Source organism: Loxodonta africana, chromosome 4 (genome assembly GCF_030014295.1).
Source record: "Loxodonta africana isolate mLoxAfr1 chromosome 4, mLoxAfr1.hap2, whole genome shotgun sequence".
In the NCBI taxonomy this organism is placed as follows: Eukaryota; Metazoa; Chordata; class Mammalia; order Proboscidea; family Elephantidae; genus Loxodonta; species Loxodonta africana.
The window spans coordinates 14930609-15052504 of NC_087345.1; the positions used below are offsets into that span (position 1 = coordinate 14930609).

The 121896-nt window shown below is 51.1% G+C and overlaps 2 protein-coding genes across 5 annotated transcripts; both read left to right on the forward strand.

The window, feature by feature from the left end:
* Nucleotides 1-18102: 18102 nt before the first annotated feature.
* CSNK1E (casein kinase 1 epsilon) lies at nt 18103-42286 on the forward strand. 3 transcript variants are annotated; one of them, XM_064283541.1, is made up of 12 exons: nt 18103-18211; nt 20788-20873; nt 31025-31135; nt 31307-31455; nt 32835-33063; nt 33709-33879; nt 34548-34696; nt 37902-37962; nt 38760-38952; nt 39057-39196; nt 39962-40027; nt 41034-42286. In XM_064283541.1, exons 2-11 carry the CDS (start codon nt 20798-20800, stop codon nt 39976-39978), a joined length of 1296 nt encoding a protein of 431 aa, XP_064139611.1. In that variant the 5' UTR covers nt 18103-18211; nt 20788-20797; the 3' UTR covers nt 39979-40027; nt 41034-42286. The 3 variants fall into 3 exon arrangements, with proteins under 3 accessions (XP_064139611.1, XP_064139613.1, XP_064139612.1); XM_064283542.1 differs by lacking the exon at nt 37902-37962 and having other exon boundaries at nt 18104-18211; XM_064283543.1 differs by lacking the exons at nt 37902-37962; nt 38760-38952; nt 39057-39196; nt 39962-40027; nt 41034-42286 and adding exons at nt 35289-35392; nt 35491-36300.
* Nucleotides 42287-60378: 18092 nt separating this feature from the next.
* On the forward strand, nt 60379-120860 carry TMEM184B (transmembrane protein 184B). Of its 2 annotated transcripts, XR_010321688.1 has the most exons (10): nt 60379-60476; nt 92904-93132; nt 94703-94868; nt 109543-109633; nt 110136-110211; nt 113275-113366; nt 114474-114643; nt 115114-115308; nt 118559-120177; nt 120440-120860. XR_010321688.1 is itself a non-coding variant. In XM_003419767.4 (9 exons), exons 2-9 carry the CDS (start codon nt 92941-92943, stop codon nt 118798-118800), a joined length of 1224 nt encoding a protein of 407 aa, XP_003419815.2. In that variant the 5' UTR covers nt 60379-60476; nt 92904-92940; the 3' UTR covers nt 118801-120860. The 2 variants fall into 2 exon arrangements, 1 of the variants encoding a protein (XP_003419815.2); XM_003419767.4 differs by having other exon boundaries at nt 118559-120860.
* The last annotated feature ends 1036 nt before the right edge of the window (nt 120861-121896 follow it).

Sequence of the window (121896 nt, forward strand, 5' to 3'; positions counted from 1 at the left end):
TGTACGTTCTGCTGAGTATATTCAGAGGATAAAAAACAAGCCTCCTAGTCCCACCACCCGGAAATAACCAGTCACATTTTTTTTTCCTGGCTCTTTCCCACTTATACGCACATTTTGTTTTGAAGCCCACCTATAATTATAATGTCACTACACATTTTTATCCTGCTTTTTTTCTCTTAATATTATAACTTAAGCACTTCCTCATATCTTTATAAACCGTTTGTAAGTGTAACTTTTAATGGCCGGGTAATATTCCACGGCGTGTTTGCGCTGTAAACCAACTACCCTTTGTTGGAAGACTGTTTCCACTTCTTTACCGCCATAAAGAACTCCACAGTACACATGGAATGTCTACGGCTTCCTTGAGATAGATTTCCCGAAATGGAATTGCTGGGTCCAAGGCGAGCACATTTTTAAAGCTCTTGGATAGGTGGAATCCAACTGCCTTTCGAATGATGGGCGGCCTTATCTCTGCCACCACCAGCGGGCTGGCATTTCCAACCAAGACTTTTGGCAAAGACAAATAATCTCAGATAACGCGAAGAAGGTGAAAGCAGTTTCCTGAGTATAGGAAAGATCCTAAGATAACTCTTCCCAACCTCCAGGGGCAGGACTGGTGCCTCCACCACCCCTCCCCGTCCGTCACTGGGCCTCCTCCCAGCCTGGCATCCGTAGCAGGAGGGGCGGGTGGTGGCTGTTAGTTGCCATCAGATTTCTACTCGTGGCGACCCCAAGAGTGCAGAGTGGAACTGTTCCATAAGGTTTTCAAGGCTCCGATCTTTCAGAAGCAGATTGCCAGGCCTTTCTTCTGAGGCCCTTCTGGGTGGGTTTGAGCCGCCAACCAGTGCTTAACCGTTTGCACCACCCAGGGACTATGAGGGGTTGGAGGTGGGGTCACAAAGGGTACAAAGACAGTAGCTACCAAAAGAATGAAACTTAGGGCATCAGAGGTTCCCTCCTTCCTCAGGGAGGTTATCCTTTACCTCAGGTGTTTTGAACCTGGAGTCTGCGACCTAAGTGCTATGTCAGTGTAACCGTTGCTGGGAGGGGGCGTGGGGGAAGTGGGTGGCGGGGGTGGCAGCGGAGTGGGGGTAGTAGGGGGTGGGTGTGGGTGTTTCTTTCTCAGAGTCTCCAAGCGGCCTTGCTCTAGAAGAGTAGAAAATCTTCTTTCTGTCCGCCCACCTCCGAGGGCCGCACTCCCTTTGGCAGGCACAGCTGGTGACCCGGTGCCTGGCCTGTGGGGCGTGCGTGATCGGGGAGCGGCCCCAGCACCTCGCCCAGCAGGCACGACAACCACTAACTTGCCCCAGGCGGAGCAGCGGGGGCGGGGCCAGGGAGCAGGGGCGTGGCCGTGACGTCGGGGCGGGGCCGGAGTGCTGACGTCACGGCCCCGCCCCCGCCGGCTCCCTCCTCCCTTTGCTCGCTGCGCTCGCTAGTCCTCACCTGGAGAGGTAGGTGTGCGCATCTAGCATCTTGAAGGCCGATCGGCGAGTGTCAGGTGAGTGCCAGCGGGAGCTCGAGCGGGGAACTGGGAGGAGGGCCCGGCATGGGGGGCCTCACCCGACAGAGAGGGGAGCCTGGTCAAAGAGGACTTGACCCGGAGGCGTGTGTCTGTGGGTGAGCTCGTTGTTCCCCAAGCTTCCTTGCCTCTTGGTTATGACAGTCACCTTGTCCCGAAAAAGGTAAGCTTTGGAGGGATTTGCAAGAGAGGAAGTTGAAGAGGAAGCAGGTTTCCAAATATTTCAACCAAAAATGTATTTATTTTTTGTTTATCTTTTCTTCCTTCTAAAAGTAATGTGCGCTGATTAACTCTTTGGAAAATGGAGAAAAGTAGGAACGAAATCACCCAGGGTACTAACATCCAAGCAAAGCCACTGTGGACATTTTGGTATATTTCCTTTTCGTCTTTTTTCTATGCACAATCATTTTAACAGAACTTTATCGTACCATACTTAAAATTTTTATGTTTTGCTTTCCCCCTCTTAACCTTGTCATAAGCCTTTGCTCCTGCTGTTATGAGTCATTGGTGTGCGTGTAGTCATTATTTTTAATGGCTGTGTAATGTTGCATATGATGGACAGCTAGAGTTGGGTACCATTCTGAGTACTTCGAGGAAAGACTTGAAAGATGTAATAGAAGAAGCTTGGGCTCTGGGTCAGATAGATCGGGACTTCCTCCAAGTGGGACCCTGGGAAAGATTTTTGCTCTCACTAAGCATCAGTTTCCACATCTGGGAAATGGGTACCTAAAGCTAGTTCTCCAGTATGTTGTAAGAATTAAATAAGCTAATTTATGTAGAAGGTTCCTGGGTGGTGCAAACGGTTCAGCTACTGACCAAAAGGTTGGCAGTTTGAACCCACTAGGGCTTGGAACTGATTGGTCCAGTGGAACCCCTGCTGAGGATTTCCATTTCTAACAAGTTCCCAAGAAGTTATACCTAAGAATCACCTGGGGACCTTGTTAAAATGTAGACTCTGTTTCAGTATATCTGGGGTGGAATGAACACAGCAGCATGGTAGAGTAGAGGCCTGGTGGTCTGCTTCCATAAAGACGACGGTAAAGAAAACCCTATGGAGCAGTTCTACTCTGTAACACATTGCGTCGCCATGAGTCAAAATCAACTCAGCAGGCAACTTCTTAAAAATTTTCTATAGAAAGCCTCTCCCCCACCACAGTTCTGGCAGGAAAAAAGGGTCCACACGTTTGTGGGTTTGACGAAGGGATTTGCACCAGCCAAAGCTGCTGAGAGACCAGAGCTGGCGACAAGCTGAGGAGAGGAGGATGAGTCTTTGGAAAGCCCCCAGGATGGATACAGTCTCTGGGGTCTGCGGCAGATGGGCACCAGCCTACAGACACAGTCCATGTCTACTCTGTGTGGGCCAGGCACAGACAGGGTCCCTGAGGCTGGCCCAGTGACCTCCAGACCCCCAGGTGGGTTCACCCCCTGGAATGAGCTTCTGGAAGAGAGGCAGAATGAGGAGACTGGAAGAGCAGTAGGAAGTGGATTGGGGAAATGGTGCTTAGTAATGAACCTGGTTGAACAGATGAGGAAACTGAGGCTTAGAGGACAGGTGATTTGTTCAAGGTGTACGTGGGGAGCAGTAACAGAGTATGTTTGGACCCCAGGGCTCCTAACACCACCCAGGGGTCTCTACACTGGATTTATCTGTGTAGGAGGAAGAAGGAGGTCGGGTTGAATCAACTGTGCTCGTACCAGGCAGTGTCCCTAGAGAAGACAGCAGTCTCCTTTCTTTCTTTGAGACCCCTTTTCCTCACCTGTCAGGTGGGAGTAATAGCTCTCCACGTACTTGCTTACTACCCATTGCCAGGCCTGCTCATTGACAGGTAACCAGGTCCTCCTGCCACTTTGAAGAGCTCACTCAGAGTCTGTGGTCATACACCTCTACCCCAGCCCCCTGCATCTTTATGCCCCCCTGGCCAACTTCAAATGAGAGCCTAGGCACCTGTTAGCTGAACTGGGTAGGTACCTGTGCCACACCTAAGTTAGGATGGGAAACCCACACTCTCCCGAGCCATCTCTCTCTAGACCTTGGGGTGTTTGCTCTGTTTTTCTAATTTGGTTTTACTGTAAAGTGCCCCTTACAACAGGCTCCCACGGGGTAGGAAAGAAAGGGCTTCTGTGCCCTGGTGGAACACCTGGGTGTTAGGGAAATCTTGTGGTGAGGGTCCACGACCCTCTGAGGCCATTCCTTTCTGCCTGGCCTATCACTTGAGGACAGTAATAGGGGTGTCACGTTCCCTCATCAATTGGGTACCTAGAATTGCGGCAGTCACCTTCCACAGAAAATTTGAGGTGGTCCACCTCATAGTCATACTTTTCAGTTATTTAGAGTGACAATCAGCCCCAGGATACAAAATTAAGTTCCTGCCTTGGGGACTTTTCAGAAAGCGACACACTTTCCGAAAAGTATATGGGCCCTGTAACTGCTGGTGTTCAAGAACCTACTAGCTAAGACTTACTGAGATTGTATTAGCCAACCTCATGTTCTAAACAATTTAGAACATGAAATAGGAACAATATTGTCCCCATTTTACAGATGGTGAAACAGAGGCACAGCACGGTCAAGTAACTTGCACAAGTGGAGCACGGATTCAATTCCAGGCAGCCTAACGCCAGTGCTCACCCTGTTACCACTGACACTACGCTACCCCATTAGCTTCAGATGGTGTCCGATTTGTCAGACGTCTGTGTTGACAAATACGTCTCTATGTTGTTATCTTCTGCGCAGGGCACCAGGGCTTTCTGGGAAAATCACCACACTGTGTCTGTGCCTACTGGCCTCCTGCTCTCTGTCTTAGTCCTTGTCACACTGACTGATTGATTGATTGATTGATTTTAATAGACTTTATTTTTTAGAGCAGTTTTAGGTTTACAGAAAAATTAGGCAGAAATTACAAGAATTCGCATATACGCCCTTCCCCCTGGTGTTAAAAAAAAAAAAATTTTTTTTTTTTTGGTGCGGTGATTAAATACTTGCTGCTAATGGAAAGGTCGACAGTTAGAACCCACCAGTCATTCCTAGGGAGAAAGATGTGACAGTCTGCTTCAGTAAAGATTATAGCCTTAGAAACCCTATGGGGCAGTTCTACTGTATCCTACAGGTCACTGTGAATTGAAGTTGACTCAAGAGCAATGGGTTTGGTCTTGGTTTCTGCAGTTTCTCCAGTTACTAAGTCTTCCATTAATGTGTGATACATTTGTTACAACTAATGAACCAATATTGATACACTATTGTTACCTAAGGAGCCCTGGTGGCTCAGTGGTTAAGGGCTCTGCTGCTAACCAAAAGGACAGCAGTTTGAATCTAGCAGCTGCTCCTTGGAAACCCTGTGGGGCAGTTCTGCTCTGTCCTACAGGGTCGCTGTCATTTACACTAAGGTTCACACATTGTGTACAGTCCTATGAGTTCTGACAAAGGCATAATGTCATGTCTCCACCATCACAGTATCATTCAGAATAGTTTCACTGCCCTAAAGATGTCCTGAGCTCCACCTAGTCATTCCCCTCCTCCTGGCCCCTGGCAACTGTCAGGCTGATTTATAATGAACTTCTGGGGTCTGGATCACCCTATAGCAGCTGAGCTCTGCCAGGGTGGGCATCATCTACATTTCACCTCTGGACCTATCACAAGGCCCAGCCCAGACCCCTCTCTGCTCTCTGTCACTGAATTAATGATGGCCACATCTGTTATTTGTCTGCCGGTCTCTGGGCTATATACCCATCATCTCCTTATGGTTGCCTTGGCCAACGCTGCATCTGAGATGAGAAAACTGAGGCTTAGGAAGTTTCTATAACTTGCCCACACACGCACCTTGGAAGTAGCCAATTGGAGCCCAACTTGTTGAAGCCAGGGTCTTCACCACCACTGCCTCTCAAGTTAGAATGCACTGCAGGGATCCTCAAACTCTAACGCAAACTTCAACGGCACGCCCTATCTGTAAAAATATTTTTGAGCATGCATTTTGTATCCAGTGCATATTTACTTGTTTATAAGCTGGGTATGTATGTTCTACTGTGGTAATGTGGTTTTTGCATTATGAAACATACATAAAAGTGGAATATTTAGAAAGCTAAGATTAAAAATGAAATTAGGATACAAGTTCTGATCTTTTGTCTTCCCATACCTCAAAGGATCACCTAGTGAACTTCCTGGGGTATAAGAATCTACTTTGGAGATGGCCTCCTTAGTGGTCACCAAATGCCCTGGATACTTCCAGAGTGGGTGAGCAGGCTCACTGGTGTCCTGGGGACTCACTCCACGGGGGCTTCAGATGCCATGGGCAGGTCCAGGTTGGAATGCGCTGAGGGAGACAAAGGCTGACTGATGCCCAGTCCCCAAGGCAAGGCGAGGCCCCAGGTGGGTCTGGAAAGGTAAATTGGAGTCCTTCATAACCTTTATAAGGAGCCCTGGTAGCGCAGTGGTTAAAGCACTCAGCTGCTAACTGAAAGGTCAGTAGTTTGAACTCAACGGCCACTCCTCGGGAGAAAGATGTGGCAGTCTGCTTCCCTAAAGATCACAGCCTTGGAAACCCTATGGGGCAGTTCTACTCTGTCCTATAGAACCTCTATGACTTGGCATCGACTCAACAGCAATAAGTATAACCTTTTCGAATAGTGGGTCAGTTTCCCTTAAACTCTTGAGCCTCGGGTTTCTACCTGTAAAACAGGTGGGATGATCTCCAGCTCATGGGACTGGTGTAGAACTAAATAAGTTTCCGTGAAATGTGTTGAGTATGGTGGCTGGCACGTTATTGATCCAGTAAGTGCTAGCTATCCTCCCCACCCCGCCCCCCTTCCCTTCCATGTGCAAAGCTTGAAGCTGTTCTGGGCAGAACCATTGGATAAATCCCAAATTCAGCTGCCTGGGATTGGAGACCCTGCTTAGCCTGTACTTTCCAGCCTTCTCCCCCTAGACCCTTCAGGGATCCTGGGTACCGCTTGATTGGTCTCCCCACCGTGGGCACCCACCCCAAAATATCTGACATTCCTACTGTAGATCCCTTGCTTGGGCCCTTCCTCAGCATTGTTCGGATCCTACCTACCTGCAAGTCCCAACTCTTCCTCCCCACCCCAGTGCTACTCCTGAATGTCCCTGGAGGTGGGGCTTACGGGGACAGTCTGGTTGGCAGGGGTCCTCGGGAACTTATCCCGACGCTGTATTTGTGTAACACTTTATGTAAAGTGGAGCCCTGATGGCACAGTGGTTAAGAGCTTGGGCTAACCAACAGGTTGGCAGTTCAAATCCACCAGCCGCCCCTTGGGAACCCTGTGGGGCGGCTCTACTCTGTCCCATCCAGTTGCTATGAGTCGGAATTGACTGGATGGCAACAGGTTTGGTTTGTTTGTTTTTTTACATAAAGTTGGAGTCTGGGTGGCCCAAATAGTTAAGCACCAGGCTACTAACCAAAAGGTTGGCAGTTTGAACCACTCAGAGGCACCTCAAAAGAAGGACCTGGTGATGTGCTTCTGAAAGGTCACAGCCATGAAAACCGTGTGGAGCACATTTCTACTCTGAAACACAGGGGGTCGCTATGAGTGGGAATCTACTGGACAGCAACTGGCTTTGGCTATTTTGTTTGTTTGTTTATATAAAGTTAAGAAAGCACCAGTCATGCATATCATAGAATGCCTAGGCTGGAGGAGTAAAAAGGGGCTGCTGGCTACCCCTTGGTGCCTCCACTGGCCACAGGCCACATGGAGCTGTTCTGTGACCCTCACTGTCTCCAGCATGCTCTGTCTGGTATCGTTAGCCCATTGTATTTCTGGTGTCTCTCCAGCCTCTTCAGTTGGACTGTCCACTCCAGGTGACCAGGGCCAGGATAGACCTGTTAGGGCCTGGGAGGAGCCGGCCTCAGGAACTGTTTACGAACATATCTGTGGCATGATGGGGGGATGATGAATCACTCCAGCTATGCTGAGTTGAGAAGTGTTGTTGTGGGAATCGGGATTATTAGCCGCGGCAATCATCCTAATTCCCATGGCCCAGCTAATGAGTGGTTGTGTGTCCCGGGGATGGGATTCCATGGCTTCCCAGAGGGTGGAAGGAGCAAGTTTTGGAGTTGGCAGCAGCACAAACAAGGAACGTTTTGCTGAAGACAGGGGTCAGATGAGCCCCGAGGGGCAGCAAGGTGACAGGTCAGGTTGAAGGAAGGAAGCAAGCACAGAGGCAGGCTGGAGGCAGGGGGAAGGAGGTGGAATGTGGCTCTTTGTGGCGCCGGGTATTTGCTTAGTGCTCCCTCTGCTTGTGGGGGAGCCCGGGTGGCACGAGCAGTATGCGATTGGCTGCTAGCCTACAGGTTGGTGGTTTGAACTCACCTTGTGGCTCCATGGAAGAAAGTCCTGGAGATCTGCTTCAGTAAAGATCATAGCCACGAAAACCATGTGGAGCAGTTCTACTCTATAACACGTGGGGTTGCCATGAGTTGGAATTGGTGCTTGTGGGACATGCGACAGGTGTCCTTAGCTCCTCTTGGGATTATTTTCCCCGAGGACGACCAGCAGCATAGAGAACCCTTAGAGAGGGTTTGCCTGTCTCCAGCCCTAGTGGAGGGGGAGAGGGTGGGGGGGCCACAGAGAAGGGGTGCACAAGGGTGGGGAGGGGCCACAGATTAAGGCCTGTCCCTCAGGGGAGGTCTTTAGGCGGGATCTAGCCCAGGCCGCCACTGCCCCCTTGACCACACACCTGTGCAGATGTCACGACACAGTATTCATGGAGCACCCATGACAGGTCGGCACCCATGACAGGTTGGCACCCACAGGAGCACACATGACAGGTTGGCACCCACAGGAGCACCCACTGGATGTTTCTCTCTCTTGGAGCCTGTGTTCAGGGGCATTAAAAATAAACAAGTTAAAGAAGCCAGTCTGAAAAAGCTATATACTGAATGGTTCTAACTATGTGTCATCCTGGAAAAGACAAAACTCTAGGGACCAGAAAGAGTAGGGACAACACTGTCAGACCTAGCTTTTAACAGTGGATTGTCTAATAACAAAAGCACAAACAGCAAAAGACAAAATTAATAAATGGGACCTCATAAGAATTAAAAACTTTCACTCATCAAAAGAATTTACCAAAAAAGTAAAAAGACAAGCTACCTAGAATACCTTCAGAAACCATATATCTGACAAGCGCCTAATAACCAAAGTGTATGTAAAACTTTGACAACTTAACAACAAAAAGGCAAATAACCCAATCATAAAATTGGCGGAGGACTTGAATAGACATTTCACCAAAGAGGACAGTCAGATGGCCACCAAACACATGAAAAGATGCTCAACGTCATTAGTCGTCAGAGAGACGTAAATCAAAACCACAATGAGTTACCATTTCACTCCCACTAGGGTGGCTAAGATTAAAAAAAGAAAATAACCAATGTTGGTGAGGATGTGGGGAAATTAGAATCCTTATCCATTGCTGGTGGCAATGCAAAATGGCTCAGCCATTGTGGAAAACAGTGTGGCACTTCTTCGAAAAACTAAAAATAGAACTACTGTACGATCCAGCAATTCCACTCCTAGGTATATGCCCAAAAGACTTGAAAGCAGAGACTCGAACAAAGACTTGTATACCAGTGTTCATTGTAGCGCTACTTACAATAGCCAAAAGTGGAAACAACATAAATGCCCATCAGCAGAAGAATGGATAAACAAAATATGGTACATATATACAGTGGAATACTACTCAGCCAGTAGAAGAAATGAAGTCTTGATACATGCTACAATATGGATGGAGCTGGAATACATTATGCTCAGGGAAATAAGTTGTAATGGATTGAATTGTGTCCCCCAAAATATGTGTCAACTTGGGTAGGCCATGTGTGGTTGTCTTCCATTTTGTGATTTTCCTATGTTATAAATCATAATCTCTGCCTGCGGTTAAAAGAGCTAGGGTAGAATTGTAACACCACCCTTACTCAGGTCACCTCCCGGAGCTAATGTAAAGAAAGTTTCCCTGGGTTGTGGCCTGCATCACCTTTTATCTCTCAAGAGATGAAAGGAAAGGGAAGCAAACAGAGAGTTGGGGACCTCATACCAGCAAGAAAGCGGCACTGGGATCAGAGCGCGTCCTTTAGACCGGGGATCCTGCACAGAGAAGCTCCTAGTCCAGGGGAAGATTGACGAGTAAGACCTTCCTCCAGAGCCGACAAAGAGGGAAAGCCTTCCCCTGGAGCTGACACCCTGAATTTGGACTTTTAGCCTACTTTACTGTGAGAAAATAAACTTCTCTTTGTTAAAATCATCCGCTTGTGGTATTTCTGTTATAGCAGCACTAGATGACTAAGTCAGAATTCAATCCCAAAAGGACAAATATCATATGTCCTCGCTTCTGTAAAAACATAAGACAAATGTACACAGGACAAAGTTTATTAGTGGTTACCAGGGGAAGGAGGGAGGAGGGAAGAGGGTTTAATGGTGATGGAAATATCTCATCGATTCAGGGTGGGGCTGCACAGCTCATTATTGTAATTGTTTTCAGTAAGTTGCACACCTGTAAAAGGTTGAATTGGCAAAAGTTACGTGATAGATATATTTACAACAATGACAAAAAAAAAAAAAAGTGGCTACTGAGGCTGATTATGTACAACCAAACACCTCATGGGATTTGGTTCCTTGGTTTGGAGGCTTAGGATCATGGTTTCACGGGATATCTCAGTTAATTGGCCTAAAAAGGTGTTCAGTGCCTCTGTTCTACCTTCTAATTCGATGTGTAGTGTCTGGGGTTCTCGAAGGCTTGCAAGTGGCCATCCAAGGCACAACAATTGGTCTCTATTCACTTGGAACAACAGAGGAAGAAGGAGAGGCAGGAATAGGAGGAGGGTATGGAATGTGCCATGAGACCGGAAGAACTGGATGGTGCCAGGCTACCATTACTGAGCATTTTGATCAAAGATTCCATAGAAGAATCCTGATCAAAAGGGGGCAATGCAGAACAGAATTTCAAATTCTCACAGACTGCCTACAGACTTCCTGGAGCCGTGAAGTTTGGATGAACCCCTGAAACTATTGCCCTGAGAAAATCTTTAAACCTGAAACCAAAAATATCCCCTGAAGTCTTCTTACAACCAAACAATAGTTTAGCTTAACTAGTGAAAAATGTCTGCCTTGAGCATTATGCTCTTTTAAGAACTATCTACATGGGTTCAAATTGACAACAGCAACTTGAAAGATTACATAGGGACCTGGGGGTGGGGCAGTGAGTTTATGTTAGTGAGGAGGAACTGCTCAGGAAAGGAGGGTGAGAATGATGACACAACTCGAAGAGTATAATCAGTGTCCCTAAGTGATTCTACATGTAGAAACTGTTGAGTTGGTGTATGTTTCCTGTGTAGATTCTCAAGAACAACAAAATAAATAAAATTATTTTTCTAAAAATTCTATGGGGACGGTGAAAAGATCAGTGGTTGCCAGGGATTAGGGGAACGGGGGAGGGATGAACAGGTGGAGCCCAGGGCATATTTTAGGGCAGTGACTGTTCTGCATGATGTCATAATGGGGGACACATAATGTTGTGCATTCGTCCAAACTTGGAGAAGTGTACGATACAGAGTGAACCCTAACATAAGCTATGGGCTTTAGTTATGTCAATATTGGCTTATCAGTTGTAACAAAGGCACCCTAGGAGTACATACCATACATACCAGTTGGTGTTGATTCCAACTCATGGCGTTCCCACGCGTGTCAGGGTAAAACCATGCTCCACAGGGTTTTCAAGTGGCTGCTTTTTCAGAAGTAGATCGCTAAGCCTTTCTTCTGAGGCACCTCTCGGTGGACTCAAACCTCCCATCTTTCAGTTAGCAGCAGAGCCCGTGAACCATTTGCACCACGAAGGGATGTTAGTAACGGGAGAAACTGTGAACAGGGGAGAGGGGAAATGTGGGAACTCTCTGTACTTTCTGCATGATTTTTCTGTAAACTTGAGACTACTCTCAAAAATAAAGTCTATTTAAAAAATAAAATAAAAAATAAGTTAATTTTTCAACCAAAAGTTAAGTGCCATAAAGACAGAGAAGCAAGGGCAGAGAGAGTGGGGTCTGCTTTAGACTGGGTGGAGGTGGCTTCTGAGCTGTGATCTGAACACTGAGTAAGAGGCAGCCATTGAAGATCAAGGAGGAGGTCATTCTAGGCAGAGGGAACAAGTGCAAAGGCTGTGGGGTATGATGAAATGAAAAACCAGTGAGTGAGGGGGAGCAAGGTTCGAGAGGAGTCTGAAAGGCAGGTAGGGGTCAGGCCCTAGCAAGCCCTGAGCTAGAACATGGATTTCATGCTAAGGACAGAAGGAGTCATTGGAGTATTTTCAGTAACCGAGGGGCATGATCTCAGCGATTAACAGGCCCTTGTAGTAGTGTTCACGTGAAGACATGGTGGCTTGGGTTTGGGCACACACACAGAGAGGTGGTTGAATTCAGAATATAGTTGGGAGGTAGAGCTGACAGGATTGAATATGGGGATGCTGGAGGAACCCTTTCCCCTGAGCCCAGATTTCTGTGACCTCAGAATTGTTCTCAACAGTATGCCCCAGATGTGGGGCATATAGGCCATTCCCCATCCAGGCTGGCCTTTAGTTCACAGATGGAGAGACTGAAGAGCCTTAGAGGTTACCTTGTTCAGCTCCCCACCACAGGCGTTGTGAATTCTCCAGGGTCCCACTGAAGTTGAGTGGCTGATCTGGGCTTCATACCAGGGCCTCCTACCTCTGGTCTAGGCCTCTTCCTCCCCGACCTGCTGCCCTCCACAGAAGATGGAGGAGGAAGGACTCCTGCCGTAGAATGACCAGGCATGACGATGTGATGAGGTTACCCAGGAGAAGCATAGGAAAGGGGTGGAGTCGAAAAGGCCAGGACAAGGCAACTACAGGAGGCAGGGCACTGCCCCGGGAGCAGCCGAGGTGGGTAGGGCATCATGGAAGGCCCTGGCTGGGCGAGGAGAGGAGAATGCACCAGGCCAGTGCCTTCAGGTTGGCAGGCCTGGTGGGAACTCTCAGAGCCCATGTGGGCTACTGATCCTAAGAAGGAGAAGATGCGGGGAAGCTTCCTGCTGGGGCCTCCTAGAGCCAAGACCAAGGGTGAAGACAGAGAGTGGGCAAGGCTAGTGGCTCACCTGGGCCCAACTGTGTATCTAGACTCCCACCCTACCCTCCAGGAGTCCCTGGGCAGTACAATTAAGCACTGGGCTACTAAACAAAAAGTTGGTGGTTTGAACCTATCTAGAGGCACCTTGGAAGAAAGGCCTGGCAATCTGCTTCCAAAACGTCAGAGCCATGAAAAGTCTATGGAGCACAGTTCTACTCTGCAACACATGAACTCACCATGAGTTGGAATCGACTCCAGGGCAATTGGTACTGGCATCCCCCACTCCGAGGGGCCAGTGGGCAGCCCCTCCAGGGAAAGGGTAAAGAAAGGGAAGAAGAGGCGGGAGACAACCCCTGTAGTGCTAGAAGAATCCAAGTGAGGCGACCTGGGTTTAACTCCCAGACCTGCTCCTAAGAACGGTGATAATGTCAACATCTTCCCCTTACTCAGAGCTGCTTCTGGGCTAAGTTGTTTTTATGCATTCTTATCTCTTATCCCCAAATGAGACTCTAACCCTCGTTGCCGTCGAGTTGATTCCAACTAGTAGCGACCCTATAGGACAGAGTAGAACTGCCCCATAGAGTTTCCAAGGAGCACCTGGTGGATTCGAACTGCTGACCTTTTGGTTAGCAGCCGTAGCTCTAAACCACTGCACCACCAGGGGTTCCAAATGACGCTTAAAAAAAAAAAAAGACGCTTAGAGAGCTTAAATAACTTGGCCAGTGTCACAGTTAAAAAGTGGCAGGACCCAGCTCCTTCACCATGGTGTGATACTGCCTCTGACTCCCTCTGTGACCTTGGTCAAGGCCTTTCGCTCCCTGGGTCTCAGTCTCTCCGTCTGTAAAATGCTGCAGTTGGAATTAGTGATCTCCATGGGCCTTTGCAGGTCTCTCGACTAGGCTCCAGAATTGCTTCTCTGTTAGAGGGGTTTAGGGGTTAAGAGTCTGATGGAGGGATGTTATGGCTTGAGTTGTGTCCCCCCAAATGTGTGCTGGAATCCTAACCCCATACCTGTGGTTGCAATCCCATTTGGGAATGGATTTTGTTATGTTAATGAGGCAGTATTGGTGTTACTGTTCTTGTCCTTAGGTGCCATAGTGACCCTATGTACAACACTGCCCAGTCCTGGGCCATCCTCACAGTTGTTGCTATGTTTGAGCTCCGTGTTACATCCACTGAGTCAATCCATCACATTAAGTCAATCCCTTTTGAGATATAAAAGAACAGATGAAGAAAGCAAGCTCAAACAGAAGGGAAGACACACACCACATTATTACCCAGGAACCTAGGGACAGAGCTTGAAAACAGACAAGGGCCTTCCCCCCAACAATAGAGAGAAAGCCTTCCGCTAGAGCTGGCACCCTGAATTCAGACTTCTCGCCTCCTAAACTGTGAGAAAATAAATTTCTGTTCATTACAGCCACCCACTCGTGGTATATCTGTTATAGCCACGCTAGATAACTAAGACAGGGGAGGACCGAGGACTTGAGGTGGAATCACCTTTGCAAACCACAATGCCACTAGCCTGGTGAAGCTGTTACGCACCCAGGCTCTGGAGGTGACTGTCAGGCCACCCCCTCCTCTGAGGGTGGATGTGGGGATTGAATGAGTCTATGCAGGTAAGGGATCTTGGGGAGGCCTAGCACACAGTAGGTGTGCCAAGAAATGTTAATATTTCATCAGAGAGAGGGGAGGCTGTCCCTTCACAGTCCCTTCATTCACTCGTTCAGCAGATATTTGTTGAATACCTACGATATGGCAGGCACTGGTCCAGACCCTGGCAGCACAGGGATCCCCAAATTAGCAGCAACTCCCTACTTTCATGGAGACTTAGATTCTAGTGGGGGACATAGACAAAAAAAAAAAAAAACTAATAAATACAATATACCAGTTGCTGTCGAGTCGACTCCGATTCATGGCGACCCCATGTGTCAGAGTAGAACCGTGTTGCATAGGGTTTTTAATGGCTGATTTTTCAGAAAGATCACCAGGCCTTTCCTCCGAGGCACCTCTGGGTGGACTCGAACCTCTAACCTTTTGGTTAGCAGTCAAGCACATTAACTGTCTGCACCACACAGGGACTCCATAGAATATGTTATACAGTGTTAGAAGTGCCCAGAAGAAAAGGAAAGCAGGCCAGGGGAGAGGCAGTGCCCAATGGAGCACAGAAGTTTAGATCAGGAGGTCAGGACGGTTTACCTGGGTAGGTGACTTGTGAGTTAACACCGGAGGGAGGTGAGGGAAAGAACTGTGTGGAGATCTGAGGGAGGAGCAGAGCAGGCAGAAGGAACAGCCATGGCAAAGACCCTGAGGTGGCACCTGCAAGGGGACCAGGGAGGTGACATGGCAGTGAGCCAAGAGTTCAAGTGAGCTGACCTGGATGTAACTCCCTGTTCTGCTCCTAAGAGGAGTAATAATGTCAGCAAGAGGCAGGTTGATAGGAGACAAAGTCTGGAGATCTAAGGAGGCTGGGGACAGATTATGTAGGGCCTTGTCCACCGTCAAGACGCAGGGGGCAGGACCCCTTGGGAAATCCTGAAATTGTTCTCCCCATTCCCAGTTTCATCTTCAGCAGCATTCTCACAGTCTGGCAGTTCCAGGGCTGTCCTGGAGATCCCCAGCCTGGTGCTCTGAGGTGTCATGTGGTCTGGGAGGGTCTCAAAATAGGAAACAGGTACAAAAGGTCAGACTGGAAAGGTGCTGGGACAGCTGCTGTCCCAGACCCAGTGCAGAGCACAGGCCACAGGGTGGGGACTTCACTTGACACCTATTGTCACAGGCTGGATGGAACCTTCTGGGTGAGTGTGGAGGGGTGGGGACAGCCAGGGGCACTTCCACCAGCCCTACCCTTGGTTTAAAGTTGGGAGTTAAGTCGCTGAGGGAACATTCTGAGAGCTAAGAGAGAAGTCAGCCCCCTGACTGCTAGAACTCTGGCTGAGTCATCTCTCCACCCTTAAAGCTTAGCTGCAAAGCTCTTTAGAAGGACCCATGGGCTGGTCTCCTGGGGGAGAACTTGGAAGACCTACTTCTACAATGCAGCAGCTAGTCAGACAACAACGGGGGAGCACACCCCCAAGGGAGACAGTGAGTGGTGACAACCGACCACCAAAGAAAGGCCTGGGAGGTTCAAGGAGACCCCCACGCATGCCTTTTAAAACTAGCTGGCCCAGGGAACCATCAGGATCTTCCTTGTGGGTGAGAGGTGAAGGTGGTTACAAGTCCTGGTATGGGGGAGGCAGGATGAGATGGGGAGGGGAGACTGGGACAGTATGCTAGATGCAAAGACATTTTGGACCTAAAGGTAGTTGAGTCATAATCAACTCGATGGCAGTGGTGGTGGGAGTAGTTGGCTGGGTTAGGAAAGGGCAGGGGAGCCAGACTGGGGTTCAAATCCCACAAGTGGTTAGGCAAGCATTGTTGGGAGCCCCGTTCTCCCTTTGTAAACAGAGAAAGAATGCTGATTTAATCTGTTGTTATATGAGAGGATTACATGAAATAAAGGCCTCTCCCAGTGTCAGGGGTTAAAGAAACACAAGTCCCTTTCTGGAGACTGGGAGAGTGGCGGGGAGGCACATTTGGGAAGCTGGGCCCAGGTTGGAAGGTTAGGGGTGGTGAGGCTGGAGGACATGGGTACACTCGCCCCTGCTCAGTAGTCCCAGGGTCCTCTACCCTCTGACCTCCAGCCTGGACACCTGCATTCCCTGGGCTCACACTAAGAGGATGCGTGGCCACAGGAGGGCTGGCGTATCTGGGCACTGGAAGCAGAACTGGGGTTCGGTCAGGGAGACTGGGATGAAACTTGATGGAGAAGGGAGGGGTGTAGGTACAGTATGGGAATCAGCCTCTAGGACAGAGTCACACTCAAGGCCTGGCCTGCAGGGGCCAAAGGGTCACACCAATGAGTAAAACAAGCCAATGAGAGGCCACAGAAAGGTGACCCTTGGGTTCTGACCAAGGGGAGGGGGGCAGCTGCTGCCCAGGCCAGCTGAGTGTGGCCAGGGCCAGAGGGGAAATGGGCCCGCATCTCCCAGTGCTTCAAGAGAAGGAGGAAATAAGGATCTTTAGTATGAAATCTTCCAATTTTAAAGGACTGAGCATCAATGAACAAAAGAAAGAAATGAAACAAAAACTGCTACGCAGGCTGCTGCGTTGGCTGGGGAGTCCTGGACAAGTCCCCATTGGCTACTTCCGCTGCCTCCTCAGGTAGAAGGCTGGTCCCCATTCACCTGATCTCAGAAACGGGCTCCTGACAGACTCCTGGGACCAGTGCGAGTGCAGAGCAGGCTTGCCGCCGTGCTGTGTAGACAAGCCCCTTCCCCTCTCTGGGACGTAGTTTCCTGGCCTGTGAAAGAAGCCGCTGGACCAGCTGGTCTGTGGGGCTCCCGCCAGTGTAGGCGGTGTGTGACTAAGCCCCTCAGGCTCCAGGGAAGATGCAATCATGATGGATGTAACTCTTCCCGAAGCTGCGCTTCCGGAGCTGGATGCCGTGTGTGTCCAAAGTCACGTTGTGTATGTGAATGGATGTGTGTCCTAATTTGGACCTTTGCAAGGGACGGTGCAAATATCATCTTCCTAATAACCCTGCCCTGGAATCTTTCATCGGCTGGTCTGGAAGGTGGTAGGAAGCCTTAATTAAATACGCCTGGTGACAAATTATGGGGGGGGGGTCGTTGTGCTTTGCAGAGGGGAAACCCACGCCCAGGGTGGGGAGGTAACTTGGCTAAACGTGCACCGCTGGCGACCCTGACTCGTGTTGGGGCCCTCATTCAACTGGTGGAGGGTGAGGCCCCAGCAAACGAGAACACGATTAGGTCGGAGGGTCTGCTGTGTACCCATCACAGTTGGAGCCCCCAGGAGAGGAGGGGAAAGAAGGCTATGCCCTGGATTTTTCCCTGAGAGGCGGGCAGAGTGTAGCTGAGCCCAGGCTCCCTTCCTGGGCCTGTTTACCTCCCTCGTCTCTTGCTGTCCTGTCAAATCAACCTGGCCTGCGCTCGATGCCCCCCTCGGAACCCCCAGCTCTCTCTCTCTAACATTCGCCTTTTGCAATAACACGCACCTTCACCGGCCTTCCGAGGGGCCGACTGCGTGGTTAGAGGGGACAGAGAAGCTGGCAGCGAGGACAGGAGGCTCTGGGTCTGGACAGCCCCAGGTTTTTGCGCGCCCTCCGCTCCCCCTGCGCCGCATCCCGTTTTTGTCGCCCGTGCCCCAAACCGCATCAGGGCCTCAGTGTCCGTGCGGCCGCGTCCCCGCCAGGTGCTGCCCCGGGAGGCGAGCCCAGGCGCGGGCCCTTTAAGCGCACCGGGGCGGCGGCGGGCGGGGGATGACATCAGCGGGCGGGCCCGGGGCTCAATGGGAGCTGGCGGGCGCGCGCCGGCGGGAGCGCGCGGCCGGCGGCGGGGGCGGCGGGAGGGCCGGCGGAGGGAGGCGGCGGCGGCGCCCAGCGCAGAGCAGAACCGAGCCGGCCGGCGGAGCGGAGCGGAGCTGAGCGCGGCGGCGGCGGCTGGGCCGGAGAGGCTGCGCCGGGCGGCTCGGCGAATCCCCCGGCATCCGCCCCGGCGGGCCGCCCCCGCCCGCGGCAGCTCCCCGAGCAGCGGCCCGGCACCGGCGCCTTCCCGGCGGGGTAGGTATTGGGGGGCCGCGGGCCCGCGGAGGGGCGCAAACCCGGGGGAAACGGGGCTCCCCCCGCCTCTTTGTTTTTGCTGGGAGAGGAGGGGACGGCGGGCGGACACGCGCGTTCGCACTGAGGGGGGCAGCCGGGCGCCGCCCGCTCGGCCGGCGAGGACAAAGGCGCGGCTGGGGACAAGGAGGAGGAGGGGGACGCTTATTTTGCCGGCTGGCCCCGGAGAGACCCCCCCAGTCCGGCCCGCCTCCCCCTCCCCCAGCCAGACCCTTCAAGGGCCTCAGCCGGCCGGGGCGGCCACCGCGGGCTGTGATTTGGGGACGCCGAGGTTGGGGGGCCGAGGCTGGGGTGCTGGGGGCACCCGACAGTGTTGATTGGGCTTCTCGCCCAAGCCCCGGGATTGTGTATGTTTCCCTGGACAATCAGCTGCATTCCCCCCCTCCCTTCTTTCTTGACCCGGGTGCCCCAAAGCTGGGGGTCAGCCAGGGTACCCCCGTATGTTGGGTGGGGGCGTTTTGGCGTTCTGAAGGGTCGGGCCGTGTGGTCACCCAGGCCTGCGATTCTGTTTTCCTTTGTGGAGAGAAAGAAAGGGGTGGGGGTTATTTATCAGCTCGGATTCTCCCATTTCTGTGCGTGAGAACTCCTGTTTTGCAAGTCTCTGTGGAACCTAGAACTCTGTTTGTGCCTGGGTATCTTTAGAGCAAGGATTCCCAGCCTCCTCCTAACATCGAAATCTCAAAGTGGGGTGAGCCCCCTCCCCAACTTTCCTCTTAGTTTTCTTACATATTTTCTTTTTGGCATAGATTCCGCCCGGGTGGAGGGGAGACCCCGATTTGGGGATCCAGGGAGTCTGAGTTGCTTCCGACTGATACCTATCTTTGGGTCTCCTTTTGCTTTCGTGGCTAGGGTGTCTCTCAATTTTTTATTTTAATGGCCCAGTGACAAGGACCCTGGCTCTGAAGGGAGGCAGTTAAAAAAAAAAAAAAAAAAACAACAAAAAACTGCCCATGTGCTGGGCGGTAGCTTGCCTAGTTTTTTTAACCAGTGAAATCTTTATTTTGGCCTTTTCTTCCCCCTGTGTTTATCAGACCCCCCATTCCCCAAATGGGAGACGCAGCAAAAGAAGTAGAAAGCCCCTCCCATCTTTGAATCAGGCCTTTCTCCTCCCCTTTGGGAGGCTTTTGGGGGATAGCGCTGGGGGAGTCTAGGTTCTCCCAGGGCCCTGGCCTCCCAGGTGAGGGGGAGACCTTCGCGTGTCTGGGTGGCAAGCACAGAGCAGTGGTGGTCTCCCGTAGGGCTGATGTTTGCACCCCCTGGTCCCCTCTGCTGACAGCCCGGTGAGTGGCGAGGGGCCTGGGGCCATGTGTAGTGTATTTATGTAAGACACCCACATGGAGGGCACAGTATTTATATAACCCGGCATGGGTATTTATGTAATATAGGATGCGGGGATATTTATGTTCCTTTCCTAACCTGCGGCTTTCCCGGCTACTGTGTGTGGTCTCTGAATTGGTTTGGGGGGGCGGCTGGTGTGTACACATCCATGCCCCGCCCCAGCAGGGTGCTTGTGGGCCTGCTTTTCTTTCTTCCCTTGGAGTATACACACTCAGGCATTGGGCCAGTGTGTGTATGTGGGGTGTGTGGCGTGGGGTTTCTTGCAAGCGTGGAGTGTGTTCTGCGGCAGCTGTGGCATCTGGGCAGAGTCCGTTCAGGCATGTGGGCAAAGGCCCTTGATGGAGAGCTGGAGTTTGGCTGGCACCCGGTGGAGGATGCTTCCTTGTGGCTGTTGATGAAGGGCTGGTGGTGCTCCCTGCAAGCCCGGGCCTGGGGCAGGGCTGTCTCCTGGGCGAGAGCTGTTGACCCCTTGGCCATTGTCGGGGGCTTGGGCCTAAACTCCCATCTCCCTCCCCCCACAGGGCATCCTGGGACCTGGTGAGTTCTGGCCCCTGGCCAAAGGGGTCCTTGGGAGGACCAGGCCAGGTTGTGGAGGTCTTGGCATGAGAGGCCTGGGGATGGGGTGAGCAGTGGCCATGGGGGAACCCAGTCATTTCAGAGGCCCAAAGGTTGAGGAGCCCCTTTGGGACCCTTCCCTTCAACTTGTCCTCCCATCCCTGGAGGTTAGAGTTTGTTTATGGTTGCCATGGCAGTGCCTCCAGAATGGTCAGTTCTTGCATGCCCCCTCCCCATCACCCCCTTTTGTCTTTGATTTGCTCTTCTGGGTCTTGGCCCCTTGTGACTGGCTTCCTTTTTGAGGTTCCTATTGGGCAGTCCCCTGGGGGAGTGCCCACCCCCCGCCCCCCACAAGGAGATGCTTGGCTGTTTCCTTTTGGGCCTTGTCCCCGATCCCACCTTCTGCCTGATGCCTTCCAGAGTGTCCAATGTGGCGTCCGAGGCTGCCTGACACCTGGTTGCCCTCAGGCACAGCACGGCCACGTCCCTTCCCGGACAGCGGGAGGGAGAATATCAGGATTCCTTGTGGCTTCGCCTGGCCTCTGGTGGAGAGAGGTGGGGCCTGGTGTGCTCAGCCTCCTTCTCAGCACCCCTCTTCTCTGACCCGTGTCTGCTTCCCCCTGCAGCAAGTGAATCATGGAGCTACGAGTGGGGAACAAGTATCGCCTGGGGCGGAAAATTGGGAGCGGGTCCTTCGGAGATATCTACCTGGGTAAGTGTTCCTGGCGCCAATGGAGTGGTGCTGGAGCCCTGGGACAGCCCTGGGGACATGGAGGAGGAAAGATCCCAATATTTCAGACTCTGAAGCAGGCACTTGGCTCTGGGGCTCTGGAGGCATGTTTTGGGCAGTTTGTCCCCAGAGTGATCCCCGACAGGGAAGGAAGCAGCAGGTTGGGGCAGGGCTGGCCAAGGGGCTCCTCTCATAGCCGGGGCGGGGTGTGGGCTCACACTTGCTGCAGGCGGGTCAGAGGAGGGTAACTTTAACTCTTCTTTCCAGCTGCAGTGGACCTGGGTCTCCAGTGGGGCGTGGGAAAGCCCTCCAGGGTTAGCTTCCCCTGTCTCTTCCCTCCTGGGAGAAGGACGCTACCACTTGCCCCCCAGCCAGCCCCTCTCCCTGTGGTCTGGCTCCCTGGAATTCAGGCCTGTCAGGCTCTGGAATGATGTAGGCTCCCCAGTAGCCTCGGGGGCATCTGCCCTCCTCTTTGGGGCCTCTCTCTCCGGATGTGCCTCCTGTTGAAAGTCTGAGTTTGCTCTGATGTTGTCCTTTTTAGAAATTTCACTGACATCTTCCTCCTGTCCTCAGCCTGGGAGAAGTGAAACTCGTGCCTTCGAATGCCACTTTCTCGGGGGAGACTTCAGCTGGCTAATGGGCAGAGTCAGGAGCCCACAGCCCAGCCTTTGCAGTTGTGGATCTGGGTGGCGCACATGGTTTAGTGCCTAACTACTAGCCGAAAAGTTTGTGATTCAAACCCACCTAGAGGCACCTCTGAAGGCAGGCCTGGCCGTCTGCCTCTGAGAGGTCCCAGCCTTTAAAACTCTATGGGGCAGTTCTACTCTGCACACGCGGGATCGCCATGAATCAGACTCCACGACAGCCGGCAACACCGATCTTGGGTTTAAGGGCGGGGGCTTGGTGTGGTCAGAGCAAGTTGGCAGACCCCTCTGGGGTTTATCCTCATTTCTGTCCCTGTGCCCTTGAAGCAGGTGAGAGCCACATCTGTGCCTCTGTTTCTGTCTTGGGAAATGAAAAGTCAGTTCTGTCCTGGGCGAGAAAACCACCAAGTCCATATGCCGTGTTCGTTAATTCAGAAACTGAGGAGTTTCGCTTACCTAAGGGTAGAAAACCAACAAGTCCATGTGCCGTGTTCATTAGTTCAGAAATTGAGGAGTTTCTCTTACCCAGGGTTAGGGTCTCTGCTCACTGAAGTATAGAATCTGTTTCTGAGTGACCTTCGCACCCCCACCCAATCCAAGGGAAGGGGAAGGAGACATGCATTCTCTGAACACTCACCTGCTGCCAGGTGCGTGCAGGGCCCTTTGGGAATGTGGGCATCCCTCAGCCCTAGAGATGATGCTGTTATCCCACTTCACACAGCAGGAAACTAAGGGACAGCAAGGTGGAGCTGGTGGCCCAAGATTACACTGCCAAAATTTAGAAAATCCACCTTGTACTCACAGCCCTGCACACACGTGAAAGTGTAAATGACAGGATGGGGGACGGAGGGGTCAAACAGACCTGGGGTCTTAACTGGCTCTGTGTGGCTGTTCTGTGCCTCAGTATCCCCAACTGTAAAGTGGTATGATTACGATACCTGGTTGTCCACCAGCAAAACGATGAATGTAAAAGCAATTTGTAAACGGTAGCATGCCAGCGGGTATGCAGTATACTGCTGAGAGCTTCACAGAGCACCCTCTGCTCTGAATACCCCCAAACTCGGGATAGAAAGTGGGCAGTGTGCCGTTAGAGTTGGTCCCAGTCCCCTCGTCCAGCCCATGGCTTGCCCACAATGAGGGAGTGAGGACTTGGAGCCTGCAACATGCAAAGATGTATGAGTGGCCCCGCTTCCCGGTAGAGAAAGGTTGGGATTTGGATGCAGGTCTGGGTTCAGGTCCAGTCTACTCCTCATTTGCTGTGTGACCTAGGATACGTTACTTTCTGACTCTGAGCCTCAGCATTTTCATCTGTGAAATGGAGGTCCCATCTCCTTGTTATTGTTAGTTGCGGTCGAGTTGGCTTGGACTCATGGCGACCTTGTGTGTAACAGGACAAACCGTTGCCCCGTCCTATGCCATCTCTCCTCTCCTTACTCTGAAATGTGCAATTTGGGGTGGGTGTAAGGCCTGTCTTATTTTCGAAGGCTGAGGGCTACTGGCTTGAGGGTGAGGGTACGGAGGCAGACTCTGGGTGCAGATGCACCCCTGTTCTCAGACAATATCCAGACCAGACTCCTGCAGAAGGGAAGCTGAGCCCCAGAGAGGGAGAGGCAGCCCAAGGTCGCTCAGAGTCAGTGTCCCTGGTCTGCGTGCTAGAACCTCCTTAGGGGCAGGACTCCCTGTTTGTCCTCTGAGTCATCTGTTGTTAGGTGCCATCGAGTCGTGCCATCAAGTCGATTTTTGACCCATAGCGACCCCATCTTTCAAATGAGACCTAGATTTCTTCCTCTTTGTAATCAACTTGACCTTGGTTTGAGTGCTGGTGTTGCCCTTGAGCAAGTGACTGGACTCTGCCAGCTTTGGTTTCCTCCCCTGTAAAATGAGGGTGGTGATGCCTACAGAGTTGTGGCGGTCCGGTTCTCTGACTGTTTAAGGACTGGGAGGGGTCCCTTCTGGGAGCGGAGTCCCACAACTCCTCCCTGAGCCCTGCCTTGCTGGTGTCAGGACAATGATTGTCTGGCCTAGGGCATGTTCCAGGACTGCCCCTCCCTGGCCGTCGTGCTGGCTTCCTTTGTTCAAAGCTCTGGGCACATCCTTGTTACTGGTGTCCAGGCAAGGGCCCAACTCCAGATGGCCTCTGCGGGTGGGGCTGGGCCTGGCCTCTAGGCCCTGCTTTCCAGGATCAACCAAGGGTGGCACATCGTGGGTGCAGCTGCAAGGCCAGAGGCTCCCCTTCAACCCCCCACCCACCCATCTCCCTCAGCAACTTCAGGAGAGTCAGGGAAGTGGGGCCAACTTGGTTAAGGGCCTCAAGTTGGCTGCATGGGGTCCAGAGAAAGCTGGCCTGTGTCCCACTCTGCCACTCACCGACCGTGTGTCCCTGGGCAGCTCTGTGGACCTCTAGAGTCTCTGGTCCTCAGCTCTAAAAGGGTGGGGTAACAGTGCTCCTCTCAGGTGCGGTCGCAGGGGTGAGAGTCTGTCCGGGGAATGCTCCAGGCCCCTGATGGTGGAGCTGAAGTTGCCACAGCTGTTGTATTGTTGCTATGATGGTAGCTCACCCAGATCCCTGAGTGTGTCCACGTGTCTGTACGGTGAATAGAGTGTGAAGCCTCCGTGTGAAGCTGGTCACCCCCTCTCACCCAGACCTTCCCAAGGTCCTTGCCCCCCCAGGGCTGGCCAGCACCACCACAAGGCTACCTGGGCTAATTGGTGGGCCATATGCTGTTCCCCAAACCCAGGCAGTTCTTCCAGCCTTTGCACGTGGCACCCCTCACCCCTTACCCCTCAGACACCCCTCCCCCAGGAGGCCTTACCTGGCTGATCCCCTGCATGCTGGGATTGGGCCCCTGCCTTGGGCTCCCCCAGTGCAGGGCTATCTTGGCTGACCCAGGGCTCACTCAGTATGTGGCTGTTGGTTGAATGAACGAGAAACTAGGGAATCGGAATAGAGAAAAAAGCAGGGACTAAGTTTCATGTCCTGGCTCTGCCTGCACCAGCTGTGTGACTGCAGACAGGTTACCTAACCTCTCTGAACCTCAGCTCAGGGCTTCCGTTATTTAAATGAGATCAGCAGAATGGCTGGCAGCTTCCTGATAGGATTCAGAGGCATTCAAGGGGCCCAGCAGTCGGGGAGGGGTTGGCTTCTAGAAAGAGGGGCCCGTTGCGGGGACAGCTCTGGTAATAACAAAAGGTTTCTAGCTCAAGGTGGGGATTGAAGACTTTACCTTGCAGCTTGGGTCACTTGACGTTCGGTGCCTTAATTTCCACGTTTCTCTATGGGGCAGCTCTACTCTGTCCTATAGGGTCGCTATGAGTCGGAATCGACTCGATAGCACTGGGTTTTTTTTTAATGAGATACAAACAATAACCCTTTGTAGAAGGGTGTGAGGTTCAAAGGGACGAAGGTTCCTTCTGCCTTCCACCTCCCCAGCCCAGGGCAGGGCAGCCTACCTAGTGCCTCTCTGGCCTGCACATATCAGCTGACTCACCAGGGCTGAAGCTCCTACTAGGAAACTTCCCTTGGTTTGTTCCCTAGGTCCTCCCTCCCCTGCAGGCCCACACCAGTGGGTTTCATGGGGCAGAGGGGCAATTTCGCCCTGCAGGGGACATTATTTGGCAGTGCCTGGAAACATGTTTGGTTTTTACAGCTGAGGAGGGTACTACTAGTCGAGCCCAGGGATGCTGCAAACCTCCTACAGTGCACAGCCCAGCCCTGCACAACAGAGAATGATCTGACCCAAAATGTAACAGTTGCGAAACCCTGCCTGACCCGTGGAGCCTCAGGCTACAGGCCAGGATCTTAGCTCGGCATTCAAGGCCCTTCAAGTCTTGCCCTTGCCCATCTGTTCTGCTGTTCTCTTCAGATACCCTGTGCTCCAGCTACACCAGACCACCCAGAGTTTGCTGAATCCCCTCCCTTCAGGGCCTTCAGCCCCTGCTGGGACCTAGGTCTGGCTGCCACAGTCCTGGCTGGGAGTCCCTCAGGGAGGCTGCCCTTCCCTTGTAGCCTTAGTTTGCCACTTCCTCTGCTCCCACAGGCCTGTGTTAAAGCACCGCCAGCCTGAACCTAGCTCCGAGCCTGGTACTTCCTCATCAGCCCTAACATTTGCTGAGTACTTGCTGTGGGCCCGGCACACTCCTAAGCCCACTTGCACCTCAGAACAACCTACTGAGCTACATACTGTCATGGAGGGAGGCCCTGGGGCGTACATACGGTTAACATGCTCAGCCGTTAACTGAAAGGTCGGAGGTTTGAGTCCACCCAGAGGTGTCTCAGAAGAAAGGCTTGGCAATCTATTTCTGAAAAATCAGCCATTGAAAACTCTATGGAGTACAGCTCTACTCTGACACACACAGGGTCACAATGAGTCAGTCAACTCAGCAGCAGCCGGTACTAGTATTGTCATGGAGCCGTAAAGTGACTTGCATAGAGGTCACCCCAGCTAGCTAGTGGCAGAATCAGCACTCAGGCTTAAGCAGCTTGGCTCTGGAGCTCACGCCTTCAACCCCTGCACTGTCCTGCCTCCTGTGCCAGCAGGGAATAGGGTATGGCAGGCCAAGTCCAGGGAGCCCCAGCTCCCGTCTCATGTGACAAAACCTCTGTCCCGTGGAAACGTGTGGCTCTCCCCAGTGATGGGCCAGAATCCCTTTACAGTTTACAGAGCACTTTCTCTCCCGTTGCTCACTGGATTTCGTAATTTTTTAAAAAGTGAGTTTATGTGGTTCGAAAATAAAAACACAAAAACATGCTCAATGAAGGAAACCAGCCACAAAAAAAAAACACATATCGTATGACTCCATTTCTGTGAAATGCCCAGCGCAGACAAATCCATAGAAGCAGAAAGTAGATTGGTGGGGAGATTCCTCGTGGTGCAGTGGTTACGTTTTCGGCTGGTAACCAAAAGGTCCGCAGTTCGAATCCACCAGCCACTCCTTGGAAGCCCTATGGGGCAGTTCTACTCTGTCCTGCAGAGTTGCAGTGAGTCGGAATCGACTTGATGGCAGTTTGGTTTGGTTTAGGGTCGGGGGTTGGGGAAAAAATGGGATGTGACTCCTAATGGCAACGGGTGTTTTGAGGGTGATGAAAATGTTCTAAAATTGATTGTGGTGATGGTTGCACAATCTTGTGAACATACTAAAAAACATTGTACACTTGAAATGGGTGAGTTGTATGGTATGCGAGTTGTATCTCAGTGAAGCTGTTTAGAAAAACCCTTTTTACCCCTTCCAGTCCTGTATCCACTTCTCTTCCCAGCTACTTACTGGTTTTCATATATCTGTCCAGTGTTTCTTTATGTAGACACAAACAGGGTACATACGATTTTTTACTTTTTTTTTTTTAAACTCAGAAGGGAGAGTAGAATACCTCCTGTTTTGTACTTTACTTTTTCACTTCCTGTATCTTGGAGATCTTTCCCCTTCTCTCTAGAGAGCTTCCTCATTCTTTTTCCATTGTATTCTGTTTTATGGACAGGCCATTATTTATTTAACCAGTCCCTGAATGATGGACATTTGGGTTATTTCCAAGCTCTTGCTCTTGCAAACAGTGTTGCAGCCGATAGCCATGTCCTATCTTGCTCTGCCCCGTGCACAAACAGAGGGTCAACTTCAGAAGAAGAGCTGTGGGTTAGAGAGGTAGTGCCAAACCACCTTCCAGTAGGGATGATCCCACTTTACACTTGCACCACTCGGGATGGGTGCCCACTGCCCCACAGACGTGCCAGCGGCATATGTTGTCATATTTTGGGATTTTTGCCAATCTGATAGGCAAAAAATGGCCTTTCAATTTTAATCTCCATTCCCCCCACAAGGAGGTCGAGCTTCTTTTCATGTAAGGAACACACAGGGTCACCATAAATGTCAGAATCGGCAGCAATGGCTTTGATTTTCTTTTTTAAGCCATTTATATTAATTTCTTTCTCTATGATGGGTCTCTTCAAGCACTTTGCCCCATTTTCCTATTGAGTCTTTGTTTTTTTTTTTCCACTGATTTGTAGGAGCTTGTTAAATATTAGTGATACTACCTCTTCCTTTGCCTGTGGTTAAGAGTCACAAGTATGATTTTCTTAGGACTTTGTTTCTGGAGTTATTGCCATATAGAAGAAAGTTGAGAAGGGACATTTTTGGTTCTGGATTTTAGGTCAGGGATAAAAAGCCTTTCAGATTCCAAGGCTAATAAGTGAATTCTCCCTTCTTTGCTTCTAACATTTCACTGGTTTTGTTTTTTATTAACTGTTGAGTGGATGCAGAAGGATGTGTGGTTTAAGGCATCGCAATCCCTCCCCCTGTGCAGCTGAAGGCGGAGGACGTGCCTGTTACCTTGAAGCCCCTGAATGTTCCTCCCCTGTCCCATCTCTTGCCTTCCTCTCACAGAGGTAACCACTATCTGACTTCTTAATTTATTCCCTTGCTTTTATTAAAGATTTTAACCAAAACCAAACCCTTTGCCGTCAGGTCGATTCTGACTCTGCCCCATAGGGTTTCCAAGGCTGTCATCTTTACAGAAGCAGACTACCATGTCTTTCTCCCTTGGAGCGGCTGGTGGGTTCGAACCACTGACCTTTCTATTAGCGGATGAATGCTTAACCACTGCATCACCAGGGCTCCTCATTAAAAACTACTCATGGTTATGTCAGCACCAGACAATGTTTTGTTCGGTTGTACGTGAATTTGCTATGAGTCAGAGCCCACTCAATGACGCCTAACAGCAGCAGCAGCGTATGTTGTTTGAGTCCCTGGGTGGTGTAAATAGTTAAGTGCTCTGCTGCAAACTGGAAGGTTGGAGGCTCCAGTCCACCTAGGGGCACTCTGAAAGAAAGGCCCGGCAATCTGCTCCTGAAAACTCAGCCGTTGAAAACCCTGTGGAGCACAGTTCTACTCTGCTCCAAGTGGGGTTGCCATGAGTCAAAATCAGCTTCCGCGGCAACTGTTTTTTATACATTGTTTACTGTTACAGTTTTCGAAATGGAGACAAATAGAACTGAGCTTGCTTCTGTAACTTGCTCTCTTTTACTTTGTGTCAAGAATGCTCAGAGTTCCAGTCTTCTTACCGCCCTGTGGTGTCCCTTTGCATGGCTGCATCACTGTTGACGTAGTCCCTCTTCTGTTTGGGCTCTTTGCTTCCGTCAGGGCCCCTGGTGGGCACGTGTTTCTGAAAGACCGTACCTGGGAATGGAGTCGCTTGCTTAGAGGCTTACTTACGCACGTAATTAGATAAACACCAAACTGGTTTCCAAGGTAATTGTACCAACTTACAGTCTGTCTTAGTTAGGTAGTGCAGCTGTAGCAGAAATACCACAAGCAGATGGCTTTAGCAAACAGTTTACTCTCTCAAAGTTTAGGAGGCCAGAAGTCCAAATTCAGGGCGCCATCTCCAGGAGAAGGCTTTCTCTCTCTGTCAGCTCTGGGGAAAGATCCTTGCCATCAATCTTCCCCCTGGTCTAGGAGCTTCTTAGCGCAGGGACCCCAAGTCCAAAGGACACACTCTGCTCCTGGCTTGCTTGGTGATAATGAGGTCCCCCTCCTCTCTGCTTGCTTCTCTCTTTTGTATCAAAAGAGATTGACTCAAGTTACAACCTAATCCTGTAGATTGAGTCCTGCCTCATTAACATAACTGCCTCTAATCCTGCTTCATTAATATCACAGAGGTTGGAATTTACAACACACAGGAAAATGACATCAGATTATAAAATGGTGGACAACCACACAATACTGGGAATCATGGCCTAGCGAAGTTAACACATTTTGGGCGGACACAGTTCAGTCCATAACACATACCTACTTTTTTTCCCCCCACATATAAACCTTTGCTCACTTGGAATTTTTCCTGGTACATGGTGTGAGATAGTGTTTTTTTCCCACATGGTAATGGGTCGTTCAGTGCCATTCATTGACGAGGCCAATCCTTCCCGTGATTTGAGGTGCTGGCTTTATCCGATTCTAAAGTCTTAACAGTGCTTGTGTCTGCCTCTGGACTTTCTGTCCTGTTTGTGTGCTAGGACTAACGCCCCCCCCCCCAAAAAAAAAACCATTGCCATAGAGTCTGTTCCAACTCATAGTGTCTCTATCGGACAGAGTAGAACTGCCCCTATAGGGTTTTCAAAGAGCAGCTGGTGGATTTGAACTGCTGACCTTTTAGTTAGCAGCTGAGCTCTTAACCACCGCACCACTGGGGCTACCCTGGTTTAATTACTGCAGCTAGAGTCACTCCTGGCCCCAAGAAGGAGACTTCCTATCTCTCATCCTAGCCTTCACGCAGCCTGGCTCATCTATTATTCCAGCTGGGGAAACTGAGGCAAGGAAGCAGGTGCAGTTTAGATTTGGGTCCTTTGTGTGACTTCTTGAACCACGGGGCAGTCCCAGGCAGAGAACTGGGTTTTGGGTTAGAGTGTTTCCTTACTAGAGCCCCCAAGGCAGCCAGTGAGAAACCAGGAGTGTGGTGGGGAAGAGATGGAGATGTAGGCAGGACCCTCTTTCTTAGGCTGGGAGGCCACCAGAGCTGGGCTTCACTCTCCAGTCCACCATTTAGCAGCTATGTGACCTTGGGCTGGGCCTCAGTTTTTTCATCTGTAAAGTGGGAATGAAAAATTTTCCTGCCCACCTGAACTATTTGTGAATCGGATGAGATGGTAGGCGGGGAAGTGCTAGGCTGGTGTGTGTGGGACTGCCTTTCACAGAATCAGTATTGATGCGGGCTGAGTAGGGGCTGGTTATTGGGCCTACCAGCTGCTGTGGAGTTGACTCCAACTCATGGTGACCCTATGTGTGTCAGAGTAGGACTGTGCTCTGTAGAGTTTTCAATGGCTGATTTTTCAGTAGTAGATCACTAGGCCTTTCTTCCAAGGTGCCTGTGGGGGGACCTGAACCTCTAACCTTTAGGTTAGCCACAGAATGTATTAATCATTTGCTCCACCCAGGGATTCTTGTTCTTGGGCCCTCCCCACCCCAAGCCTTGTCCTGTGGCTCAGGGTTGTCCTTTTTGTGTACAACACCCCATCTCCATTGGGCTCCTTGCCGCAGCCTTGCCCCGCTCCCTTCTCTCCTCCACACCCTCTCATCTTACCCGCCCCCCAGCTGGATCATCTTCAGTGGAACCTACAGTGCAGGACAGAGTTCTGTCCTTTAACATGGGCAGCAGACCTTTTGTGGCCCTACCCCACGTTTCCTGTGCCTTCGGGCTCACCCCACCTATTCTCCAACTGGTCCGTAGTTTTTCACCTCTGCCCTTTGCGCTGCTGCTGTTCCCTGAACCCCCACCCCAGCCAGGTCAGGTGCCCGCTTTGCTCCCCAGCCCCCTCGGCTCCCCTTGGACACAGTGCTGAGACCTCTGCCTCCTTCTAGCCTCCCCTGTGAGGCCCGGAGCTCCTCCAGGCAGACAGCAAGTCAGCTTAGGCCTGGTGCACAGCAGGCCTCAGAAGGGCTGTGCAGGGAGTCGGGTGCCGCACGGGGCCACGGCTGACCCTGGTCCCTCGCTTCTTTCTCTGCGGGCAGGTGCCAACATTGCATCTGGTGAAGAAGTGGCCATCAAGCTGGAGTGTGTGAAAACGAAGCACCCCCAGCTGCACATTGAGAGCAAGTTCTACAAGATGATGCAGGGGGGAGGTGAGGGCCACAAGGGGCCTGGTGGGGCTGTGTGGGCTGGGGGCTGCGGGGCTGTGCTTGTGTGCGCGCGCACCCGCGCATACATGTGTATACTCACGTGTAGGGGGAAGGCAAGTGGTCTGCAGGGTGGGCCGGGACAGCCCCTGATGGAGCCCTCTGCCTGGCCCACAGTGGGGATCCCATCCATCAAGTGGTGTGGAGCCGAGGGTGACTACAACGTCATGGTCATGGAGCTGTTGGGACCCAGCCTTGAGGACCTTTTCAACTTCTGCTCCCGCAAGTTCAGCCTCAAGACGGTACTGCTCCTGGCCGACCAGATGGTGAGGCCCCACCCACCCCTGACCAGCTAACTGAGAGCCACGTCTCTTCCAACATCCACTTCTTTCTAGCCAGTGGGCACGGAATTCTGGCCCTGCCTCCCACCTCCCAAGGACCCTAGAGAAGGAGGAGGCGATGACAGGGACATAGCAGGGGTCTAGTTCCCATATCAGGGATCCTTGACCACTGGTAGTAGAATCCCAGGGGTGTTTGTTTAAAATGCAGATTCCCAGGCCCACCTTCAGACCTGCTGAGTTGGGCTCCTGGAGGAGGGCCTGGGACTCTGCCCTCGGGTGGTTTTCAAGCCTGTGATTACACAGGCCTGGGTTTGTCCCAGCGTGGTGACACTAGGTGAGTTGCTCAGCTCCCCTGAGCCTCAGTTGCCTTGTGGGAGAGTCACCCCCTTGTTTTGGGGGGAGGTGTGATGCCCCATAGCACCTGGACCAGAGCATGCACCCCAGAATGAGCACTTATGAGGTCCAGAGGCCCTTGATAAACATAGAAGAGGAAAGTAAAATAAAAAATACAGATGATAGGATTTTGACTGGGAACGGTGCACACAGATCGTGTGCAGGGTGGTAGGCTTGGGCTGGGGCTGGCTGCAGCCATTTTAAGGCAAACGTATGTGGAGGAGGGTTGTCAGGGCCTTATGGCATGAGAGTCTCAGAGATCCCCCGTCATTCATGAGCCCCCCAACCCCAGCTGCTGAAGCCTTGATGTACAGATGGGAGTTGAAGCCTGAGGCCAGGAGAGGGTGGGGACCTGCTGCAGGACAGGTCGCATGTGTGTGCTCATTTGAGTTTTTAAAATAGTGCTGAAAGGAAAGAGAAGGGCACAGGTGTCTGCCTGACTTTGGTGTTCTCTGGAAGCTAGAGGACAAGTATCCTTTGTGCTCTTGAACCAGTTGGTTCATCCCTGTCACCTCTGCCCCAGCTTAGGCTTCTTTGGTGCTCTCTGCCCTCCCCCCTAAATCTGGTTGCCCCTCTGACCCTGGCTCCCCAGGTCCTGTGGGCATGCATAGCCGGCCAGGCGAGTCTCCCCTGGGGGCCCAGGTGCCTTTCCGGTGCAGGGTTTGTTTCTAGATCTTGCCATTAGCTTTCCGACCTTGTTGTCTCCTGCCCCCTCCGCCCCCACGCACACACTCACACACAAACTTGGTGAACTCCTTCAGAGTCCATCTCTAATGTCATCTCCTCCAGGAAGCCTCCCCTGAGCTTCCCCTTGAAATTTTCTTACATAGTCATAGATCATTCTCCCCAGTCCAGAGCAGGGACCTTGTGTGTGTTTTCCATCTCTGTGGCCCCAGCCTAGGGCCTGGCCAGAGTGAAGACCCCTCTGTCAAACTCTCACTGAATGACTTGCTGCCCCTCCCCTCCCCTAGATCAGCCGTATCGAGTACATCCACTCCAAGAACTTCATCCACCGGGATGTCAAGCCTGACAACTTCCTCATGGGGCTGGGAAAGAAGGGCAACCTGGTGTACATCATCGACTTCGGCCTGGCCAAAAAGTACCGGGACGCCCGCACCCACCAGCACATCCCCTACCGGGAAAACAAGAACCTGACTGGCACCGCCCGCTACGCCTCCATCAACACGCACCTGGGTATTGGTGAGTGCATGGGTCCTGGGCACAGTGCACCCGGCATCTGCTTGCCTTTCTAGAGCTCCCAGGCATTTTTCCAGGGAGCCTCACTCTGAGAGAGTCCCCTTGCCAGCTGCCCCCAAGCCTGGACTTGTGTAAGGTCTCTGCTTCACAAGAACAGCTGCAGTGTGGTGGCTCTGCAGGCCTCCAGGGCCCTGAATGCTTCCTCTCAGCAGCCTTAGGAGGGGGCGGGGGAGGGGGCGGGCGTGTTCTTTGCACAGCGGGGAGCAGAGGCTCCAAGGGGTCATGCAGGTTACTTAGGGTCATGCAGCTTAGCTAGTGCCAATGTGGGATTTGACCCCAGGCCTGGCTGATGCCACGCTGGTCCGGTGAGGAGGCACCAGGGGTGCCTGCTTGCCTGGTTGTTGAATGACTAGGTGGCTGAGCTCGAAAAACTGGGCCCAGTTGAATTGAAAGATCTGACGCCTCGGGCCCCTTCTCTCTAGAAGGGGATAATGACAGTGCCCATATACAACAGGGCTGCAGTGAGCTAGCAGACGATGAGGGGCCCAGTGGAGGTGTACACCCCTCAGTTGAGGAGGATGTCCTGCAGGAGCGGGGCCTGGCCCCCACTGGCCAGGGACCTCACCCTGTCCCTGACTCTTTGCACAGAGCAAAGCCGCCGAGATGACCTGGAGAGCTTGGGCTACGTGCTAATGTACTTCAACCTGGGCTCCCTGCCCTGGCAGGGCCTCAAAGCGGCCACCAAGCGCCAGAAGTACGAGCGGATCAGTGAGAAGAAGATGTCGACGCCCATCGAGGTCCTGTGCAAAGGCTACCCCTGTGAGTAGCCCCGCCCTGGGCCCTAGGGGGTGGCATGTCAGCCCTTTCCAAGGGGAAGATGTGGCCACACAAAGCCTTAGGCAGCTGCCACTGCCTCCGGCCCCAGCACATTAATAACAGGCTGTCGTAGCTGCTCAGCCAGCAGGTTTGGACCCTCCCTGGCCAGGCTCTTGTGCTCTAGCTATTCTCCAACCCACCATTCTGCCTGATCTCCCAGGGGCTCCCCTGCTTGCTTTCTTTCTACTTATTTTGAGAAAGAAGTGAAAGTTTTCCTTCTCTTTCTTAGTTTGTGGTGGGAGGTCCTGTGGGCTTTCGAACATTCTTCAGCCTGTGACAGCTATTGATCTGCGATGTCCATGATCCCCAGAGTGTTTGGCAAGAGCAGGTGAAGAGCTGTGAACTAGGTGCCTTCAGAGCCAAGCTTTCTGAAGAGATCGCCTGTGCATTGTTCACAGATCTTCGGTTGCTCTCATCACAACTTCAGAGGCTCTGCTCACAGGCAGCTTAGGGTTTTTATCACCGTCGGAGGACAATAGTTTTGTTCTGCCTTCGTCTTGCTCCCTATTAGATTGAAAGTATTTGTAGGGACAGTGGGTGCGTAGGACAGTTCTGGCTGCTGGGGACCCTGGGAGCATGGGCCTCACTGTGATCTCTCTGTCCCCTGCCAGCCGAGTTCTCAACATACCTCAACTTCTGCCGCTCCCTGCGGTTCGACGACAAGCCCGACTACTCCTACCTGCGCCAGCTCTTCCGCAACCTCTTTCACCGGCAGGGCTTCTCCTACGACTACGTCTTCGACTGGAACATGCTCAAATTCGTGAGTCACCTGGAGGCCAAGGCGGTCTTGGGGAACTGGATGGGGCAGGCCCTGACTCAGAAGGTCAGAGTGACCCAGTGGCGGGCGGGGCTCCCGAGTAACGGCAGCTATGAGCTGGACAGTGCAAGTGACCTCTCTGGGGTTCCAGGGCCCCCGTGGTACCCCCACTCCACCCTCATCAGTGCTGACAGTGGGGGCCATTGTGGGCAGCAGGGCCCGGGCGGGGCGCCACCTCCCACCAGAGCGAGGCGTGCCTGGCTCGGCTTCAAGTCCCTCCTAGGTGCCCTCGGCGGGGCCTGGATGGCGCTGGCGAGCCCGCCTGCTGCGCTGATCGTTGCCTATGCGGTTCTGCTCTTCCTCTTCTGCGCCTCCCAGGCAGCGGCCCTCACCGTGGCCCCTCTGGCCAGCTGGGACCCATTCATGCTCGTTTCTTTCTTCCTGGTCATGGGACCCTGGGTCTTGTTAGGTGGCCATTCTGTCTCCCTCTTTTAAGGGTTCCGGGGGTGGAGTGGGGGAAAGCTCTCATCAGCTGTGTCTAGAGCTCCAGAAGCCGTGAAATCATATGTCTTGTTTCAAATCTCTTCTGGAAAAGGGGGCTTCCTCGAGCCAGGCTCAGCCCCGTGACCAAGAAGTCATTGCACCACCCCGTCCCCGCCCCTGTCCCTGCACTGGGCCCACATACCCACCTGCATACTGGTAAGGACCCTCCAAGGCATGGCCTTTCCAAGACTTACCACTTGGCTGGGGGAGCGCAAAAAGCTGAGCATCTGCTGTGCTGTCTCTGTCCCTTCCAGGTGCCCGGCGTCCCTGGGCACCCAGGGTCCTCCAAATAGGCCTATGGAGGAGGTGGAAGAGGTGGAGGAGCTGTCCCCCCAAAACTACTGGCCTATAATCTGGACTCCGGGGCCCCAGTTCTGATGTCACCAAATGTCAGATGCCTAGGAGGTGTCTCATAGGCTGGTGGTGGTGACCCCTGCACCTGAGAGGCAGTGTGCAGTAGAGTGGGCGTGGCTGGTAGAGAAGGCCCCTGTCGTGGATGCTGGGGCCCAGACAGCCTGGAGGAGGGGTGGTGGCCACCGCCCTAGACGGGCCTGGTGGGAGCGGGCATCAGGAGAAGGCTCCACACCTAGACCCGGCCGGCAGCCTCTGTACTGAACCTGAACCCATTAAAGCCTCCCTGCTCCATCCTGGTGTGGCTTCCCTTTCATGGCGGTGCCCTTGGCCCGCTCGGCAGGTGCTCAGGACTGAGGCTTGTTCTCCAGGACGCTGAGGTCAGCACAGCAGTCTCCTCTCCGGGTCTCAGACCGGGACCTGATGCCGCTTCCTAAGGAGAAGGGCAGAGGTCAGGAGAGAACGGGGCTCCCACAGTCCAAAGACCTCAGGGCGCCTCTGTTGCCCTCTTGTCCAGGTGTGGGAGTGGGTGGAACATGGCCGAGGACTCAGGCACAGCAGCTCTTCTTGCCATGGGGCACTGCTCCAGGTGTTGGGGCACCTGCTCGTCTGTGTAAAGTCATTCTGAGCCTAGTGCTTGCAAGGCTCGGCCCTCCAGCTCACTATAGCTCCAAGAATGGGCTTTGCATGCTCCAGATCTGCGCCGTCCGATATGGTAGCCATGGGCTGCTAGTGGCTAAAAGGAAACAAATTAAAATTTAGTAAAACTGAAAATGAAGTTTTCTCAGTCGCATTCGCCACATTTCAAGTCCCCCGGCTCCATGAGTGGCTAGTGGCTCCCATAGCCCAGGCAGGCAGAAGCCTTCCCATTGTCACAGAAAAGTTCTGAGATACAGCGCTACTCTAGCTGACTCCTTTACAGAGCGTTGTGTGGGACTGTGCACCGACAAGATCATTATTTTCTCAAGCTGGGCCAGGAGCGCTCTGCCCACCCCTTGCTGATGCCCTTGAGGGGCAGACCCTCAAGTTAGAAGCTGGGCTGAGCAGCCAACAGCCTTATTCTCTGCTGTCCTTTTCTGGCTTGTGGGCCACTGGACCAGATAAGTGTGCATCTCTGACCCCGGCAGCCCCCTGGCAGAAGCTACTGCAGAACATAAGGTGGGGACCCTCCACAGCGTTCACCCTGTGACCAGGTGCCTCCCATGTTACTCCATCCTGCGGGAAGTCTGCACAGCCCCTGTCGGTGGCAGGGCTCCATGCTGGGCACCGGGAGCTGCAGACCCCCCTGGGAAGGAGACCATCCTCTGAGGGCATCCCTCCTAGGAGCAGCCACCCCATGTAGTTTGGCATAGGGGGCTGGGGAGCCTGGAGCCACACAGTTCGAAGTCCAGCCAGCTGACCAGGAGGAAATTGACACAGCCAAGGACAGAGGTCCACACAACACGGGATGCTTGTGCGACTTTGACGTTGGCCATTTGTGTTTTCTTGTGGGCAAATAAAGGCCAAGAAGCCTCCCTGGCGTGTGTTTCTTGAGGCGTCACTTGGGATGGATGGAAATGTGGAGAGTGGCTCCCTGCCTCCCATCTCTGGGGCAGGTGTTGGCTGAGGCCTCCTGGGTCACAAAGGGCAGAACCTCCAGCCTTCCCTTGGCCACTGGTCCCAGGGCCATACACCTCTGAGTGAATCACTTAGCCTCACTGAACCTCAGTTTCCCCAACTAAGAAATGGGATCGTACCTGCCTTGCAGGCTTGCTGTGCCTCCTGCCCACAGGAGATGCTTAGTAAATGGGTGTCACCACAGTTTGCTGTGGTTCTGGCTGGATTACTCTCTGTCAGCCTGTGACAGAGCGGGTGGGAGCCCGGGGTGAGGACTTGATGGCCAGTGGAGCCCTGGCAGTCCCAGGCCTGCCTGGACAGGCTACTGGGTGGGAGGACTGGGGGAAGAGAGGCTGGACCGGGACAGTCCGTCCCTAGAATGATCCACCACAGCAGGTCTCTGAACAGTGTCCTCCAGGGGTGCAGGGAGGAGAGCGACAGAGGTCTGAGTTCAAATCCCAGCCATGCCTACAAGCTGTGTGACCCCAGACAGGTCACAAGGCCTTTCTGGGCCTCGCTTTCTTACTAAGATTCGGGGATCATTCTGATCTCAGAGCTACTGAAAGGCAAGGGCGACCCCCACTGGGTGACCCCCACTGGTCTCCCGAGGGAAGCAGACCTTCTCAGCCACGTTCTTAGCAGACACAGGGTCGCAGGAGCCCCTGCCCTGTGGCCCATGAGCAGCCCCCAACTCAGCCTGCAGCTCTCTCCTCCACAGATGCAGCCCCCCTCATGCCAGCCCCCCGCCCTTCCCTGTGGATGGCACCAGGACCAACTAGGTAAAGCGCCAGGTGCCGCTCCGCGCCACTCCTCTCCGGGCCTTCCTTGTTTCCTCCTATGCTGGGGCAAGTGGCTGGAGGGCAGGCCCCCAGGGCTCAGGGTACCTTTGCTCCGGTCTGTGGGGTCTCTTTCTCCTCCATGGGGGCATCTAACCCAGCTTCCCCTCTAGCTCCCCTGAGCTCCTACCTGAGGCAGGCAGCCTGTGGATTCCTGTGGCCTCCTGAGTACCTGTCAGAAGTCATTGCCAGGTCCCAGGGTGGGGGAAGGACAGCCCTCTGGTGGTAGAGTTCTTGACTGAGTACCAGGAGACCTGGTTCGAGACATGGTCCTGCCTTAAACTAGCGTTATAGCTTGGGGTGGGTTCTCTCTCTGGGCTTCACCTTGTCCATCTGCCAGGTGGGCCCCTGAATACCTGCCCTGCTTGGTTTGGAAGCTTGAGCCAAGGGCTCTGCACAGGTGCCAGGGCAGGTCCCAACCCCAGGTTGGTGCCCTTGGCTGTCCTGGGGCATTCATTCACCCTCCTGGCCCCAGCCCCATGATACCAGTCTGACTGACCCCTTAGACCCCTGCCTTATCCTCTCGGGAGGTTGTGTGGCTTTGTCTCTGGGCTGGGTGATCATGAGTCATTTCCAGGCCTCACTGGTCTTGTTTTTCTGGTCTGTGGGGGAGGTGGGACTGAGGGTCTCTGAGGTCCCCTTCCTCAAGATGCTCACCCCACCCCCTGCCCTGCAGGAGCACTGGATCTCTGCACCCTGGCCTTGCAGGGCTGATGCGTGTCTCCTCTCGGGTCCCACAGGGTGCAGCCCGGAACCCCGAGGACATGGACCGGGAGCGGCGAGAACACGAGCGGGAGGAGCGGATGGGGCAGCTGCGGGGGTCCGCGACCCGGGCCTTGCCCCCTGGCCCCCCCACAGGGGCCACTGCCAACCGGCTCCGCAGTGCCGCCGAGCCCGTGGCTTCCACCCCAGCCTCCCGCATCCAGCAAGCTGGTGAGCAGGGCCCCGGGCAGTGGGCAGGCCAGGGGGCAGGGCAGCCAGGCCCCTGGAGGGGCTTCCTGCATATACCCATACTGAGGGTGGTCTCCCTCCACCAGGCAATACTTCTCCCAGAGCAATCTCACGGGTCGACAGGGAGAGGAAGGTGAGCATGAGGCTGCACCGGGGTGCACCCGCCAACGTCTCGTCCTCCGACCTCACTGGGCGGCAAGAGGTCTCCCGTATTTCAGCCTCACAGGTGAGCTGCCTACACCCCAGCCTTCTGGACCTCCCCACTGAGCCAGAGACACCTAGGCGCATCAGGCCTCTTGGTTCTGCTTTCTTCGTCCCTGATTCTTTAGTAACATGGGAGCCAGTCTGTCTTGCCGAGCAGGGGCTTGGCCACATGTAATTCTCTGAGGTAGAATCATCCCCCTTGAGCAGAGTCAGACACTGAGGCTCTGAGAAGTAACTTGCCCCAGAAGGGGGTAGAGCTGGTATTCTGGCTCTCTCTGCTAGGGGCAGCCTTGGGGGGTGCCAGGGGCTCAGAGGAGATGCTTGTGGTCCCTGTCATCAGGCAATCTCCATGGGTCTCGGTCAGCACGACGGGAGCGTGGGATTGAGTCCTGCTGCCCCACTTGGGAGCCTTGTTGGGCTAGGAAAGTCAAGAAGGGTGTTCGTGGTTGCTGGGACAGGTGTCCTGGCAGAAGTGGAGGGAGACCCACACTTGTCTGTCTATTGCCGTGGAGGACCCTCAATAGGACAGGCCACGAGCTCGGAGTCTGGCAGCCTTGGGAGTGTATCTGCCGAGGCCATTAGCTTGTGTCGCCTGGAGTGGTCACATGCCCTTTCTGGGCCATGTTCTCCTTATCTTCAAAGTAAGGATACCCTGGGGTCAGGGAGATCCTGTAACCCTTCTGTTGGCTCAGGGGCTTGGTGGGGGTCCGCAGTGGGGAGAGACAAGCCAAATTGCCATAGCCAGCAGCTGAGGGACTTAACTTGATGTTTGTCCCCCTCCCCGAAGACAAGCGTGCCGTTTGACCATCTCGGGAAGTGAGGAGGAGCCACCATCTGACCAGTGTTTGCTTAGGTGAGTGGATGTCTGTGGCAGACACAGCCCAGCCCATGGGCAGACCTAGAAAGACTCATGGCCCCAGGAGGAAACCAGTATATGGTGGCGGGGTGCAGGGGGGCAGAGGGACTAGGCATCCTCAAAACCAAATGGCCTCAGGCGAGTATAAAACCTCAGACCCTGCCTGGGCCACACAGGCTAATTTCTGTTGGAAAACCCGCCTCCTGCCCTTTGGCCAGTCTTCCGTCCCAGTTGACGTACTCTGGAAAGTTGGTTTTTAGAAGAGATGGGGCCATGGGTCCACACCTGGCCTCCCAGGCCTTAGCCCAGTTTCCCAGCTCCCAGCCTCTGGGCTGTCAAGCAGGCTAACCCTGCAAAGCACTCAGAACAGGCCTGTAGGCCTGTGGGTTTACCTGCTGTCAAAAAAGGCCCCTGGTGGTCCCTGCAAGCCCAGGGGAGCCTCTGTGGCTAGCACGAGCCAGGTGGGACTTAGGTGGGCTACATGAGACCTTGCAGCGCTGAACAGCAACTCCCAACCCGGGCCTGGCTTGGGAGTGGGGGAGATGGGGGAGATACCACCTCGAGAAGAAAAGTCTAAGCTCCCTGGGGAGTGTGCACATTGGCAGGTCTTGGTTTACATTTCAGGGACTCGGCCTCATACCAGGACCGCCTGAGTGTGATTTGCTGATAGAAATTTGTTCCACGAGCAGAGCTGGGGCATAAAACAGGGCTTACCTTCATCAGCCCTTGCTCCCAGGCCACAGCCAGTCCATGGCAGGGTGGGGCGGGGTGTGGTGGAGTCACTGCTCCCTGAGAGGGCAGGAGGGAGTCTGTGTACTTCACGTGAAGGTTGAGCACCTACTGTGGGCTGGGCCTTGAGCCAGGCTCTGAGGGCCCCAGTGGGGGGCCAACCTGGTCCTGGCCTCCACCCTCAGAACAAGCGATAGGAGCTGAACGGGGCCTGGCAGGTGGGTGGCCAGAGGCCCACGTGCACCTAACCTCTCTCCTCTCTTCGCCTTTCCAGTGTCTTCACTGTATTTTCTTTTAAAAAACAAAAAAAAGATGGAAAAAAAAAAAAAACCGCTCGAAAGAACAAAAAGAAAAAACCCAGCACAAAACCGACGATGGATTTTGTTTGATTTTTTTTTTTTTCCTTTCGCCAATGGCAAGAAGATGGGGTGCTCTCCCCGTGAGGATTCTTGTCTCCTGCATTCCCCACTGCCCCAACCGTCAGGCTGCCAAACGCTTTTCCGACGCCAGGCTACACATGCCAAATGCCAAGGCCCTACCCGACCACCCATACCGTGCCAGCCACCACGCAGGCGCCAGCTGGCCAGGGACCGTCTCAGTGTCGGAGACGCAGTTGATCATCCCGTGCCGTCGGGAGGGGCCCGAGGAGCGGGCGCGGCGGTGGGGGAGGGTCTGGCTGGGGGAGGCAGCAGGCTTCGTGCCACCAGGTGTTCCTGAGCCCCAGGACTGCAGGACACACCCATGGCCCACCGCCTCCAAGATGATAGTGGCCGGCTTTCTGTGTTGGGCTTTTTCCAGTGTTCCCTGAGCATTTGGGTCCCTCCTGTGCCTCTCCATGAAGACCTTGCAGAGTGGGTGAAGAGGTGGTGGGGCTGAGAGTTCTTGTGCGCGTGCGTATATGTCTGTGACCTGTATTTTCCTGGACAGCAGGTGCTCCAGCCCCACCTGCCAGGCCGCTTTTCTGTTCTCCTCCCCCTGACAAGGACATGGGGGTGGGCACTGACCCCCCAGGTCCCTCAAGAGGGGGACACAGAGGATCCTCACTATGCCCAACCCCCAGACTGTCATCAGCCTGTGGCAACCCCTTCCCACTCTTAGGGCAGAGTCCGTGGAGACCACTTCCACAGAGCATCTGGCTCTTGGGTTATAAATTCATTCCCAGGCCCTGACAGTTACCTGGGGTCCCCACTTTCCCTGGCTTCCACCTCTCTGAGGAGGAGCCTGGGGTCAGGCTGAGTGTGGGTTTCTCTATCCTTCCTAGTTCTGACCTGTTTTTTGTTTTTATTTTTGTTTGTTTTCTCCGTGTGTGTATTTCCTAATTTATTTACCTTTGTTTCCCCTTGTTTTCTTTTCTTTTTTTTAATTAAAGAGCAAAGCTTTTTATTACTTTGTAATTTAAAAAACTGAAAAAAAAAAATACTGAAGAACTTTGGGGGGAATTTTGTACTTTTTTCCTGTGTAAATATTGGACTTTTTTGAGCTTTATTGTGGTTGTTAATTTGAAGTAATAAAGTAGAAAAGGATAAAGTGATGTGGGCAGCCCTTTGTCCGCCTCTTTGCTCTTGGGGCTTCTCCCCAGCAAACCTAAAAAGCAGGCCTCACCTAGGATGCTATGGCCACTGAGAAACAGGACCTCCTTGCCTTGGAGATGAGGATGGCTGGGACCATTTCCATTGAAGTGACCCTGACCAGTGGTCGGTGTGTACCGGTGGCTGTTCTAAAACCAGTGTTTTGAAAATTCAGGTGTACGGACGTACCTCCTGGGAATCTCGGTAAAGGGCAGATGCTGATTGAGAGGGGCTGGGTGGGGCCTCGGATCCTACATACCCAGCAAGCCCCAGGCGAGGCTGGCAGCTCAAGACCACACTTGAGAAGCAAGGTTCTAAATGGTTCACAAATGATGTCAGCTGCCTTCATGTGGGCCCCTAGCTCTTGGCGGCCCCATGCGCCATGAAACAAAACGCTGCTCAGTTGCAGATTGGACCAATGTGATCCATAGGGTTTTCCTTGGCTGATTTTCCAAAGTAGATTGCCAGAACTCTCTTCCTAGTCTGTCTTAGTCTGGAAGCTCTGCTGAAACCTGTTCAGCCTCGTAGCAACACGCAAGCCGCCTCTGACAGACGGGTGATGGCTGCACTTGAGCCGCATTGGCGGGAAATTGAAACAGTCTCCTGCATGGAAGGGCGAGAATTCTACAACTGGACCACCACTGCCCTCTCCCACAAACATTGCTTTATATTTATTCACACAAGAATTCTGTGAGGTAGGTCCTATTAATATCCCTGCCATAAGATATTAACTGATACTCTGGCAAACAGTGCAGAGAGGAGAAATGACGCCCAAGATCACACACTCTGGTGGCAGAGCCAGAATTTGAACCCTAGGTCCTGTTCCAGGGCATTGATGTCTAAAAAAGCTGGCTCCTGTCCAGGCCACGGGTGACCCTGAGCGCCTTCCTTCAGCGGAGCCCACTAAAGGGCAGCCCTTGACCTTGCGTACCTTTGTCTCACTGGCTTATAAGAGAATTTACCAGTCTGCATTGATCCAGCAGTGTACTTTCTTAGTTGTCTCTAACCCAAGACTCAAAAGCCATTCTTGCCGCAACCTCAAACCAGACAAGAGCGAAGCCACGTGAACAATTTTTCAGCCTGGAGAGAGGGTAGGGGGCTCTGGGAGGTTCCCCTCGGGCATTTTGAAGTTGAAAATGGAGTTGATTCTGACTCATGGTGACCCCGTATGTGCCAGAAGACAACTGTACTCCACAGGGTCTTCAGTGACCTTTGGGAAGTGGATCCTTAGGCCTTGGTTCCGAAGCCGAGTTCTTCTCCGTTTGTGCTATGCAGGGATTCATTTTGAGGTTAGATCCATGTAACTCAGGCCTCTCCAAGTGCTGGCATTTGAGGATCCAGTGACCCCACATCCTGGCTGCTTCAAAGCCTTTCTCACTGGCCTGGTACAGGGTCTCTGTCGGCCCTCCATTTGTGAGGTTCAGGCAAAGGTGGGTCCTGGGGCTGTCACTCATTTTTAGTCATGGGAGGGTGGGGGCATGGCCTGTGTATGTAAGCAAAACGCCCAGAAAATGGGGTGGGGTGGGGGGCCTTGAAAAGAGGCGGGAGAGGGAGCCCAGTCAGGGTGAGACCTGCCTCAGGCGGGATGAGAAGGGGAAGCAGTGGTCACTTGGTCATCCATGACATGCCATTTGCATCCAGGCACACAGCTGAGTGGAGATGCCCAGGGAAGGGTTGCTGAGAGTCCCCGGCCCCTCGCTGCCTCCCCTCAGGGCCTTTTGGGAGCGGCCGGAGCACTGACATCAATCAGTAAATGTAAAGTTACAAACTATGGACCCTGAGGGAAAAGTGGAAGGAATCTTTCTTCCTTTTTATTCATCTACCTTACAGTGAACCTCTTAGTTCCTAATCGCATTGATGTCCTTACTTAATTGGTGTATCCTACAATATACAGAAGTTTCAAAATGATAATTTTAATATTACTGCTAGATATAAACCTACTGAGTAAAAAAAAAAATTTACAGGTCTTTCCTCATTTTATCCTTAGACTATATCCCACTAAGGATGTGTAGTGTCCAGAAGTAACTTGAAATAATAATTCTACCCGTGTGGGTATTTTATCCATTTGAATAATGAGTTAATGCTCCCCCCTCCCTTTCTGGTTTACTTTTACTGGGGGAGGTGGATATATAAACTGTTTACATGTTCAAAAGTCAAGCTACATAAAACACTATCATCAGAGAAGTCTCACTCCTGGACCTGCCCCTGCTGCCATGTTCACTGGTTTTTGGTTTATCCTTGTGTTTCTTATTTGGAGTTCCTGGTGGTGCAAAAGGTTAACTCAGTTAGCTTCTAATGAAAGGTTAGAGGTTCCGAGTGCCTCAGAAGAAAGGCCTGGCAACCTACTTCTTAAAAATCAGCCATTGAGAACCCTATGGCTCAGGAGTCTACTCTGCCACACATGGGGTCACCAGGAGTCGGAGTCAATGGCAATAGTTTTTTAACTGATTTTTTAATCCTCACAACTGGATCAATAAGCAGCATCATGATAAACGGAGAAAAGATTGAAGTTGTCATGAATTTTATTTTACTTGGATCTACAATCAACGCCCATGGAAGTACCAGGTCAAGATATCAGACGTATTGCATTGGGTAAATCTGCTGTAAAAGACCTCTTAGAGGATTACAGTAGAGACAGAGCTGGAGAAAAAACATGGCGCAAAATTCTAACTCACAAAATAGACCAGACTTAATGGCCTGACAGAGACTGGAGAAACCCTGAGAGTATGGCCCCTGGAAACCCTTTTAGCTCAGTGATGAAGTCACTCCCAAGGTTTACCCTTTAGCCAAAGATTAGACAGGCCCATGAAACAAAAAGACATTAAAAGGGCACACCAGCCCAGGGGCAAGGACTAGAAGGCAGGAGGGGACAGGAAAGCTGGTAATAGGGAACCGGAGGTTGAGAAGGGAGAATGTTGACATGTCGTGGGGTTGTTAACCAACGTCATAAAACAATATGTGTACTAATTGTTTAATGAGAAGCTGTTCTGTAAATCTTCATCTAAAGTACAATTTAAAAAAAAAAAAGACCTCTTTGAAGTGTTAAAAAGCAAAGATGTTGGTTTGAAGACTAAGTTGCACCTGACCCAAGCCATGGTATTTTCGATCACCTCATATGCATGCGAAAGTTGGACAACGAACAAGGAAGACCGAAGAAAAATTGATGCATTTGAATTATGGTGTTGCTGAAGAATATTGAATGTACCATGGACCACCAGAAAAATGAACAAATCTGTCTTGGAAGAAGTACAGCCAGAAAGCTCCTTAAAAGCAAGGATGGTGATACTTCATCTCACTTACTGTCCCTGCGACCCTATGCTCTGTGGGTCTAGAGGTCTTGGTTGCAAAAGGAGAAATGCTCCCACCGGGAGAAACAACACTGATTCCATTGAACTGGAAGTTAAGATTGCCACCCAGCCACTTTGGGCCCCTCATGCCTCTGGGTCAACAGGCAAATAAGGGAGTTACTGTATTGCCTGGTATGATTGATCCTGATTACCAAGAGGAAATGGGATTAATATTACATAATGGAGGTAAGGAAACCCTGGTGGTGTAGTGGTTAAGTGCTACAGCTGCTAAGCAAAAGGTCGGCAGTTCAAATCTGCCAGGCACTCCTTGGAAACTCTATAGGGCAGTTCTACTCTGTCTTATAGGGTCGCTATGAGTTGGAATCGACTCGACGGCAGTGGGTAACGGAGATAAAGAAGAGTATGTCTGAAATACAGGGGAGGCCTTAGGATTTCTCTTACTATTATCATGTCCTGTGATTAAAGTCAGTGGAAAACCAATTCTGACATGACTACTAATGGCTCAGACCCTTCAGGAATGACGGTTTGGGTCACCTCACCAGGCAAAGAACCACGAACAGCTGAGGTGCTTGCTGAGGGTAAAGGGAATATGGAATAGGTGGTAGAAGAAGGCGGTTCTAAATACCAGCTTCGACCACGTGACCAGTTGCAGAAATGAGGACTGTAATTGTTATGAGTATTTCTTCTTAGAATCGTTATTAGTATTTATTCTTGTCTTGGAAGAAGTATAGCCAGAATGCTCATAGAAGCAAAGATGGCAAGACTTCGTCTCACATACTTTGGACATGTTATCAACAGGGATCAGTCCCTGGAGAAGGACATCATGCTTGGTAAAATAGAGGGTCAGCAAAAAAGAGGAAGACTTGCAACGAGATGGACTGACATAGTGGCTGCAGCAATGGGCTCAAACAGAACAACAATTGTGAGGATGGTGCAGGACCGGGCAGTGTTTTGACCTATTGTACGCAGGGTTGCTATGAGCCGGAATCAACTCAATGGCATCTAACAACAACATTTATTCTTCGTGTGCATCAAATATTTTTGTCTACTTCACTTATAAAATATAAGCTGTAAACAGGGCTGGTGTGTTTCCAGTTGTGTGTGTGTTAGTTGTATCATGTTAGGTGCAAGTATGGCTTTATAATTGTTTTTATTTAGAGATTGTATATGGTTTGGAGAGATGGGTACGGGTGCCAAGTTGACAAGGGGTGAACTGTGATGGTTAAGTTGTGTGTCAACTTGACTGGGCCGTGATTCTCAGTGGTTTGGCAGTTTTGATGTAGTTGGGTAGCTGTGTAATGATGTAATCACCTCCATAGTGAGATCTGATATAATGTAATTACCTCCATGATGAGATCTGCCATGAGCAGCTAGTCCTTGAAAGGGAGTTTCCTTGGGGGCATCCAATATATGTGGACTTTCTGGCAAAACTCACTGGCTTTTGCTTGCTCTGGATCTTCATCTGACCTCCAGTTCTTGGGACTTGAGCTAGCAGTTTACCTGCCAATCTTAGGTTCATCAGCCCCTGCAGCTGCATGAGTCAGGAGAAGCCTCTAGCCTGAACCGCGGACTTGGGACTTTCCAGCCTCTACAACCAGGTGAGCCATTTCCTTGATCTAATCTCTCTCTCTCTATGTATATATATTAAAAAAAAAAACCAAACCAAACCCACTGCTGTCGAGTTGATTCCGACCCATAGTGACCCTATAGGACAGAGCAGAACTGCCCCATAGAGTTTCCAAGGAGCGCCTGGCGGATTCGAACTGCCGACCCTTTGGTTAGCAGCCGTAGCACTTGACCACTACACCACCAGAGTTTCCCTCTATGTATATACATATGTATATATACACTTTGAAAATCCTGGTGGCATAGTGGTTAAGAGTGGTTAAAAGGTCAGCAGTTCACATCCACCAGGTGCTCCTTGGAAACCATGAGGCAGTTCTACTCTGTCCAATTGGGTCCCTGTGAGTTGGAATCGACTCAACAACAACAGGTTTTTTGGTTTATATACACTTCACCAGTTTTGCTTCTTTGGAGAATCCAGCCTAAGACACTTTAGACATGTTATCAGGAGGGACCAGTCCCTGGAGAAAAAAGGACATCAGGCTTGGTAAAGGAAGACCCTCAACAGAGGGTCTGACACGGAGATGGACTGACACAGTGGCTGCAACAATGGGCTTAAACATAGCAATGATCATGAGGATGACACGGGACCAGGCAGCGTTTCATCCTGTTGTACATAGGGTTGCTATGAGTCAGAACCGACTTAAGAGCACGTAACAACACCAGTGTATATGGGAGGGGGTAGTGGCTGCCAGCCTCTGAGAAGACTGAGGAAGTGACATTTAAGCTGAGGCCAGGGGAGTGATCAGGATGCATCAACCATGCAAGTAGTTTATTTTTAGTAAGTACACCAAACAATCACCAGGAAATCTTGCCCAGACTGGAGGGAGCAGACGTGCCACCTGGTGAATCATTTTTATTCACGCAACAAATGTTGACAGGCTTGTGCAGGGTGCCAGAGTGCAGAGAGTTGGGGAGCATAGGGTTTGGGGTCCAGATGGATGGCTCAGCCCTTTGGGTGTTGTCTGGGTCTTGGTTTCCTCCTCTGCAAATTGGGGGTTGCCAATACCTGATTCAGAGCGTTGTCAGAATTAAATAAGACTCAGCTAAACATGCGGGCTGAGTTTGTTGAAGGCTCGCCTGTGCCAGGCTCTGTGCCCAACCCTTTTGCTCACAGCAATCCTATGAGATTGATGTGTTAATGATCCCCACTTTGTAGATGGGGACACGGAGGCACAGAGATATCCGCCTGGCTCATAGCCCATGCTGTTAACCTATGCTCTTAGCCCAAGTCCCCTGGGGAACAGGCCAGAAATATGCTCCAGTTTTATTAACCTCTCTCTCTTTATGCTCTATTTCAGAAACAGGCATGCAAAGCTCTAACTCAGAATACTTAGGCCCCCACTTCCTCTTTCCCAGAGTCTACAACACAGGCGCCCACAAATCATTCAAAAGTTCTAAGCCCCAAGCACACGCCTCCCAAGCCTTGGACTCTATGCCTGACGCTCAGGCCATACGTCTCTGCCTATGCGTGGGTTGGTGAGGGAGAAGGGGTTTAGTGCTTGGATAAATGTTGCCATGGTGACACGGAGCCACCTTCCTCTCCTCCTCTTTCCTTGAGCCTCTTCCCTGCTTCCTCTTCTTTCGCCCTCACCTGGAAGGCACAACCAACAGCCTCTCTCTGTCCTCTCAATTGTCCCACGTGAGGCCACGTACCATGACGTGGAGACTCAGGAAACTGCATGTCCCAGGCTTGGCATCACTATGCTGCCCCGAGCTGGAGGGCAGGACCGCGGCCCCTTTAAGGAGGCCCCTGTGGGGATCCCCATGATGTCTCCTTACACGCCCCTTGGAAAATGGCATCCTGGGTAATTATGGCTCTCGAGGCCTTTCATTCCAGCACCTTCAAAGCACCTGTGATTAAGGTATGGCGCCTTTGAAGTCACCCCGTGCTGGTTACTCAGGGCAGGCAGGAAGCCTAATGAGTCAGTCAGCTCTGGGAATGGGACACCCAGGCCTGGCCTTCTCCTCCCTCTCCTACCCTCCCTCTCATTAAAGCCTCTCTGAGAAAACTCTGAACCCCTCCCCTCAGCTCTCTGCAGGCCCCTGGCCCACAGGTGAACCCCACTTTGCCTGATTTTTTGATTTACAAAGACCTGGGTTTTTGTAAAGAATGTGAAACACGTTTCTAGTGACCCCAAGGAAACTTGCAGTAACTGCTTCTCTTTGACCTGTTTTTGTTTGTTTGGGCTGGGTCAAGTTTAAAGTGGGACTCAACTCATGTTATGGATTCAACTGTGTCCCCAAAAATGTGTGTTTGTAAATCCTAACCCCTATAATTGTGCAAAGGTGCCCTAGTGGCACAATGGTTAAGTGCCTGGCTGCTAACCAAAAGTTTAGTGGTTTGAACTCACCCAGCACCTCCTCAGCCTAGGAAACCCTATGGGGCAGTTCTACTCTGTCCTATAGGGTCACTATTAGTCAGAATCGACTCATGATGGCAATTGGTTCGACGTTGGTTTTGATGAGTCAAAAATCAACCTAACAACCACAACATACTTGTGGATGTAATCCCATTTGGGTGTAGGATTTTCTCTCTGTTATGGTAACTAGGCCATATCAGGGTAAGGTAAGTCTTAAAGCCATCCCTTTTGAGATATAAAAGGAGCAGATTAGGCACAGAAGCCAGGAAGCAAATGGGGGTAGATAGATGCCAAGCCACATGAAGGTCATCAAGAAACTGAGGAAGAGAAGCTGAAAAGAGACAAGGACCTCCCCAAGAGCTGACAGAGACAGAAGGCCTGCCCCTACAGCCGGTGCCCTGAATTTGGACTGCCAGCCTCCTAAACTGTGAGAAAATAAATTTCTGTTCTTTAAAGCCACCCATTTGTGGTCTTTCTGTTGCAGCAGCATTCAGAAACTAAGACACCTCACCTTTGTTAGGAGTACCAGTATGTGTGTATGCGCGCGAATGACAGAGACAGATGAAGGAGACACACTCCTTCTCTCTTGTGTCTCCAACTCAGGTTCTCTTTACGGCAACCTGTAAATCATTACCAGCCACATCCCTGATTCATTCACACACACCCTAGGTGGTGTCCCCCAGGAATGGCCTTGTTCTAAGCTGTCGGCCATTGCTTTCTGGAATGTCACCACCCCAACGGGAAGAGCTGTGTCAAGTTGGAAGCATTTTCTCTTGCTGGGTGATTTCCTAAGTTCCCTGTGGGTGCTGACGTGGGTCCTGGGTTCATTTAACAAATATCTGCGAGTGCTTTCTGTGTGCCAGACTGCTCGGGTGTCGCCTTCGACAAGTAGTGTTGTTTTTCTGTGCCTCAGTTTTCTCACCTACTAAATGGGGCCATTCTGCTTGCTGATACAGTAAAAAACTTAGTACATTGCCAGTCACATAGTAAGTGCTCAGTAAACAGTAGTCGTGATGAAGATGATGATGAGCGGGATGACACTGATGCTAGTTTCTGTGTGTCAGGTGCCAGGAACACAAAGATGACTAAGACCTAGTCCTTGTTTGCCCTCTGTTTGCGTGAACACACATTCTTCCAACTTCCAGAACTTTCCTGTATACTTTAAACCATAAACATGTTGTTAACTATCACGGAGTCAGCCCTTGGCAATGGAACAAAATACTACCTGGTCCTGCACCATCCCCATGATCAATTGCTCACTGAAGTATTGTGATCCATAGGGTTTGGTTTCTACTAGTGAAAAACCAGTGATCTACTTTTTGGAAGTAGATTGCCAGACCTTTCTTCCTAGTCCACCTTAGTCTGGAAGCTGCACAGAAATCTGTTCAGCTTCATAGCAACACGCAAGCCTCCACTGATGGACGGTGGCTGCACAAGAGGTGCATTTTCGGGAATTGTCTCCTGCATGGAAGGTGAGAATTCTACTACTGAATCATATACATACACACATAAGTATATAAAAAATACATACACATATATTGACATAAATGAGACATTCAGTACATATTGCTCCGTATGATAGTTTTCTTTTTTCCACTTAATGACATATCCAGGGAGAACCCAAAGTTTTACTAGGTAAGTGAAGGAAGACTAGGAACTAGCTAGAGGAAGGCAAAGGGGGTGGAGGTGGGACCGAGGTTGTTGTTCGGTGCCATCAAGTTGATTCCGACTCATAGCAACCCACGTGCAGAGTGGAGCTGCCCCAAAGGGTTTCCTAGGCTGTAAGTTTTACGGGAACAAATTACAGGTCTTTTCTCCCAGTGGAGCCTGTTACAGATTGAATTGTGTCCCCCCAAAATGTCTATCAACTTGGCTGGACTATGACTCCCTGTATTGTATGGTTGTCCACCATTTTGTGATTTGATGCGATTATCCTATGCGTTGTAAATCCTAACCTCTATGATGTTAATAAGGCAGGATTAGAGGCATTTATGTTAATAAGGCAAGGCTCAATCTACAGGACTAGGTTATATCTTGAGTCAATCTCTTTTGAGACAGAAAAGGGAGAGACAAGCAGAGAGAGACCTCATTACCACCAAGTAAGAAGAGCCAAGAATGGAGTACAACCTTTGGACTTGGGGTCCCTGATCTGAGAAGCTCCTAGACCAGGGGAAGATTGAAGACAAGGGACCCCAAACACCCTTACAGCTCAGTAATGAAGTTACTCCTGAGGTTCACCCTTTAGCCAAAGATTAAAAAAAAAGAGATTAGACAGGCCCATAAAACAAAACAAGACTAAATGCGCACACCAGCCCAGGGGCAAGGACGAGAAGGCCGGAAGGGACAGGAAAGCTGGTAATGGGGAACCCAGGGTTGAGAAAGGGAGAGTGTTGACACGTTGTGGGGTTGGCAACCAATGTCACAAAACAATACGTGTATTAATTGTTTAATGAGAAACTAGTTTGGTCTGTAAATCTTCATCTAAAGTACAATGAAAAAAAATTTAAAAAGAAAGTGCATGTAAGCGCTTGAACTATTTGAATTAAACAAAAAACAGATTGATGACAAGGTCTTCCCCCAGAGCCGACAGAGAGAGAAAGCCTTCCCCTGGATCTGGCACTCTGAATTTGAACTTCTAGCCTCGTAAACTGTGAAAGAATAAATCTGCATTTGTTAAAGCCATCCACTTCTGGTATTTCTGTTATAGCAACACTAAATAACTAAGACCTGCTGGGTGGGTTTGAACCACCAACCCTTTGGTCAGCAGCTCAGCACTTAACCTTTGTACCATCAGGGGTCCTTGGGAGTAAGTAGACCTCACTAACTAGGGGAATGGAAAGCGGGGAGAGGTGGAAGTGAGGAAGACCCTTCTGCCAGACAAAAGGCAGCTGCTGGAAGTAGAAGCTTTGATGGCCATGTTTGAAGCAGGTTTGCTTATGCAAAATTGGCCGCATTGTACTTGTTTACATTTTCAGTTCCAAACACGAATTTCAGAAAAAGCCTTCTTGTTCTGTTTGTTATTGTAGCAAAAAGAGGCTTACTGATGGCTTAGAATGTGCCAGGCCCTGTGCTGTCAGCCTTACTTGCTTTATCTCATCTAATCCCCCATCAGCCCTGAGAGGTAGATTCTGCTATTATCCCCATTTTGCAGATGAAGAAACTGAGGCTCAGAGTGGCCTCACAGCCTGTAAGTGTTGAAGATGGGATTCGAACCAGGCCGTCTGGCCACTGCACAATCCTAACTTTTTGTTTTCCAGGTTACAGGCCTTTGAAAAGCTACTCATCCTGATGGCTCTGTCCTAGGTCCCTTGTCTCTGCTCTGATTGAGGAGGCACCTCAACCTTGTCCCTGATCTTCCTCGCCGGGTGACCCTGGGAGAGCCACTTAAACCTCCTGAACTTTAAACATCTGAGATCTCCCCCTCCCCAGGATTCTTTGCGATTCTTCTGGTCAAAACCCGAAACAAAATACCAAACCCTTAGTGTCATGTCATTCCGACTCACAGTGACCCCTATAGGACAGGGTAGAACTGCCCATAGAGCTTCCAAGGCTCTCTTGTTCACAGAAGCAGACTGCCGCATCTTTCTCCCACGGAGCAGCTGGTGGGTTCGAACCACTGCCCTTTAGGTTTGCAGCCGGACCATTAAACACTGTGCCACCAAGGCTCCCTCTTCTCTTTAAGACTCTCCCATTTTCCTTTACGAAATCATCTAAGTGAGTACTTGGTTACCGAAGTCACTGACTCCACCCCCTGGATCCAGGGGCGGGGCCATAATCCAGGTCTGGCCAATCGTAGCACTGCATTTCCTGGCTACAATGATTGGCTCAGAGATGGGAACGTGAGCCAAGCTGGGCCAATCAGAGGCAATCCTGGGACATAGGTTGGAATTCTTGGAAAGCAGGTACTGAGTTCCCCACTGAGGGGAAAGGCCATCTGGGAAGGAGGCCAACGCGCATAACACACAAAACCACTGAGACACAGAGAGAGAAACTGTGTTCCAGTGACCCTGTGTGAGTTCTCAGATCCAGTCTTTAACTCCTCAGATAAGTACGCCCACAAATTCTCTTCATTTATTTAACTTAGCTGGATTGGGTTTTAGTAATTTGCAATTGAAGAGTCAAATTCAAGTAAGAAATGACTTGAGTCTTCCATTGTCACTGTGCTAGACACAGCATGACCTTCGACCCCGTGCAAAGCACTCTGCCCTTATTTTCATACATATTCATCGGGACAGTCCTGCCAGGTGGATCATTCTTACCCTTAATTTATTGATGGGGAGGAGTCCCTGGAGGTGCAAATGGCTAATACACTCTCTTCAAAAGGTTGGAAGTTCAAATCCACCCCGACGCTCCTCGGAAGAGGGGTCTGGTGATCTACTTTCGAAAACTCAGCAATTGAAAACCCTTGACACACATGGGGTCGCCATGAGTCAGAGTCAACTTGAAGGCAACTGGCTTACTGATGGAGAAACTGAGGCTCAGAGAGGCGGAGTCACATATCCAAGGTTATATTGCTGGGAAGTAATGGAGCTGGGTTTGGGCTCTCCCCACAGCACCACACAGCCTCCCCAGGGCAGCTGACCAGCCTCCCACAGCATCCCCAGGGACAAGTGAGGGACACAGAGGCTACAGGGACTGATATCCAGAGTACTCTGGGCTCCGGGCCACTCATCAGCTTGCCCCACTAAGGCCACTGCTCTTTCTTCCACACTTCCCTGCACATGCCAGGAGTGGATGTGGGGCTGAGAGAAGGGTGGCAATAGGACTCAGGGCTTCTTTCTGCCTCCTCAGACACGCAACTGTCTCCAACCAGCAACCTTTGGAATGCAACTAGACTCACCTTCTATAGGTGATGCCAAGCAATGGGTGGGTGTTACGGATTAAACTGTGTCCCCCCAAAATATGTGTTGTAAATCCTAACCCCTATACCTGTGTTGGAAGCCCTGATGGTGTAGTGGTTAGCAGTTTGAATCCACCAGGCACACTTTGGAAACTCTATGGAGCAGTTCTGCTCTGTCTTATAGGGTCACTATGAGTCAGGATTGACCTGATGGCAACTTTTTTTTTTTAATACCTGTGTTGGAGCCCTGGTGGCACAGTAGTTAAAGACCTCGGCTGCTAACCAAAAGGTTCGCAGTTCGAATCCACTAGTCGCTCCTTGGAGAACCCTATGGGGCAGTTCTACCCTGTCCTATAGGGTCACTATGAGTCAGAATGGACTCGACAGCAATGTTTTTTTTTTTTTTTATACTTGTGTTGGAGCGCTGGTGGCGCAGTGGCTAGGTGTTCCGCTGCAAACCAAAAGGTTGGCAGTTTGAATCCACCAGCCGTTCCTTGGAGACTCTATGGGGCAGTTCTACCTGTCTTATAGGGTCCCTGTGAGTCAGACTCAACTTGACAGCAGCAGGTTTTTTTGGTCTTACACCTGTGGAGCCCTGGTGGTGTAGTGGTTAAGAGCTCGGCTGCTAACCCAAAGGTTGGCAGTTTGAATCTACCAGTCACTCCTTGGAAACCCTATGGGGTAGTTCTCTGTCCTAGAGGGTCTCTTTGAGTCAGCATCAACTCTACCCAACCTCTACCTAAAGAGTGCCTGTGTTATCCTATTTGGGAATGGGTTTTCTTTGTTATGTTAATGCGATAGTATTCGCTCAGGGTGTGTCTTGAGTCAATCTGTTTTGAGTTTTAAGGAAGCACAGTGGAGGGAAAGATAGGTGATACATGGAGATCTCCAGGGAACTGAGGGACAAAGACCTTCCCCCCCACCCCCACCCCCAGCCGAAAAGAGAGAAAGCCTTCCCCTAGAGCCGGCACCTTGAATTCGGACTTCTGTCTAAACTGAGAAAATAAATTTGTTTGATAAAGCCACCTACTTGTATTTCTGTTATAGCAGCACTAGGTAACTACGACAGTGGGTTCCTATCTGTGGCTGGCTACTGAGCTGGGCATGGAGGATGCAGAGGGTAACCCTGCCTGGCCCTGCCCTGGAGAGGCTCAGTTTGGCAGAGGAGACAGAGGCATTCAGATGAAATATGCTGAGAAGTGAGAAGAAAACACTGAGAAGGGGGGCCGTCCCTTCTTTAAATAACATTTTTTTCTTATTTTGAAAATATTACATGCCTTTTGCGAATCAATTTTGGAAAATACAGAGAAGCATAAAAAAGAATGTAACCAGTAGCCACAATCCTGCCACATAGGCAGATCTGCTGTTAACATTTTGGTATATTGTCTTCCAATCTTTTTTCTAAACCTGTTTACAGAGTTGAGACCAGGGTGTCACACAAATTTATTACATCCTTTTCCACTCAGTATTATGCCCTAATCATTTTCCCGTGTTGTTAGAAATTTGTAAGGAGACTATTATAATATTTACACAATATGCCATTGCGTTGACATTCTATAGTTTACTGAATCATTCTTAAAGGACTTTAAGGTTATTTCCAGTTTTTCTGTTGGGGAGAAACTAATGAGAACAGAATGGAGGGAGGGGCTCTGGGAGCTGAGGATCCAGGAGGAAGGAAAGGATGATACCTGATTCGGGCTTTGAAGGAGAGGGGCTGTTTTCTGGGTAGAAAGGGGTGGAGTTGGAGGTGGGGAAAGGCATTCTCTGTTCAGTAGCCAGTTTAAGGGTGAGACTACGGGTTAGGGAGCCGCTGCAATCTTCCAGAGGTAAGCGGGCACTAGCAACAGGCATGGAGGGGAGGGGAGAGGTGGAGGTGGTATCTGCGAGCCGGAACCAGAACTGAAAGAACCGATGGGCGGTTGCATGGAGGGGAGGAGGAGGAGAAGGGGCAGGTGTTTATCTTCCAGGAGAAGGGAAATGAGTCAAGTCCTTGAGGGAGGCTTTCACCTCTCACAGGGAGCAAACAAGGGCTCCCAGTGCCACCTGCTGACGTGCCTTGTCACTCAACCTAGGTGACTTTCTGTCTTTGAGCCCAGATTCCCTTTCGGGCAAACCAAGCTTAAAAATATCCACCACCTGCCTCTGCCCCCGCCAGCCTGGGGCCTCCATAAAGTTAAAACCCAAGAATGCCTTTGATGAGCGGGCTGAAAACCTAAATATGGGTGTGGTTTAAGCATTGGGCTACTGATTGAAATGTTAGCAGTTCAAATCTACCTAGAGGTGCCTCAGAAGAAAGGCCTGGAGATCTACTTCCAAAACATTGAAATCCTTGTGTATTATCTTGTTACTTGAACCAGGTGACTATATCACGTAATTTTAAAAACAAGTGAGATAAATATTTGTTCAAAAAAATTTTTTTTCTGGTACATGAAGATGAGTTTCTCAGAGTAGATGAGCTTGACAGCCAAACTGGAATTTATTAGATGTAGAGAATGTGTGTTCAGGCTTTATTTTCTGTGAACCAAACCAAATCCATTGTCGTCTATTCGATTCCTACTCAGAGCAACCCTATAGGACAGAGTAGAACTGCCCCATAGGGTTTCCGAGGCTGTAATCTTTACAGAAGCAGACTGCCACATTCTTTCTCCCAAAGAGTGGCTGGTGGATTCAAATCGCTGATCTTTCAGTTAGCAGCTAAGCGGTTTAATCACTGCACAAACAATGATCCTTATTTCCAGTAAAAATAAGCAATTTAAATGGAAAAGAAAACCCTACAGAGCACAGTTCTGCTCTGAAACACAAGGGATCGACATCCGTCAGAATCGACTTGAAGGCAACAGGTTGGTTTGAGCTGAAACACACAGAAGAGAGGAATGGATGTCAGATATGTCTTTTTTTAAAGGCTTTACGCTAAGCATTGCAGATATGGTGCTCACTGGGACAAGACTTTGCCCTGGAGGGGTTCCCGGGACAGGTCTTTGTCCTGAGCAGTTCTTGTGAAGGGTGGGAAAGCGAGCTGGGAGGTCATAGACAAATGATTGTGATACAACTGATAAGCCTTGTTCAGTGTGTTGGGACAGCCCTGAGGAACTTCCTACCTGGGGCTGGGAAGGAATTTTTCTGTGGGACTTTGCTATTCCATGATTCATGCTGCAAATATTTTTTGAGCACGTTCTCTATGCCAGCCCCTGTACTAAGTAATGAGATTATGACAGGAAACAAAATGAATAAAAATCTTTGTTCTCACACAGCTTACATTCTACTGGGGGAAGACAAACAATAAAGTATAATAAATAGGTAAACTATTAAGAGCTCAGCTGTTAACCAAAAGGTCGGCAGTTCGAATCCACCAGTGGATCCTTGGAAACCCTTTGGGGCAGTTCTACTCCGTCCTACAGGGTGGCCAGGAATCAGAATTGACTCAGCCACAGAGGGTTATCATATTATGTACAAAACCAAACCCATTGCTGTTAAGCCAATTCTTACTCCTAGTGACCTGATAGGACAGAGTAGAACTATCCAAAAGGGTTTCCAAGGATCCACTGGTGGATTCGAACTGCCAACCTTTTGGTTAGCAGCTGTAGCTCTTAACCACTATGCCACTAGGGTTTCCATATAACGTGACAGAAATCCGTAAATGATATGGGGAAAGAAGTAGACCAGGATAAGTGGGGATCAGGAGTGCATGTGGGAGGATCTTGCTATTTTACTAGGGTGGCCAGGGCAGGCCTCACTGAGAAGGGGATGTTTGAGCAAACCCCTGAAGAAGGTGAGAGAGGGTCCATGCGGGTATCTAGTGGAACAGTGATCCAGGCAGAGGGAATAGCCAATGCAGACACCTTGAGGCTTTTTGCTGGTTGGCTTGTTCTAGGAACAGCAAAGGGTCAGTGTGGAGGGAAAGGGTAGTAGGAGATGAGGTCACACATGAATGGGCAGGTACGATGTTAGATCAGGGTTTGTAGGGACTTGTGAGGATTTCGGCTTTTACTCAGAGTGTGATGGGGGGCCAGTGGAGGCTTTGGAGCAAAGAAGAGTCATGTTCTGACTTAGGTTTTAAAAGAATCCCTCTGGCTCCGATGTTGACATGGACTCGGAGCAGGGGACAAGGTTGGAAAAAGGGACGTGGGGTAGGAGGACATTGCAATAATCCCAGGCAGAGACTGGACCAGGTGGCAGTCGTGGAGACGTGGTGCAAGAGTCAATGGAGATGCGGCAGAAGAGTCAAGAGCCAAGGGCATTTCCTGCTGAAGTAGGGGGGAGGGAGGGGATTTCAAAGATGGCTCCAGAGGTTTTGGGCCAGGGGACTGGAAGGATGGAAATGCCATCCACTAACGGGGGAAGGCTGTGGGAGAGCAAGTTTGTGTGTGTGCGTGTGGGAGAGCTGAGTTCAGTTATGGACACATTGACTTTAGACACCTTTTGGACCACTGAGTTGATTCCGACTCATAGCAACCTTCTGCATACACAGCAAAACACTGCTGGCTTCTGCACCATCCTCACAGTCATTGCTGTGTTTGAGCCCATGGTTGCAGGCACTGTGTCAGACCACCTCGTTGAGGGTTTATCTCTTTTTCACTGATCCTCTACTTTTACCAAGCATGATGTCCTTCTCCAGGGACTAGTCCCTCCTGATAACATGTCCAAAGTATGTGAGACAGAGTCTCACCATCCTCTCTTTTAAGGAGCATTTTGGCTGTACGTTTTCCAAGGCAGATTTACTGATTCTTCTGGCAGTCCGTGGTACATTCAATATTCTTTGCCAACATCATGATTCAAAGGCATCAATTCTTCTTTTGTCTTCCTTATTTATTGTCCACCTTTTGCATGCAATACGAGGCAATTGAAAACACCATGGCTTGGGTCAGGCGCACCTTAGTCCTCAAAATGACATCTTTGCTTTTTAACACTTTAAAAAGGTGCTTTCCAGCAGATTGGCCTATTTTGATTTCTTGACTGCTGCTTCCATAGGTGTTGATTGTGGATCCAAGTAAAATTAAATCTTTGACATCAATATTTTCTCCATTTATCATGATGTTGCTTATTGGTCCAGCTGTGAGGATTTTTGTTTTCTTATGTTGAGGTGTGATCCAGGATGAAGTCTTTGATCTTCCTCAGTAAATACTTCAAGTCCTCTTCACTTTCTGCAAGCAAGGTTGTGTCATCTGCATAACGCAGGTTGTTAATGAGTCTTCCTCCAATCCTGATCAGTGAACAGTTCAGGGGAGAAGACTGCGCTGGAGGTATATATAAATAAATCGGGGAATCCTCAGCGTATCAGCGCTAGAACGTGATTGTATCATATTGGTTTTTCAGTTAACCTAGGTAAGGTGTAGCCCTGGCAAACAGACATGGGCGAGGCTGCTTGAATAATTTTTTGAGAATTTTGCTAGTTAGGCAGCCTAGAGCGAGGTGGGGCATGAAAGAAGCGGGGATAGTGGAATGGGAAGAAAAAGCCTCTCCCTCTGCTTTTTTTTTTTTTTTTTTCTTCTTAGCAATTTCACCTCGCGTAATTGCACTCAACACGTCGGTATACATTCATTCCACAATTCCACACGCATCCCTCACTCAACAAATAGCCATTATATTTTGTTTCATCTTCAAAACAGGCTCAAACGGGGGAAATTAGAGCTGAGCGAAGTGAAGCAATACACGACCAGCGAGCGTCGGGGCCAGAGCCACAGCCCGGAGCCCGCGGGGCCTGACCTGCAGCCCACGGCTAGGTGGCTGCAGGGTAGGAAGCTCTGTGGTGGGCGGGGCTGGGGCCGTCGGGCGGGCTCCGCTCGGGGCGCGGCCCCTTTAAGGCCGGCGCGGTGATCTCAGCCTCGCGCTCGCCCGCCCCGCCCTCCCCGGCGGCGAGCTCAGTGCGCAGGCGCGCCGCGGCGGCACTCCGCTGGGCCCGAGACGCGCCGGCGGCGGCGGAGACTCCGGGGCTGCGGCGCTGCCAGCCCGCGCGCCCCGCCTGCAGAGTCGGCAGCCGCGCATCGCCTGCACACGCCGCCGCCATGGGCTCTTGAGGTACCCCGGCCGGCCGGCCTCGCACCGGAGGCTCCGAGCGGGGCGGCCGCGGAGCCCGGGGGCGGGGGGCTGCTCTGCTGGGCAGAGGCCTGCGCGGGGGGCGCCCCGTGGGTCGCATCGGCCGCCGGTCCTCGGGCGGGGAGAGGGCGAAGGTGGCCGGCGTACCGGGGAGAGATGGGGACTCCGCCGCCCCGTGCGCCCCGCCCGGCGCCCCCTCCCCGCCCGGCCTCTTCCTCGCCGACGTGGCGGGGACCGCGCCTGGCGAGTAATCGGACCTGCGGGTGGAGGTAGCGGGGGCGCGGATGGACAGGCCCTTGGCAAGTGAGATTGTGTCGCCCCGGTGGGTGTGCTGGCGCCTGGCACAGCGAGTGGGGAGGGAGGGACGTCCATGCCCTGTGCGGTGGCTGTGAACTAGGGGGGTGATTGTCCGGGCGATGCCTTTGGGGGTGCGTGAATGGAGGATGTACACACAGGTCTGAGTGTTTGGAGGAGCAGCGACGTAACCTGGGGCTCCAGGGATGTTTGTCTCGAAAGGGACTGCAGAGACCGGCTGGGGTGTGTATCCATCCTGTGGGTTGTCCATTTGCTCCCAGGGCACACCTTGCTCTGGGTCTACTTGCATCTAGTGCTAGGTGGCTCCAGGCCAGGGCAAGGCAATGGAGGTGGGGAGCGAGCATGAGTGTCTGCTCCCCATCCATATACCCTCCTGGGGGAAATGTAAGGCAGACATTTCACCCTTTCCTGGAGGGCAGCATGGGGCAGGTGTTTGCACGCCTGACACGTGTGTGAAGTGAAGCCCGTATATTATTTATTTGACTGGTCCCTGAGCTCGGTGCTTTATATAAGGGAAGAAGCAGCAATCTGTGCCATGGAGGCCTGTGTGCCGTGGAGTCAGCCAGGCAAACAAGCTCACTGGGCACCTGCGGAGCACACACAGGTCTCAGAGGTGCAGCTTCCTTGACAGGCTATGTTTCGAGCGTCCCTTCCCACCTCCCTTCCTTTTCAGCATGCTTGATGGGTCCCCTAGGCTCTGTATACATGGGGACATCTTGCTGGAGGGTGCCATTTGAGTCAGAGCTGGGACCATGGACTGGGAGGGCCTCAGCAGCCAGGCCTGTGTGCCCACATTATCAGGCCTGGGACACAAACACATGGTGGCCCCTGGCCTCAAGGAGCTTGGTGGGTTCAGTGCTGGGGGAGGGGGACGTGGCTGGCAGAAAAGACTCCACCCAAAGAGGACAGTTGAGCTGAAGCTAGGAGGATGACTAACATTTATCTTGATCCTTTTGTGGGTTCCACATGTATTTTCCTCGTTAATTCTCTCAGCAGCTATCTGAGTGAGGGACTCTTGTCACTGTTGGCAGATAAGTGGATTGAGGCCCAGAGGGTATATGACCTGTTTGTCTGTGGTACGTGGCAGACCTTCATGGAGTCATCCTTGAACGAAGACCTCTCTTGATGTCAGGTCATGCTGCCTCATAATTTAGAGTGTCTACTGCGTGCCAGGTGTCACGCTAGGGGTGCGGGGGTCTGAAGGTGCTGGCCCTCTGGGGGCTCCCCGTGTGCTGGGGAGACATAGTTTGTGACCCCAGTTGGGGTGCTGATATCTGGTTTGGGTGGAGAAGGCTCTGTGACCCCCACCCCTAGAGCCATGGGCAATCTGGAGCACCTTTGTGCCACCCTTGGGACCCTGGATGTGTTGTAAGTTCCTTCCCCGGTGGTGGCGAGTTGGTCAAGAAGCCCCTTCTAAAGCTCCCCAAGTGGGTGGGATGAAGCACTCCTGATCCTAGCAGAACAGGGGTGCAGGAATCCGCCTGTCCTCATTCACTCGGGCTGGCTGCGCTTCTTCCCGCTTTGCCTTTGAGGATTTTGCTCTTGATTTCTTGCTGGCCAGCCGGCCCAGCCCTTTCCCTGAGAGGGACTCAGTGCTATTTCCAGTCCCTGCTGTACTCATTTATCCCCACAGATTCCCTGGAGTGGAAACAGCCTCAGCAAGGCCTTGCGTTGTTTTGAAACCGAGTAACAACGAGTGCCCTTCTCCCTCCGTGGGGCCTTCAGACTGGAGATTTGGGTGTGTGAGCTCGGGAGGGCCAGCAGCTGGGCTCTGGGAGGGCTCTGTGTGTGGGGGGTCTGCCTCCTGTGACAAATATGTGCAAGACAGTGCTTTGCTTGTGTGTGAACAGAGGGCCCTCAGGGGCCCAAGGACAATAGGAACAACAGTTTGTTTATTGAGCACTTGCTGTATGCCAGGCACAGTTCAAAGCGCTTTCATAAATGACTGGGTTTCATCCTCCACCACCCAGTGAGGTGGGGACGGTTACCACCCTCAGTTTACAGAGAAGGCAGCTAAGGAGGCTGAGAGAGGCTAAAACTCTGGTGAGGTCACACAGCGGTTGATGTTGCTGGGTCTGACCCTGAGGGTCTGACCTCAGAGCCCATGCTCTTCCCCCTCTGGCCAGGAGTGCACCGGAAGTCTTCCCAGAGCAAAATATCCAGAGCCTTGAAGGCCGAGGGGTACTTGACCCATGGAGGAAGAGGAGGGCATTCTAGGGAGAGCGGACCCATGGGTCAATGTGTGGAGGCTTAAATACCTCCGGGTGGGCCGGGGGCATAAGACCTTTGAAGGCCCCACTAAGGAGTTTGAACTTGGTCCCACTGTGGTCAGCAGGGAGCTCCTGAAGGGAAGTGATAACATCCTCAGATGTCCAGGGCATTATTATCATCCCATATTCTCCTTCCTTTATTCCCAAAAATGACTCCAAGAAGACCCGCCTCCCGCCCATTCCTTTCCCTTACGTCACTGGCATCCTTTTTAGTCCCTGCTATACTCCTTCTCTGCCTCCAGCATCTTTTGGTCATGAAGACCCCATGTGACTGGGACAGGCCTCTGGCGCCCACTGTCCGGTCTACCACTAGCTTCAGTTGCTGGCTGTGAATTGGCTCTGCTGAGCTGGACTGAAGGTCTTCCTATTTCTCCCAGGTCTCGTGGGTCCTCATGCTGTCCGTATGTCCAGGATGGATGTGAGCAGCTGGCTCCCATTGCCATTGGAGAGCTGTGGTGGCTGTCTATCACCCACACCCCTGTGGTCATCTGTGCTATAAATACGGGCAGAGGGGAGGGGTGGACCAGGCAGGATTTGGAATGGGAACTCCGCATTTAAGCACTGGATCTCATTTGTAAGGTCACAGGGGCGGTGCTTGGTCTGCCTGCCTACTTTGCTGGCTAGCATGTCGTGCGGCTCCGTGCTGCTCGCCGTGCTGAACAAATGAGGCGTCATCCCTTTCCACAGGCTGGAAGACTGTGGGGTTGGAGGTGCTCCACTCAGGGGTCTTGTGGAATATCGCTGGAGCACAGCTGAGGGGGGATCCGCATTGGGGTGTCAGAGAAGCTTTTGTGGAGGAGGTGACATGTGAGCGGGGCCCCAGTAGATGACTAGGGGATGGTGTTCCGGGCCAAGGGACAACACAGTGGTGTGGCTGTGAAATGACCAGTTACCTGATTTTACTGGATGTCGAGGGTGAGGCAGGAGGGATACAGTTGACTTTGGGGATTTAGAAGTTGGAAAGGCAGGGGAGCGATTGAGGGTTTCATCCAGAAGAGGGACATGATCAGTTTATGGTCCACAGAGGAATGCTGGTGGCTGTGGGAAGGTAAACTGAGGCAGGGAGACAGAGGAGGCTTGGCTGGAGTCCAGGAGAAAAGTGATGAGGGCTGAACTAGGGCCATCTCCATAGCAACAGGGAAGAGGGGACAGAGGACAGGTTTAAGAGTCTGGGTATTGGGCTGTGGGAGCTGACGGGTGTATGATGTGGAGCGAGGAGTTGGGGAGACGTTTGAGTTGGGTGCCTTGGGATGGGAGGCTGAGAATTTAGGAAGGGACCGAAGTGGTTACTGGGAGCACAGGAGGAAGAGACGCTTGTTTCGGGGTTGTGGCGAGAGGAAGATGATGAGTTGAGCAGCCCTGACAACCTAGAGAGCACAAAGTGAGAATTGGGAGGCGTGGGTTCAGATCCTCATGCTTTTACTCACCTAGTGGCCTTGGCAAGTTGCTTGCCAAAAAACAAACCCATTGCCACTGAGTTCATTCCGACGCGTAGCAACCCTATGGGACAGAGTAGAACTGCCACATAGGATTTCCAATGCTGTAATCTTTATGGAAGCAGCCTGCCACATCTTTCTCCTGCAGAGGGGCTGATGGGTTCAAACCACTCACCTTTTGGTTAGCAGCTGAGTGCTCAACTACTGCTCTACAGGCTCAGGCAAGTTGGTTCCAAACCAAAACCCACTGCCATCAAGTCAACTCGGACTCATAGTGACGGTGTAGGACAGAGTAGAGCTGCCCCACAAGGTTTCCAAGGTATAATCTTTATGGAGGTGGACTGCCACATCTTCCTCCTGCTGAGTGGCTGGCGATTTCACACTGCTCATCTTTTGATGAGCAGCTGAGCGCTTAACCACTGTGCCACCAGGGCCCCTGCAAGTTGGTTACCAGGTTCTAATTTCCTGTTCTTTAGACATGGGGAGGCGGGGAAGTGATGTCACTTGCCTCTTCTGTAAAATGCTGGTGACCCTAGTGCAGCCCTCATGGGCCGCAGAGACCTGTGGTCTGCATGGAGCTCACTACGGCACAGGCACACAGCAGCGCACAGTCAGCTGGCTTTGATGATTCCCCACAGGCCCTTTAATGTATCCGAGAATGGGTATGGACGCCTGTGTGCCAGGCTGTATGTGGGCGGTGGCTGGACTCTGGGTCTGCCCTCATGGAGCCGAATCCAGCTGCAGAAAGGGACGTTAAACACACAAGTAATATTAGTTGTTATGGGTGCTCAGAGGGATAGCAGGGTGAGCTCCGGGAAGGTACCAACTGGGCAGACACTTCTCTGACAAAGGGACATTGATGCTGGTCTGTGATAGAGCCACCATGTGAAGGGCGGAGGAAGCGCTTTCCAGGCAGAGGGAACAGCATGTGCAAAGCAAAGGACTGAGTTCAGGTCTGCTAAATTGCTTGGCCCTAGGGCTCAGCACCTAGAGGCCCTCAGCGTTAATTGAATGTGACCTTCTCAGCCTCAAAGAGGACAAGAAGGGAAGGAAGTAAACTGGGAGGGGACCATGAGAGAAGAATTGAATCACTGCCCACCTCTTGGGTTTTCTCATCATTCCCCTCCCCATCACCTCCACCTCCGCTGAGACAGATGTGGGTGCAGGCGCCTTAACGCAGTCCTGCTCAGTCTGTCACCATTCCTTACTCATTTAAGGATGGAGGGAATGAAACTCAATGCAGGGGCAGTGGGAAGCTGGCATTAGCCCAGACGCCGGCAGCATTTGTGCGCATTCCTGTTTGCCACTGTTTTAGCACGGCTGAGACCCTGTGCTTGGACAGAACGTAGGGTCGTGACACATGGCTTCTGCTTGGTAGTTTTTCCAGTCTTAGGTTAATGTCCATCACTCATGCCCCCATGCTTAAATATGCTAGAAATATGAGCAGAGGGGAGGTGGCGGGTCGAGCAGGAGTTGGATCAGGAACGCTAGACTTAAGCACTGAATCTCGTTTGTAAGATCATTGAGGAGGGACCTGCTGTGTCTCCCTACTTTGCAGGGTGGCCTGGCATGTGAGAGTCCTGGATTTGATTCCCAGTCGGTGCGTTTCATGCACAGCCATCGCCTGTCAGTGGAGGCCTGTGTGTTGCCGTGAGGCTGAACAGGTTTCAGTGGAGCTTCCAGACTAAGATGGTGAGGAATAAAGGCCTGGTGACCTGTTTCTAAAATCAGTCAGTGAAAATATCATGGAACACAGTAGTCCGCTCGACCACCAATCGTGGGAATGACGCAGGACCGGGGCAGCATTTCATTCTGGTGTGCATGGGGTCACCGTGAGCTGAGGTCTCCATGTCCTGACGACTGCCAGCAACATCAGGTTCATGATGGCTCTGTGTGTGGCACGATGCCTTGCATGGAGTGGGTGCTGAAATCTTTTTTTTTTTTCAATTGTACTTCAGATGAAGGTTTACAGAGCAAATTAGGTTCTCGTTAAACAATTAACGTACATATTGTTTTGTGACATTGGTTGTCAACCCCACGACATGTCAACACTTCCCCCCCCCGAACCTTGGGTTCCCCATTACCAGCTTTCCTCTGCCCTCCCACCTTCTTGTCTGTGCCCCTGAGCTGGTGTGCCCGTTTAGCCACTTTTTTTTTTTTTTTTTTATGGGCCTGTCTAATCTTTGGCTGGAGGGTGAACCTCAGGAGTGACTTCAGTACTGAGTTAAAAGGGTGTCCAGGGGCCGTACTCTCAGGGTTTCTCCCGTCTCTGTCAGATCAGCAAGCCTGGTCTTTTTTTGTGAGTTGGAATTTTATTCTACATTTTTCTCCAGCTCTGTCTGGGACCCTCTGTTGTGATGATCCCTGTCAGAGTAGTCAGTGGTGGTAGCCGGGCACCATCTAGTTGTGCTGGGCTCAGTTTGGTGGAGGCTGTGGTAGTTGTGGTCCATTAGTCGTTTGGAATAATCTAGCTTTTGTATCTTTGGTTTTCTTTGTTCCCCATTGCTCCGGATGGGGTGGGACCAGTGGAGTATTTTAGATGCCAGTTGAGCTGGATGTCCCCCGAGACAATGGTCTCCAGCCCTCAGCCCAGTAATTTGGTCCCTCAGGGAGTTTGGATGTGTCTGTGAAGCTTGAAATAGTTTTTGACTAAATAAATGGTTGGTTGGATTAATGGCATGGCCGCTCAGGATAATGCTGGAATCATTCTCGAGAAGTGATGGATATCAAGGGTGATCACAATGGGCTTGTTTATTAGGCCTGAGCTTATGTCAGGAGCCACTGGTGCACATGAAACAGCCCGGGGCTGCCCAAGGGCAGGGCCTGTCGCCAGGGTCTCAGGTCTCTGAGGGGAGACAGGATGCCCTGCAGACACCTCCTTTTCCTTCTCCTCTGGGGCGGAAACCCGAGGGGGAAGATCCCACCCAGAAATCCTTTGTGCCTAACCTGCGTCACTTCCAGCTCTACCGCTTTTTAAACAGTCGCACACAACTAAATGAATATTTAATGGAAAGTTTGTAATGTTGATCTCAGTGTTTCAGCCTTTTAGAAACAATAGGCTCCTCTGATTTTAAAAATAATTTTGCTGATTATGGTAAACTTGGAACCAGAAAACGTTGGGGATGAGGATAAGAATCACCCCACATTTCGTAACCAAGAAATAATCCCTACTAAAACTTGGACATATTTCCTTTCTAGGCACAGTCATGCATTATCTTATCCCTGGATTATAATACTTACTCATGGAATTAAAAAGGCAGCCAGAGATATAAGAGAGTCACAGAAGTTCCAAAATAGAACCCTGGAGTTTCATTTCAGGCTCTTGGTGGGAAAGATGAGATCTCCAACCTCTTTGCTGGGCAGCACTGTGGAATGAGTGGCAGTCAGCTCTGGACTAAGAGTCAGAAAATCTGGGTGATGACCTTGGGTGAGTCACTTGACCTCTCTGAGCCTCCCCCTCTAGTGAGGCTGCTGGTATCTGTTCCACTCTTCTCAGGTGAGGTCCTAGGTTAGAAAACCCTGAGCGAAGGGGAAGGGCCTGGTTTGGAGGGAGAACAGGTCTTTGTGGTCATGGTAAGACCTGAAGGAGAAGGTGTGTGTGTTTGTGTGTGTGTGTGTGTGTGTGTGTGTGTGTGTGTCTCCTTTTCCAACCTGGAGTCTGTTTGATGACCCACTTGAATGTTCCTTTCTCCTCCCTGGGGAGCCGTGATCCAAGCTATAGACTGGGGACCCTTTTACCTGTGGGTTGTGGACGATCCAAGATGGCTGTTCCCCCTGAAGGAAAGGGGTGGATGCCCCTGGACGTCACTGCATCCGTCCCCAGCCTCCCCACCTGGGTACCTGTGTGGAGTTGGTACTTTTATTTTTCTCCTGCTACAATCCCTGTGGACTGCCTACACCCAGGGCAGCCCTGTCCTGCTGGCAGGTGGCTGACAGCCTTCACTGCTGGGCCGTGCTGTTCCTAAAGCCCTCTGGGCCATCATTTACGGGAAGGCTCTGAGGGGAAAAATAACAACCTCAGGGCTGCTGCCTTAGCTGCTGGCAGAACTGCCTGGTCTCCGCTGCTAGCATGTGGTTTTAATTTCATCTAGAATGATCAGAGAATCTGGGACTCCATCAGCAGTCATTTCTGAATGCCTGGAAGGCACAGTGATAGGTGTCGGTGAAGGGGAACAGTGAGGATACTAATATTAATATATTAACTATACTAATATTATTATCCCGTGGGAGTTTATATAGGACTTTGCAGTTTACAGTGGGCCCTGGTGGTGCAATGGTTAAAGCACTCGGCTGCTAACCAAAAGGTCATCGGTTCGAACCCACCAGCTGCTCTGTGGGAGGAAGATGTGGCAGTGTGCTTCCATAAAGATTACAGCCTTGCAAACCCTATGGGGCAGTTCTCCTCTGTCCTGTAGGACCATATGAGTCAGAATCGACTTGACGGCAGCGGGTTTGGTTTGGTTTTTTTTTGCAATTTACACATTTAAAAAAACACATTACGTTTCACATTTATTGTTTTATTAAATCTTCCTGGTGGCCCTAGAGTCTTGGAATTATCGCGCCTCTTTCGCCGACGGAGAGACTGAGGTTCAGAAGGGTGGATTTGCCTGAGACCTTGTGGAAGGCAGCACCTAGGTTTTCAGATTTTGAATCCTGTGCCCTTCCTGCAGACTGTCGGTCCCAGCAACCCCCTGCCCACAGAGGGAAGCCCAACAGGTGGAATGGAGGCTGGGACTTGGAAAGTGCGTTAGTAGAGGTGCAGGTAGAAGCTGTGGGTGCCCAGAAGGCAGCAGCCTGCCATGCAGGGGGTGAGCCAAGGAGTGAGTGCTCCCCAGGGGACCAATGGATGAGTTGAGGGCTCCAGTGGGCACTGGGAGATGGGCAGGTAGAGAAGAAGGAAAGGGCTTGCCAGGTAGTAGGACCACCTTGAGCACACACAGAAGCATGAGACAGGCAGGTAAGTTGAGGAGCTGCTGCCAAGTGAGCCCTGTGGGGATGTTTGGGGTCACGGCCTTGTCCCAGGAGGAGGAAGCCCTTTTCTACATGAGTGTGTGGATGAATTGTAAACAAACACAATGTGTAGAAATATAGATTCACCCAAACAGTACGTAGTTGCTTTACAAAGAAAGATTGGTGCAGTGTGCATTATTTTTTTTTAATTTTTATTATTGTACTTGAGATGACGGTTTATAGAACAAACTAGCTTCTCATTAAAGAGTACACATATTGTCTTGTGACACTGGTTACCCCATGACACGTCAACCCTCTCATTTCTCAACCTTGGGTTCCCTATTAGCAGCTTACCTGTCCCCTCCTGCCTTCTAGTCCTTGCCCCTGGGCTGTTGTGCCCCTTTAGTCTTGTTTCGTTTTATGGGCCTGTTCGTGGTTAGAAACATTTTAATGGCAAATAAACACAGTGCACTTCAGAATGGTTTGATTTACTGAAGTTCCCGACTGTCTGTCAGAGCCCAGTATGGGCAGGGCAGCAGCAAGGTTGATGGCTTTCTCTCTCTCTCATGCTGCCTTTGATTTGCCAAGAGGTGTTTCCCACTTGGCTGGGGGCTCCTAGACGGTCTTTCCTTTTCTTTAGTTTTCAGTAGCTGGGCAGAGGCCCTGCCTGATTCCGTGTTTACCCAGCTGCCCTCACTTACAGAGAGGACATTAGGTCCTCCAGAGACCTGGCTCCATCTCTTGCAAGCTGGCCATTGATGGGTGATGCTGAGGTGGTGATGGCTGTTAGGCACGTGTGTCAGGTAACAGGTCCCTGACAGTCACCTGAGGAGAGCTGTGAGGAGTGAATGTCACCAAGCAAGAGCGCCCTGCGTGGCCGTCATGTCCTCGTAGCCTCTGCAGGGCTTAGCCCCCATTTGGGATGACTAGACCTGAAGCGCTTGACCTTCTTGGACTCCATAACCTCACCCCTCCAGCCAGGTCTGTCTCTAGAGCATACTCTGGCCTGCCCGCTCCTCCTCTAGGCTCTGGGCCCTCCACCGAGGGAGATCAATTAAGGCTGGGTGTCCACTGCCCACCCTTCCAGCCGCCCTGGGACCAGAGCCTGTCCCCATTGGGAGAGGTAGAGTGGGCCCAGTGCTGCACTTATGGGTGAGGACGTGCAAGTTCATGGACCAGGGCTTTGGGCAAGTTGGGGCTGATCTGAGTCCAGAAGCATCTCCTGACCCAGCGCTCTATCTGCTAAAAATGGGGCTTTTCTCTACCATTCTTCATCTGGGCACCCTTAAAACAACACATGGTATATTTTCCCTAGTAATTAGGCTCATTTCTTGATGATATCTTAGTCTTCTAGTGCTGCTGTAACAGAAATACCACAGTGGATGGCTTTCACAAACGGAAGTTTATTCTCTCACAGTCTAGTAGGCTAGAAGTCCAAATTCAGAGCGTCAGCTCCTCTCACCTCTGGAGGAAGGTCCTTGTCATCCATCTTCCCATGGTCTAAGAGGTTCTCTGCACAGGAACCTCGGGTTCAAAGGATGCGCTGTGCTCCTGGTGTTGCTTTCTTGGTGGTATGAAGCCCCATGTCTCTCCTCTTGCTTCTCTCTTTTATATCTCAAAAGAGATTGGCTTAAGACACTATCTAATCTTGTAGATCTCATCAATATAACTGCCCGTAATCTATCTCATTACACCATAATGATAGGATTTATAACACATAGGGAAATCACATCAGATGACAAAATGGTAGACAGTCATACAGTACTGAGACTCAAGACCTAGCCAATTTGACAGATGTTTTTTGGGGACACAATTCAATCCATGACAGATGAGCAAAGCCCTTTTTTCTAGGTATTTAAATGCACTCTGCCTCTTTGGCAGCGTTTCTCAAAATTAGAAATGCTTGTGCATGTTCACCCAGCAGCCCCACTTCTAGGGATTTATCCCACAGATGTATTACCGCGTGTGCGAGGTGGCTTATTTGCAAGGTTAGACGTTGTTGCCTTTTCTGTAGCAGCAAGAGTCAAACAACCTAAACGTCCGTCACCAGGGGGCCATGAACAAGTTCTGGCCTGTCCAAAGCGTGGAATACCGTGCAGTCGCAAACACACACGGACGTGCTGGCACTGATGTGGGGCAATCGCCAAGATACATGGCTGAGTGAAAGAGGCGAGGTGCCGGGTGTGTCCAGTATCCTGCCACTTGTGTAAGATAAGGGAAAATAAAACGGGTGCGTGTGCTTACACACGTCTAGAGGGTCTCTGGGGGAGTCACAAGAAGTCGGGAGTTTGGTGCCTCTGGAGAGGGGCCTGTGCCGGGAGACTGTCAGTGTAAACGCTTTACCTTTTTTTTTTTTTAAACCCTTTACATTTTGATTGTTGAATCCTGTGACTATGACTTTTCCAGATATTAAAAGAAATAAAATTAAATTAATAAGAAATAGAATAAATGTGTCTTCATCTCTTGAAGGCCCTGTCCACCCCCTGCAATTACCAGCCGGCCTCACTGTTCCCAGGGGCTGCATTCTGACCACCATCTAATCACAGAATGTCTGCTTGGGTTGCACAAAGAAGGCCTGAATGTTTCTTGGTAAATGTGACTCCTAGCCCCAGGCCTGGAGCAATGCAGCCACCTCCCTCCTGTACCTCAGAAACCCTGCCATTGTCTGGGTGGGCATTTTAAATGCCTGCCCTATTATGTGCTCACTTCCTGCACTCTGACACCTTCACAGGCTTCCCCACCGACAGTATACTAGAGACCCTCAGGCTGAGTGTCCCAAGCCCTCCTGACTTTCTTCTTCTGGAGCTACGCTTCCCCCACAGCCTCCTGATGCCCCATCTCTGCGCCTTTGCTCAGGCAGTTCCCAGCTGCCTGTCCCACCTAGCAGTCCCTACGTGCCCAAATCCTACCTGACTTTCAGGGCCCCGCCTTGTTTCTACCAGGCACTGTTCTCCTAGCTCCATGGGTCTTTATCTCTTCCTCTCTACCGCATGTGAGGCGGGTCCTTGATACCCGATTCCTCATTGGTCACCTTGAGGGTGAAGTCTGCTGACCACTCACAGCCCCTGATGCGTAAGATGTTTGCCAAGGGAGTGAGTAGGCAGCTGCTGTCTTCATGGTGGTCAGCATGACCATGCCTGGGGCGTGACTAGGATTAGGACTTGTGGGGAGCAGGGCGTGTTTCACATGTGTGGACATACCCTGGTGCCCAGCACGCGGCAGGAATGACCACAGTCGCTTGCCTTAAAGCTGAGGCCCTGCGCTGAGTGAGTGCCTTGCGGGGAGCAGGGCGTGTTTCACATGTGTGGACATACCCTGGTGCCCAGCACGCGGCAGGAATGACCACAGTCGCTTGCCTTAAAGCTGAGGCCCTGCGCTGAGAGAGTGCCTTGTGGGGTTTGTCCTTTTGCTGCCTCACAAGAACCTCATGAGGTACAGCTACTGCCATTCCCCCTTTACAGGTGAGGGAGCGGGGCCACAGCTTGTCCAGGTCACACGGCGAGAAGTGGGATGTGGGCACAGGTCTGTCTGTCTCCAGAATACCTCCATTTAACCAGCTGATTCTGCCATCTCCCCCAAATCCTGGGTGATACCGAAACCCTTGATCTACTCTCATTACCTGTCCTATTGGCCACGTGCATCCTTGTATTGTTATTCAAGTGTCTTTTCTTCCCCACTAGACATTTGCTCTTGAAGGGTCAGAGTCTTATGGAAGATACCTTGGTCTCTTCTGGACTTAGTGCATAGAAGGTGAACAAAAGGTATAGAATTATTTTTTAACTTCTTTTGGAGCTTTAGGGAGCCCTGATGGTACAGTGGTTAAGAGCTACGGCATGCTATGGCTGCTAACCAAAGGGTTGGCAGTTCAAAGCTACCAGCCACTCCTTGCAAAGCTTGGAAACCCTGGTGGTGTAGTGGTTAAGTGCTTTAGCTGCTAACCAAAAGGTTGGCAGTTCGAATCTACCATGTGCTCCTTGGAAACTCTGGGGTAGTTCTAGCCTGTCCTGTAGGGTCTCTGTGAATGGGAACCAACTCGACGGCAGTGGGTTTATGCAGCTTGATACACGAATCTCAGTGGTTCGGCAGATTTCTACATCTGTAGATACCTGCAGACACTGCCGCCGTGTCAAGCTGTGGGACACTGCCAGTGCCCTGCAGACTCCTTGATCCTCCTTCCAGTCACTTACCCTTCCAAGGTAACAACAACTCACACTGTTGATCAGTTTGTCCCTTTGTGACCTTCGTCTACATGGAATCATACAGAAAGTGCTTGTTGGTGTCTGGCTGCTTCCCCTCAGCGCTGTCAGTGAGGTGCATCCGTGGGGCCTACGGCAGCACCTGGTTCTTTTTCAGTGCTGTGTAGTAGTCCACTGGTGAATGTGTCAGTTTATCCATTCTCCTGTTTGCAGGCATTTGGGTCGTGTCCAGCCATTGGCTTATTGCGGGACGGCTGTGAAAATCCTTGCTCTTGTCTCTGGGACACATGCGCCCTCGTTGCTGTTGGGCGCACACCCAGGGTGGAGTGCTGGGCCTCCCGACTCAATCTGCATTTGCGGTATCCTGGGCTGGAGCCCGGCTTACTGCTGACGGGGTCTAGGGACAGTAGGACTGTTTGGGTTCAGGATTCTGAATGTGAAAGGGACTCATTTGCTTAGTGCCAGGATGGGGTTTGTTGTTGTCGTTGGGTGCCGTCGAGCCGATTCCAGCTTGTAGCGGCCCCGTGTGGCAGACTAGAACTGCCCCATAGGGTTTTCTTGTTTGTAATCTTTACAGAAGCAGATTGCCAGGTCTTTCATCAGCGGAGCCGCTGGGTAGGTTTGAAGCACCAATCTTTTAGTTAGTAGCCAAGTGCTTCATCGTTGCACCTGGAAAAGGTGGCCACGTTTGGGGGACTCAAAAGCCAGCTAAGGAGGCTGAGCATTGATTTGTTTGTTCTCAGTTTGGGAAAAAACGGAGATGATCAAAACATGGACTGGTATGTATTTAAAAAAAAAAAAAAAAGATTAAATTAAAAGGCTGAATTAATTAGGCCTGCACTGAAGGATTTTGGATTACTTTGTGTTTCCCTTTATTTCTGCCAATGGCTCCTTCCTACCCCCAGGTGACAGACAGGCACTCGATTGAGTGATTTTTCCTTCCTTGTTGAGAGATTGGCAAGAACTTGGGCCCAGGAGAAGGGGGAAAAAGGTTGAGCTGCTCCAGTGGCCTGGCTTGTTTGTGTTGATTGAAGGGGAGTGGGAATGGACGTGGGTCCCTGCCCCCTCCCGGGAGCATGTGATCCTTTGTCAGAAGGCTAACCAGGTGTCCCTGGTCACCCTCTGGCTGCTCAGTCTTGTTGATCCCCTCTGGAGAAGGGCCAGGCTGTGGGTTGCTGACCTGCAGATGTGGGTCAGCCACCCCCCAAAAGGAAGCAGCCACCCAGAGGTTACCAGAGCTGAACTGTCCCAGGAGGCGGGGGTGTCAGCCTTCCCACGTGGCTGCAGCTGGAGCTGAGGGGTAGGTTCAGAGGATCAGTTTGTGTCAGGTCCCAACCAACCAGTGAGTCGGGTGAAGATGAAAATTTCTACGTGTGTATTAAATAAAAAAACCCAAAGGACCTTCCCAGGCAGCGTTAATATCCTGGAGTCCAGCGTGCAGACGGGTAACCAGCTTGAGCGCTGCGTGGCTGCAGCTCAAAAGAGTTTGCATCTGAAACTAATGAATGCAAATCTGACCTCAGGAGGATTAAAAAAGACCAAGCAAACGACTAGAGACAGCCCTGGTCTGGGTGGTTTCAGAGACTGAGCGTGGACTCCCCGCCTACCAGCAGGATGAGATGACTGGGACACAGCCTGGCAATAGTACCAGATAACTTTTCATAGTGCCGGGCACTGTTCCCATATTACCTTGTTTATTCCTTACAACTCTCTGCAGTATGTGCAGCTCTAACCCCATTTTACAGATGGAGAAGCTGAGGCAAAGCAAGGTTATGTACTTCCCTATGACACAAAGTTAGTAACTGGCAGAGCTGGAAGTCAGTAGTGGTCTGGTTGTGAGTCCCTGGCAGTCTTAACAGTGGATTTGACAGTATAGCAATGACAGTGTGAAGAGCCATTTTTTAGGTGACTGTGGGCAAACGAGGAGCCCTGGTGGCATAGTGGTTAAGAGTTCAGCTCTTAACCAAAAGGTTGGCAGTTAAATCTACCAACTGCTCCTTGGAAATCCTGTGGAGCAGTTCTACTCTGTCAATTAGGGTCGCTATGAGTCAGAATGGACTCGATGGCAATGGATTTGTGGGCAAACTTTAGCCCTCCAAGCCTCGTCTTTTCTCCTCATCCGCATGCAGGGTGTATTAGTTTCCTGTTGTTGCTATTGCAAATTACTGCAAATTTAGTGACTTAAAACAATCCAAATTTATTATCCTGTAGTTCTGGAGGTCAGAAATCCAAAATGTTGGGCTAAAAATCAGGGTGTTGGCAGGGCTGGTTCCTTCTGGAAGCTCTTGGGAGAATGTTTCCTTGCCTTTTTACTTCTAGAGGCCACTTGCATGCCTTGGCTTGTGGCTCCTTCCTCCATTTTCAAAGCCAGTGGTATAGCATCTTCATCTCTCTCTTTCCCTTTTTCTTTTTCCATCATTATATCCCCTTCTTTACATTCTCACCTCCTTGCCTCCCTCTTACAAGGAATCTTAGGATTATATCAGGCCCACCAGATAATCCAGGATAATCCTGGCATCTCAAAATCCCTTTTGCCACGTAAGATAACATATTCAAAGGGAATTAGTGAGTTGCTCTCTGAAATGTCCAGATTTCCACAGGTGGCCAAGTATAGTGACTTTGCATAGCTTTGTGCCTTGTCTGAAAAAGGAGAGTGGTCAGCCAGCGGGGTTTGGACTTGTCTTACGCTTTTCTGGAGAAGGACAGGGTAGGGCTGTGTCAAGGGAAGTGAGTGTTTACATTACTTTGAGTTGTTCTGGAGCTTTCCAGGAGTGGGTTTAATTTACTCAAGACTTCCCACTTCCTTACACTCTGATCCCCTGCCCCCTTCTGACTACTGGCTCAGCCGCCCTGGCCTTCTGATAGGAGGTGGAAAGGACACTCATAAACTGGAAGTCCTCACTTTTTTGGTTAGCTGGCTTTGCCTGAGCCTATTCCCCTGATTGGTGACCCAGTGTGTGTCAGAGTAGAACTGTGCTCCATGGGGTTTTCACTTGGCTGATTTTTTGGAAGTAGATCGCCAGCCTTTTCTTCTGAGTTGCCTCTGGGTGGACTTGAACCTTTAATCTTTTGGAGCATGTTAATAGTTTATACCACCCAGGTCATCATGAGTCAGTATCAACTCAGGAGCAACTGCCTTGTTCCCTTGATTCCTGTTGGCTTCTCGGCCTGAGACCTGGCTTTCTGGACTTGTGAAGAAGAGCTCCAGTCTGTGACCCGCCCCAGCAAGGCTCTGCCTCCCAATGTCCTGCCTTGGCCACCCCCAACCCCCCTTGCGGCTCATACCACCTGATGCTCTGACTGCAATGAGACCCACTCACGCGCCTGTCAGAGACTTTGTAAACTGCGGAAGGCCACACTGCCCAACACGAGACTTGTGAACAGCAGCTGATCCAGCTACCCTGTGCCTGACACACGCTTGGCCATGTGCAGTTCAACATACTTGTCTCATGCCTTTTGTCCATGCTGTTTCCTCTGCCCCAGAAGCAATCATTCAGCAAATCGTTTTTCAGCACCTACCGTAAGTCAATGCCTGTGCCAGAGACACGGCAGGGACTTAGGCAGATGTGGGCTCTGCTCTCTTGGAGCCAGTCTGTTAGAGAGGACAGGTGCTAAGTGAACAAATATAACCACAATTCTGTTAAGTGCTATAAAAAAAAGAATATACCAGGAAAGATGTGACTTGTCCACACTGTGATAGGCCTTAGAAGGTCACGTCAAGGTGGGGATAAAGATCTGTGGGGAGAATGAGAGAACGTTTCATTCCCCATGGTTGAACGCAGGGTGATAGAGGGTATCCTAGAGTTTCAGAGTTGGAAGGAACTGCAGAGGGCAAACTTATTGTACAAATAGCCTGGGGGTGGCGCCTGACCTCCTTGCTCTTCACAAGGGGGAAGGAGAATTAAGATCAAGAGTCCAAGGCTGATTCCTATGAGGCAGCAGAGGTCGGACATGCCTCCTTTCCCCGCCATGTTTACCAATTCTGACACCAACTGTCTCCCCCATGGCACCCTCTCCTTCTCTGCTGGGTTCAATAATTCATTGCAGTGGCCACACAGAACTCACAGACAATGCTTATGATTACGGGGTTTGTTAGGGAAGTAACAGGTTACAATTCAGGCTCAGGAACACTCAGGATCCAGTTCTTCTGTCAGGACAGCCTCTTCCCAGCCGTGTTGCAGGCACGCCTCTCCCTGGCCCCTTCGTCTCTGTCCTGCTCAGGCAAGTGTTTACAAAGCCCTTTTAGCTCTACTGATAAGTGCTCAGAGGTACCCCACTCCTCCAGCAGGCCTCGGCCCAAAGGCATTCAGCTTTCTTGCTCTGTGGGCCGGGAAGCCCACTGCACTGTCTCCTGTCAGTCTCTCCTGCTGCCGTTTCTCTGCCACTGGTTCTCTGGCTCTGCTTCCTTGGCGGTGGTGGGATCTTCTCTTAACCCATCTCTGGGATAGTTCACCTCAAGCCACGCGGGACGGCAAAACTGACCAATCCCTTCGGTGAGCCACAATTACCGTATCTGCACAAGTGACTGTTACAAGACCATGGCGAGAAAGGTCGCACAGAAGTGATACATCACACTACGCTTATTAATTCAGTTGTTCTCTTATCCATCTGAGACTTTTTGAGTGTTAACCATGTGCCAGGTGCTAGATAGGTGCCAGGGATCAGAGTTGCATGTTTAAAGACATGCTCTCTGGCCTCCAGAAGGTTGCAGTCTGTTTGGGAAGAAGACAGGTTAAGAGTAAACTACCCTACAGAGATTCCTCAGTCCGTGTTCCTGCCCAAGGAACTTCTGGCCCTGTAAGATGGGGAGCTTCCTTATTCTAGATGGTTCCAGTTGGTGAAATGTCTCTGTCTTGTCAGACTCTCACCTTCTTGTTGCTCCAACCAGGTGGACTGGCTTGTGCCCTGGTGGAGTAGCACAGGACAAGCCCTTTTGCCCTCCTTAGGGTGGCCCTCTCCACACTGGAAGGTGGGTGACTCAGCCTCCATCTGCTGCCCTCACCTGCCCTTCCCTCCCTCCAGCTTAAGCACCCAGGTCGTCCAGCCAAGCTCTCAAGATGATGGGGGAGAAGATCCAGTGATGGAAAGCCTGCAGCACACAGCAGATAGCTCAATGTCAGGCATTCAGTCAGTGGACTCCAGCTCCATCAGTTGGTTGATTCTTCTTTTCCAAATCCCTACTGTGTCCCTGGCTTTTCACTAGGCTTAGAGATAGATGCCCCCACGTGTCTGTCAGTGTGTCACACTGTGGGGGCATGCGTGTTGCTGTGATGCCGGAAGCTATGCCACCGGTATGCAGATACCAGCAGGGTCACCCATGGAGGACAGGTTTCAGCTGAGCTTCCAGACTAAGACAGACTGGGAAGAAAGACCCGGCAGTCTACTTCTGAAAAGCATTAGCCAGTGAAAACCTTATGAATAGCAGCGGAACATTGTCTGATATAGTGCTGGAAGATGAGGCCCCAGGTTGGAAGGCACTCAAAAAATGACTGGGGAAGAGCTGTCTCCTCAAAGTAGAGTTGACCTTAATGACGTGGATGGAGTAAAGCTTTCGAGACCTTCATTTGCTGATGTGGCACAACTCAAAATGAGAAGAAACAGCAGCAAACATCTGTTAATAATCGGAACAAGAAATGTACGAAATATGAATCTAGGAAAATTAGAAGTCGTCAAAAATGAAATGGAGCACATAAACATTGATATCCTAGGCATCAGTGAGCTGAAATGGACTGGTATTGGAGAATCATGTGGTCTACTGTGCCAGCAACAACAGCTTGAAGAGGAATGGCTTTGCATTTATTGTCAAAAAGAACATCTCAAGATCTATTCTCAAGTCCAACGCTGTCAGTGATAGGATAATATCCATACGCCTAAAAGGAAGACCAGTTAATAAGACTGTTATTCAAATTTACGCACAAACCACTAAGGCCAAAGATGAAGAAATTGAAGATTTTTACCAACTTCTGCAGTCTGAAATTGATCAAACATGCAATCAGGATGCATTGATAATTACCAGTGATTGGAATGGGAAAGTTGGAAACAAAGACGAAGGATCGGTAGTTGGAAAATATGGCCTTGGTGACAGAAATGATGCCAATGATCGCACGATAGGATTTTGCAAGAGCAACAACTTCTTCATTGCAAATACCTTCTTTCACCAACATAAACAGTGACCATACACATGGACCTCTCCAGATGGAATACAGAGGAATCAAATCGACTACATCTGTGGGAAGAAATGGAAAAGCTCAATATCATCAGTCAGAACAAGGCAATGGACCAACTGTGGAACAGACCATCAATTGCTCTTGTGCAAGTTCAAGTTGAAACTGAAGAAAATTAGAACAAGTCCACGAGAGCTAAAGTATGACCTTGAGTATATCCCACCTGAATTTAGAGACCATCTCAAGAATGTATTTGACGCGTTGAAAACTAATGACCGAAGACCAGACAAGCTGTGGGATGATATCAAGAACATCATACATGAAGAAAGCAAGAGGTCGTTAAAAAGGCAGGAAAGAAAGAATAGGCCAAAATGGGTGTCAGAAGAGACTCTGAAACTTGCTCTTGAAAGTCAAGCAGCTGAAGCAAAAGAAAGAGATGAAGAAGTAGAAGAATTGAACAGACGACTGTGAAGGGTGGCTTCAGAGGACAAAGTAAAGTATAAAAATGACATGTGCAGAGAGCTGGAAGATAGAAAACCAAAAGGGAAGAACACGGTTAGAATTTCTCAAGCTGAAAGAATTTCTCAAGCTGAAAAAAGTCAAGCCTCGAGTTGGAATAGTGAAGGATTCTATGGGGAAAATATTAAATGATGCCAGAAGCATCAAAAGAAGATGGAAGGAATACACAGAGTCATTGTGCCAAAAAGAATTGGTCAGTGTTCAGCCATTTCAAGAGGTAGCATATGATCAGGAACCGATGGTACTGAAGGAAGAAGTCCAAGCTGCACTGAAGGCATTGGCGAAAAACAAGGCTCCAGGAATTGATGGAATATCAGTTGAAATGTTTCAACAAATGGATGCAGTGCTCGAAGTGCTCACTCATCTATGCCAAGAGATTGGAAGACAGGTACCCGGCCAAGTGACTGGAAGAGATCTGTATTTATGCCTATTCCCAAGACAGGTGATCCAACAGAATGCAGAAATTATCGAAGCATATCTTTAATATCACACACAAGCAAAATTTTGCTGAGGATTGTTCAAAAGCGACTGCAGCAGTATATTGACAGGGAACTGCCAGAAATTCATGCTGGATTCAGAGGAGAACGTGGAACCAGGGATATCATTGCCGATGTCAGAGGGATCCTGGCTAAAGCAGAGAATACCAGAAGGATGTTTACCTGTGTTTTATTGACTATGCAAAGGCATTTGACTCTGTGGATCATAACAAATTATGAATAACATTGTGGAGAATGGGAATTCTGGAACACTTGATTGTGCTCATGAGGAATCTTTACGTAGATCAAGAGGCAGCTGTTTGGACAGAACAAGGGGATACTGATTGGTTTAAAGTCAGGAAAGGTGCGCGTCAGGGTTGTATCCTTGTACCATACGAATTCAGTTTGTATTCTGAGCAGATAAACCTAGAAGCTGGACTATATGAAGACAAATGGGGCATCAGGATTGGAGGAAGACTCATTAACAATGTGCTATATGCAGATGACACAACTTTGCTTGCCGAAAATGAAGAGGATTTGAAGCACTTACTAATGAAGATCAAAGACCATAGCCTTCAGTGTGGATTACACCTCAACATAAAGAAAACAAAAATCCTCATGACTGTACTAATAAGTAGCAGGATGATAAACAGAGAAAATATTGAAGTTGTCAAGGGTTTCATTTTACTTGGATCCACAATCAACACCTATGGAAGCAGCAGTCAAGAAGTCAAAAGATGCATTGCGTTGGGCAAATCTGTTGTAAAGGATCTCTTTAAAGTGTTGAAAAGCAAAGATGTCATCTGAAGACTAAGGTGTATCTGACTCAAGCCATGATATTTTCAGTTGCATCATATGCATGTGAGAGCTGGACAATGAATAAGGAAGACCAAAGAAGAATTGACACCTTTGAATTGTGGTGTTGACGAAGAATATTGAATGTACCATGGACTGCCAAAAGAACGAACAAATCTGTCTTTGAAGAAGTACAACCAGAATGCTCCTTAGAAACTAGGATAGGAAGACTGCGTCTTACATACTTTGGACATGTTGTCAGAAGGGGCCAGACCCTGGAGAAGGACATCATGCTTGGCAGAGTACAGGGTCAGCGGAAAAGAGGAAGACCCTCAATGAAATGGACTGACACAGTGGCTGCAACAATGGGCTCAAGTTTAACAATGTTTGTGAGTATGGCGCAGGACCGGGCAGTGTTTCGTTCTGTGGTATGTAGGGTCACTATGAGCTGGAACTTAACTCGATGGCACCTAACAACAACAGAGATAGATGAATGAGGTGTGAGGACACAGGAACAAACACTGTCAGAGCCCACCCTGTTAGTACTGTGGCGTGAACACAGTATGGGCTGGCCCTCGGGTGAGGCCATGACATTTGGAATGAATCATGAATGAGGAGCCAGCATTACCAGGAGGACCAGGGCAGGGACCCAGTTGCCCAGGACCCTGGGGCTTTCTGCAGAGGAGTCAGGACTGCATCCCATGGCCAGATCCCGACACGTTCTGATGGGATCTTAGGTCAGGAGGTGGGATTTGGACAGGGTTGAAAATAAATATGAAAATAAGCTACACTCTGGTTCTCGCTTCCTTGAGCATTGTTTGAATATGAAAAAAATCATTGGGGTTCTTCACCGCTCATCATCCTCGCTGCAGCTCTGTGAGGCCAGCACGGACTCACCCTTTTTTCTCCGCCTTTCTGGAACCCAGAGTGCTCAGAGACCTGAAAGATTCTTCCCAAGTCTGCAGCAAGTTAATTTGCTGCTGGGCAAAAATCTGACCTGAATTGCTGTGAGACTAATTATGGTCTTTAAAAATATCTCACCTACAGCGACTAGTAATAGATTTCTCTGTAGAAATACCCTGTGTCTGATTTTGGGGTGCTGCCCCGACACTCTGGGGGGTGTCATACCATATACAGTAGAAGCACCGTAATCCTCTCTAAAATCTGAACAACTCTAAATTTCTACACTTATCTATCCTAAGACCTTGGCTAAGGGATGGTGCACCTGGACACTAATCCCAAAAAACATATTCACAGGGGCCCAGTACCTGCCCGGGTCACAGCTTGCGTGATAGCGCTGAAAATCCAGCTCAGCTTCCCTGACTCAGAGCCTGGGGACAAAACGCGGACACCGTGGCCGGCCCCTTCGCAACCTGTCGGGGAATGTGTCGGCAGAGAGACAGGATGAGGAGACAGGTCTGGAGGGACCTGCTGACAGTGGGCCACAGGGAGGGAGGTGGGACAAGTGCTTGGCTCTGCTTTCTGTCCGATCTGCAGCCTGGATCGGGGTGGACGGGACGGGGAAGGGTGAGGATGGAAGAGGCAGAGAGATTTTAGGAAAGAGGAAGCCTTTGGCTTTTTCCGTTGCCTTCAGCTCTGCTCTTCCAACTTACTTACTTTCTTTTTTTAAATAATTTTACTTTTTTTTGGTTGTCGTGGTTGAAAATATACACAACAAAATACACACCAATTCAACAATTTTTACGTATACAATGCAGTGATATTGATTACATTGTTCGAATTGTGTAACCATTCCCATCCTCCTTTTCCTAATTGTTCCTCCCTTGTCAACATAAACTCACTGCCCTATAAGCTTGCTACCTAACCTTTCCAGTTCCTGTTGCCAGTTTGATCCCATGTAGATAGTTCTTTAAAAGAGCACAGTGCTCAAGGCAGACATTCTTTACTAATTAAACTATTGCTTGGTTTGAAGAAGACTTTAGGGGATATTTTTGGCTTTAAGGTTTAAAGATTATCTCAGGGTAATACTTTTGGGGGTTCATCCAGCCCCAGTGGCTCCAGAAGTCTGAACTCCACGAGAATTTGGAATTCTGTTCTGCATTCCCCCCTTCCCCTTTTGGTCAGGATTCTTGTATAGAATCTCTTCAAACTGTCACACATCCCAATCAGTCAAAAACTTTTTCAGCATGCACTCCCACTATATGGACATCGACACAGCTGTCATTTTATACATGTGTTACCTTAGTGCTGAGATCTCTGGGTGGCTCACACGGTTTGCACTCAGCTGCTAACCTAAAGATTGGCAGTTCAAACCCACCCAGCAGTGCTGCAGAAGAAAAGGCCTGGCAATCTGCCTCCATTAAGATTACAGCCAAGAAGACCCTATGGAACAGTTCTACTCTGTAACACCTGGGGTTTACCATGACTCAGAATCAGCTCAGTGGCAACAAATTTGGGTTTTTTGATTTTACCTTACTGTTATCACCGTGCACGTAATAAAACTGACACCGAAACCAGAAGTTAAAGGATGAGCAAAAGGTGTAATAATTTTAAAAAATAATTTTAGTTTTGTCGATGATCCAAAAACCTTCTGTTCATATGCCTGATTAGTTTTAGAAACGGTGCTTTAATGAATGCTCTGCTGTAGAGCAGTTGGAAGGCCTGGTGCCGCGTTGGGTTTATTCAGATCCTTGGCTGACTGGCGGCTCTGCCTGAAAGAGGTCTCTGGCCAGGCCACGTCGCTGCACACAGAGGACACGTATCAGTGCCTTTCTTCCTAAATCGGGTTACTCATTTTTCCATCTCATCCGCCCAGTATGCAAAGGATTTGTTGAAATTTGGCTAATATGTTTCCGTCCTCTCTGATGCCAATCAGATGTTTTTGCGAACTAAATGGGAGGTATTCTGTTCTAAAGTTCTTAGCACAGGAGTCCAAAATCCATGTAAATGCTTTGGAAATTTTTTAGCAGATTAGAGCATTCTGCTAGGACATATTTTAGGGGTTCAGGTAGGAGAGTTTTTACTGGTGACAGACTTATTTTTTGGTAACAAAATCCTCCAACAGTAGAAACATTTCCAAACAGACTTTTTCAGAATGCTGTGTCCCAAGCCTGGGTTTCTTTCAAAGAGTTGTTGCTTCCTCATTCGATGTTTTAACATGCTTTCACTGTGAGCAGGCAGATTAAACATGCTTAAAGGTGTTTTGAAAAGCTCTAGGAAGCATATCTCTGACAGCCAGTTGTCAGAGAAAAAAATGGGCAAATATAGAACAGATTTTTTTGTGTGTGAAAGAAACTGTGTAACCCAGTTGTTGGGTTTGACAACTCTTTTTGCTTGCTTTTCTTCAAGATAACCAGTAAATCTCTGATACAAAACGTTTTCTGAGTCATTTCCCATCTTACTAGAGATTTTATAGAAAATTTTACTGTCCTTAGTGTTTTAAGGTTTTTATTGTGAAAAATTTCAAACATACACAAAAATAGAGCAAATAGGATAATGAGTTTCTTCTACCTGTCCATCCCTGGCACCAACAGCTCGCAACATTCTGCCAATCTTGTTTCATCTTTCTTCCCACCCCCTTTTTTAGAGTAAGTCCCCCAACCTCATGTTATTTTTTTACCCCTAAATACTTCAGGATGGAGTCCCTGGGTGGTGCAAATGGTTAAGCACTGCGCTATTAGCTGAAAGGTTGGTGGTTTGAATCCACCCAGAGGCACCTCGGAAGAAAGGCCTGGCAATCTTCTGAAGGGTCAAGCCTTGAAGCCCTTATGGAGCAGCTCTGCTCTGCACATGTGAAGTCGCCGTAAGTTGGAATCTACTCAACGGCAATTAGCAACAATGCAGCCCTACTTACTTATTAGGACCTCTCAAAAACTTTTTTAAAACAATTATTTTTGAAATAATTATAGACTCACAGGAAGTTGCAAAAATAGTGCATAGAGTCCCATTTACCCTTCACATAGCTGCCCTCAGTGGTGACATTTATACAGCTGTAATTCAATATCTAACTGACGTTGGTACATAATATTAACTAGACCACAGTTTTCACCGTTTTCTTTTTTTTTTTGAATTCTTTTTAATTGTACTTTAGATGAAGGTTTACAGAACAAACTAGTTTCTCATTAAACAGTCGGTACTCATGTTGTTTTGTGACGTTGGTTGAAACCCCACGACATGCCAACGCTCTCCCTTCTCGACCTTGGGTCCCCTATTACCAGCTTCCCTGTCCTCTCTTGCCTTCCAGTCCTTGCCCCTGGGCTGGTGTGTCCCTTTAGTCTAGTTTTGCTTCATGGGCCTGCGTAATCTTTGGCTGAAGGGTGAACCTCAGGAGTGACTTCGTTACTGAGCTAAAAGGGTGTTCGGGTGCCGTACTCTCGGGGTTTCTTCAGTCTCTGTCAGGCCAGTAAGTCTGGTCTTTTTCTGTGAGTTAGAATATTGTACATTTTTCTCCAGCTCTGCCCGGGACCCTCTATTGTGATCTATGTCAGAGCAGTTGGTGGTGGTAGCCAGGCACCATCTAGCTGTACTGGACTCGGTCTGGTGGAGGACGTGGTAGACGTGGTCCATTATTCACCATTTTCTTATGCGTTCTTTGTGTGTGCGTGTGTGTAGTTCTGTCACATGTATGTTGTTGTTAGGTGTTGTCGAGTCGGTTCCAACTCATAGTGACCCAGTGTACAACAGACCAAAACACTGCCCGATCCTCTGCCATCCTCACAATCATTACGCTTGAGCCATTGTTGAAGCCACTGTGTCAGTCCATCACGTTGAAGGCCTTTGTCTTTTTCACTGACCTTCTATTTTCCCAAGCATGATGTCCTTGTCCAGGGACTGGTCCCTCCTGATAACGTGTCCCAAGTATGTGAGACGAAGTCTCACCATCCTTGCCTCTAAGGAGCATTCTGGCTGTACATCTTCCAAGACAGATTTGTTCATTCTTTTGGCAGTCCATGATATATTCAGTATTCTTCGCCAATACCGTAATTCAAAGGTGTCAGCTCTTCTTAGGTCTTCCTTATTCTTTGTCCAGCTTTCCAATGCATATGAGATGACTGAAAACACCATGGCTTAGGTCAGGTGCACCTTAGTCCTTAAAGTGACATCTTTGCTTTTTAACACTTTAAAGAGGTCTTTTGCAGCTTATTTGTCCAATGCAGTGCTTTGTTTGATTTCTTGACTGCTGCTTCCATGGGTGTTGATTGTGGGTCCAAGTAAAATGAAATCCTTGACAACGTCATTCTTTTCTCTGTTTATCATGATGCTGCTTATTGGTCCAGTTGTGAGGATGTTTGTTTTCTTTATGTTCTTGATGGTTACATGAATGTACAGAATCTATACATGTGACAGTGTGAATAGCAGCAGAACATTGTCACATGTATAGATTCTGTAGATTCATGTAACCACCACCACCATAAAGATGCAAAGCTGTTTTATTACCACAGAGGAACTCCCTCACGCCACCCCTTTATATTTGCACCTAGTCACTTGTCTTGGTCCTCTGCCACCCACTACTCTGTTCTCTATCTCTATAATTGTGTCTGTTTGAGAATGTAACAGAGTGGAATCATGCAGTATGTGGCCTTTTGACATTGGCCTTGTTGCCCATCCAGGTTGTTGCATGTGTCAGTGATTTGTTCCTTTTTATTGCTGAGGCGTATTCCACAGTCGGGGTGGACCAGAGCTTATTTAACCTTGCACTTATTGAAGGACATTTGAGTTGTTCCCAGGTTTTGGTTTTTACAGATACAGCTGCTGCGAACATTTGTGTACAGGTTTTTGTGTGAGTATAAGTTTTCCTTTCTCTGGAGTAAATGCCTAAGTGTGTGATAGCTGGGTTACGTGGTAGTTGCGTATTCAGTTTTATAAGAAACTTCCAAACTGTTTTCCAGAGTGGTTGTACCATGTTATATTCCCACCAGCAATGCATGACAGAACCAGTTTCCCTGCATCCTCAGTGGCATTTGGTGTTGTCACTTTGTTATTTTAGCCATTCTGTTGGGTGTGTGGTGATTTCTTATTGTTGTTTTAATTTCCATTTTCCTAATGGCTAATGATGTTATACATCTTTTCGTGTACTTATTTGCCACCTCTGTCTCCTCTTTAGTGAAGTGTCTGTTCATATCTTTTACCCATTTTCTAGTTGGATTGTTTTTACTGTTGAGTTTTGAACAGTCTTTATACATCCTAGATGCTAGTCATTTGTTGGCTATGTGGCTTGCAGATATTTTCTCTCGCTCTGTAGCTTGCCTCTTCCCAACAGGATGTTTCACAAATGTAAAAGTTTTTAACTTTGATGAAGCCAGTTTGTGAACTTTTTCCTTTTATGAATCATGCCTTTGGTATCAAGTCTAAGAACTCTTTGTCTAGCCCTAAGTTTCAAAGATTTTCTCTAATTTTTTTTCTAGAAGTTAAATCCATTTTCTAAAATCTAAATCCAGGATCTTTACTGAATTAATGTTTGTAGTGTGAGGTTTAGGTTAAGGTTCATTTTTTTTTTTTTTGGTCTGTGGATATCCAGTTGTTTCCAGCACCATTTGTTGAAAAGATTGTCTTTTCCCCACTGATACTTTTATTTTTACGTACGCACCATGCCACTGTCACACCTGATAAAATTGACGGTAATTCCTTTATATTATTTATTTTAAATATGTCTTTTAATCTTTGGGTCGTTAGCATCAGGACCCAAATGAGGTCCACATGGTGCATTTGGTTATAATGTCTCTTATTCTATGTCTTCCAGTGCCCAGCGTGGTGTCCAGATACCTCTGGACATGTTAGAAAGATGACTCCAGCATGCCCTTAGGCAGGGATGGATCACTCAGTAAGCAAGGTTGGTACAGGCTTAATTGTGCTTACTTACTAATCTGTAGTGCACAATTTCACCTGGGTTTCACCACGTCAACAATGTTAAACCCAGGTGAAATTGTGCACTACAGGTTAGTAAGTAAACACAACTAAGCCCATGCCTACCTTGCTTACTGTAAGCCAGTGCATTGCTGTGCTTACTGATTAACCTGCCCCTGCTCTCAGGGCCCTCTGCGTGACCCTGGCAGAGGTTTAGCATTCAGTCAGTTAAGAAAATAATGGGCACCTGCCAGCACACGCGGGCTCCCGAGCTGCATTCCCACTGCCTCAGGGTGCCAACTGCATTGAAAAGGGGGAGCTACAGAGGCCCTTTCCCTAGTGAGCAATGGGCTGCATCAGCCAGCATCACCCTGAGGCTACACCCAGGCAGCATCCCGCTTGTTCCTGGGGCCTGGACAGGCAAGAGACCCTTCCCAGGTAGGTGCCTGTCCTGAATGTGAAATGATTGGACCCTGTTACCCATCTCCCCACAAACACCATGAACTACTTGCCAGGGTCTAACATTATGTGAACTGTACAGTGAGTACATTCGAAGGCCTTGGTGTGCTGCCTGGTGTCTGGGAGCAAGGTGACCAAGTGATTGATGGCCGTTGAGGTGCTGTTGAGGGTCTTTATGCCTCCGTCTCTTGGGTGCCAGGGCTTGTATATCTGTGATTCAGAATACTGCTTTATGTATTTTTTGGTGATATTATAAAAACCCTTGAGCCATGTGGTGCTACCCTAGGGTGTTATAAAACCAAATTCCGAATCGTTCTCATTTGAAATGTGGATAATGTTACTTATTTCAGAGTTGCTGTGAGAAAAAACATGAGATAACATTTGGGAAATGGTTTGTAAACCCTGAAGGCTGCCTAGAGTAAGGGAGCAGTATGGTTGGTCCCAGGGTCCGATGCAGAGACGGCTGAGCACGGGCCAAGCTGCAGAGCTCCTGTCGCCATGACTTCCCGCTGCCAAGGAGCACCTTTTTCCCCTCTGCAAGGAGAGCCTCCAGGCTGTGAGGCTGTGGTAGGGCCCATATCCTGGGAGGAAGCCCCAGAGAGGGAGGGGCAGTTTATCCTGACCCTTCTTGGGGGAGGTGGGAGATGTGTTTATAGGATCTGGCTTTGTATCCTGGTTCTTTGATTTGGGGAGTGCCACCCACCCACACTGAATGAACTTCTGAATTAATGCCTGCGTTGGGGACAGAAGAAACTCTGTGTCTTAGCTAGTTAGTGCTAAAACCAAACTAAACTAAACCCGTTGTCATCAAGTCAATTCCGACTCATAGCGACCTTGCAGGACAGAGTAGAACTGCTCCATAGGGTTTCCAAGGAGCGACTGGTGGATTGGAACTGCTGACCTTTTGGTTAGCAGCCGAACATAACAAAAATACCACAGTGAGTGGCATTAAAAAACAGACATTTATTTTCTCACAGGTCTGGAGGCTAAAAGTCTAAATCAGGGTCTTGGGCATGTTTTCGATCCTTTCTGCGGGCTCTCCTGGTTTCTGCTGACTGCCAGTGATCCTTGGCGTTCCTTTGCAGCTTATAGATGCATCCGTAGTGGCGTCTCTCCCGTGTGTGTGTGTGTGTATGTGTGTGTTCTCTTTTTATAAGAGGCCACTCAGAGGTGATTAGGTTTAGGACCCACCCTACTCTGCCATGGCTCAATTAACATAACAAAAGAAACCCCTGTTTCCAAACAAGGTCATATTCACAGGTAAAGGGATTAAGGCTAAAACAGAACTTTTGTGGGGGGGGCACAATTCAACCCCTAACACTGTGAATATTGAGTGGCGCTCTTAGAAGAGCATTTGAGTGTGACTAAACAAAACCCCAGGCCTTCAGCTGCCCCAGGCCTTCCAGATTCCATAAACTGGAGTAGATGCCCTGGCCAGCGCCTGCTCACTGGGGAGGCCTTGGAGCTGCTACAGATGCCCCATCCAGGGATTCTCCCCACAGGGCTTCTTAGTCCGGCCCTAAGTCACAAATGGAACAGCCTTCGACACCCCTCACCCTCCAAGAAAAAAAAAAAAAAAAGGGAAGGCATTAATTTAGGAGTATCTGTGCTTCTTCCAGCCCCTCAGTTCCCTGTGTTTATTTAAGTTGGGATGGTGGACTAAGATGATGATTTACAACCCAGATCTTTTTTAGGAATTATTTTTGGTACTGGTTTTCAATTTTGCAGCCATACTTACAGGCGATATTATTAGACGTGTCACTGTGTCTCTTTTTCAGAGCTTGCCACCAGTCTTTATATAGACACCTTTTCCATTTTTGAGTTTCTTTATATAGATGCCTTCTCCATTTTTGAGTTTTTCACGTCGATTCATCTTTTCGTTGGTGTGTTAGAGATTATTTGTTTTCATAGGAAAATAGCAAGGTGAAGAGCTGTCCCAGTGTAAAAACTTAGAGTTGAGAGCAGGTATGGTGTGGATGGGGACAGAGGATGCCAGAGAGATTGGAGAGGAGCCCAGAAGCAAGAAGGCCCCTGTATCCCAGGGTCAGGCTGCGGGCCCAGGGAAGCCTTCTGTCTGTGTCAGTATATTCCAGGCGAGAAATCAGCTCTTAGACTTGGGACAGCATCATCTGTCTGACCTCAGGATTCAGGCCCAGATGGCTTGGTTTTGGGGTTTGGCCACTTTATGGGTCAGGCAGCAGAGACCCTCAGGGGCCCGGCGAAGCTCTGACTAGTTGGTAGTGGGCCTGGAACTCCAGCTGGGCCCAGGGTTTTTTCCACACTGTCCACACTACCTGCTTCACATCTTCTAAAACTGCTCCTCTGTCTCACCAGCTTGTCACTTGGTTCCTCTGGTTGCGCCTCAGCTTCTTGCCAGAGTGTGCAATAGGGGCCGACTTAGTCCTCCTGGTCCTTTGTTGCTGGGAGGAGACTCAGTGACCCTGAGGGTGGTGTTTACCAGCCTGTCAACAGGTGGCAGCACTCACAGGGATGCTGCTGTCAGGGCTGTAGGGGTGGAGGAAGGGCCAGCCCTCCCCAGGGGCTGTTCTCAGGTGATCCTGACAGGGCAGCTTCACTTTTAGAAATTGTTCTCAGTGTCTGGCCTGGAATTGGTTCCTGTGTGTAAACTTCTGAAGGGAACCCAACAATGGTGCTTTTTGGGGCGACTTCTGGGTACTTTTCCATGTGATGTAGTTCATTTGTTCCTACTGGTACTGAAGATGTCACTGGTCACTGGGAAGCATGGGGCTGGAATGTGAGCCCACCTGGAGTCACTGGACAGGACTGAACGCCTGCCTGGGTCCTACCTACCCCAGCTTTACTGTCCCACCAGATTTTTCCCTTGTGCCAGTTTTCTCAACTCTATTCTTTGTTTATCTGTGAGGTACCTCAAATTCTTTTTGAAATAAAAAGTGGAAATAAATAACTGATAAAGCCAGCGGTATACATGGCCTGGATGCTGTGCTCAGTGCAGGTATCCAAAGATGAGGAGAGTGCAGTCTTAGGATAGATGTGCGGGCACGTGACTGAGCCAAGTGTCACTGAGCAATGAAGGCGTGCAAGATGGATGGAGCATCCGAGTGGGAAGGTGGCCAGCAGGTCTTTTGGAAGGGTGATACCTGAGCTGAGTTAAAATGAACAATTTGAAGGTACACACAGTGGGGAAGGGCCACAAAGTCTCCAAGACACAGCAGCTTGCATGCAGAAGAGTGGGTGTCAGTCACTGGGGAAATTGGGGTGAAATAGCAAAGAAAAGGTGAAAGCACTTTGAGTAAATAACTTCAGTGACGAAGTGATTCATGAAGTGTTCGTGTTCAGCAGGTATTTACTGAATGCCTGCTTGGCATCTGGCTCTGTTCCAAGTGCAGGGATCCACAGTGAACAGAATAGAGTTCCTGCCTTCAGTGAGCTTGCATTCTAGCACGGGGTGGGGGGCCTGGGGGGGCGAGGACAGTTAACAGAAGCATGAATAAAAGCATAGTCAGTCATACGGAGCCAGATGGTAATAAGTGCTCTGGAAAAAAATTAAAGCACAGTAAAGGCGTTGTGTCAGGGCAGAGACCTGAAGAAAGTGAAGGAGAAGCCAGGAGGCCAGGCGGAGATAACCAGTGCAAAGGCCCCGTGGCAGCAGCAGGCGTGGCCTGTTCAGGGAGTAGCAGGGAGGCCAGTGTGGCTGGAGCAGACAGAGGATGAGGTGAGCATGACTGGAGACAGGTCAGAGGGGCAGTGGAAGGCCAATCGGACAAGATACTGTGGGCCATTGGAAGGACACCAGCGTTTACTCTAAGTGAGATGGGAGCTATTGGAGGGTTTTGAACAGGGAGCGAACCCAATTTGGCTAACATCTTAGAAGGGGCAAGGGCAGAAGCAGAGAGACTGGTTTGGAGCCTGTTCTGTTAATTTAGGAGAGGCGTGATGATGGCCCGGGCTGCGTGAGACGTGGTGGTGGGTGTAGAGATATGGAAGGTCTTACCAACCCTGCCACTCACCCTGGGGAGCGGCTAATGTTGTGCTTTCCTTTCTAGGCTAGGTCATCCCAGGGAGCCCCCTGCTGCTGGCACCATGACGGTGAGGGGGGCCGCGCTGGCCCCGGACCCAGCCTCACCTACAACTGCAGCAGCTTCTCCCAGCGTCACCGCCATTCCGGAGGGCAGTCCCACAGCCATGGAGCAGCCTGTGTTCCTGATGACAACCGCAGCACAGGCCATCTCTGGCTTCTTCGTGTGGACGGCTCTGCTTATCACCTGCCACCAGGTACCCAGGAGTCAGGAGCCCCTGAGCCAGAGAGCCCCTAGAGGCCCCCTAGAAGGACCCTGAAGGAGACTGCGAGGCCAACAAAGTATTAGTTCGGCTAGGCTGCAGTAATAAATAAACCCCACTATCTGAGGGGCTCAACTTGGTAGAAGTTGATTTCATGCTCACACCCCAGCTCAGTGCAGGTTGGGCCCGATTTTGTGGCTCCCACTTATTGCAGCTTCACTGTTACCCTGACATCTTCCTTCTGACAAAGCGGCAGGGTGTGGGGATGTTTAACTACCTTGATTCAGAAATGACACTTGTCACTTCTGCTCACCTTCCATTGGCCAGAACTAGTCAGATGGCCTGCTGGAACTACAAGGGAGGCTGGGAACTGTAAAGGAGCACATGGGTGTCAGTGACCCCTTCGCAGATGAGAAAGTGAAGGCTCAGAGAGGAAAGAGGGAGAGAGAATTTGGTCACATGTAAGTTGGTGGCGGAACTGGGATAGAAATTGTCTCCCATGGCCCTGTCCTCGTAGTCCCAGGTGAAGCTGTGGTGGGTTGAGCCTTGCCTTCACTGCCAGAGGAAAGAAAAGGGTTGAAGAGTGCTCAGAGGGGGGATCGGGGTGCCTGTCCAAGGTCTGTTAGCTCCCTGTTAGCTGCCCCATGTTTCTTGTCCCTTTTAGAACTGTTTGCTTCCATGGTGATTGGATCATAGCAGATGGGAATATTCTGTTCTCTCCCTCCTAGTCCAGGGCTTGGCCAGGCCAAGTGTGATGTCATAAGAGCTGGGACAGAGCCTTGGGGCCGCTGGGCTGAGGAGTGTGCTTGGAGCTTTCTTGGCATTTGCCTGTGGCTTTTATTTCCTCCTGGTTTCTGAAAATTCCACTTCATTCTCCCAGCTCCCCAGTGAAGCAGCACTGCCTCTGAGTGATATATGGTGGGGGGAATGAGGCACCAGATGACATCACTGGCCTGTGCCCTCAGCCAGGAGGGGTTCCCACATTCCGTAAAGTCAGGATCCTCCCTGCCCCCACGTCTGCATACCAGAGATTAAGAGATGGGACTGATGGGGCTACATATACCCACTCACCCATGTTTTTGCTCAGGACTGTTGCCCTAAGACCCCGGTACAAGGCTTTTAGGAAGGTAGAAGGAGAAAGTAGAGGCGCCCACATGGTTGAGGGTCTTGGCTCCTGCACGACTGTGCATCTGGGTTCCCACGTGCGCTCGGTCAGCCACGCAATATCCCCTGGCCTTGTGTCCTCGTGGGTCCAACTTGGATGGTCTGGGCATGGTACTGAGGCCCCGCTGCCGAGACTCCACAGACTTCGTGTGTACCCTGTGGTTTGGTTCTCCCAACAACCTACGCTGGAAGTCCTCCAGTCCCCATTTTAGAGAGAAGGATTCACGGCCCAGGGTTCAGTCACGTGCGCGTGGTCACAGAACTAGAACAGCAGAGTCAGAAGTCATAGCACACCCCCGCCCCACCAGGCCCCTCATCGGTGGAGCAGGAGGAGGTGGGCCCACAGGGCGGCTGGGAGGTGTGGTGGGTGGACCCTGGCTGACCCCCCCGCCCCCCGCAGATCTACATGCATCTGCGTTGCTACAGCTGCCCCAACGAGCAGCGCTACATCGTGCGCATCCTCTTCATCGTGCCCATCTACGCCTTTGACTCCTGGCTCAGCCTCCTCTTCTTCACCAACGACCAGTACTACGTGTACTTCGGCACCGTGCGTGACTGCTACGAGGGTGAGCACAGGGTGAGGGAGGGTCCTGAGGGAAGGGCAGAGAGCTGGTGCCGCAAGGTGGGCTGCGCACCCCTCTCTCGGTGTTTGAGAGCCAGAAGGTTCTCTGCCCGCTTTCCTCCTGGGGACCTCTGGGCCTCACAGGGGCAGCTTTGACCCACCCATTGCTTCAAGGTATCCATCCAGCCCAGCAACGGCACACATGCAGCCAGTCACCCTTACAGATGCACTTTGTGATGTGGGCTCCCAAACAGCTTCACAGAAACCGGGGGTGATTTCTCAGTTCTGGAATCACTGACGGGGGAGGGGGCAGCAAATTAGAGGTCCATTTGTAGATAGAAAACCAAGGTAGAGATGGCGAGGGGCTTCTCCAGGGACCTGTGGCAAGTTGGTAGTGGGCTGGGCCTCCAGCCCCAGGTATCTGAGGGCTTCATTGCCTGAGGTGCTCTGCTGTGCTGCCAAAGAAGGGGCCCGGCTTCCTCTCAGGGGCCTCGTTCTTGTGTGTACTGAGCACCTGTTACCTGTGCTGGCTTGGCGTTGCAAAAAGGAGAAGCCAGCTGTCGCTCTTCCTGCCCTCCAGGAGTCTGTGGCCACTTAAACAGTCCCACCACTAGGAGAACAGCTGCCCAGTTGGTGCACAGGCAGAAGGGCTTCAGGGAGGAGAGGACAGTGGACCTGTGGCTTAGAGAATGAGTTGGTATCGGTCAAGTGGATGCTGGGGACGAGCATTTGTTCCGGGCAGAAAGGAGTGCTAATGCTCAGGGTGAGAGGGACTGCCAGGCCTGGGCATGGCTAATGCCATGCTTGGTGTCGGCCAGCCAGGGAAGAAGTCAGTGACCAAGAGGAGACTGTACTGGGTGGCAGGGATGAGGGAACTATGCAGCCTGGCAGTCCATACAAAGACATTTAGATATTGTTTTTTTTAACTGTTGACACACAAAAATGTGACGTGATTGGAAATGGCGCCCTCCTCTGTGTGGAGAGTGGGCCAGTGAGGGAGAGGCCTGGGCCCCAAGCAAGACAGGTCATAGGCCAGCAGGCATGGAGAGGACGGTCTCCCAGAATCCCTCTTCACTTAGCTCAAGGTCCCCTGCTGTGGTGCCCACCCCCTCAGGCTAACGTGTTTTCCTGTGTCCTCCCTACCCTGCGCTGCTGGTTTGGGGTAAAGTGACAGATGTGCCAGCAGTGTCCTCTTCCCTGACTTGGGGCTCCCTGTCCCGGGGCTCCATGCATGTCACAGTGCAGCATGCTTGTCCCCTAAGGTGTTCTACCCTTTCTTCCTGTCACCTTTTGACCTTGTGGATCCTGAGGATTCACAGGACACAGGACATGCCTCTGGGTTTGGTGAGGACGTGGAGCCATAGTAGGAGCTCACTGCAGCCCTGCCCCTCTCCCCCTTCGCTGCTGCCACTCTGGCTACCTTGTAGCTTGGCATGTCAAGCGTTTCCCAGCCTCAGGTCTTTGCATGTGCCCCAGTACCTGGGAAAGTCAGCTCCTGCCCTTGGCCTGGAAGCTCCTTCTCATCCTTCAGTCATGCTTTGCTGTCCCCTCTGCTGAGAAAGAGGCCTTCCCTGACCTCTGGCTCCCAGCACCTGTGCGCGTCCACACAGCCTTATGACGTGTGCAGCTACGTGTGCACACATATGGTGTGCGTGCTTTGTTTCATTTCTGCTTCCCAAGTAGACTGGTTGTTCTGTGAGAGCAGGAACCCATCATGTATATCCCAGGCTGGCAGAGCCAGCACGTGGTAGGGTGCATTTCAGAATGTTTAAATGAATGGGAGACTTTATTAAACACCTGCTGTGTACCTGCATTCATCCATGTGGGGCCTCATTCAATTCCCAGACACCCCTCCTCCCAGCTGGGGTTCTTTTCCTGCTGTTCCAGGTTGGGGACCAGGTGGATCAGAACCCCTGTCTGATGCTTCTGGTCATGGAAGCAGCAGAGTCCCCAAGGACACCTCTGGGCATCCAGAGAGCCATAAAGGGTGGGATTGGGGAATGGGGGTGCTGAGAGTCCTTTGCCATTCAACTGCCAGCCTCGCCCGAGTACCCAGGAGCACCACTGCCCACCTTGTTCCTTCAGAATCCAAGAGCTGCTCCCTCCGAAAGGGGCTCTCCTGGGGGAACCGGGGACAAGTGTTGGGCGCTTTCTCTGTTGGCCCCCAGGACTGGCCGTCCCAGCAGAAGGGGCACAAGGCACAGCCGGGGAGCTTCTGGCACTGCTACCAGAGGCGGAAGCAGATGGTTGGTGGGTGCCCCCTCTAGAAGCCTCTTTGTTCAGGCCCGCTTGCCCCAACTTTTCTCCCAGCCTGCACGTAAAGGTCCTCAAAGGAAATGGCCCCCCTCCCCCCTCCTCCCCGTGCCATGAAACACATCTCCTAGCAACACTGTTATCCCCTTGGCGTCCCCAGGGGAGTTTACAAACAGCACAGCAGCTGCCAGGAAGTTTGGGCTGCTCCACAGTTCCCTGGCTCTTGGGGTCTGAGTCCGTGGGGTCTGCGTCAGTGGGCTCAGCCCTGTCTTGGCCTTTCCTGTCCCTCTGCTCTGTGTCTCAGACCCTTGCCCGCTGTTCTTTTATCTAGCAGTGCCACACAGCTAGCTGCCCCTGCAGACCTGGTGATGGGGTGTATCCCTCAAAATTCAAAAAGAAGGAAATACTGGCCCTGGAGAATGGGCAGGTGGGGTGTGGCAGTATACTAGGCTGAACAGCTGCTGTCCTGATTCCACCAGCCCATTCCAGAGGTCAACTTAGAGCCAGGTTTCTTTTGAACAAAATTCTGTTTTAAAAAAAAAAGTAAACTAAAATTTAATTTTTATTAAAGTAATTCATGCACATGGTCTGAACACAAAACTGCCCTGACTCCTCCCCGCTCCCAAGTTCACTGCCCAAAGGCAATCCCTTTCAATTATTTAAGCTTTCCCCGCCGCCGAATTACCGTTAAAAAAAAAAAAAAAAAGCTTACAACTGTGTTGTTTCTCAATTTTTCCTTTTTTTGTTTCCATCTTACATAGTGTTAATAGGGACCTCCTACTGTAGAAGGTTTTGATTTAGGTATTTTACACTGACCTCCCATACACACACATACACGCACACACACACACACACACACTCACCCTCCTCTTTTCAGTGTGGTTCTATCACAATTTTTTCTGTCTTTTTTTTAATGCTTGCATAATTATATCTCTGTAAATATTGTTCAAAGCTAAGCCTTATAGTGTCTTACATTTCCCTTTCTTGTACAACTTCTTGTTTTTCTGTGGTTGCTATTGGTTTGCTTAGTTTTGTATGTACCTAGTATTAATTTAGAAGGAGCCCTGGTGGCTCAGTGGTTAGGCACTTGGCTGCTAACCAAAGGTTGACAGTTTGAACCCTTGGTGGTTCAAACCCACCCAGCGCCTCTGGCTGAGAAAGACCTGTCAATCTGCTCCTGGAAAGATTACAGCCTAGAAAACCCTATGGGGCAGTTCTACTCTGCCACATGGGGTTGCTGTGAGTTGATGGCACCTGACAATGACATCATTAATTTATTCCCGATTGCTTCATTGAATTGAAAAAAAAAAAAACACCTCCCCTCAGTACAGTCGAGCAGATCAGTTATCTGTTAGCTCTGTATTTTCTCCCTTGGTGACATTCTTCCTGAAGCCCTTCTCTTCTCACTCCAGTCAGGACTGGCTGCTTTCGAGGCCTCTGACTGCTCAGCTGTTGCCTGACTTTCATTCACCGCCATCCTGGGAATTCTGTTTGCCTCTCCGGGGCTGAATCACTTCTTCCCTGGATGCCTTTGCGTTCTCTTACATGGTTTTCCCTCTTTTTGGCCGGAGCACATCTTTCAGGAGCGTCCCGAGACAAAGGATAGCTTGGGAGTCTGACTTTTGGAAATCTGAAAATACCTTTTGTGTGTGTGTGTGTGTGTGTGTGTATGTGAACCGTAAGGTTTTTTTTTTAATTTTATTATTGTCGTTGAGAATATACACAGCAAAACATACCAATTCAGCAGTTTCTGCATGTACCATTCAGTGACAGTGATTACATTCTTGGAGTTGTGCCACCATTCTCGCCTTCCTTCTCTGGGTTGTTCCCCCCTATTATCATAAACTCCCGGCCCCCTAAGGTTCCTATCTAATCTTTCAAGTTGCTGTTGTCAATTTGATCGCATATAGATAGTTCTTAAAAGAGCACAATGACTATAGCCTACATGACCCCAAGACCAGAAGAACTAGATGGTGTCTAGCTACAACTACCTACCACTCTGGCTGGGGTCACAACAGAGGGTCCCAGATAAAGGAGGAGAAAAATGTTGAACAAAAAATCAAATTCACAAAAAAGATCAGGCTTACCGGTTGGACAGAGAGTGGAGGAAGCCCTAAACTATGGTTCTAAGACACCTTCTGAAGGAACTGAAACCCGTCCTGGAGACTGCCCTTCAGCCAAATCGTGGACAAGCCCATAAAGTAAACAATAATACCCGAGTTCCTTAGAACAATCAATTATATGAGATTGAAAGGACAACATCTGCCCAAAAGCAAAGTTGAGAAGGCAAGAAGGGGTAGAAAATCCAGACGAAAGGAAATGGGGAACCCAGGGTGGATATGGAAATGGAGAGAGTGCTGACACATTGTGGGGAATACAGCCAACGTCATGGGACATTTTATGTACAAATTACCGAACGGGAAACTCGTTTGTTCTGTAATCCTCCACCTAAAGCGCACACACACAGAAAAAGCACGATGCTCAGTTTTTACTAGTTAAGCTAAACTGTTGTGTGGTTTTAAGAAGACTTCAGGGAATATTTTCGGTTTAAGGTTTAAAGATTATCTCAAGGCAATAGTTGCGGGGGTTCATCCAGCCTCTGTGTTGAAAATATTCTTTGATTGATGGACGAGTTGATCTATTTGTTTTTTGGGAATGGAATTCTAAATTGGCAATCATTCTCCCTGACTTTCAAAGGCACGTCACCACTGTCATTTTGCATCCAGTCTTGGGTAAGTTCTGCTGGATTCTGACTCTCATGCCTGTGTATGTTGTCGTTAGGTGCCACCGAGTTGTATCCGCTTTATAGCGACCCTGTGTGCGACAGAATGAAACACTGTCCAGGCCTGCACCATCCTCACAGTCGTTATGCTTGAGCCCATCGTTGCAGCTGCTGTGTCGATCTTATCTCGTTGAGAGTTTTCCTCTTTTTTGCTGACCCTCTACTTTACCAAGCATGATGTCCTTCTCCAGGGACTGGTCCCTCCTGATAACATGCCTTACGAGGAGTCTGTACATAGATCAAGAGGCAGTCGTTCAAACAGAACAAGGGGATACTGTGTGGTTAAAATCAGGAAAGGTGTGTGTCAGGGATCTATCCTTCTACCATAATTATTCAATCTGTATACTGAACATAATCCGAGAAGCTGGACTATATGAAGAACGGAGCATCAGGACTGGATGAGGACTCATTAACAACGTGCGATATGCAGGTGACACAACCTTCCTTGCTGGACGTGAAGAGGACTTGAAGCACTTACTGATCAAAGACTACGTACAGCTTTTGGTATGGATTACATTTTGACGTAAAACAAAAATCCTCACAACTGGACCAATAAGCAACATTATGATAAATGGAGAAGAGATTGAAGTTGTCAAGGATTTCATTTTACCTGGATTCACAATCAATGCCCATGGAAGCAGCAGTCAAGAAAGCAAACAACATATTGCATTGGGCAAATTGGCTTCAAAAGACTTCTTTAAAGTGTTCTAAAGCAAAGATGTCACTTTGAGGAGGAAGGTGCGCCTGACCTAAGCCATGGTGTTTTCAATTTTCTCATATGCATGCAAAAGTTGGATACTGAATAATGAAGACCAAAGAAGAATTGACACCTTTGAATTATGGTGTTGGCGAAGAATATCGAATATACCATGGACTGCCAGAAGAACGAACCAGTCTGTCTTGGAAGAAGTATAGCCAGAATGCTCCTTAGAAGCAAGAATGGCAAGACTTCATCTTACTTACTTAGGACATGTCATCAATGCCTGTATATATGAACTGCTTTTTTACTCTTGTTTTTAGGATCTGGTCTTTATCCTCAGTGTCCTGAAACCTCACAAGAGGTAGGATTTCGTTCATTGTGCTGGGCACCTGAGGGCACTTTGAGCTGGAAACTCATGTCCTGAGGTCTTTAGAGTTTTCTCATATGTTTTGGGAATTTTCTCATATGTTTCTTTGATAATTTCTTCCCTTCCACCTTTCTCCCTTCCCCCTTTCCCTGGAATTCCTGTTAGTTGGATATTGCGCTTTGAGATCGAGCCTAGAATTTTCTTTACAATTTTCCAGCTCTTTTCTATTTTCCACAATTTTTAAAAAAAAACTTTACATTTGAACTTTTCTACTGAATGTTTTGTTTCTTTTACCATATTGTAAAATGTTAGGAGCCTTTCCTTGTTCCTTTTTACAAAAATTTTTTATAACCTCTTGTTCTTGTAACAATACCAAGAATATCTCCTCTTCTCTCTCTGGAGATTTTAATTACAGTTTTCTTCTGTTTCCTGCATTATCTCTGTCTCCTCTGAGTTCCTTTCATTTGTTTATTTGCTTTGGTCTTTGACCTTTGTGTTAGAAGCTCTCCTCAAATGTCTAGTGTCCTTGACTGTTTTTCATACTTAAGAATGAGGCCTAAAACTGCTGGGCTTCCCAATTGCCTGATAGAAGACAGGCATTTCCTCTGACATTTTTATGTGGTGGTGAAGGCAGGCTCCAAACGAAGGCTTTTGATTCTATGCCGGCTTCCCTAGAGAATAATTTCCTCATCTCCTGCCTGAGAGGTAAAAACTAGGCAGCCTAAGTTAAGGAAACAGAACAGTGAAGGTGTCTGAGGGGGCCTGTCACTTTTCACATGCAGACTTAATCTCTGTTTTCTAGAAGCTTCCTTATTGCTGCCTTCAGCTGGGCCAAGTTCCCTGAGGACAGAGCTGTTTCAGCCTCTCTCGAAAGTAATGATCTAATTCTGGTGTTGAGACTTTTAACTGATTTTCCTGTTTTCACCTTTACCCACAGCCACTAGAGTGGCCTGGCACATCCAATTCTAAGATTTCCTGGGGTTCTGATTGACCACTCCCCACCGGTCATCAGTGACCATGGTTCGTCTTCTAAGCTTTTGTTGGCATCTCTTGCCTGTCATCTCCTTTGCCGTTTTTTGTCTTTGAAGGTTTGCACCTTTTCCCCATTCCTTGTCATTTTAGTGGGATTTTAAGAGGGAACGGAAGGGTCAGTGAAGATGAACGTGTGCTCAACCTGTGGATCCTGTGACTTGATTGTGGTGTTTCCATCCAAGGAGAAGGCAGAGTCTCAGAGAAGTCAGTGACCTGCCTGGGTCCCATGGCTCGTTGTGTCTTACTGTGCAGTAAGGGCTGTGATTCACACAGTGCTTGAGGTGCACCACCACAGGACGTTCAGGGGTGGAAAGACAAGGAGGAAACCAACTTCATTAGGTGCGTGTAGTGTGTTCAACTGCCGTTGATGGTGAGGACTTCCCACACGCAGATGATTGGGTGACAAGCCTGGGAAGCTCACCGGCCTGTCAGGAGGAGAGAGAAGACGTGTCTGTAAGTCACTGTGATCTGAGAGACACTGAGGGGCCGGATGCTCAGAGGAGGAAGACCCAGCACCCACGGCTGCTTTCTACGGTCACTGTTTTGTTGATTATAAAGTTTATATATTTTGTTAACAATTGTTAATAATAAGATTTTGTTTTTAATAAGGTTTGTATGGTGCTTCACAGTTTTACTGAACATTTTCCATCACCTTGAGCTCATTCTTATCTCCAGGTTACCTTTATAATACCATCCCCAGTTTACAGATGTGAAAAAAAGGCCCGGTAGGCCAAGACTTGCCGAGATTTCCCGGATAGTAACTGCAGAGGCCACACCCACGCCGGGTCTGAGTTTCGGGAACTGTCCTGTGCCAGGCACAGAGAGGCAGAGTTTAGGGCAAGTTTCTCCACCACAGAAGTGTATCCTCTTGTTAGGGAAACAGGTTTTACGTGCGTGAAGGAAGCAGAGAATGATGCTTCAGTCATTGAGCCTCAGATTTTGGACAAACCTAGCTTCCTAGAATCCGGCCTAAAGTGAAACACCTTCCCAGGTAGAGGATGCCACGGGGGGTGGACACAGCCGAGGGCCCCCGACACAGGGCTGCAAAGGTCCAAGGGCTGCCCAGGAGGCACTGGCTGATGGTGGCTGACAGAGCCAAGAATGACAACAGCTCAGTCGATCAGAAAAGAGATACCCAGAAGCATCTAGTAGAAGAGGGAGATCAGAAGCAACATTTGGGGTGGCGAGAAGCAGCAACAAGCAGGGTCAGCAGAGGACAGAGAAGCTGCGAGTCAGGAGAAGGAACTGCGCGTTGGAGCAACTCTGGGGTCTTGGGTCACTGATGTTGAGCAGATCCCGCACACTGCTTTGTAGCCCTTGTACCACCATTGTGATGATCACCAGCCCTGATAAACAGGGAAGAAATGTTCTGAGGCCTCCACTAACAGAGAAGATTTCTTTCCAAAGTGGCCAAAGTGAAGTGTTTTCCGGGCTCACCTGCCAGTTTTCTGGAACACGGAATGCTCTAAGTCTTTCCAGATAACCAGACTGTTTCTGTGTGGTAAGGAGAGCCAGGTGCAAGGCCAGCTTTAGTGCTGAAGGTATGTGTGTTGGGGGGAGGGACTCGAGGGGCCGGTGTGCCTAGTGCCTGTGCCCGGGTGCTTGGGAGGAACTGGGAGCTATGGCAGAGATGGCCACAGGACACGTCTTAGTGGATCTTCTTTCGAAGCCTTGAGAGTGGGCCCCCAAGGCTGAGGTTCAGTTGTTAGTTCTGGAAGGATGCTGGACAAGAGGCTGGGTAAGAGGAGAGCTGCCTCCTGGACTATAGCTTCCTGTCCTGGTTAGAGAAGCTGTCGGTGAAGAGCGAAAGCCTTTGGTCTCCAGGTTGGATGGGACCCATAAAGTCACATGCTGCCTGGAACCCCAGCCTCTGATTCACTTTTCCGCTGGCAGGGAGTTCACTGCCCTCCAAGGCAGAGTCACTCCTGGGACCATGTGGGGCCTCCCTGACCCTCTGAACAGGTGGCTTGTCCCTCATGTAAAGAGAGTGACCCTGGGTATCTTCTCCTCTCCAGGCCTCAGGGCTCCAGTACAATGATTCCTCACTCCATCTCCATCCTGGTCCTTCCCTCCTGACTGTATGCACTTACCTCAAGATCACTTAAGATTTGGTACCTAGGGTGGAGCAGAAAGCACCAGGCCCTGACTCCAGGGCAGAGGAGAGAGGGACTATCCCTCACTCGGGCTAGAATGGAGGGCCTGGCCTGCAGGCCCCTTGGTCACCTAGCAGAGAACATTTAGTGAGGTATGGAGTCATTTTGTGTCTCAGGGCACTCTCCAGGAGACCAGATCTAGAGCTCCAATAAGGAGGGTGGTGAGGTGACGAGCCACTGGCACGGAACCCCGAACTCCATCTCAGCTTTTCTGCTCTTCCTGTATTCTTATGTTTGTGTCTGGGGTGTGTGTTGAGTTTCCCATTCTCAATGCCATTGCTGGGATGGAAGTGTACTGTCTTACATGGCCCTCCCATTGCCTAGGAGGACAGATTAATTTGTCTAGATGGCCAGGGGCCCTGGTTTGGGCTGGTTAAGTCATGTTCCAGAGATTCTGCCCTGTCTCCCTTCTCTGAGAATGTGCTACTGAGTGATGATTTTTTAAAAAGAAGTCGTCAACAATTAGTATTTTACAGACTGGTTGGTCCCAGAGCAGCTTAAAAGGTCAAGCGTCTTGAACTGAGAGAGGCTGATGAAATTGGACGATTCTGTCCAGTTGAACCACTTAGTGATGCGCAGAGATGGGTGTGGGTGGATCGGCTGTGTAATTCAGGAGTAGGTTGCTGACTTGTGTTGCCACAGGACAAGAGGTGAGCTCCAGAGCCAAGTTCTTAGAGAGAGGATGACAGGGCGGCCTTGTTTGGGAGGGGATTCCAGACGGAGGTGGCCCGTGAGCCTTGGGTCCCTGTGGCTTCTCTTGAGGGTTTTGTTTTTGATGATTCAAAGACTAGTCACCTTGGCAAAGGTGCAGCTGACCACCAGCCTGTGAGAGGGCGAGTCCCTTGAGTGGTTGGATGGAGTGGAGGCAGCACCCGCCTGTTCCACTGCTCTGCACCTGGTGGTCACAGCAGCCTCACCTGGAGTGATGATCTTAGTGTTCATGGCCCACACCTGTCTGTTCACTCCTTCAGTGTGGATTGAGTGTGTGAGTGTTCACTCAGTTCACTTGTCCAGTTGGATCGAGTATGTAAGTGTCCACTCAGTTCATGTCTTCAGTTGGATTGAGTGTGTGTGAGTATCCACTCGGTTCCTGCCTTCAGTTGGATCAAGTGTGAGTGTCCACTCGGTTCACTCCTTCAGTGTGGATCGAGTGTGTGAGTGTCCACTCAGTTCACTTGTCCAGTTGGATTGAGTATGTGTGAGTGTTCACTCGGTTCATGCCTTCAGGTGGATCCATTGTGTGTGAGTGTCCACTCGGTTCATGCCTTCAGTTGGATCGAGTGTGTGTGTGTCCAGTCAGTTCAATCCTTCAGTTGGATTGAGTGCGTGTGAGTGTCTGCTTGGTTCATGCTTTCAGTGTGGATCGATAGTGTGTGAGTGTCCACTCGGTTCATACCTTCAGTTGGATCCAGTATGTGTGAGTGTCCACTCGGTTCATGCCTTCAGTTGGATTGAGTGTGTGTGTCCATTTGGTTCACTCCTTCAGTGTGGATTGAGCATGTAAGTATCCAGTTCATTCCCTCCTTCAGTTGGATTGAATACATGTATCTGCTTGGCTCCCTCCTTCGCTGTGAATCGAGTGTGTGTGTCAGGCCCTCCGATAGTTGTTGGGAGTAGGACTCAGTCCTTACTTGCAAGGAGCTTACAGTCTAGAAGAACAATACGTACCATGCTACAGATTGCTCACTGTGAGCTCAGCCTCACTTATGGCTTTCCACACTCATTCCCCCATCCTTGCAGCATCCCAGCAGGAAGGAGCTGTTGTTACCCCTGGTTTGTAGATGAGGAAACTGAGAGGCATAGAGACCTTCAGGCTCTTGCCCGGGGTCACACAGGTCATAGCATGGAGCTGCAATCCATACCTAGGCATCTGTCTCTAGGGTCCATGGCCCCTTACTCTCACTCTTTGGACTAATGAGGCAGATGGACAGAGGAATGGGGAGTGTGGGGAGTGAGTGTGGTGACAGGGACCAAGGAGGCAGGGACACCTCAGCTAGCTCTGACTCTGGGAATTAGCCAGGCTTTTCCCAGCAGAGGAACCAAAATGTGCCACTGCATGGAGGCATGAGAGGTCATGGCACATTCTAGAAACTTCTGCTGTGGTTTTATACATCTTCTACTTACTGGGGTCGCTATGAGTGGGAACTGACTCGACGGCAACAGGTTTTATGGCTGAGTAAATAATTACCCCAAAGCATAACAGTGTAAAGGAGCCCTGGTGGCACAGTGGTTAAGTGCTTGGCTGCTAACTGAAAGGACAGTGGTTTGAACCCATCAGCTGATCCGAGGGAGAAAGATGTGGCAATCCGCTCCTATAAAGATTATAGCCTTGGAAACCCTGTGGAACAGTTCTCTGCTCTGAGTTGGAATCGACTCGATGGCAATGGATTTGGTTTTTTTTGTTTATAGCAATGTAAAAAAAAAAACATTTATCTTGTTCACAAATACTACAGGCCAGGAATTTGGACAGGGCACAGTGGGGATAGTTTGTCTCTACTCCAGGAGGTCTGGGCTTCAGCTGGAGAATCCAAGGCTGGGGGCAGGAAACATCTGAAGGCTCATTCACTGCCATGTCTGGCAGTTGATGCTGGCTGTTGGCTGGGGGCCTGAGTTCTTCTCCATGTAGTCTTTCCACGTGGGCTAACTTGGGCTTCCTCACAGCATGGTTGCTGTATCCAAGGGTGAGCAGCCCAAGAGAGAAAGAACCAGAAGAAAGGCAAAAGCTATATTGCCTTTTGAAACCCCGACCTCAGAAGTCATGAAGCATTACTTCGCAATTGTCACAGGCCCACCCCGGGATGCAAAAAGAGGGAACAAGACCCCACCCTTCATTGGAAGAGTATCAACACCACATTGTAAAAAGAGCATGTGAAGTGGGGTCTTTATGGCTGTGGCCATCTTTGAAAAATACTATCTGCCACAATATAGCTATGCTCAGCTTGTGTATTCTACCTGCCCTTATGTTTGTTGTTGTGGTTAGCTGTCATTGAGTTGAGTCTAACTCTTGGTGACCCTGTGGTAGAACTTCCCCACAGGGTTTTCTTGGCTGTAATCTTAATGGAAGCAGATCACCAGGTCTGTCTTCCGTGGTGCTGCTGGGTGGGTTCAAACCACCAACTTTTAGGTTATCGAATGAGTGCAAGCTATTTGTACCACCCAGGGACCTGTTGCTCTTGTATAGTTTTGGAAAAAGGCTATTAGCAGGCTGTGACACACACACACACACACACAAATACACCCCAGCAGATGCCCTAAAGTTCTAGTCAGTGAAGTTTAACCTCAAGGCCAGTGAAGGTTCCTGCAGCCACCAAACACATCTTGAGCTGCCTCCATACCAGGCAGGCAGTACACAGTCTTTTGTCCCCCAAGGGTGTACAGCCTCTGAGGAAGGCAGGCAGGCAACAGCCCTGACATCCAACACTCAGAGAGCACCGCTGAGCGCCAGTCTCTCCTCTGAGCACTTTGCCTGCTCACTTAAACCTCCCAGCCACCCATCGAGGCAGGAACTCCTGTTATCCTCGTGTAACAGATGAGGAAGCAGAGGCCCAGCTAGCCAGTGGCAGAGAGCTACATTGCATCCCCCCTGCTCTGTGTCTGCGTGGTAAGTGCAATGGGTTGTGTTTTTGCAGGGTACTACCTGGTCCCCCCCACCCCAGCAGAAGCTGTGAGCCCTAATAGATTAGAGCAACTGAGTGGTATAAAGCACCCCACATATAGTTCTTCTGAATTGCTAAAGGTCAACTTTTGCCTAAAAATGCATCACCAGGGTTTTACATGCTTCAGTTCAAGGCAGTTTTGTTTCCTGAGTGCCTGTTGTGTGTCAGGCATTGTGCCTGCATTTTGGGGATAAAGGATGAGTGAGAAGTGAGCCCTGTGTCGGGGTCACCATCTAGTGAGGCAGTGGTAATTCTGCTCCGGGGGTTAAGTGGCAGCTGTAAATGAGGAGGTTCTGTGGATGAGATGGTCACCAGAGACTTCGCAGAGTAGGCAGTATCTCATCTGGGTTTGAAGGGTCTTAGCAGTTCTCAGGAGCCCTCGTGGGACAGTGGTTAAGAGCTTGGCTGATAACCAAAAGGTCACCAGTTCGAATCCACCAGCCACTCCTTGGAAACCCTGCGAGGCAGTTCTACTCTGTCCTATAGGGTCGCTATGAATTGGCATCGACTAGACGGCACTGGGTTTAGTGGGTAATGGGTTTTTAGATGGGTTCTCAAGGGATCAGCAAGGGCAGAACCCTGGACTGGTCCAGTAGTCTGCCCCGAGAAAATAGCTACAGTTAGTTTTGCTGGGATATAAAGTGTTACGGGGGCTGGGCTGGGAGCAGACGGGCCAAGGGGTCACTCCTGGAGCAGCCCAGGGAGCCCTAAAGGCCTTTGTGCAGGACGTGGGATCGGATGGGAAGGCGCCCTCTGACTGCAGGGCAACTGCTGCCCCTGGGTCTGCTTAGCCCCTCCTCTAGGCCTCACCCCTTTACTGAAAGCATCTCCTTTGCTGCCATGCTCCCAGCCCCTCTTCTCCCTCCGGCACCCCTTCCTCCTCCACTCTCTCCTTCCTGCTTCTAGCGCCCTGCAAGGTAGCAGCCTTCATTTTGCTGATTCTGCAAGCCCCCCTGAGCAGGCGGCTGAGCATAGCTGGTGCAGTATTTATTTATAACATAGGACCCCCAGCACGCCTCCCCTGGGCTGTCGCTCACTGGCGCAAGTTGGGTTGGTGACGTCGAGCTGAGTGCTGATTCAGAATGAGCTGCTAAGCTTCCCAAGCCGTTTCCACTCAATTCTGTGCCCTGTTCATGTGTTTTGGTATATAGAGGACGCTACAGGTTGTCGAACAGATGAAGCTCCCTCAACCTCCTTCTTGCTTAGAATTTTCTCCTGAGATTCGGCTGAAGAATGTGGTAGTATTATTTTGTTTCAAAACTGGGATCTGTAGCACACAACAGGAAAGTGTATAAAACGCGTATGTACTGTTTAATAAATGTTTATAAAGCCAATACCTGTTTAACCACCATGAGAAGCTGCCCACTGCCAGCTGTCCGAAGCCCCCACGTGTCCAGCCTGACCACACCCTCCTCCTCCTCCCCACACAGTCCCACATTTTGTGGTGATCGCTTCTTGCGTTTCTTTACAGTGTCACCACGAGTGTGTGTCTGCAGTATGTGTAGAAATAGAATGTGAGCAGTATAACTTCGCTTTGCCTGCTTTCAACTTGTAAATGGAACCTCACTGGGTGGTTCCTTTTGACCGGCTGCTTTTGCACAACGTTACGTCCACAAGGCTCATGTCTGCTGGCGCGTGTGGCTATGGTTGGATCCCTTCCATTGCTCTTTAGAAGTCCACTGTCTATTAGCCATCTGTTGATTTATGTGGTTTCCTCTGCGTACTCTCTTCACAGCCTTGGTCATCTATAACTTCCTGAGCCTGTGCTATGAGTACCTTGGAGGAGAAAGTTCCATCATGTCTGAGATCAGAGGGAAGCCCATTGAGTGAGTACAGAGTCTCCCTGGAATCCCACACACCACCCCGTATCCTGGCCCTGACAATCGTGACTGTCCTGGTGTCAGCTGTATGCACAGACTGTCTCTTGCCTGTGACCTTGACCTCCTGTGCCTCTGCCACACTTCCTGAGCAAGGTGATTCACCTGAACCCGAGGGAGGCCCTCTCTGGCTTTTTTCTTCTTTTCTCTCTTTATACTCACCTCAGTCCTTCCCTATTTCTGTCTGTTTCTCCTTCCTGCAGTTTTTACATCCAGTCTCTTCTGAGTTGGTTTGTTAGCCAGTGCAGCCTGGCTTCCCTACCTACTTCATGTGCAAACAGTCTCCTAGGTCTCTCCCTGAGGTTGGCATTGGGCTAAGGCTGCCCCAGATGTGTGCCCCTACCCCGCCCCAGCCTACCTGGATGTGGGGAGGACGGCTCTCCCAAGCCCCACCTTTTGTGAGTTCAGGTTCTCTGCTCACCAGCCTCCTCTCTGTCCCTGTCTCTTCCAGGTCCAGCTGTATGTATGGCACGTGCTGCCTCTGGGGAAAGACTTACTCCATCGGATTCCTGCGGTTCTGCAAACAGGTGAGCACCCCACAGCTGCTGTGTCCAATAGCTGGGACCAGGGGCCTGGGTCTGTCTCCTCGGGCAGCGGCTGCGGGGCTGTGCTGCCTCTGATTGATGGGGTGGCAACGGAGACACTTGGGGCCGTAGGACTTCCCTGGGCCCCTCCTGTGGAGTTCCCACTTAGCACAGGGCACCCCAGGCCCTGCATCCGCTCCCCAAGGTGTTAGGGATGTGCCCGTGTTAGCAGGGTGTACTCAGAGGGGTACCAGTGGTGTCCTGATGGAGCCTTGGGCGGGAGGAACTGGTCCAGGCTCTTGTTCCCTCACCCAAGTGTGTGAGCGAATCAGAGGGAGCGGGTGGGCATTCTAGAACCTCAGTCTAAAAACTTCCCTTCACTCGTGGCTGGAGGGCAGAGGGGCCTTCTGTATTAAAGACACATGATAAAACAGGCTTGTGCAGATACTCTGGTCTCTTCTTCCTTCCCACTTGACAGTCCAGCAGCTTCCGGCTTCCTCAGCTGCCTACTCTGTGGTCTAGACTAGCCTGGGTGGAGGCAGTGTGGTGCCGCCAGTAAATGATGGGCCTGGAAGGCTGACCATCTGAGCTTGATCTCCAGCTTCTCTACCGTGTGTCCTTGGATAAGTTACTTAACCTCTCTGAGCCATAGTTTCCTCTTCTGTAAAATGGGCATAATAATGCTTCTCTCATGGGGTGGTTGTAAGGCCCAGTGGAGGTACTGTATGGGGAGCATTTAACACAGTGGCTGGCATGGCGCCGACTGTATCTGGTTCAGGAAGTAGCAGCTGAGGGTGCCGCACCCAGCCTGCATGACCTCACTTTAGTCTCCTTTGGGTCTCCACAGGGCCTCCGTCAGCCCCTCCAGCACCACCAGAATTAGTCACGAGGGGACATGAAAGCCACAGCCAAGTCTGGCCTGGCCTTTCTGCCCGTGGCCCTCTCTCTGTGCCAGGCAGGCACTCAAAGAACTTTGGCCTACACACACCAGGCCTGCAGCCCTGCTTCCAGCTCTTCCTTCCCTGGATGTTTACAGTCCAAATCTCCCCTCCAGAACTGCAGGGAAAGAGTTAACACCATCCTGGGCCCAGGGTGGGGCGCTCAGAGCCATTGTTTACCCGTTGGTTGAGCCGCCCAGGTTCCTGGCCTGCTGTGACTCACTGCCTTGTTTGATCATGGTGTTGTGTACAGTTTTCATCTCATGGTGGCCAGCTAGTGTAGCACTGCTGTGGATTATTCCCCAGCCCTCTGGGCTCAGGATGTTCTGCTGTTGTTTCTAGAGGTGGCAGGGAGTGGCAGTAAGAGCAAAGGGAACAAAGAAGCTACTTCTTCCCGTTCTAATGACACGGTGAGAGAGAACAGCCGACAGCCTCTTTCCAGAGGCATAGAAATGGGCCTTAGAAACCGTCCGGCCAGCACCCAATACCTGCCTCTCCTGGGGAACTCATTAAAAGTAGGTTCCCAGGTCAGCCAGCTCCACCCTGCCCCAGCCTGGCTTAGAAGGTCTGGATTGGAGCACTGGGACCTGGTAGCTCTCTAGGTGATTCTCCAGTCCTGGTTAACTTCACACCTGATACGGGGGGTGGTGGGTGCAGGCTGTGGAGCCTGCTGACTTGGGCACCAGTGCACCTTTGCCACTTTTACTTCTGTGCCTCAATTTCCCCATCTGTAACATGGGAATAATAATAGTACTGACAGCCTACTGCCCAGCACACAAGATTCACTAAAGACAAGCTGCTGCTGCTACTGTTCTTATCCCAGGGAAACGGGACAAAATCGGAGACTTGCCCAGACGGGTTCTGTTGATTCCAGCCCACTTCCCTTTTCCCCAAAGGGTGCTGGTTCTACTTCCTTTAGAGGGGCGATGGGGTCAGGGAGGGTTTGTGGGGCCTTGGCAGAGGCACTCCACCTCTAGCGCCATCATATGTGCTTCTCCTTGTGGCAGCCCCACAGTGCAGGCTGCCCGGACTTCCCCTGCAAACCTCCCTATCAGGACAGAAACTTGGAGGTTCAACAGGCTGCTTTCTCTGCCTCGGGGTCATTGCCCTATTTTGAGTCACAGTAGTTTAGGCTTATTTATTTTCAAGAAAATGGTGATTTAATGATTGTATGGGCACCAGGGAGAGCTCTTGGGTTTCCTGGGGCTGCTGTAGGGTTTTGTAAAAACTGGACTCAGTGGCTGAGCAAGCTTGCAGAGGTCTTTATGGACTGGGCAGAGGTGAGGGACCACCAAAAAGAGCCCATGCTTGCTCGTGACCCTGTGACACAGTGCTGGCTATGGCCATTTTACCAGTGAGGTAGTGGCTCAGAGGTTAGGTGATGCTCATTTGTCCTCCTGTAGCCAGGAACTGGCGAGGCTGGAATTCGAACCCAGATCCCAGGACCCCAGAGTCCACGTGCTTTGGCTGCTTCCATCTTCACTCTCCATGCTTCTACAGGTCATTGCTATACCCAGTGAGATGCTAGCTCTGAACCCAGAGCACGGGGCAACCCAAAGCAGAGCAGCAGTGAGGAGGGTGAGAGGCTGAGGCCCTCGCCCACCCTGCCCCACCTGTGCCTCTTGTGGCCAGCTCTTTGAGTGGGGCCCTAGCCATGCCCCAAGCATCAAGGCCTCCATGAGCTGGCCCTGTCCATCTCCTCCGCCCTGCCCGCCGCTGCCCCCTACCAGCCCAAGCCCCTTGCCTTTGTCTGCCCTGGGCTCTCAAGCCTCTGGGCCTTTGTGTGGGCTGCTCCCTCTGCCTGGAGCAGAAGTGACCCCCTCTTGTCTCTCTGGTAGATCCCTGACTATCCCTTCTCTGCCAAGCCTTCTCTGATGACCTCCTGGCCCACACACTCCCTGCCTTGTCTACCTTCCTTCCTTGATCATCCCCTTGTCTTCTCACGACTGTGTCATGTTTTCATCGTCTTACACACTCTGCCTCCCCTTCCAGACAGGGTCTCTGGGTGCAGGGACATTGGGCCTTTCCCTCCATCCCCCAGCACGTTGTGCACCCAGCTGGCAGAGGAGGGCTGCTTGTGCATTTCTGTGCTCACCTCCCCTCGGCCGCCTTCTTCTTTCCCACACAGGCCACACTGCAGTTCTGTGTGGTGAAGCCGCTGATGGCCGTCAGCACCGTGGTCCTGCAGGCCTTTGGCAAGTACCGGGACGGTGACTTCGAGTAAGCAACGGGTCTGGCTTCTGGTGTGGGGCCTACTGTTGGGGCAGGGTGGGTGGCCCTGCCCAGAGGCTAATGCCCGCACTCAGGGAAGGGGGCTGCAGAGTAGCCCCACATCCACGACCCCCTGTTAGTGGAGGCTAAGCATGGCCCCTGGCCCTTCCCACACCTCCCTGCGCCAAGCCTGGTGGCCCTCAGTACCAGTCACCTGCACAGACAAGCTGCAGAGTGGTGCCCTGGGCTGGGCCAAGAAGCGACAGTGACCACTCCCAAGGCAGGGGGCCGGTCTTTAGTCCCTAGTATGAACCCTCCCTTTAAATTGTCCGCACACATTTCATTTGGAAATAGTGAGCTTTACTGTGTACCCAGGGCCTTCATTTCAGACCTCATGCTTGCAAGCCCTTTGTCACACTTTCTGGGCCCCATCCAGCAGCCCTGTCCATGCAGGCGAGGAACCTGAGGCTCAGAGAGGGTACGTAGCTTGGCTCAAGTGAAAAAGTAGCAGGGCCAAGCTCAGTGTCACTGTCTTTGATGCTGTTTTCTGGCTATCAGGCTGTGCCCCAGACCCCAGGCCGCTAGCACAGCCTAGCTTCCATGCCCACATCCCCCCGAGAAGCCCACATCTCCCCCCAGGAGCCTCTGTCCCCCACCAGGAACCCAACTGCCTCACAAAGAGCCCATGTCCCCCACCAGGAGTCCCTGCTCCCCACCAGGAGTCCCCCGTCCCCCACCAGGAGTTCCCGATCCCCTTGGAGCCCCCATCCCACACCAGGAGCCCCCATCCCCCACCAGAAGTCCCCCATTCCCCACTAGGAGCCCCCGTCCCCCACCAGGAGCCCCCCTTCCCCCACCAGAAGCATGGGCACCAGAGCTGCAGTTGGTGGCTTAAACACACCTGTGAGGCAGTGGAGCTGGGGCTGCACTGCCCATGCCCTTGTACCCCCAAGTCCAATATTCTGACCACTATGACCAGCCACCCTCCCTTCAGTGACTCGCTGACCACTGCTTGAAGAGTGCTGCTGACAGTTGTGGGGGGTGGGCATACAGCAGGGCAAAGGAAGGGGGCCCCTGTTCCTGCATCCAAGCCAGAGCTTGCCCCCATTCCCGCAGCGTCACCAGTGGCTACCTCTACGTGACCATCATCTACAACATCTCTGTCAGCCTGGCCCTCTACGCCCTCTTCCTTTTCTACTTCGCCACCCGCGAGCTGCTTAGCCCCTACAGCCCAGTCCTCAAGTTCTTCATGGTCAAGTCCGTCATCTTTCTCTCCTTCTGGCAAGGTAAGCCTCCTCCCAGCCTCCCCTGTGCTGCGCTATCCTCTGACCCTCCTCCCCTTCCTCCCTCTCACCATCCCCAGTGCCCGTTCACCCAGGCCATGCTGGTGGCCCTGCGTGATGGCCAGCCTGGAGCTCAAAGGGGCCTCGGTTCACTGGGCACCTGCTGAGTGCAAAGGCTCAGCCCTCAGGGGCTCCAGGGCAGCATCCTGTGGGGCCACTTCGTGAGTAGACTGAAGTCCCAGGGGACCCCATAGAATTGGTGACACCTCAGTTTTGGTGACTGGACAAGGAGTTGGGGAATGGGGTCTCCTTGAGGCTTTGCGTCAGTATTCCTCGCCACATGGGAACAACCGTGGACCCTACATCCATCCTCACTGGGGTGGGTGGGCATTTGAGGGGGCTGCATGGAGGGAGGAGGCCTGGGAAGGGGGCCCAGTCTGGTGCCAGATGCCCATGCCTCCCCCCGCCCCCAGGTATGCTCCTGGCCATCCTGGAAAAGTGCGGTGCCATCCCCAAGATCCACTCGGCTCGCGTGTCGGTGGGCGAGGGCACCGTGGCTGCTGGCTATCAGGACTTCATTATCTGTGTGGAGATGTTCTTTGCAGCGCTGGCCCTGCGGCACGCCTTCACTTACAAGGTCTATGCCGACAAGAGGCTGGATGCGCAAGGTATGGACCAGGGCTCTGGCGAGCCAACCCCCAGAGGATTCCACCCCCCAGCCTCGCCCCAGGCCCTCCTCCCTCCCAAGGGCCTACAAGTATAGATGGGGTCGTCTCACAGGATCCCGAGTTTACACTGAGAAATGGACCACAAATGTGGAGGATAGCGGGGGTGGCAGGGCCAGGAGGGGTCCCCGGCCTGGATTCCACTGTCTCTGCTTGTGTCAGAGGGCCCACTCCCCTTGCTGCCAGCACCATGAATTTGGGCCTGGAAGCTGAGCCCACCTACCTGTCATGACTTATAGCTGATCTAGAGTCTGGAAACCCTGAGATCACGCAGGACAGATCCCCTTGTGAAGGTCGGGGCAGAGACCCTAACGAATAGAGAAGTTTCTGAGGGTTTCTGACACCCATGGTTGCCCACTGTGGCCTACAATTTCCTCCTCTTTAAAGCCCTCTCCTTTTTTTTTTTTTTTTTTAAAAACCTGATTACGTCTAAGAATCAGCCTCAGATGGTAGTAGCTTCTAACAGCTTTTTTTTTACACCTGCTAATATTCTTTTGGAAACCCTGGCAGCGTAGTGGTTAAGTGCTATGGCTGCTAACCAAAAGGTCAGCAGTTTGAATCTACCAGGAAACTCTATGGGGCAGTTCTACCCGGTCCTACAGGGTTGCTATGAGTCAGAATCGACTAGCCGGCAATGGATTTGGTTTGGTTTAATATTCTTTTGTGTTAGAACAGTGCTTATCAACCCTGGTTGTACATTATAAAGCCCTGGAGAGCTTTGAAAAATACCTCCGCCTGGGCCTGGCCCTCAGCGGTGCCAGTGTAACTGGGCTGGGTCAGGCAGACAGGGTGTGCTTTGAAAGCTCCCTGGGGATTCTGGGTGAATCTCAACGTGCAGCCTTCAGAGGAGCAGCACTGAGCCAGGAGGGCTGCCCCGGTGGCTGCCGGGCATCTCCACCTCCTGGAGGAGGCTGGGAGGCCTAGACTGGGCTGCCCAATGAGGGGGCATGAGGGACTGGGGAGGGGAAGCCTCCTGAGTGCCTGGAAAGCCACATTCCCACGCCCTGTGACTAGGGCACTGAGTAGAGTAGAAGCCCCATCGTCTGGCCTGCAGCAGGGCTCTTCAGCCCTCTCCCGCCCCGTCTCAGGCTGCTGTGGTGAGTGGACTGACCTGTCCTCCAGACCTCTCAGCGCCCACTGCCTGTGTCCTAACACGCTTACTGGCTGGGGCTGTAGGTCGGACACAGTGCTGGCCGGGGCTTGCCGCAGCCTCGTGCTGCTCTCAGCCTGTGCCCCCCATCCCCCATTTGAAGGAGGGATCCAGTGGACACCCACTCAGTGTTGAGGACGATGTCCCCTACACCTGGTCCTGGCAGAGCCTGTGTCCTTGCGGAAGCCCACCCTTGCCCCTGGAGCCTGGGGGCCACCCCAAGGAGCAGGCGGGGCCGTGGCAGAGACCCATCTCTGCACCCCTGGTGTCTCTGCAGAGGCTCTCAGCTATCCAGCTTGAGCAGCCTTTCCACTCACTACCCCCACCTCCGCCCTCACACACACACACCCAGCAAGAAAAACTGTGGCCAGAAATGCAACTCCAGCACCCTAGCAGGGACCTGGCCAGCTGTCAGGGACGCTGAAGCCAAAGCTGCTCCTTGTCTTGCCCGCCCTGTAACCGAGGTGCCCAGCCCTCCTTAACCCCCAAGTGAGGCTTGGGTTCACAGCCAGCCCTGGGCGGCAGTAGCTGTGTGGTCTGCGCCAGTAACCCTCCGGCCCTGAGCCTCCGTTTTCTTGCCTGTGAAGTGTGGCCAGGGGCTGGTTTGTGAAGCGCATGGCACAGGCCTGCCAGCCCCAGCCAGGCCTGAGAAGGAGTGGGGGAGGGGGCCTGACTTAGACACTGTGGTTAAACTTGAACCATTAGTCGGGGTGTCCACTGTTTGTTCTTCTCCCCAGTCCCTGAAAAGAAAGTGTGAGACCACAGAAGTCATCTCTAGGCCCATATTTCCCCCAAGGCCCCAGGGGGCAGCCAGAGCCACCTGGGTGTTGGGTGGCCCAGGGGAGGAGGGAAGGGTGTCTGTGGTTGCCTAGTGGGGCCTAGGTGGGTGGATGTTGCTCACTCAGCTGTCTCTTCTGTTTCTCTGGCTTCTTTCCCCTGCCCCTTCCCCCTTGCCCTGCTTTTTTTGGCCGCGGGCAGTGCCAACATACGGCCCTTACGGTAGGTTCTGCTCTCAGTCTGCACGTCTGTCCTGCACGTCATTTCTGGTCGCTGTCACCGGCATGCTTCTTTCCCTTACTCCTTCTCTGTGTCCCCCATCTCCTTCTTCATCACCACCCCACGGCAGTGCCACCATTCTCCCTGGCCAGTCTGGGCCCCCCTGGGTGGGACAGCCCAGAGCAACTGCCTGCCCAGGGCCACCCTCCAAGAGCTTATCTGCTTCCATCCTGGTCACTCATCATCCTGGAATATGCCCTACTAAGCAGGGGCACGGTGGTTGTTAACAGGTTACCAGGGGCATTTAGCCGTATTTCCATGGGAAGAGCACGCATGTTCTAGTCAGAAGACCTGAGTTCCATCTGGCCTTTGTGACCTGGGCCATTGCCACCCTTTGAGCCTGGAGGACAATTCATCTGCGTGGGAATCAGGAGGGGCACATCCGGGCAGGCAACTCCCTCCCTGTCATGAGATGGGAGCCTGTGGGCCCTTCTGTGTCCACTCTGCTGAGCTCAGGTCCAGCCTCAGAAGCCTTGTTCTGATGAAGCGGGATCCCTGGTACACTCCCAAGATTAGAGGGAGCACCCCCGTGGGGAGGGGGAGCACAAACTGGCACCCGTGGACGCTGGGCACTCCTGGCCCCCAGGCCTGTGACCAGGTACTCCCGTCTTCTCCATGCTGAGTGGGTGAAGGACTTTCTGGGCTCGCTTGGGGCTCCCGGTGTTCAAAGCATGGGCCTCTTGCTGCAGCTCACCGTCTCCACCCCTGGGCCCTTCCCACTGGCTGACTTAGTCCCAGTGGTTGTCACCAGGCTTTCTTTGACACACGGGCCACCCTTCAGGGCTTCTTGGCTGCACTCACTCCAGCCCCAGCCAAAGGAGGCATTTCTTTGCCTGCCCTTCTCGTTCCTGGACCCTGCTCTCTGTCCCAGGAAGCCCAGTCCACCTGAGGTTGGGTGGCCCAGCCTCAGGGTGAGGGGTGGGTCACAGGATTGGGGCAGGGGCTGAGCCATGCAGACCCTCACCCCCTCCACCCTCCTCCCTGCAGGCCGCTGTGCCCCCATGAAGAGCATCTCCAGCAGCCTCAAGGAGACCATGAACCCGCACGACATTGTACAGGACGCCATCCATAACTTCTCGCCTGCCTACCAGCAGTACACACAGCAGTCCACCCTGGAGCCTGGCCCCACCTGGCGCGGCGGCACCCATGGCGTCTCACGCTCCCACAGCCTCAGTGGCGCCCGTGACAACGAGAAGACTCTCCTGCTCAGCTCGGACGATGAGTTCTAGGTGCCGGCTGCTGGGGGACACAGGATCGAGGGCCTCCCTCCTGCCTCAAATCCGGGCCAGGAGACTGGCCAGACAAGCTTTGGTGATGTCCTTTAATTTATTGGACCAGAAACACATATCACTTCTAGAGGAACAGCCTGATGCTGTCTGCCTAGGCACAGCCCGGCTCCCCACGAGCCTTCAGAAATACTTCTACATGGCCAACCCTGCACTACCCTTCACGGGATGCAGGAGATGGGGAGCACCTCCCCTGCTCCACCACACCTTCTGTGGGCGCACGCTGGGACCAGTCCCACCCAGGCCCCCCCGCACCGCCCCGTCATTCCCCTCCCTCGGAGACTCTTACACTGAGGTCCTCGGGCCCTAGACCCCCAGCACAGGGAGGGGGCAGCTCCACTCCCCACACCATGCAGTACTTGGACCTGGCTCTTCCCTGCCCACTCCCTCCCCTGTACAGTGCTAACCCACCGCACCCTGGCAGGAGGGAAGAAGGAGGGGGCTGCTGACACTCTCTGTGGACCCCCCTGACCCATGCTGCAAGGATCAGAGCCACGGCCTGCCTGGGCGAGCTGGTGCCTCAGGGCCCCTCTTATCTTGATGGAGCCTCTCCCAGGGAGTGGGGCACCTCTGTCCCTTGGGTGTCCACTCCCTGGCTGCCCCTTACTCCTGGCCTGCTGCAGACAGCCAGCAGCCCGCTGCCCTCTCCCTTGGGGCCCCTCTTGACCAAGTTTTGAGCAGAGCCCTTCCTGACTGCTCGGGCCTGACTCCCCTTCCCAGGCCAGCTCTCAGCACCTCTGCTGGGTTCGGGTCTCCCCAGGATTCTCCCCCTGCGTTTCAGAGCAGCTTCTGCAGGAACACAGTCCTGGGACAGGAGCAGGGCCTGCTGTGGGGGGGAGTGGGCGTGGCTCCCGGCCCTTCTTCCTGGGCCCATGCCCACAGAGGGCCTGCTGCCCTGCCCCATCTGGCCCCCAGCCCATCTCTTCTGTGCCTTAGTCACACACAAAAGCTTCCCCCTCCCCAGGCCCTCAGTCTGTCCCAGACCCTCCGTGGGTCACTAGGGTCATTATTAAGCTCTGGCGCTTGGAGGATCCTGCAGTGCTGGGCCTTGCACCCCAGGACAAGCCTCAGGAGCAGCCAGGACCACCAGCCCCCTCCCCTCACCCCCTCCCAGGGCCAGAGGCCCCAGGCAGGCCAGGGTTCCACCAGGCAGCTGTCTTAGGAAGGGCCTCTGACATTTTGCCTCTTTACAGATAGCACATCCCGTCGTTTGAGACCCAGAGAACATGGGGTTTGGGCTGCGACAGCCTGGAGGAGGAGGTGGAGCAGGGGAGGGGGCCCCTGCCTGTGGCATCACGATTTGCCACGGAACCTCTTCAGGTCAGCCTGGGGTGAATAGGTGCCCTCCCTGGGGACTGTGACAAGGATCAGGGTGAGGTGGTTCCATGCCTGTGGTCTTCCTGGGTCCCCTGGCCCTCAGAGCCAAGCCAGCTCCTTGGGGGTCCATGGGCGCCTGTGGTTAGGGTCCCAGAGCCCGCCCGCAGGTAAGGCATCAGGCGGGTGCAGGCTGTTTGAGGCTCGGACCCCCTCCCACTGGTTGCTTCCACAGACGTCTCCAACTCCTTTCCCTTTCTCCTTCCAGGCCAAAGTGTGTTGCTGACTCCCTGCCTTGGCTCTTTGCCCACCTGGCACTTGCCCACTAGCATGGCGAGTGGGGGAGCTCAGTGGGAGGGAACCAGTGGGCCACAGGGAGATGGGGACTGGGAACACGGGCCCACCTGTCCCCTGCCCCCCTTCCTAGGATGCGTAATCTACCTTGTCTTTTTGTTTTAATTTTTTTCCAGATAGAGTAGCTCTTTGTACATAAAAAATACTTGAAAACTTAATTGTATGCTGTATGAGAAGACAGAGCCCCTAGTTTTGTATCTCGTATGACTGCCATGAGTTCCACCAGAAAGCCGCTCTATTTTGGTCTCTGTGACATTTTAAATGCGTGACAGAAGTGAGCAAATAAAGTGAGAAAGAAATATATATATGAGATAATATAGATTGTACTGAAATCTCTTCTGCCTGTGGGTGAGGTTTTTTCCCTTCCTCGTCCCCGCCCCCATGGGGATGTGTGTGGGGAGGGGTAGTGGCTGTGGGCAGAGGTGTTTTAGGAAGCCCTCTTCCCTCTTGTGTGTCACGTGTAGGTAATGGAGGGCCTCAGGCCCCCATTGGACAAAGTGTCTCCCCCAGAGCCTGCTGCACACGGTGGCAGCCTTGGTCACGGGACCTCCCTCCCCTCCCCACAAGGGCTGGGGTTCACTGTTTTGTCAGCCAGGTAGAGGGGGCTTTACTCCTCCAGGCATCTCCCAGGGCGTTGAAGAGATTCCCCAAGATCCTCAGGCCTTCCGGGATACCCCCCTGCCTCCCTGAATCCATCCCCAAGCCTGGGGCCCCAGGTGCCACCCCTTAGGGGAAGGAGGCCTTGTTTGAGGCTGCTGGGCAAGGGGGCACTGGGCCTACCACCAGGCTAGGTGTTTGGCTGCGCAGGGCCCCTGCCTGCGTGCCTTCTGGGGCTGCTGACAGGAGTGCTCAGGAATGCGGCATGGGTGGGGGAAATTCCCAGCCTCCTCTGCCCTGAGGTGAATATCCCAACTTGTCCTCCCTCAGCTTCCTGCTGCCCTTCCGCCTGCCTGAGCTCAGCATTTCGGGTTATCTGCCTGACAGGGAAAGCCCTGAAACTGGCCCGGGGGAGAAGGCCTATGGACCAGGCCAGCCCTCGTGGCCCTTTCCCACACTTTCAAACCCTGCACCTTCCACACATGTCCTAACCCGTCCTGCCATGTGCTGGCCACCCGGTAGAGCTCCCTCCTACCTCGCCTCAGTCGGGGGCGCCATCGTAAATGGTTACCCACTTGAGGGGCTCTGTGTGTAACTTTGCTTGCAGCCTCTCTGGTTATCCGTGATTTTCACACCTAACCCTTGTTGCTAGGTGCCATCCAGTCAATTTTTGACTCTTAGTGACCCCGTGTGACAGAGTAGAACTGCTCCATAGGATTTTCTAGGCTATAATCTTTATGGGAGTAGATCGCTGGGCGTTTTTCCTATGGAGCC

Excerpts from the sequence above, each read along its gene's own strand:
- CSNK1E (XM_064283541.1), top strand. The coding sequence starts at position 20,798 with ATGGAGCTACGAGTGGGGAACAAGTATCGCCTGGGGCGGAAAATTGGG. Across the intron at positions 20,874-31,024 it reads CTTCGGAGATATCTACCTGG|GTGCCAACATTGCATCTGGT; the intron begins GTAAGTGTTCCT and ends CTCTGCGGGCAG. Across the intron at positions 31,136-31,306 it reads CAAGATGATGCAGGGGGGAG|TGGGGATCCCATCCATCAAG; the intron begins GTGAGGGCCACA and ends CCTGGCCCACAG.
- TMEM184B (XM_003419767.4), top strand. The coding sequence starts at position 92,941 with ATGACGGTGAGGGGGGCCGCGCTGGCCCCGGACCCAGCCTCACCTACA. Across the intron at positions 94,869-109,542 it reads CGTGCGTGACTGCTACGAGG|CCTTGGTCATCTATAACTTC; the intron begins GTGAGCACAGGG and ends CTCTCTTCACAG. Across the intron at positions 114,644-115,113 it reads CTTTCTCTCCTTCTGGCAAG|GTATGCTCCTGGCCATCCTG; the intron begins GTAAGCCTCCTC and ends CCCCGCCCCCAG.